Source organism: Mirounga leonina, unplaced genomic scaffold (genome assembly GCF_011800145.1).
Source record: "Mirounga leonina isolate KUSES-001 unplaced genomic scaffold, KU_Mleo_1.0 Mir_150, whole genome shotgun sequence".
Taxonomy (NCBI): Eukaryota; Metazoa; Chordata; class Mammalia; order Carnivora; family Phocidae; genus Mirounga; species Mirounga leonina.
Window position 1 is genome coordinate 20,543,916 of NW_023270374.1, and position 126,091 is coordinate 20,670,006.

The 126,091-nt window shown below is 41.6% G+C and overlaps 2 protein-coding genes and 1 long non-coding RNA gene across 10 annotated transcripts; 2 read left to right on the plus strand and 1 right to left on the minus strand.

Annotated features, from left to right (window-relative positions):
* The first annotated feature begins 5,394 nt into the window (after nucleotides 1-5,394).
* Nucleotides 5,395-90,589, plus strand: RNF24 (ring finger protein 24). 8 transcript variants are annotated; one of them, XM_035005921.1, is made up of 7 exons: nucleotides 5,395-5,587; nucleotides 9,293-9,388; nucleotides 59,261-59,410; nucleotides 66,357-66,399; nucleotides 68,442-68,483; nucleotides 83,782-83,839; nucleotides 84,768-90,589. In XM_035005921.1, the coding sequence occupies exons 3-7, from the start codon at nucleotides 59,268-59,270 to the stop codon at nucleotides 85,025-85,027; spliced, it is 546 nt and encodes a 181-aa protein (XP_034861812.1). In that variant the 5' UTR covers nucleotides 5,395-5,587; nucleotides 9,293-9,388; nucleotides 59,261-59,267; the 3' UTR covers nucleotides 85,028-90,589. The 8 variants fall into 8 exon arrangements, with proteins under 8 accessions (XP_034861812.1, XP_034861811.1, XP_034861810.1 ...); XM_035005920.1 differs by lacking the exon at nucleotides 9,293-9,388 and adding an exon at nucleotides 39,308-39,443; XM_035005919.1 differs by lacking the exon at nucleotides 9,293-9,388 and having other exon boundaries at nucleotides 5,397-5,587.
* Nucleotides 90,590-93,205: 2,616 nt separating this feature from the next.
* On the minus strand, nucleotides 93,206-120,304 carry PANK2 (pantothenate kinase 2). The gene is made up of 8 exons (XM_035006523.1): nucleotides 120,296-120,304; nucleotides 119,390-120,170; nucleotides 105,806-106,158; nucleotides 101,742-101,995; nucleotides 100,304-100,480; nucleotides 98,558-98,681; nucleotides 96,806-96,931; nucleotides 93,206-93,740 (listed from the first exon to the last, which is right to left on the minus strand). The coding sequence occupies exons 1-8, from the start codon at nucleotides 120,302-120,304 to the stop codon at nucleotides 93,690-93,692; spliced, it is 1,875 nt and encodes a 624-aa protein (XP_034862414.1). The 3' UTR covers nucleotides 93,206-93,689.
* Nucleotides 120,305-120,316: 12 nt separating this feature from the next.
* LOC118011283 lies at nucleotides 120,317-121,157 on the plus strand. Its single transcript, XR_004679443.1, has 2 exons — nucleotides 120,317-120,387; nucleotides 120,933-121,157. It is a non-coding gene; the product is annotated as an uncharacterized LOC118011283 (long non-coding RNA).
* The last annotated feature ends 4,934 nt before the right edge of the window (nucleotides 121,158-126,091 follow it).

A 126,091-nucleotide genomic window follows, 5' to 3' on the forward strand; every position in this document is an offset into this window, starting at 1 on the left:
GGACTGCCAATTCCTTTTGTTTGTTTGTTTTTTGGAGTTTTTGTTTTGTTTTGTTTTTAGGATTTTGCCATGAAAATAGGCTGTTCTTAGCTTTTCCTGGGTTTTTCGCTTTCTTGTCTGCTAAGTCAATCGCCACTCATCAGTTTTCCAGCTTACAAAATTCTTTTTGCCGTTGTCTCCCTTTCTATCCTCTCTGTCCTTGTGAGTTTGTGTCTTTTTAAAAAAAACAATCCCTTGGGGCACCTGGGTGGCTCACTCATTAAGCTTCTGCCTTCAGCTCGGGTCATGATCCCAGCGTCCTGGGATTTAGCCCTGCATCGGGCTCCCTGCTCCGTGGGGGGCCTGCTTCTTCCTCTCCCACTCCCCCTGCTTGTGCTCCCTCTCTTGCTGTGTCTCTCTCTGTCAAAAAGATAAATAAAATCTTTAAAAATAAATAAAGAATAAAAAAACAACCCCTTTAGAATAGTTTTAGTGGCTTTCAGGAAGGAGCAAAAGTAGATGTGTGGGTTCGTTTCACCATTTTAACTGGGGAGGGGGAGGGAAGAAAGAAGCCTCTGGTGGTATTAGAAACACATTGCCTCCCAGCATTGTTCTCCTGGTATGCTCCTTTGGATGACAAACAGGCGAGTGAGAACGCTAGGTAAGGGAGCCAGAGGCCTGTGATGGAAGCTGTGTCTCACGGTGGAGGACACTCCACTACAGAGTTCAAGGCTCTTCCCCCAGTCATGGTCTTTGCCTGCCTCAGAGCCTTCAGAGGGCATGAAGGACTGAGTCCCAGTTACAATCATGTGGGTTAGAAGGGCGGAAAGCCAAGACAAACCAGGGAAGCCTGCTTAGAGGAGGTGCTGCAATAACAGGAGAAGCAAAAGGAGAAACAAAACAGGGGGCTCATCTTTCTAAGGAGAGGGTTCATTCTTCTAGCTCTGCTTCTATGACTCTGGGATGCCAGAAGTCATTCCAGAAAGCCTGCCTGCTTTCTTGCTCTCTCTCTCTCTCTCTTTCCTGTGCCTTGCTTTGGGACGAGGTGATGATGGCGGAGAGCTATTTGGGTAGATTGGATAGGTTCAAATGGGGGAAGAACCACTATAGTTCCTTTTTCTTAGAACGGTTTGTGGGCAAAGATATCACCCCACTTCACTTCCTCTTACAAGCTCAGACCTAAGAACAAAGAGAAAAGGTAACGACACAATTGGGTGAGAGAACTCAAGAGGGGCAGGAATTGTGGTGGGGGGGGTGGGGGGTTTCTAATGGTGGTTGTAGTGGTAGAGGGAGGAGGAGCTGAGCTAGGTAGCTTGCCTTGCTGCACAGCCATAACTTGAAGGTTCCCTGATGGTCATTTAGAAGCAACAGGGAGATGGAAATCATAAGGTAAATACCCCAGCCTCCTCATCATTTGGGAGGACAGTGTTGAGACTGTTCCACCAGGTTTCTCTGAGGTGCCCATGGCAGTAACTGGCTCATCAACACCCCTTCAGATTGGCTTTTCTCCCTTCTCTATCTTGCTTTCCCATTTCTTCACTCCTGTTTCCACTATCACCTGCATTCCAGCCCTTGTCTTGGGCCTCTTTTTGGGAGAATCCACACTAAGACAGGTGTACTCCAATGCGATGGTTAGTCTGAGCAGGCTGCACCACCCCTGGGAAGTTGTGCTCCCATTCTCTCCATCTGCAGCTGGTCTCAGCTAACTCTGAAATGGGATCCTGAGCGCATTTATATTTTCAGGGCTCTGAGTTCTGTTTGGGTGATTGGGCCTGTGGGTGCCAGAAAGGCAGTATGGATTGCTGGTGGCTGAGGACAGAATCCCTGCCTTCTGTTTCTGAGGGTGGACACAGTCTTACCCAAAGCCACCATGCACATAGAAACCTACACTTCCTCCCACATTTGCACTGTTTCACAATTATATACACACATCCTGCATCAAGGAGCAATTCAGGCCTCTATGGGCAGGGTCACACCCCATCTAGAGGTCCACATGGGCTATTGGGAGGGTTCTTGTAGGAGGAGGCCCAGGAGAAGACTGGAATTCTCAAATGAAGGGGTTCAGAGAACAGAGGAACACACCTCAGGTTCTCACAGAAATAATGAGATTCCTCTGCTGACCCAGTCCAAAGGGTCAAAGCGTTGACTGGTTGACCCTTGAAAGGGTCATCCAGAGGTCTAGATAACTAAGCAGCCAAATCATTGGCCAATATGAGGAATGTTTTTCTGGGATAGTGCCCACCACTTAAAAGATGGATAGTTCTCACCAGGAGGAGAGGATGGGCAGAGGGATTGGGCTGAGGACAACCTTTGATTTCTAGCTTCTCTTAGAAACACTGATTTTGCCTTCATTGGCCATACAGTCATTCAACAAACTCTTATTGAGCACCAGATCCAAGATGACTAAAAGCAGCCCTTGCTCCCACTACAGTTACCATCCAGAAAGTTGCTATTCCAAAATTGGTCACTACCATTTGATTTAAAATTAGAAGTCATTTATTTTCCAGAGGGTAGAAGGGTCTTGAAAGACTTCTGCCATGCAGGTAAGGGTGGTTTTCTGAGTAATGGGTTAGAGTGAGGCAAATGCTTTAAAAGAAGTATAATGTAGGAAGAGGATGAGAGAGGTTTGAGGGGAAGAAAATAGAGAGAGAGATCCTCTGAGGCCCTAAACAGTGAAGGCTTTCCCACTCCTCCATCACAAGGAACAAGAGCCCATGTTAGCTGAGAAAGCCACTACTTCAAGTCCTGGATGTCTGCTGTTTGGGGGTGCTCACCTAAACTGCCCAGATCTCTCTAAATGTACCCACACTCCACCCACACATGCATTTTGCCTAGGTGGGGGCAGTTGGGTATACTAAGAGGGAAGTAGAACCTTCTGTATCACTAGACAGATAGGATCATGGATCAGCTTGTGAACTCCAGCTGGAGACACCAGGAGACCAAAAAATCTGACTTCTCTCCCAAGAGGAACAAGGAACAATCTACTCTCTCTCTCTCTCTCTCTCTCTCCTGAGTTTCATAAGGACAAAGGACATGAAGCTAAAGCCACTCCACTCTCTACCCTACAACCAGCTTGGACTAGAGAATTTCTAGCCAAGCTTTTTAAACAAACAAAACAGGTTTCCTAACACGTTGAGGGTAAAGGAAGCCTCAAGAAGGGAGGAGAAAGAAAAGAGAGTTCAGCTCTTCTCACCCCTGTGGAACCTCCCTGGCCTCCCAGGGAATATCACCTCTCCCAACAACCATTGCTTCCTAATTGTTTTGCCAATCACCTGCTAGGTCTTGAGGAGACATTGTTCCCATTGTTGAAGGGCTCACATTCTGGCGGGGGAGTAAAATGCCAACAAATGGGTATGAATCCTAAGTATGCCTGGGGCTCACAGGGACTTGGGTACAGGACCCAGGAGGATTCCAAAAGAAAGTCTGTCAACAAGGTGGAGAAAGGAAGGAAGACTTCATTAAAAAGTGACTCTTGAGTGTTCCTAGATAAGTTTTGCTTTCCTAGTAAAGAAAACATCAAGAACACAGGCACTGAGGGTGAAACATTGTGGTGTTGCTCTGGAAATGACTGGAAAGTAAAGGTCAAGTGGGTCACTTTAGAAAAAGACAGTGACTGATATGAGGAATTCTTAATCGCAGGAAACAAACTGAGTGTTGTTGGAGTGGGGGGTGGGGTGGGAGGGATGGGGGGACTGGGTGATAGACACTGGGGAGTGTATGTGCTCTGGTAAGCGCTGTGAATTGTGCAAGACTGTTGAATCTCAGATCTGTACCTCTGAAACAAATAATGCAATATATGTTAAGAAAAAAAAGAAGAAGAAGAAGAAGAAGAAGGTAGCGGGAGGGGAAGAATGAAGCGGGGGAAATCGGAGGGGTAGACGAACCATGAGAGACGATGGACTCTGAAAAACAAACAGGGTTCTAGAGGGGAGGGGGTTGGGAGGATGGGTTAGCCTGGTGGTGGGTATTTAGGAGGGCACATTCTGCATGGAGCACTGGGTGTTGTGCACAAACAATGAATCATGGAACACTTCATCTAAAACTAATGTTGTAATGTAAGGGGATTAACATAAGAATAAAAAAATTAAAAAAAAAAAAAAGAAAGAAAAAGACAGTGACATGGGCAGATCTGCATATCCTGAGAATTGATTTGCACGGGAATCAATAGGCCAGGAGAGAGACGAGGGGGCCTGGTTTAGACAGAGTGACAGGTATCAGCAAACCAGAGTTGGGAAGGTCTTTCTGGTGACAACTCCCTTTGAGAGCTAGAAGGGAAGTGAGAGAAGGAGAGGGCCCCTGAGGTTCTTGGCTTGAAGGTCAAGGGGTAGGTGTTGATAGGCAGCTTTAAAGGAAGAATGGGCCTCCCCCATCCTTCCTTTTGTCACACTCTACAGAGCACATGCCTCCAACCATCTCTCACCTTGGGGGACTGTAACTGCTGGGTAACTTCTTGAGATGTTCACTGATGTTTTTGTCTTTACTTCCCCCTTGCCTTGGAAGCTTATGGCTTGCAAAGCAGAGGGAATTTATCTATAGGGACTTGCCATGATGAATTTGCTTCCCAAAGTTAAGCCACTGAGTTGCTTATGGTTTATGTGAGGGAAGGCTGGAAGATAGGAAAAGGAAGGAGAACCTCAGAAGGGAACATGGGGACTGAGCTGTACCCTCACACTCAGCTGAGGAACCTCAGAGGGGACGTCTGTGAGGCCTCCTACAGGCTCCCAGCATCCCCAAAGATTTCTGTGGCCCAGGAGTGGCAGCAGCAAGGGGCTAAGAAGGGAGGGTGTCTCCACAGAGTACACCGTCTACCAAAGACGAGAGGCCTTCACAGATCCTTGGAGCTGCAACACCCCAGGCCTTGATTTGACAGAAAGGTCTGGGCCCTCTTCAAAACCATGGTCAGTTTCTTGCCTGCCCTGTGGAATGAGAGCTGGGGGCTGAGGGGACCAGGTCAATGCAAATAAACAATGTAATGCACTCTTTCTTGCACACGCTTCTCTCCACTCCCTGGGCAGATTCTGGGTCTCATCTACCACTAGGGTCCCAGCATTCAGCGGAGAGGACCTGCTGCAGGAGAGACAAATGGAGGAAGGGGGCGGCGTGTACTGTCTTTCCATCTAACTAATGGGCATTCCCGTGCCCTCGGAGATTGGGAGGCTGGATGCTAGGAAGGAGGTGGCGTCCCAAACTTTCACCTTAAAAAATGTTTATAGAACACGCAAAAATACTAAACAGATGAAGTAATCGGTCTATCGGCGGCAGCCCCGCCCGTGGAAATGCCCCCCTCAGGGGGCGGGGCGGAACCAGGACAGGCCACCGAGCGCCGCGCCTGCGCACTGCATACTCTGAAGCCAAGGCGCCCGCAGCGAGGTGGGCGGGAGCTGCCCGGGCATCCGGGTCCCTCACCCCGCCCCCGCTGCATGAATGAGAGGCGCGGCGCCCGCCCCTCCCCCGTCGGGCCCGCCCCTCGTCGGGGGCCGCCGCGCGCAGTCTGCCGCCGCCACCTCAGCTGCGTTCGGTGCCGACGGACGCTCGCCGCCTGCAGCCTTCCTCCTGCCGCCTCGCGCTGACGGTCCCGCATACCCGCCGCCGCAGCCGGCGCGCCCGAGTAAGTGAGGGAGCGAGGGCAGGGCACCGGGGGCCGTCGCCCCGGGGCCGGGGCTTAGGGGACCGGGCGGCTCGGGGTTCGGGATGCTGAGGAGACCGCGGGCCCGCGCCAGCCTCCCCCATTCACACTCCCGGGCGTTTCGGCGGGGACGGGGAAGGGTGGGACAGCGGCCCAGGCCGGGAGGGACGCGGAGGGGGGGGTCCACCGGAGCCGGAGGCTGAGTCCCGCACAAAGGGCGGCGCGAGGCTGTCTGTCACCGGGAGGTCACAGAGGGGAGGTTCGCGGCGCCCCGCACGCCCCGCTAGCCCGTGCCCGGCGTCGGCCCCCGGGCTGGGGAGGCGGCTTGGATGAGCCGGGAGGCGAGGACGAGGATGGCGAGGACGGCTGCCTCCGCGCTGGCCATGGGAACGCGCCTTGGGGGGTGCGGCGTGGCAGTGTTTTTCCTGGTCCCCACCTGCCCCTCCCCTTTCTTTGTGGCGTTTGTCTCGTGCCCGTTTGTCACTGTGTGCATGGCTGTGGGCTGGGGTGAGACCTCTCGCCTCATCTTACTCATTAATTAAAGTCAGGTGGTGGCCCCTATCTGTGGGTGGGGGGCGTGTGTGCTTCCACAGGCCGGATAATTAAGGACCCTCCTTTGTTTCCGGAGACCTAATTTTGTGTGTGTGTGTGTGTGTCCGCCCGCCGGTCCGTCCGTCCGTCCTCCGTGTCCCCTAGGAAATGAGAGAATCAGAGATTAAAAAGGGTATGAAGAAAAAGAGATATTAATTCATTAGAACTTCACCCAATTCTGTCTCTGATATTCTTTCAAGCAATATTTTATGTTTCTCACTGTAAAACCAGTGCGTTTTGTTAATTGAAAAAATATTTTTATATGTTCATTGAAAATTAATATTCTCATATATCTGTATACCTAGAACACTTTGCTTTTTGGGTTTAGGTAATGGTAATATACTCCTATATTATGTGTATGGGAATACTCCAGAACATATAGGACACTGCGTTCTGGGTTTAGTTCATTGGTAATATGTCTCTTTACTCATATATACGTCTACAGAAATACTCCAACATATCTAGGACACGGTCTTCTCAGCTCCTCAGTAGAAGCAGATTTTGTTTCTCCCTGTCTCCCTGTGTTAGGAAGGTGGTCCAGCAGGTTCTCTCCACCTCCTTGCTTTTTTCTTCTGAGTGCTTTGGCAAAGGGTTTTATTGCATATTACCCTGGCATGCGTCCTTGCTTTGATCTGAATTTTCCTGTGCTCTGTTGTCTGGTTGTGTGGCCCAGCTCAATGGCTCCTCTTACAGGACTACTGGAAAACAGAACACCTTTTATCCTTGTCCTCGTACCCAAAGAGAGAAGGAAGCTCTGCAGGTTCCCACAGACTTTGGTTCCATGGGTTGGACTGCCTGACTTTGTTGTCTTGGTAGTTATGAAGAGTTACAGTTGATGCAGACCAATTAAAAGGCATTTGTAATAGTTTGGACCTTTTTCTCTTTTTATACCAGATCTTATAAGTTTTAGAATATTGTTGGTTGCATTTTCAGTTTCTTTTTTACCCTTATAATTTTGCAGAGAGAGAGGAAATTAGCTAAACTTGTATATAAGAAACACATTTCCAAAAGAGATTTTTCCTGTGCTCTTTTGATTGAAAATAGTGGTAAAAAAAATTAAGATCTTATTGGGTGATATGAATAATTGAATTGGTTCAGTTTTAAGATTCTCTTTAAGATTATTTTTTAATCATCTGTATTTTAATTCCTGGTAGTTTTTAGTGCAAAATGAAATCCAAACTAAGCAGTCTTCCACAGCATCTGTTTATGAATATTCCCTCTATTGAAAACATTTGCTTTTAATTTGAAGGGGAAATTTTCCATTGGTTGGATAGGAATATATTATTCTTGGTAAAAGTCTTAACTTATGTTAGCATGGTCAAATTCTTTTTTTGTAAAAGTAAAATTAGTAAAGGTTGACTTTGGAGAACTTTTGTTTTTATGATGAAGAATTTAAATAAAATTTTAGTATCAATGAACTTAAAATAAGTTAACTTAAGAACAAGGGCTTCATTAACTTCGTAAACTAGTGTCACTAATATTGAAGCAACCCCAATAATTTATAACTGCCTGCATGAGATTTTTTTTTTTAGGAATTCCCTTAAAACAAACCATAAGGGGAAGTCTTAGATAAACAGAGTAGTATAACCGGAATTATCACTGAAACAGGCTTGCATAGTACCACACAGTATTGTGGAACTTTATTTTGCAAGAGTGACTTAGCTATTGTTTGTATCAAGAAAGGAACTTAAAAACATCCTGGCCTTTTTATTCGGCATTCTGTTAATCAAATTCTTTACCAACCCATCGTTCAGCATTTCTGTAGTATGATGTTTGAAGAAAAATTCTGAAGTAATTTCTGTATCATGAAAATAGATTAAATTATGTTAAATGCCGTTTTAGTAGTAAAGATATTCTTTATATTAGCAATAGTAATACTGTTATGTCAGTGATGGTGATAGCATGTAAAGTAACACTTTGTTACCCCAAACTGCGGTATATTATTCCCCCAAAAATGTCTGATAACAAAAAGTAGAGCTTTTTTTCTATTGAGCACTTTCTATCAATAATTGTTTTGTTTCAAATGGCAGCTTATTCTAAAATCAGTAATAGGGCGCCTGGGTGGCTCAGTCATTTGAGCATTTGCCTTTGGCTCAGGTCATGATCCCAGGGTCCTGGGATGGAGTCCAGCATTGGGCTCCCTGCTCAGCGGGGAGTCTGCTTCTCCCTCTGCGCGTCGTGCCTGCACTTGCGTGCTCACTCTTGCCCACCCCCCCCAGCCCTGCATGCTCGCAAAAATAAAAAATGTTTACAAAATAAAATCAGTAATAAAGTAATGTTATAATGTATTAACTTATATGAAATTGCCATTTTTTAGATTGAGTAGTAAAAAATCAGTTTCAGAATGTTGAAATGCTTTCAACTCTTAGCAGTTCTTTCTGGTATTTACCTTTATATTTACTTCATTCTTAATGTTTAAACTTATTTCTTGATTTTCCATCTTTGGACATCATCTGTGGACTTCTATTTTGGATGTTGAGGCCTTGGTTGTCCTACATAAGTACAGTTCCCAGTCAAGACAGTATTCAGTATTTATATGACTGTGACAATGTACCTGTTATTCACAGATGAGCCATGTAGCCTACTAGTATTACATTTTCTATCTTGTGCTTTTGTTTCTCTAAATTAAATAATTGCCTCTTTTGTTTTTCATTTGCTTTGTTTTCTGTGTATCAGTCACTGACTCATCAATATCTGACAGAACTGATAATCTTTCAATATTTTCAGGTAATCTGTTTCATTTCTTTTTCCTTCCTGTCGTCTAGGACTTCCCTTTGTCATATCTTGGGAATTCTTTTTGCCTTCCTCCTGTGTTGGATCCTTTATTTCTTGGATCCTATGTCTTCCTTATTCTATTGTACCTTCCAGAGACAGGGCACATACAAACTGACATTCTTCCTGAATTCAGAAGTTGCATACCTGGAAATGTCTTCATTTAACCCCCACACGTGAATCGAATAGTGGTTTAGCTGAATATTCTAGATTGAAAATTAGTGTCCCTCTTTTGAAGGCATTGTTCTATTAGCTTCTGGTGTTGCTATTAAGAAGTCCAATCCAAGTCTAATCCCCATTCCTGTTTTTCTCCCACTCTGGAAGATTTTAGGATCTATTGTTTTAGGATCTCAGTTACCACAGAGAAAGTTTCTTCAAGCAATGAAATGCAATCACCTCTGAAACTTACAAGACTATCAGGTGCATTTTAAAAAATCTACCTTAGGGGGCGCCTGGGTGGCTCAGGTGGTTAAGCATCTGCCTTCCTCTCAGGTCATGATCCCAGCATCCTGGGGATCAAGCCCGCATCGCTTCTCCCTCTCCCTCTGCTACACCCTCTGCTTGTGCTCTCTCGCTCTCTCTGTCAAATAAATAAATAAAATCTTAAAAAGAAAAAAACTACCTTAGGAAGTAGCAGAAGCATTCATGACCAAAAAGAAATAATCTTTAAGCTTTATGATTAAATATGTCATGACTAAATATGACAAATATATTATTTACAAGAATTTCTGTTGTGAGAAGGTGGAGACAAATGGAGCTATGTAGACCACAGCTTGATTGGACATTGTTAGTAACTGTGACATGGATACATATGCTCTTGGATACATATTTTTTTATTTTATTTTTTAGCCAGGAATTTTTTTTTCTATTTATAGCTGTTTTATCTCTCATCTGGTTTTTCCGTGAGTGCACATAAGTGGTTGAATATTAGAGAACTTCAGATTCATGACCAGAAATCTGAAGTGGACTCTCAGCACTGCCCAGGAAAGCGATCAGATTCCTAATATTTTTGCCTATAACTATTTGATAATTTCTTCCCACTCTTTAAACTCATGAGCAGCCCACCCTTCCCCATGCAGATAAGCAGGCTACATATTTCATTGAGGTTTAGAAGTTATAAGACAGATACCACTCAACTTCCACTCACCACATCTAGAAATCCACCTTTCTTAGGGCCCATGTTTTATGTTTTCTTCCTATGAGAGGCCAGCTTCCCTCCCTTCCATATTCTTTCTAATACCTACTCAAGGACTTACTCCTGAATTTGTCTCTCTTTTGCATCATCAGCAACCCTTCAAGGCACCATCCATGTCAACATACAAACATGCTCTGATGTTGCCCATCTTTAAAAATAATTTTAAAATTACAACAAAACTAAAAACTTCCCCCTGACCTCTCATCCATCCCTTTCATTTACCTTCATAGTTAAATGTCTCAAAAGAGAAATACACATTTCCTTCCTACCTCCTCTGTAAAATGTATAACTCTGAAATTTTGTTAACTGATTTTTGTCTCTTACCCCGACTAGAACCTTAGCTCCAGGAAGGCAAACACTTCCATCTGCCCTGTTTACCACTCTGTCCCTTAGAGTAGCAACTGGCAAAAAAAAGGCAAAACTGACATTTTTAACCTGGTAGAATAGCTCTTGCTTTTTAAAAATTTTTGACAAGAAAATCAGTGTTTGTTAATTTTTTTAATTACCACTTTTTAAAAAAGATTTATTTCTTTATTTTAGAGAGAGAGCATGAGCAAGCATGAATGGAGGGAGGGGCAACAGGAAAGAATCTCAAGCAGACTCCCTGCTGAGCATGGAACCCGAGGTGCTCAATCCCAGGCCCCTGAGCTCGTGACTTGAGCCAAAAATCAAGAGTCGGGCCCTTAACTGACTGAGCCACCCAGGTGCCCCTAATTACCACCTTTTGCTACACTTAGAGTTGAAAGAATTACAAAGACTATTTTAATGATTGAATTTTTCCCTACATTTCATTCTTTCATAAGTATAACTTAACACTGGCAGCTGTGCACCCAGATTCTTGGAGTAAGACTGCTTGGAGTTGAATTCCAGCTCTTGCAATTTAGCCATGTGACTTTGGACAGGTTTCCTGATGACTCTGTTTCTTCATCTGCAAGATGGAAATAATAGTACCCACCTCATATGTTTGTTGTATATATCAAATGAAATAATATGTAAAATGCTAAAGTCAGTACTTGGCATGGGGATAAACACAATGAAAACTGTAATTACAGTTATTATTTGTATAGCCTTCTCCAGTTTCTAATGTTTGATCTAATATTTTTGCTCAGAGCACTTCTATCTCATAAGGTATACTGGCTATAAATGCAACTCAGCTGTTTTGTTTTTTTTTTCCTGATTGCTTGCCTCTCTATTCCCATATTAGTAATAGATTAGTCATAGATTAGTAAAATGATCTACAATTGTCAGATGAACTCCCCCTTTTTTTTTTTTTTAGGAGAGGGAGGGAGAGGAAGAAAGAATCCCAAGCAGGCTCCATGCCCAGCATGGGGCTCTATCTCACAACCCTGAGATGACCTGAGCCAAAATCAAGAGTCTGACGCTTAACCAACTAAGCTACCCAGGAGTCCTGACAGATGAGCACCCTATAGCACTTCGCAACAGTTTGGTCATTTGATAAGTCATTTTGACCACTTAATAAAATATTTTTATGTCAAGCCAAGTCCTGTTCTTTATTTGGCTTGCCTGGAGGAGAGGTCCTTTCTTCATGTTATTCCAGATTAAGTTTTCTTATTTCTAGAAATGGAACTTTTAAAACACTCAATACATCATTAACAGATCTTTTTGTAAAATTAGCTGTAAGGTGGGGCACCTGGGTGGCTCAGTCGTTAAGCATCTGCCTTCAGCTCAGGTCATGATCCCAGGGTCCTGGGATGGAGCCCTGCATCGGGCTACCTGCTCGGCAGGACGCCTGCTTCTCCCTCTCCCACTCCCCCTGCTTGTGTTCCCTCTCTGACTGTGTCTCTCTCTGTCAAATAAATAAATAAAATCTTAAAAAAAAAAAAAATTAGCTGTAAGGAAAAAAAGCAGCTGGAAGACACTCTTCAGGGCGCCTGGGTGGCTCAGTTGGTTAAGCGACTGCCTTCGGCTCAGGTCATGATCCTGGAGTCCCTGGATAGAGTCCCGCATCGGGCTCCCTGCTCGGCGGGGAGCCTGCTTCTCCCTCTGACCCTCCCCCCTCTCGTGTGCTCTCTCTCTCTCATTCTCTCTGTCTCAAATAAATAAATAAAATCTTTAAAAAAAAAAAAAAGACACTCTTCACTTACTAGTTAGCTGGGAGAATAAGTATATATAGCAATACTAAGTCTACTTTTAGGGCCACATGAAGGATACAGACAGGCTCTGTAGAAGTTCAGAGTAGTGAGGGTCATGTCCTACAAGCCTTACAACTTTTCTACATGTTAAATTGTCTGTTTAGCCTATTTCCTTCTTATTTGACCTGATATTTATTTTTAAAGTTTTCTTAATAATCATGGGAACAGTTTAGATTTTAAGGTAGATAATACACAAGGTAAAATGAGAGCAACTCTTAACTTTATAAATTATTTCTTGAAGTAATTGACTTAGCAGTTATTCTGCCTCTTTCTTATCTAGGTAGGCAGTGGGGATTCCTCCAATTATCTGAGCATTTCAGACATCAGAGTATAGTGCTGGATAAATTGAGGGTTCAAAAAGAATGCCAGATGGTTTGAAAGGAATTGTGAGCACTCCAACTAGTGCAGCCCATCGAAAGCCAGCTGGCTGAGTTTCCTCTGCTCTGGAGGTAGGAACCAGACACTTTGTTCCATGCCAGCTGGCCCGGGAGTTGTTGGCCGGTGGCCTTACTTTGGGTTGGCCATTCCTGGGAAAACCAGCCTCAGCCCTCCATCTGCCCTGAGAACAGTCTGACACCAGAGAGTTGCTCTGTGCCTCCATGGTACTCCAGAGAGTTGGAGCAAGCCTGAGTGGCAAGGAAGGAAAGCCACTTTTTAGATACCATTACAAGTGAACCTCACCTTAAGTTGTAAATTTGCTCTGAAAAAGTGAAATGCAAGTTGAATTTTTATGCATTCAGTGCTGTTAGGTATACTAGAGTTGCTTACTACCAAAGTAACTGTAGTGAATGTTTTTATATTGTAAATAACTTCCATTTTACCTGCTTTCCAACTTCCTTTTTTTGTTGACTTTTCTTAAAGTGAAGTTTGCCTGTTTTCATTGTCATCTTCTAAAGTTTTGGTCATTCAGATTAGTAAATTTTCATCTTGTCATAAAGCTTGCTTCTATATAAACCATAGGCTTCTGTGGAAGGTTAATTGTGTGTGTTGCCTTAAAATCTGTGTCTCATTTTGCTTGTTATTTGTTTCCCCACTAGACAGGTATTTATATCAGATACAGTTCTTCCATTAGCGAACTTGATGTCAGAATAATTTAACTGAGAACAAAAGAAATGCAAATATGGCACTACAAGTGTGAGCATTCAATTCATTTGATGACAGTGCTTATTTAAGAATTCTAAAAATTAATAATTTTGCCACAGTCTGTCAGTATGTTTTATGTTACCTTCAAGAAATTTTTTTTGAATTTGGAGATTGAAAGGTGCTACATTATCTATGTTTGTTAGGTTCATCTAGGCAAACCAAAAAATTATGAACTTCTTGTATCTCTTTATTGTTCTCTCCCAACTATGAGCATGAAAAATTATGTTCAGTGGTATAAATTTCAAATAGAATTTAGGTGTCCTATCTGAATAGGCTCTTCATCCTAAACTGAAAGAAAAAGTTTGGCAGATAATGAAACACCAAAGTATGAGCTAATGTAGTTTATAGGAAATGGGTGGGAAGGGAAATCAAAGGTGTAGGCTTTCATTCTTTTCCTTTAGCGCAAAAGAAATTGCAAAACTTCTTCAGAAATATGCTAGAAATCTCCTGCTTGGCTATACTTAAAGTTTTTACTTAAACTTATTTTTCCTGAAAACAGGCCAGAATGAATTTTTGTGGGAGTGAGAATGATTTTTTTAAATCCTAGAACAGTATATCAAAAGCCAGGGACAGTATTATACCCAGAAAATCATCCTTCACATTAACTAACCTTTACTAAATACCTTTTATGCCAGTAGCTTTACATTCATTGCCTATTTACTTCTTACAGCAACCCTCAAAGAATTGTTTATGGATGATAAAAGGTCAAAGAAGTAACCTGTTCAGATTCACAAGGTCAGGAGCCGGTTTTATAACCCAGGCTTTCATCCTCCAACTCACCACATGTCATGGTTGGTGATGTCAGCTTTCACAGGAATATAGTTCTTTCCTATTCAAATGCTTTCCTGCACTGGCACTTTCAGAAGACTATTGATAAAGGAAATTAAGAGACTGTTGCAGAAAATAGCAGAAGAATAAGGAGGGATTTGGGGAGACTCTACATTTTTTAATCTCCTCTGATGCTCTTGAAATAATTAACCATTGCAGGGGTGCATGGGTGGCTCAGTTGTTAAGTGTCTGCTTTCGGCTCAGGTCATGATCCCAGAGTCCTGGGATCAAGCCCCACATCAGGCTCCCTGCTCAGCAGGAAGCCTGCTTCTCCCTCTCCCACTCCCCCTGCTTGTGTTCCCTCTCTTGCAGTCTCTCTGTCAAATAAATAAATAAAATCTTAAAAAAAAAAAGAAAGAATTAACCATTGCAGAACTGCAATAAACAAAAAATGAAGTAAGTAAAAATGACTAGAAAGGGCTATATAGTTTGCTAGTTTTGTCATAACAAATTACAACAAAACTGATGGCCTACGACAATAGAAATTTATTCTCACAATTCTGGAGGCCAGAAGTCTGAAATCAAAGTGTCAGCAAGGCTACTGCATTCCCTCCAAAGACTCTAGGAGAGAATCCTTCCTTGTTTCTTCTAGCTTTTGGTGGTTCCACATATTCTTTGGTTTGTGGTTACATAATTCTAATCTCTGCTTCTCTTCACATGGCCTTCTCTTCTTTCTCTCGTAAGGACACTGTCATTGGAGTTTGGGTCCACCCGGATAATCCAAAATGATCTCATCTCCAGATTATTGATTACATCTGCAAAGACCCCTTTTCCAAATACGATCATATTTACAGGTTCCTCAGGTAAAAATGTGGACATATCTTTGGGGGGGCCGCCATTTAGCCCACTATAGGGAGTAAGAACTTCTTTGGTAATAATTTTCATTTCCACTGCTGTATCACTCAGAATTCCAGATTAGACAAGCATTTGGTATAGACCATGATACAAAATGGGGAAAGGTATTGGAAGTATAGGATAGAAGACAGAGGAAGGTTTAGGGAATCAAGGAAGATTTCATGGGGGTTGTATTGCTTATGACAGATCACGAAGACTAGTTAGATGGTTGGGATGGCCTGGAATGTGCAGAAAATGGAAATACTCAGAACAAAGCAAGTCATATTCAGAGAACCATAACTAATGCATTTGAGGAAAGTGTGGTGCTTAGAGAAATAGTGGCAAATGGGGAGCCAATTCATGGGAGGCGTTTAGTGTTGAGTTGATGAATTTGTACTTTGTTTAGAGTTGCTTATCCATGAGAACACTGTATTACAAAGGTTTCTAACAGGGGCCTTCTGAGCTATGATAAAACCTTTGAAAAAAAATACATTTTTCTTTCTATAAAAAGATTTTCAGAGGAATTCATAATCCTAAGAAAAGGTTAAGAACCACTGCTCTATTAGAAATGAAATGTTTTATGCTTTGAAGATGTTTCTGGAAGATTATTGATTTTCCATTTGGTTTACTTTGAACTACTTGGAAGATAAGAAAATGGAACTCCAAAGAGCCTTAGTAAGCACTCTTCTGTGGAATACGTTATGAATTTTGCATACTTAAAGTTAAAATACTATTTCAGGAGGGATGTAAAGTAGGTCCAGGGTTTTTAGGAAATTGATCAAATGATTACACAAAAAGAAAAATTCATAATATTCAGTTCAAAAATGCAGCTGTGACTTGTTTTCTGTGTCTCAATGTTCTCTATTTCAATTCACTACCATTTAGAACTCCAGAATTATATAAAAGCATGACACAGTTCTGAGGAGAGGAAACCAACAGCTGCGTTCTTAAAAGTTTGTTGTTGTTGTTTTTTTTTAATGTATTCTGTAAAACTGCTTGTTTTCTGCTGTAGGTTTTCAGTGGAATAACCTACTTCAGGAATAAAACAGTATATTACATAGCTGTTTGAATGTCTTTGTCCATTCAGTCTGCTATAACAAAATACCCTAGCCTCAGTGTCTTATAATAACAACAGAAATTTCTCACAGTCTTGAATACTGGAAAGTTCAAGATCAAGGCACCAGCAAATTCGGTGTCTAGTGAGAACCCACTTCCTAGCGCATAAATTGTACTTTTCATTGTGTCTTTTTGCTGTGTCATCATGTGGTGGATAAGGACAAGGGAGCTATCTGGGCTTCTTTTATAAGGGCACTAATCCCATTCATGAGGGCTTCATCCTCATAATGTAATCACCTCCAGATACCATTACACTGGGGATTAGGTTTCAATATATGAATTGGGGGTTGGGAGATACAAACATTCAGTCTTATAGCACTGACCATATGATAAAAGGAGAAAATCAGTGCTTTTCCATATAACTCAATTTCTAAATAATCAACTGCCATTGATTTTTTTTTATTGATCCATTTATTTTCTCCCTGAGATTAGTATTACTTAATAGGTTTACCTGTGCTGTTGTTCAGGCTTCTCTGCTAGTGAGGTTATTCTTTTTCATTTTTTTTATTATACAAAATTGTATATACACTTAAAAGTAGACAAATAGTACAATATACCTCCATATGCCCATCACTCAGATGTTCAACTATTATCAGGGTTTTGCCACATCTGTTTCATTTTATCCTTTTTTCTTTCACTTTCATTTGCTGAAGTTTTTTAAAGCAAACCTCCAGCATTTCAGTATCTGTATCCTGACATATTTCTAAACGCATCTCTCAAAAAAGTAAAGATGTTGTATTATAGAACCAAAATGCCATTCTCACACTTAAAATTAACATTTACTCCCTGGTGTCATCTAATACATAGACCCAATTCAGGTTTGCCTGATTGTCTCAAGAATATCTTTTTTAGCGATATCTTGTTCACACCAGGATTCAAAGTCCCTGGACCATATTTGATCATTTTGTCTCTCATGTCTAATTTGATCTAGGGCAGTTCCTCTTCCCACCCTCTCTCCTCACCTTTTTTGGTGTGTCATGGACTAGTTGTATGAACTGGGTCATTTGTCCTGTGGAATTTCTCACATTTGGGATTTGTCTGTTTTATCATGGTGTCAGTTTTTTGATCTCTTCCCTGTATTTCCTACAAATGGAAGTGACCTCTAGAGGCTCGACTAAAATCAGACCTCAGTGTTTTGGCAAGAATGTTTAGGAGGTCACTAATCTTACATCACCAGAGGCCTGCTGTATTTGGCAACCCCACTTGTAGTAATGCTGAAAAGACCCCACTGATGGTCATGTCAGTATTAGATATTTCATCCATTGTGGTAGAATGGTGATTTTCTTATTCTGTTCTCTCTTCCACATTTGTTAACAGGAATTCTATAAAGAAGACTACCTCATCAAGTAGGGCTATCTGGGTTTACCCTGAAATACGCTTTGTATGAGAGACTGTCAAGTACTTTATAATATGGTGTTCTTGATAAAAGATAATGAGTTTGAATCAGAATAAAAAGAATTGTTAGGGGCGCCTGGGTGGCTCAGTCAGTCAAGCGTCTGCCTTCGGCTCGGGTCATGATCCCAGGGTCCTGGGATCAAGCGCTGCATCGGGCTCTCTGCTCAGTGGGAAGCCTGCTTCTCCTTCTCCCACTCCCCCTGCTTGTGTTCCCTCTCTCACTGTGTCGCTCTCTGTGTTAAATAAATAAATAAAATCTTAAAAAAAAAATTGAGTTAATCTTTTGTTTTAATTTTACAATGAAATTCAGAGTACTATAGCAAAATGTGAATGAGTGCTTTTCTTTTATAATTGATAATGTGGACTCCAGTTGCTCTGAAAGTTAAAAGTGTATATGTGAAAGCCTGTTACAGACTAGAATCAAGCAGTGGAGAGGAAAGAGTATTAGATTAGGATTAAAAAATCAGAGTCAATTTGGCCAGCCCCTGAATGTCTGATCCATTCATTCTTCTTAGGCTGAGCATTTTGTGTATGTGTCCCTAAAATATTGTCAGTGTTTTCATGAAACTGGGTGTAGACTAAAGAAATCAAAGTTGTATATCATAGAATTAATGCTTAAATATCTTTAAAGACAGGGGGAATTCTTCATTGAATATCATTCTTTTTATTTAAATTGTACTTTATGGGAGTCATTTGATCACCATTTCTCATAATACTCTTGTTTAACTTCATGTCTTCATGTTCTTTATAGTAAAACTACTGAATAAAGTCATGCTGAAAAAAGCCTTACTTGTTTGTCCTGCTGCATTTTACCTTAAACCAGATTGTTTTCATTCAGCTTCTGAATTTGTGGGGAAAGTAACCTTGATATCAAATAAAAATTAAAGGGATGCCTGGGTGGCTCAATTGGTTAAGTGTCTGACTTCGGCTCAGGTGATGATCTCAGGGTCCTGGGATCCAGCCTGGCCATCGAGCCCCACGTGAAACCCTGCTTAGGGCTCCGGGGTCAGCAGGGAGTCTGCTTTTCCCTCTTCCTCTGCAGCTCCCCCCGCACACTTTCAGAATTCTGAATCCCTTTTATGCGCTCTCGATCTCTCAAATAAATAAATAAATAAAATCTTTTTAAAAAATGAAAATAGGCCAGTGTTCTTAGTTTAGTGATCATCTCTAGAGAGCCTCTAATGTTATTTGAGAAGGCCATTAAAAGTATGTGCTAGTATGATTTCTCATAGGCAAATTCTTGCTATGATTATGTGGTTTTTTTTTTTAAGATTTTATTTATTTATTTGAGAGAGAGAATGAGATAGAGCATGAGAGGGTAAGGGTCAGAGGGAGAAGCAGACTCCCTGCTGAGCAGGGAGCCCGATGCGGGACTCGATCCCGGGACGCCAGGATCATGACCTGAGCCGAAGGCAGTCGCTTAACCAACTGAGCCACCCAGGCACCCCTATGTGGTTTATTTTTAAATGATAATACTGTGAGTCTTTTCTGAAAGATAGAGAATGCTATTATAAAGGAATACATCAAAAGACCATAGATAAGATCAGTATACTTATTTTTAGTTGAGCTAATCATCAAAGCTAATTACTCTTCATCACGTCTCTAAAATGGTTTTAGTATTGAAAATTACATTTTCCCCAGGTTTCAGCACCAAAAAAACCCCAAAAAAACAAAAACAAGAAAAATCCATTACATTTTCCTACCTGTAGAACAGATAGATGCTTGTGGAACACCTACTCTCTTTAAGTTGTTGTACTTGCTAAGTAGTACAGTTGATTTCACTATTTGGATTAAGATGTACTTTTTTTTTAAGAGCCCTCTAGGAAATTGTGTTACAATGATTGCCTCCTCACCCTCATTTAATGCAACCAGAAGCCCCTGGGCCTGGACCCCACCATGCAGCCTTTGTCCTGTTCCCTTGTTTGTTAAGTGCTATGTAGGCTGGAAAGTGGTGGAGCACTGGGATTAGTGGGGTTGAAACTCTGTTCTTTGGAGGCCACAAAGCTTATACATTCACCTTTCTATCTTCTGCCAGACACAAGGATGGCTTTTGTCTTTTTAGGAATATTTCAATTATTTCATCCAGTATGCTGCTTGGATTTACCATCTTACCTTTATTCAGGTCAATAAATGCTTATTGGGTATCTTTTAAATACTAGGTATTGTTCAGTCCGAATTTATAGAAATCTCACATCTTGTGGTAAGAAACTCTTGTTGAATAACTCCAGTACATTTAGTGAAGTTAAGGTATAGTTCAGTTCTGAATTTATTAGATCTGAGTTTGTAATTCTAATATTCTTTTTCTGACATTTTAAATTTGATCTGACTTAGGGGCGCCTGGGTGGCTCAGTCGTTAAGCGTCTGCCTTTGGCTCAGGTCACGATCGATCAAGCCCAGCATTGGGCTCCCTGCTCAGCGGGAAGCCTGCTTCTCCCTCTCCCACTCCCCCTGCTTGTGTTCCCTCTCTCTCTCTGTCTCTCTCTGTCAAATAAATAAAATCTTTAAAAAAAAAATTTTTTTTTGATCTGATTTAAAAGTTCCTATAAAGCGAATGAAAACTGGCTCCTCATAAGGAATTTCAGTACTTTCTGTAGGCTAAGATAACTAACCACAAATGCAGTGAAATCAGTGGAACCTGCATTTAGATTTTATTCAGACTAACTTTCCAACTCTTAAGAACCTAAGCGTATATTTTTTGCACAGTTACAAGTTTATTTTCATAAAGGCAAAAAAGGCATGTGGTATTTAAGTTCTGGCCCTACTATTTAACTCTGTGGCTTTGGTGAATCACTACCTCTCTTAGCCTCAGATGGAGGTAATTATAATGGAATGCTTCAGAGTTATTGAATTTATAATTGAATTACTTCAGAGATATTGTGAGTATAGTCTATCTTCTTTAATAAAGTGCTCTCCTAATGATTTTTGTTGTTAGTCAAGGGATGGGACATGGAAAGAGTGAACACAAGAACAATCTTTGCTACATCTCAGTTCTCTCCTTTTCATATGGATTGAACCAGTTATGCTGCATTGTAGCCTGGCTACTGAGCTGTGGCTAGTTAGAGGTTCCATTCCAGTGGTGGCCAGACGATATATTAAAAAAATTGTTACTAGTTAACTGCTCTACATACTTTCTTAACTTCTTAGGAGATTCTGGATACATCATTTCTGATGGTTGTCTTAAGTCCGCTTTCCACCCCCAACCTCTTTTTTAAACAGCTTTTTTGAGACATTTATAGCCCATATATTCAATGTGTAATGCAGTGGTTTTTGGTATATTCAGAGTTAGGCATCCATTACCACATTATCACTTTTAGAATATTTTCATTATCATTATCCCAAAAAGAAACCCTGGATCCTAGCCATCACTCCTCAATCCTGCCACTCCCCCCCTCCGCCCCCATTCTCCACCCTAAGCAATCACTAATCTACTCTGTCTCTCTAGATTTGCCTATTCTGGGCTTTCATATAAAAAGAATCAGACAATATGTGGTCCTTTGTGATTGGCTTCCTTTTACCTAGGATGACATTTTCAAGGTCAATGTTCTCTTTTATAACAAAAGGAGATACTAAGGTTCCTAGAGGCACACTGACCTATATCCTGTGGGAAGAAGAGATGAAATGATTTTTTTTTTTAAATAAAGTTAACTGGTATCCCAGGACTGGTTGTCAGTCACAAATGATGAGAAAAGCCCTATAAATAGTTACTGTAGCTTCAAACCAAAGAATAGTATTCTAACACTGAATGTGGAGAAGATGCATGTCTCAGCATTCTTTTTAGCTCCATTTGTGTATATGGACAATGTCATAATTATTGGTACATCATTCAGTATGGATAATAAAATGTAACTGTATGGGACTAATGTAACTAAAACTATTTCACCACTGTCCTTTTTATTTGTTATTTTCCTCTTGTAACTAATTTTCCTGCTGAATATTCTGCATAACTCAGACGTTATGATATAATGTCTGTGGTGACATGCTATATGTTACATGCTAATGTTTGTGGTTACATACTCCTTTTTTTATTTTTATGTGAGCTTGATGAGCTAAAGCTTAGGTATTTTATTTGGGGATAACCAATGATTATATATATTAGTATAAATGTTGGAAACAGGATGCACAGAAATAAAATCTTCAAAGCATATTCCCCCCAAATTTGTGATGTAGTTAAAAAGGCAGGGTTGGGGGGCAGCCTTTTGACTTTGAAAAACCCAACTTCTCTGTGTCTCAGTTTCTTCCTCTATAAAGTGGAGCAACTGGACTATGATAATTAATGCTGATGGTCTTTAACTCTGTGGTTCTGTGAAGGTAATTGGTAAATATATTACTGATGGTCCTAGACTACTTCCTACATTACATCAAGAAGTTAGCATTGTAATGTCAGATTTCCGGTGTTCTAATTAGTTACCTAATGTGTTGTCATGACAGAAGGCTAATGATATGTCTTAGCAAAAATTATATTTTTCTCTACTAGAATTAGAAGCCGTGGTCTGTTATTCCAAATGGTCTGTTAATGCAAAATAATTGAAAATAATAATTACCTAGAACACCTTTATATTAGATAAATGGGTTCAGCTATGAGTGGCAGAAAACCCAAAACAACAAGTGGCTTAAAACAACATTAAATTTTATTTCTCCCTCATGTCCAAGTTGGCATAAGTCTGGTATGGAACTTCATGGCATCGGGGACCTCTTACCAATTGTCCCTTTTTCCTTTTTGGCACTCTACCCTCCCTCTTGGGTGTAAACCATATTCTTATTGAGCAAGATTATCCACATTATAGGAAGCAGGATGGAGAAAGGGATGAAGCAGAAAGTAGAAGGTATCTTCAGTGCCCTGTTAAGCATGATTTCCAGATATTCCCATGTGAATCCATGAGACATGTGGCCATGTGTAGCTACAAGGAAAGCTGGGAGATACAGCCAAGCGCCCCACTAAAAATTCTACCTACAATGGAAGAAAGGGAGGAAAGATATTAGGAAGTGGGGAGTCTACTACAATCTGGTTAATGATAAAAGGGAAAACTAAGGAGCATTTGTCACTATATCTTTTCCACCAAAGAAGGAGCATTTTATATTTCTCTAGGTGATACTGGTTCTTAAAATGGAAATATCATTTTACAGGTGAAGAGCTGACAATGCAGTGGGAACATCTCAAGAATATGTGATTATCTTTTCTGTAACTGAGTTAATGCACTGGATCTTCCAACAGAGAATTGCTAGATATATTTCCTGGTTTGAATTCATGAGTTGATATTATGATTTATGAGCTAGCCTCTTAGGAGTTTAGTTAGTAGAATTTTTCTCACTGAGCCCAGTAGCCCCCGAGAAAACTGATCAAACAGAGAATAGGCCCAACCCTAGATGTACAGTGACTTTACTGGGAACATATGCCCTGTAAGGCTTCATCTGACCTGAGCCACCCATCTCTTATTCCTGATCTTGAAGGGGGGAAAATTACACACTTGTAAATAGTCTTTACTATATCCATCTACAAAATCAAAATAATAGTGTTCACATGATGAAGATTAGTAATGGTCTTATAAAATGTTTTTATATAGGAAAGAACTTCTAGGGCTAATGATACTGCAAGTCTTGACTCTTAAAAACCCATTTAGAGAGAATTATTCACTGTTCTGTAATGATTGTGACCTTTTCAGAATTTTTGAAAATACAAAATCAGCAGAAACAGACTCACCCCCAGAATATTGAAATAACATCTTTCATCTGTGTCATTATCTCAGCTGTTCCATAGTCTGCCTGAAATCATCTTAAGGATGAAGTCTTCCCATATCTTTCTTAAAAGAACAAAGTGATCCCAGTAAACAAAGGAGAGACTTTGAGGCCATGCATAGGACTATACTATCTAGAAACTTAAGGTAATTATCACCAGTGTCAAAGTACCAAGCAGTCTGAATACTTTGCTGCTTTCATAACTATTTGAGGTTTGCTGAGTTAGTTGTGAGCATCTTAGATGCTGTTTTATGGCTGTAGAATTCTCCTACAAAATTAAGATCTAAAAACTGATAAGCTTTTGATTTACACAGATTAGCCATCTGTTGTTGAAGAAATATAGCTAAACTAATTCCTGTTTCCCAGAATTCCCTATTCCAAGTCACTTCAAAAAGCAGTCCACTCATGGCCCAGGCTCGAAGATTTGGATTGGAACAGAGTGGCCCAGGAAAATGAAGCCTAGGTTCAAATTATCCCTGACTCAAGAAAATTCAGACACCAACTCAATGCTAACCTCGCACCAAGGTACCACAAAAGACCTTGATAATGTTGATGAATACCCAATGTATACCAGATACACCCTCTGGAGACAGATGTAACTTACCACATGAGAAAATTGAGACTTGCCTGCAGTCCTAGTGAGGGGAGTGGCTAAGGTTGAGTCTGCACTTAAAGCCTCTGCTGTGGCATCTTCCGTAGAGCTCACTTATTGTGGTGGAGCCCTCTGATTTACCCTCATTTCCTGACTGATGAATTTCTAAACCACAAATATATTGTTTTCTCTCATTTTTAAGGCTGTACAATAACAGAATCTTCAATCAAAAGAATCTTTTTGTTTTGTTAGCTAGTTCTTGTTTTACCACTCTAGAAGTACTTGTGGCTTATTTACCTTCCTTGTTTAGGTTTTAGTACATATAATTTATGCCTCATAATCTTTCTTCTTCAGGGATTCTTAGCTCATGTAAGAATTCTGAAAAACCATTACCTTTTCTGGTAGTTGAGAATTCACCAATAAATATCTGGAATTAATGTGCTCAACCCAGAACTCTCAAGAATAGGAGGTAACCTATAAAGGTTTATAGAGGACCTTCTTGCCACTTCTCCCAAAATAACTTGGATAGGGTCTAGAGACTGTGCACTTTCCTTATGGCTCAGGTTTTGAATTAGAGTCACCCACAGGTCAGCTACTTTTATGCTACAATTTACAAAAGGGGGTCCATATATAAAGGAAATGTAGTGCCTTTTAATAACCTTTTGTATACTTGAATGTAATTATTGTTACCTATAGACTGAACAAACTCCTTTAATTTTAAAACAAATTAATCTTTCATGACTGCTCCATTAAACAGAGTTGTATTGATTTCTGTCTGGTACTCTGTGTTTTTCCAGGGAGTTATAACTGATTGTTGATATATTTTCTGTGGACAGATGTCTTAAATACAAGTGACTTCTCCAGATTGTGACAACCAACATTCCCCTTTATTTAAAGAATGGCTCTTTTTCTGTCTTTAGGGCCACTCTGGCTCTTTATTTCAGGATGTTTTCTTGGTTATTGCATACACCCAGCAATTTCCAAGGCAGGTTTTCAATATTCAGTGCTGTTTCCAGAAATGCCATGACATTTTCAGAATAAAATAAACTTTGATTAATTTTAATTTAAAAGACACAGCTCTTTGTCACAGAGTGGCGAGGACTAAAGAGACATAACCAGATGTGATGCGAGATCTTGGATTGGATCCTAGAAAAGAAAAAGAACATTAGTAGAAAAACTTGTGAAATTTGAATGAAGTCTGCAGTTTAGTTAATAGTATTCTACCAGTGTTGATTTCCTGTCCTTATACCATGGTTGTGTAAGATTTTAACATTAGGGGAAGCTAAGTGAAGGGTTTATGGTAACTTGTGCAACTTTTCTGTAAATCTAAAATAGTTTTAAAATTAGTTTAAATGTATATTTTAATAGTTTCAAATTGTTGGGTATTGGTGTTTGCCTTTCTTGAGTCTCTCTAAGGCAATGACAACAACCCAGGATTCATCAGCATACTCACTGCCCACAGAACTAGTCATAGAAATCATTTCATTTGTGTATCCATTCAGACACTAACAGTCGGATACAAGCTTAGTAAGGTCCATGGAAGACAGCAGGATCTCATGGGAAGAGTAAAAGATTGAGATTCAGATGTGGGTTTCAGTCCCTCTTCCACCACTCAGTGGTTTCAGTTGGGCAGCTTTCTCAATTCCATCATCTGAATACAGAGTATGATAGGCACCCCACAGTGATTTTAAGGATTAAATGAAATTTTGCATGTGAATGCTAGTCATAAACTCTAATTTTGGTTCATATACTAAAGAATTGTTTGAAGAAAAAAGATTCTCCTGTTTCAGCAATTTTGAGGTGATTTTTTTCCTAGATTAATTGTATTGCAGCATTGAGTGCAATCAAAATCCATAGGTGATATATTTATAATTGTGCTTAGAATATTTTGAATCTTTTATCATTAACAATCAGTTTGAACTTGAACCACTATGACCAAGAAACACAAAGCAGTAAGCTGAATGTTATATATCTAGTCTATTTAATGTAGAGATTTTACATGCACATTATTTTTACATATTTAAGCCAATGTCTAGCCCTTTTGCTTAGAAGTCATAACAGAAAAGAATTTCAAATATGAAAGCTCCAAATTTGTTTTCCTGAAATTTACAGCAAAAGCCATCAATGGAATCTTTGGAGCTGTTTTCAAGACCCTACCAATTATATGATATTTATAATCGTGTAGTTTGTGTAGTTTGTTTCCAAAAGTTATTCTGTAACAAATTGAAAAAAAGGAGCTCAGTCAAAATATTTAAGTAATGCTGCCAACTGTCTGTGGTGAAATTTTATTTTTTTAAATTTTACATCTGAGGGATGTGAGATTGATTCAAAGTCCATATTTCAGACGGTTAAATGCTGTGATTCAGTGCCTGGTGAAGAGCTGCTGTGTGGCTTCAATCATATGTTAATTCTTCTTGCTGTGTCTGTCAACTGATTTAGCTGCTTCACTAAAGCAGCCTCACATAGATCAATCAGGCTCTTTTTCAAAAAATCCCAATCTAAAGCCAAGACCAAAGGATCAAAGAAATAGAAGATCTCCTAGTGAAGTCAGAGCTGCTCATCAGTAGTCCTCAAGTGCTTACCTTTGAATAACAGAAATATTAAAAAGATTAATTGTTACTGAGTTGGTAAAATGAAGTAGTAAAATCCTCAAGGAATGCTTTTTCCATTTCAATAAAAAGTAATTTATTAGGAATAGATGGAGACCTCCTTAATATATGGTGTGTATATGTGTGTGTGTGTCTGTGTCTCATGCAATGCACATCCTATTTACTTTTTTTTGTCCTTAAGACTTTATTTATTTGACAGAGACACAGTGAGAGAAGGAACACAAGCAGGGGGAGTGGGAGAGGGAGAAGGAGGCTCCCCACTTAGCAGGGAGCCCGATGTGAGGCTCGATCCCAGGACCCTGGGATTATGACCTGAGCCAAAGGCAGGCACTTAACAATTGAGCCACCGAGGCGCCCCTGCACATCCTATTTACTGATGAAACAGCTATCGCATAAGATTACGAGTAAGACAATATCCATTGTATTTTTAACATTGTTCTAGAAATATTAGACAACTCAGAGAAGAAATAACTTCTATATAATTGTAAAGGAGGAGTTAAGATCATCATTACATAATTAAGCAAATGTTGATTTAAGGTGGATAGCTATAGGGTATTTATGAAATATCTAATAAACCTTGTGGAAAATTTCCCTCGCCACATCTATCCAGAAAAGGCCAAGGTTTTCAACCAAGTCTTTTAAATGATAATCAAATTTGAAAAATACTTACAAATCTTTACGAACAACACAGGGAACCTTTTTCTATCTCCATTTACAATTAAATTTCTGTTCTCTTTAATAAGTAATATGTGCACATACTATAAAAGACAAAAGGTATTTTAAACAAGTGTTCAGTGAAAAGTCAGTCTTCTTCCAGCCCTGTCATAGACAGTCATTGGTACCAGTTTTTTGTTTTGTTTTGTTTTTTAGGAATATCCTTCCAGAGACGTGTTTGGCATATACAAAGCTAGCTTCTCTCTCAATCTTTTTACATTTATGGTAATGTGCCATGTACACATTTTTGTACCTTGTTTTTATTTTGTTTACTTAGTAATATTCATGAAACTATGCCAGATTACAACCTACAACATTCTTAAAATTTTTTTAATCACCCGGTGTCATTATGACAAGTTCACTCTTTAATCCACATTACTTATTTCACCCATGCCCCCACCCACCTCTCCTCTGGTACTCATCAGTTTTTTCTCTGTAGTTCAGAGTCTGTTTCTTGGTTTGTCTCTTTTTTTCCCCTTTGTTCATTTGTTTCTTAAATTCCACATATGAATGAAATCATATGGTATTTGTCTTTTTCTAACTTATAGAAGTTAGCTTAGCATTATATTCTTAGCTCCATCCATGTTGTTGTAAATGGCAAGATTTCATTCTTTTTATGGCTAATATTCCATTGTATATTTATATATCTTATCCATTCATCAATCAATGGACACTTGGACTGCTTCCATACTTTGGCTATTGTAAATAATGCTGCAATATACATAGGGGTGCATGTCTCCCTTTGAATTAGTGTTTTTGTATTCTTTGGGTAAATACCCAGTATTGTAGGGTAGTTCTATTTTTAACTTTTTGAGGAACCTCCATATGGCTTTCCAGAGTGGCTGCCCCAGTTTGCATTCCCACCAGCAGTGTAATAGGGTTCCTTTTTCTCCACATCCTCCCCAACTTGTTGTTTCCTGTGTTGTTGTTGTTAGCCATTCTGATAGGTGTGAGGTATATCTCATTGTAGTTTTGATTTGTATTTCCCTAATAATAAGTGATGGTGAGCATCTTCTCATATGTCTATTGGCCATCTGTATGTCTTCTTCAGAGAAATATCTGTTCATGTCTTCTGCTATTTTTTAATTGGATTATTTGTTTTTTGGGTGTTGAGTTTTATAAGTTCTTTATATATTTTGGATACTAACTCTTTATTGGATATGTCATTTGCAAATACCTTCTCCCATTCCATAGGTTGCCTTTTAGTTTTGTTGATTGTTTCCTTCACTGTGCAGAAGCTTTTTATTTTGATGTAGTCCCAGTAGTTTATTTTTGCTTTTGTTTTCCTTGCCTCAGGAGACACATCTAGAAAAAAGTTGCTATGGCTGATGTCAGAGAAGTTACTGCTTGTGTTCACTTCTAGGATTTTTATGGTTTCAGGTCTCACATTTTAGGTCTTTAATCCATTTTGAATTTATTTTTGTGTATAGTATAAGAAATTGGCCCAGTTCTTTTTTTTTTTTTTTACATGTTGCTGTCTAGTTTTCCCAACACCATTTGTTGAAGAGACTTTTTCCCACTGCATATTCTTTCCTACTTTGCCAAAGATTAATTTTTTTTAATTCAGTTATTGGTTTTAATAGTTTTTTGTAGAATCTTTTTGGATTTTCTACATACACAATAACGTTGCCTGTAAATAATGACAAATTAATTTCTTTATTTTTAAATTTTCTTAATTTAAATTCAGTAATATATAATGTATTGGTTTCAGAGGTAGAGGTCAGTGATTCATTAGTCTTATATAATACCTAGTGCTCACTACATCATGTGCCTTCCTTAGTGTCTGTCACCCAGTTACCCCATCCCTCTTTTCCCTCCCCTCTAGCAACCCTCAGTTTGCTGCCTATGATTAAGAGTCTCTTATGGTTTGTCTCCCTCTCTGGTTTCATCTTGTTTTATTTTTTTCCTCTCTTCCTCTATGATCCTCTGTTTTGTTTCTTAAATTCCACATATCAGTGAGATCATATGATAATTATCTTTCTCTGATTGACTTATTTCACTTAGCATAATATCCTCTGGTTCCATCCATGTTGTTGTAAATGGCAAGATTTCGAATTTTTGATGGCTGCATAATATTCCATTTTATTATATATGTAATAAATATTTATATTTATTATATATATACACCACCTCTTCTTTATCCATTCATCTGTCGATGGACATCTGGGCTCTTTCCCTACTTTGGCTGTTGTGGACATTGCTGCTATAAATATTTGGGTGCACGTGCCCTTCGGATCACTACATTTGTATCTTTGGGGTAAATACCCAGTAGTGCAATTGCTGGGTCGTAGGGTAGCTCTATTTTCAACTTTTTGAGGAACCTCCATACTGTTTTCCAGAGTGGCTACACCAGCTTACATTCCCGCCAATAGTGTAAGAGGGTTCCCCTTTCTCCACATCCTCACCAACATCTGTCGTTTCCTGACTTATGAATTTTAGCCATTCTGGCTGGTGTGAGGTGGTATCTCATTGTGGTTTTGATTTGTATTTCCCTGATGCCGAGTGATGTTGAGCCCTTTTTCATGTGTCTGTTGGCCATTTGGATGTCTTCCTTGCAGAAATGTCTGTTCATGTCTTCTGCCCATTTCTTGATTGGATTATTTGTCCTTTGGGTGTTGAGTTTGATAAGTTCTTTATAGATTTTGGATACTAGCCTTTTATCTGATATGTCATTAGCAAATATCTTCTCCCATTCTGTCGGTTGTCTTTTGGTTTTGTTGACTGTTTCCTTTGCTATGCAAAAGCTTTTTATCTTGATGAAGCCCTAATAGTTCATTTTTGCCTTTGTTTCCCTTGCCTTTGGAGACGTGTCAAGCAAGAAGTTGCTGCAGTTGAGGTCGAAGAGGCTGCTGCCTGTGTTCTTCTCTGGGATTTTGATGGGTTCCTATCTCACATTAGGTCTTTCATCCATTTTGAGTCTATTTTTGTGTATGGTGTAAGGAAATGGTCCAGTTTCCTTCTTCTGCATGTGGCTGTCCAATTTTCCCAGCACCATTTGTTGAAGAGACTGTCTTTTTTTCCATTGGACATTCTTTCCTGCTTTGTCGAAGATTAGTTGACCATAGAGTTGAGGGTCCATTTCTGGGCTCTCTATTCCATTCCATTGATCTTTGTGTCTTTTGTGCTAGTACTATACTGTCTTGATGATTACAGCTTTGTAATAGGACTTGACATCCAGAATTGTGATGCCACCAGCTTTGGTTTTCTTTTTCAACTTTCCTTTGGCTGTTCGGGGTCTCTTCTTGTTCCAACAAATTTTAGGATTATTTGTTCCTGCTCTGTGAAAAAAGTTGATGGTATTTTGATAGGGATTGCACTGAATGTGTAGATTGCTCTAGGTAGCGTAGACCTTTTAACACTATTTGTTCTTCTAATCCGTGAGCATGGGACGTTTTTCTATTCTTTGTGTCTTCCTCAATTTCTTTCATGAGTGTTCGATAGTTTTCTGAGTACAGATCCTTTGCCTCTTTAGTTAGGTTTATTCTTAGGTATCTTACGGTTTTGGGGGCAATTGTAAATGGGATCGACTCCTTAATTTCTCTTTCTTCTGTCTCATTGTTAATGTATAGAAATACAACTGATTTCTTTGCATTGATTTTTATATCCCGCCACTTTACTGAATTCCTGTATGAGTTCTAGCTGTTTTGGGGTGGAGTCTTTTGGGTTTTCCACATAGAGTATCATGTCATCTGCAAAGAGTGAGAGTTTGATTTCTTTGCTGATTCAGATGCCTTTTATTTCTTTTTGTTGTCTGATTGCTGAGGCTAGGACTTCTAGTACTATGTTGAACAGCAGTGGTGATAGTGGATATCCCTGCGTGTTCCTGACCTTAGGGGAAATGCTCTCAATTTTTCCTCATTGAGAATGATATTCACTGTGGGCTTTTCTTATATGATCTCATGATATTGAGGTATGTTCCCTGTATCCCTACACTGTGAAGAGTTTTGATCAAGAAAGGATGCTGTACTTTGCCACATGCTTTTTCTGCATCTATTGAGAGGATCATATGGTTCTCGTCCTTTCTTTTATTTATGTAGTGTATCACATTGATTGATTTGCAGATGTTGAACCACCCTTGCAGCCCAGGAATAAATCCCACTTGGTCATGGTGAATAATCCTTTTAACATACTGTTGGATCCTACTGGCTAGTATTTTGGTGAGAATTTTTGCATCCAGGGCGCCTGGGTGGCTCAGTTGGTTAAGCGACTGCCTTTGGCTCAGGTCATGATCCTGGAGTCCCTGGATCGAGTCCCGCATCGGGCTCCCTGCTCGGCAGGGAGTCTGCTTCTCCCTCTGACCCTCCCCCTTCTCATGTGCTCTCTCTCATTCTCTCTCTCTCAAATAAATAAATAAAATCTTTAAAAAAAAAAAAAAAGAATTTTTGCATCCATGTTCATCAGGGATATTGGCCTGTAATTCTCCTTTTTGGTGGGGTCTTTGCCTGGTTTTGGGATCAAGGTAATGCTGGCCTCATAGAAAGAACTTGGAAGTTTTCCTTCCATTTCTATCTTTTGAAACCACTTCAGAAGAATAGATATTAATTCTTCTTTAAATGTTTGGTAGAATTTCCCTGGGAAGCCATCCAGCCCTGGGCTCTTGTTTGTTGGGAGATTTTTGATTACTGCTTCAATTTCCTTGCCGGTTATGGGTCTGTTCAGGTTTTCTATTTCTTCCTGTTTCAGTTTTAGTAGTTTATGCATCTCTAGGAATGCATCCATTTCTTCCAGATTGCCTAATTTGTTGGCATATAGTTGCTTATAATATGTTCTTATAATTCTTTGTATTTCTTCAGTGTTTGTTGTGATCTCTCCTCTTTCATTCATGATTTTATTTACTTGCGTCCTTTCTCTTTTTGATAAGTCTGGCCAGGGGTTTATCAGTCTTATTAATTCTTTCAAAGAATCACGTCTAATTTTGTTGATCTGTTCTCTTCTTTTGGTTTCTATTTCATTGATTTCTGCTCTAATCTTTATTATTTCTCATCTTCTGCTGGGTTTAGGCTTATTTGCTATTCTTTCTCCAGCTCCTTTAGGAGTTAAGGTTAGGTTGTGTATTTGAGACCTTTCTTGTTTCTTGAGAAGGGCTTCTATTGCTTTATCATTCCCTCTTAGGATGACCTTTGCTGCATCCCAAAGGTTTTGAACAATTGTGTTTTCATTTTCATTTGTTTTCATGAATTATTTAAATTCTTCTTTAATTTCCTGGTTGATGCATTCATTCTTTGATAGGATGCTCTTTAGCCTCCATGTATTTGAGTTCTTTCCTCTTGTGATTGAGTTCCAGTTTCAAAGCATTGTGGTCCGAAAATATGCAGGGAAAGATCCCAGTCTTTTGGTACTGGTTAAGACCTGATTTGTGACCCAGTATATGATCTATCCTGGAGAATGTTCCATGGGCAGTTGAGAAGAATGTGTGTTCTGTTGCTTTAGGATGGAATGTTCTGATTATATCTGTGAAGTCCATCTGGTCCAGTGTGTCATTCAAAGCCCTTGTTTCCTTCTTGATCTTCTGCTTAGATGATCTGTCCATTGCAGTGAGTGGGGTGTTAAAGTCCCCTAATATTATTGTACTACTATCAATGGATTTCTTTCTTCTTTTTTTTTTTTTTTAAGATTTTATTTATTTGACAGAGACAGCCAGAGAGAGAACACAAGCAGGGTAAGTGGGAGAGAGAGAAGCAGGCTTCCCGCCAAGCAGGGAGCCCGATGCGGGGCTCGATCCCAGGACCCTGGGATCATGAGCTGAGCCAAAGGCAGACACTTAACAACTGAGCCACCCAGGCGCCTCTATCAATGGGTTTCTTTAATTTTGTTATGAATCAGCTTATATAATTGGCTGTTCCCGTGTTAGGGGCATAAATATTTACAATTGTTAGATCTTCTTGTTGGATAGACCCTCTAATTATGATAGTGTCCTTCTTCGTCTCTTATTACAGTCTTTGGTTTAAAATCTAATTTGTCTGAAATAAAGATTGCCACCCCAGCTTTCTTTTGATGTCCATTAGCATGATAAATGGTTTTCCATCCCTTCACTTTAAATCTGGAGGTGTCTTTGGATCTAAAATGAGTGTCTTGCTGACAGCATATCAATGGGTCTTGCTTTTTTATCCACTCTGATACCCTGTGTCTTTTGATTGGGGCATTTAGCCCATTTACATTTAGGGTAATTATTGAAAGATATGAATTTAGTGTCATTGTATTACCTGTAAAGTCACTGTTTCTGTATATTGTCTGTGTTCCTTTCTGGTCTGTGTTACTTTTGGGCTCTCTCTTTGCTTAAATGATCCCTTTTAATATTTCTTGTAGGGCTGGTTTGGTGATCACAAATTCTTTTAGTTTCTGTTTGTCATGGAAGCTTTTTTCACTCCTATTTTGAATGACAGCTTTGCTGGATAAAGTATTCTTGGCTGCTTATTTTTCCCATTTAGCATGTTGAATATATCATGCCAATCGTTTCTGGCCTGCCAGGTCTCTGTGGGTAGGTCTGCTGCCAGTCTAATGTTTCTACCCTTGTAGGTTATGGACCTTTTGTCCCAAGTTACTTTCAGGATTTTCTCTTTGTCTCTGAGATTTGGAGGTTTCACTATTATATTTTGGGGTGTTGGCCTATTTTTTAATGATTTTGAGGGGAATTCCCTGTGCCTCCTGGACTTGGATGCCTGTTTCCTTCCCCAGTTAGAGAAGTTCTCTGCTATAATTTGCTCCAGTATACCTTCTGCCCTTCTCTCTCTTCCCTCTTCTTCTGGGATCTCAGTTCTAATATTGTTTCGCTTTACGGTATCACTTATCTCTTGAATTCTCCCTTCATGGTCCAGTAGTTGTTTCTCTCTCTTTTCCTCAGCTTCTTTATTCCCCATTTTGTCTTCTATATCACTAATTCTTCTGCCTCATTTATCCTAGCAGTTAGGGCCTCCATTTTTTATTGCATCTCATTAATAGCCTTTTTGGTTTCGACTTGGTTAGATTTTAGTTCCTTTATTTCTCCAGAAAGGGATTCTTTAGTGTCTTCTATGCTTTTTTCAAGCCCAGCTAGTATCTTTATAATCTTTATTCTGAACTCTAGTTCTGACATCTTACTTATGTCCATACTGATTAGGTCCCTGGCAGTCAGTACTGCCTCTTGTTCTCTTTTTTGAGGTGAGTTTTTCCATCTTGTCATTCTGTCCAGAGAAGAATAGATGAACAAGAGAACAAAATACTAAAATGGCAACAATGACCCCAGAGAAATATACACTAAACAAGTTAGAAGAGACCTGAAACCAAAAAAATAAAATAAAATTTAAATTAAAAAAGAAAAAGAAAAGAGAATATAATTAGGTGAACAAATAGAGCCATACACTGGATTATGTGTGTGTGTTGGTCTGTTTGTTTGAAAACTAGATCCCAAAATTGTAAAGAAAGAAAAACATACGTACAAAAATAAAATTAAATACAATGAAAGGATAGAATGTAACTGTAAAAATGCGAATTAAAAGACAAGAAAAAACAGGGCGCCTGGGTGGCTCAGTCGTTAAGCATCTGCCTTCGGCTCAGGTCATGAACCCAGGGTCCTGGGATCGAGCCCCGCATCGGGCTCCCTGCTTAGCGGGAAGTCTGCTTCTCCCTCTCCCACTCTCCCTGCTTGTGTTCCCTCTCTCGCTCTGTCTCTCTGTCAAATAAATAAATAAAATCTTAAAAAAAAAAAACAAGAAAAAACAAAAGGGAAAAGAAAACAACAACAAAAAAGGAAGGGATATAAACAGGTGAACAGAACAGAGCAATACACTATATCCTAAGTACATTTTGGTCGGTTTGTTAGAAGAAATTACATCTCAAAATTGTAAAGAAGGAAAAATTTATGTGTATACAAAAATAAAACTAAATGCATTGAAAGGATAGAATGTAACTGTAAAGATGAAAATTAAAAAAGACTTTAACAAAACAAAAGGAAGAAGAAAAAGAGAATGTGATTAAACAGGTGACTAGAACAGAGCCATACACTAGATTTCGGGTGTATTTTGGTCTGTTAGAAGAAATTGCATCCCAAAATTGTAAAGAAAGAAAAACTTACATATATACAAAATTAAATACAATGAAGGGATAGAATGTAACTGTAAAAGTGAAAATTAGAAAAGATTTAAAAGAAGAGTTGACAGAATAAGAAATTGGTTGAAAAAGGAAAGAGGGGCACCTGGGTGGCTCAGATGGTTAAGCGTCTGCCTTCAGCTCAGGTCATGATCCCAGGGTCCTGGGATCGAGCCCCACATTGGGCTCCCTGCTGAGCAGGGAGCCTGCTTCTCCCTCTCCCTCTGCCTGCTGCTTCCCCTGCTTGTGCTCTCTCTCTCTGTCAAAAATAAATAAAATCTGGGGCGCCTGGGTGGCTCAGTCGTTAAGCATCTGCCTTCGGCTCAGGTCATGATCCCAGGGTCCTGGGATTGAGCCCCCACATCGGGCTCCCTGCTCGGCGGGAGGCCTGCTTCTCCCTCTCCCACTCCCCCTGCTTGTGTTCCTGCTCTCGCTATCTCTCTCTCTGTCAAATAAATAAATAAAATCTTTAAAAACAAAATTAAATAAATAAATAAAATCTTAAAAAAAAAAGGAAAAGGAAAGAGAAAAAATTTTAAAAATTAAAATTGAAAGACTAAGGAATCATGGGAAAAAAGCCATGAATTCTATGTGCTGTATTCCCCTAGTGCTGGAATTTTGCAGTTCTTATTGATCAGTAAACTTGGTCTTGGCTGGATGTTCTTGCTGATCTTTTTTTTTTTTCCTTTAGATTAAATTTGTTCTTTGTGGGTTTTTTTTTATTATTAACATATATTATTTGTTTCAGGGGTATAGATCTGTGATTCATCAGTCTTACACAATGCACAGCGCTCACCACAACACATACCCTCCCCAATGTCCATCACCCAGCCTGATCTTCTGGGGGAGGGGCCTGTTGCATTGATTCTCAAGTGTCTTTGCCCCAGGCAGAATTGTACCACCCTTGCCAGGGAGCCAGGCTAAGTAATCTGCTCTGGTTTGCTCTATCTAGCTTTTGTTCCCTGAAGGCTTTCCGCACAGTTTTAGAGGATGAGAATGAAAATGGCCTCCCAGTGTTTGGCCCCAGAGCCAAAACTTGGGACCCCACTCCTCAGTGCACCCTCAGAGAAAAACAGTCAATCACTCCTATCTCCCTGGTTTCCATCTGCACTCTGTGCTCACCCAGCCTGTGACTAAGCGTTTCTATCTCAGGCCCGTTACCCCATTTGAGTCCCCAAACCCTGCAGACTCCTGCGGCTCGCTCCTGTGCTGCTCCTCCCCAGAGAGGAAAGGGGGATCTTGCTGGTTCTGCCACTTGCTGGGCCCCTGCTCGGGGAGCGGTCACCCGACTATGCCAGGTTCAGGATTTATGGCATCCCCGAGCTGAGAGCCCACTCCTGGGCTCTCTGATTGCAGCTGGCTTCCACTTAGCCACCTCAGCGCCTTTCAGTCCTAACGTCCCTCACCAGAGCAGACTTCTAAAAGTTCTGATTTTGCCCTCTGCTGCTGTATTACTTTCTGGTAGCCGGCTTTAGGAGGCTCTGTCCCCATGGAGTCTATCTTCCCATATATCACCTTGGATTCACTTCTCCGTACCTCCTACCTTGCAGAAAGTGGTCGCTTTTCTATTTGTAGAGTTGCAGCTATTCTTTTCTTAGATCTTCAGTTGAGTTCGCAGGTGTTCAGAATGATTTGGTAGCTATCTAGCTAAATTCCTGGGTCTAGACAAAACTAAGGTCTCCTACTCCTCTGCCATCTTGGACTCCTCCCCACCAAAGATTAATTGACCATATAATTGTGGCTTTATTTCTGGGTTTTGTTCTGTTACATTGATCTATATGTCTATTTTTGTGCCAGTTTTGATTACTATAGCTTTGTAATATACTATTTTTATTACTATAGTTTTGTACTATAACTTGATGTCTGGAATTGTGATGTCTCTAGCTTTGCTTTTCTTTTTCAAGATTGCTTTGGCTATTCAGGGTCTTTCATGGTTCCATACAAATTTTAGGATTGTTTGTTCTAGTTCTATGAAAAATGCTGTTGGTATATTGATAGGGATTGCAATAAATGTGTAGATTGCTTTGGAAATGTGGATAAATTTGGACGTGGTATAAGTGTGGAATTGCTGGGTCAATGTAGTATAGACATTTTAACAATATTTTTTCTCCCAATCCATGAGCGTGGAATGTCTTTTCACTTCTTTATGTCATCTTCAATTATTTTCATCAGTGTTTTATAGTTTTCAGAGTACAAGTCTTTCACCTCTTCAATTAGGTTTATTCCTAGATATCTTATTTACACCATTTTTTTTTAACAACTGCAAAATTAGCCTATGGTGATAAACTATAACCAATTACATATTTAGGTTGCTTCCTGCCTTTTGCTATTACAAGCAGGGCTGCAAAGAAGAGCCTGGTACATATATATGTGTTTGAATATATGTAAGCACATTTGAAAGTTAAATTACTAGGGTGCCTGGGTGGCTCAGTCATTAAGTGTCTGACTGGCTCAGGTCATGATCTTGGGGTCCTGGGAGGGAGCCCTGTGTTGGGCTCCCCACTAAGCAGAGAGTCTGTTTGTCCCTCTCCCTCTGCCCCTCCCCCTGCTCGTGTGTGTGGGCATGTGTGCTCGCTCTCTTTCTCAAATAAATAAAATCTTTATAAAAAAAAGAAAGTTAAATTACTAAATGTGGAATTGCTGGGTCAATGGGTAAGTCCATGTATACTTTTACTAAGTTGTTTTCATGGAGGCTGACAGTTTTACTAATTCACAATTTCACTATGTGTGAGAGTGCTTGCTAATGGGTAATATCAACTATGGGATAATATCAACTTTATGATATATTAGATTCCTATATGAATTTGGACTGCTCCTCAGCTTTCTTGTATCTACCAGGGTAGGCTAGATTATACCATAATAACAACCTCAAAATCTTAGTGGTTGTTTTTTTTGTTTGTTTTTTGTTTTTATATTTTTGTTTATTTTTTTGACAGACAGCAAGAGAGGGAACACAAGCAGGGGGAGTAGGAGAGGGAGAAGCAGGCTTCCCTGCTGAGCAAGGAGCCCAATGTGGGGCTCGATCCCAGGACCCTGGGATCATGACCTGAGCCAAAGGCAGACGCTAAATGGCTGAGCCACCCAGGTGCCCCAAAATCTTAGTGGTTTAGAACAAGAACTTTTCCTCTTGGTACATGGCCATCAAGGGTTGCTGGAGGCTCTCTGCCATGACTTTCACTCAAAAACTTAGGCTAACAGGGTTGCTGTCATCTTGAACATTGCTAGTTGTTCTGGCTAAAGGAAAGAGGGCCCTGGAGAGTCTCACACCATCAGTACAGGTCATACCTGTGCCCAAAAGATGGAAAGCTGAAGATATTTGGCAAACAGCAGCTCTGACTAACTACCATATGTCTGTTCTGTCCTGTTAATTTGTCACTTCATGTGGTAGAAACACAAGTTTTTCTTTTTTGGAATATGTCTGGCTGTTCTCTCATTTTCATTTTTCCTACTAAACTAGGATTAGCTTCTTTAACCACTCTCTGCCCTCCAGAAAAAGCCAAATTCTGTCAATATTTTTTATTTTGTCTGCATTAAATTTATAGAATTTTTAAAGAAAATTGACATCTTACTATACTGAGTTTCCACAACCAAAAAGCGGATCTGTATTTTCAATTATTTACACCTTCTTTTGTATCTCTCATATTTTCTTAATAGAGATATTTATTAGTGTTCTTTTTTATTTTACTATCACCTGCAAATAATAATCATTTTAATTCCTTCTTTATAAGTAGGCTGGTTTTCTTGAAGGAAAAGATATAACCATTTCTCAAATAACATACCCATTACAAAATCAAAATTTTTTCCAAAAAAGTTCATACAGAAGATTTTTCTTTTCAAGATCCATCTTTGTATTAACTCTAGTAAATAAGTAGATTACCATTACCCCAACAATAATATATTTACTCTGGCAACTGGAAACACTTATCAAATTTTGAAGAATTATATTTGTTTTGTGTTTTGCAGATGTCTATTATGCCCACCTATACAGGAACCCAGGAGATGATGAACCATTAATGTAGAATAAGATCTGACTCTAAAGAAAGAGGCTCACTGGCCCTTTCATCATACTTGAGAGATGTTGAAAATTAAATATCCCCAGGTAATTAGAGTGTGGTTTTGAGTGACATAGGCATTGCTTTCCTATTGCATTTTGAATTATTTTGTTGTGAGGAAAAACATATTGTTTTCTTGGGGAAGAAAAAATCCGTTTATTTCTAAAAGTAAGCAGGTATTGTATTACACTTAGGGTTTGTTTTATGTTGAGAATGAGAACTTCTCATTGCATCTTATTTCTTTTCACTGCCTTTGTAATTAGGATGTGAAGTTCAACCTGAGAGTATTTTCCTTCCTTATAACTTGTTTCTCATTTCATACTCCTTCTATCTCAGCATTACTCAGCTCTTTTTCCTACAATCCATACTCTTAAGAGTTCCATCCTTAATCACAAGACTGTGAATTAAATAGAAGTTGGTCATTAAGTGCTGGTAAGCAGATTATTTGTGAAATTATAATGTATGTATGGTTGTGCTTGGGATAGAGGTCAGAGAGGAATACATCAAATTTGAATACCTCACCATCATCAAAGCGAAGTCTCATAAAAATCTTATGGAATGGGGTGCCTGGGTGTCTCAGTTGGTTAAGTGTCTGCCTTTGGCTCAGGTCATGATCTCAGAGTCCTGGGATCGAGTCCCGTGGTGGGCTCCCTACTCAGCGGGGAGTCTGCTTCTCCCTCTCTCTCTCCCCCTCTGCCCTTGCCCCCACTTGCACACACGTGCTCTCTCTCTCTCAAATAAATAAAATAAATAAATAAAATAAATATTATTAAATAAAATAAATAAAAATCATTTTTTAAAATCTGATGGAATGATTTAAACTGAAAATAGAGACTTTATCATTACACAGAAATGGAGAAAATGTCTTCATGGAGCCAACACAGAATAAGTACTGGGAATATGGCAGAGTAAAAAGAGACCCACCAAAATAACAAACATATGAAATATAAAATGTTTAAGAAGACAGATTTCAGTTGTGGTAAGCAAAGATAGTACCACAGCCTTGATTTTAGAACTTGGGCAATACCTACAAAGAGAAAAACTGTACAAACCCAGAGGAAACAATGGTAATAGAAAAATAGGAAAAAACCCACTAAAATGCAGAAGGAATGGAATTGTCAATCATAGGGCTGAAAAGGATAAAAGACACAGATTTATTAAAAAGAACTAGTTAGAATTAAAAAAAAAAAAACAAACGCCTGGAAGCACGGTGATAAAAGTATAAAACAATTTACATCCCTTAAGGGAAAAAATGTCATTAGAATAGTGGGGTGGTCAATAAAATTGAGGCTAAATGGAAAGATCCAGATTAAAATACAGATGGAATAGGTTGTAAAAAATCCTATATACCTAGTTTTTTGTTCCTGCAACTCTCCTCTAAATAATAGCAGGAGTTGGGGGGTATTGCAAATAGGAAGAAACTGCAGTAAAGGAAAAATTGAAGTTATTATGGAGAAAAACAGACCTTTGTCTACAGATTGAGAGTTTGGTGTGTACTTATTTTCCAGATTTGACACTTAAAAGCAGTATACTCATCTACTTACCAGTTTCTTAACACTGGAAAGAACTGTCCTCTGGAGAATAAAAGATAAGAATGACCTTAGACTTTGTACTCAAATAACATAAGATGCATTTAGAGAAATATTTACAGAATACCAACCAATTATCTTGCCTAGTTGTCTGCCTTTTGAAGATAAAGGATTTTTGAGCCCTGATATCTTAGAATTTCTAATAGCCAAGTACCAGAGAAGATTATAAAAGACTGGGAATGCAGAGGAAACTTCTGAAAGTGGTGGAGACTGAGCACTTTGAAGGAAGTGAGGTGGTGGTACCATCCAGGAGGGGCAGCTTAGATACTCAGGCACAAAGCATCTCAGTGCAGGATCTCCACCTGAGGTTTTGCATTCTGGGGTCTGGGCCTCTATACATATGGAAATGTAACCTTACCTATACTCAAAGATAAGCAGAGCCTAGGAAAATCTTGCTGACCAAAGTGCAGAAGACTGCTAATTTACAGATTTATCATGAAGAATAGAATTTTCAGGTGAACTTGAATGTTAGGAATGAATAAAATTTTTGTACTTTTTAAGTAAGTCACATGGGGAAAACAATTAAAACAACTCTATAACTTTGGTGAATTAGAATAGATTTAGAATAAAAGAATGTAACTGGTTTTAAGAATGATTTTCTGCTAAACTTGAAGTATTCTTCCCTGGTATAGGGAGCTTTCTGGGGGATCTAAATGTGGGACATTCACTGATGAACTCTGGATACGGCAGGAAATGTATGCTTAATTCTATACATATAATCTGTGCTTCTATACAGATGGACTTCCACTGACACTTTCTCCCTTTAAATCCTTTACTACCATTGGCTTTACCAGCTTTTATGTATAGACAGATATTGGTCAAATACATCACTGATTTTTTTTACTTTAAATTCAAAAGATGCAAAAGGATTCTATATGTAATGAAAAGACTCTGGCTTCCCCAGATTCCTCATCCCCTCACCCAAAACAGCTCATGTTGTCAATTTCTTAGACATCCTTCCAAAGATAGGCATATTCAAGCAAATTCCTATATTCTTTAGTAGTGAAATACACCAAATCCAACTTGTAGTGGATGTGTTGTGGTTTTGTTGGCCTCTGACATGGTAGAGCTATGGACTGAGCTGCAGAGGCTCCACATCTGCCCCCGATGATTAATAAAGACATAGAACCTGCCATCTAATTCTCTCAGGCTCAGGTTATTGCAGTAGGGCCAGGTCCTGGTTGCTTAGTGTGGCTCATCAGCTGAATTCAGTCACAGGTCTGAGAGAATGATCTCTTCTGCAATTGTTTCCTATGCTCTAGCTAAATAAGACAGGGATGTTTCTTGGTTTTCTTGTATTGATAATTCGTTCCTGAGACCACCTTTCGTTATGTTAGAAAACAAAAAGATTGCATCTTCTAAAGCACAGACTGGGTGCTGTCCCATTTGGGCAGGGTCTTGAGAGCCAACTTGTGAGTTTGCTATTTTGTTGTCAGATGAGCTAGAGATCAGCTAGTCCAAAACAAAGTGATACTTATTTTTAATAATTATTTTAGGTAATATATAAGTAAAAAACCCATTTGAAAGTCACTGTATTCATTTGCCTTAGTGTATATTTTGCAACTAGTTGTTCTTGGAGTGCTCACTGCTCAGAGCAGTGAGTGCTTCATTAAGATTTATTTTTATGCAGGCAGTTGGTCACACCTACCCTAAAAAAATGTTTCCATGTTAGGCTCCAAAATAAATATACAAAAAGCAGTAGCTTTTCTTTCTGCCAGGAATAACTAGCTTAGAAAATATAATGGAAGAAAAGATCCCATTCATAATAATAGCAAAAATACATATAATAACTGGGAATAAACTAAAGTATAAAGCTTGTATGAATAAAGCTATACAAATCTGAGAGGCATAAAATAAAACTAGAATAAATGAGAAGCTCCCTAAAGTAAGCTATAAATATAATTTCAGTCAACTTCCTAACAGGATATATATTTTTTTATTTAAATTCAGTTTAGTTAACATATAGTATATTATTAGTTTCAGAGGTAGAATTTAGTGATTCATCAGTTGCATATAATACCCAGTGCTGATTTGCCCTCCTTAATGCCCATCACCCAGTTCGCCATTCCCCTACCCCTCTCCCCTCCAGCAACTCTTGTTTGTTTCATATAGTTAAGAGTCTCTTATGGTTCATCTCCCAAAAGGATATTTTTTAAATTGCTTATCTGAAAAAAGATGGCATAAAAATAGCCTTGAAAATATTTTTAAAAAGTAATAATGGAAATATTGCCCTATCATGTATGAATTGTTGGTATGCCAAAGCTATATTAAAACAAAACATCGAGAACTGATGCAGGCCATCATCATAGACAGAAAAAACACATTGAAATGTGTTTTTGAGAGAAGTTTTCTTTTGAACATGTACATATATCATTATTTATTTATTTATACCATTATTTAATCCTTTGTTTAATAAATATATCCCGGGCACATCCTAGATGCTGGGGATACCATAATGTTCAAAACACCAGATTCTGTTACCTGGGAGTTTCCAGTATAGTTGTGATGAAAAACATTAATAAGGGGTGCCTGGGTGGCTCAGTCGTTAAGCGTCTGCCTTCGGCTCAGGTCGTGATTCCAGGGTCCTGGGATCGAGCCCCACATCGGGCTCCCTGCTCCACGGGGAGCCTGCTTCTCCCTCTCCCTCTCCCACCACCCCTGCTTGTGTTCCCTCTCTCACTGTATCTCTGTCAAAATAAATAAATAAATAAGTCTTAAAAAAATAATAAAATCCTGATTAACTGTTTAATTACAACCTTTGGTAATAAAGGTTTTGATTTGATAAATCATATTGTCTTCTTAATAGAACTAATTAAGGGTAAAACTTTTTAAAACAAGTTGGACATTAGAAAGTCTCCAAATTTGTTAATGTGCCCCAGTTCCAACTGTGTTTCCCAAGTTTGCTTTTGGAAACCCAAAATGTATCCCTCTCTATACACATAATTTTAAAATGGTAGTTGAGTTCCTGGACCTAATATAGAGCAGGCCCAAGAGCCTACTTTTATTCCATAGCTAGACCTTTAAAAAGGGCCATGCAGAAGATAGAAGTGGAAATGGAAGAAAATAATTTTCTCCTCTTTTCTGGGAAAATTCCAAACCTAGGCAGAATTCTGAGGTGAACAACATTGTCATGTCAGATCTCTTTGAACACATTTTTCTTATTCCTTTCTTTACCACAGACCTGGCCACACAGTTCCTTGTTGAATTAGGCTAAAGTTTGGTGTGGTTTTTTTTTTTTCTTTTTTTAATTTAAATTCCAGTTAACATAGTGTGGTACTGGTTTCAGGAGAAGAATTTAGTGACTCATCACATACACACCCAGTGCTCATCCCAACAAGTGCCCTCCTTAATGCCCATCATGCATTTAGCCCATCCCCCCACCAACCCCCCTCCAGCAACCCTCAGTCTGTTCTCTGTACTTAAGTCTCTTGGGGTGTCTGGGTGGTTCAGTTGGTTGAGTGTCTGACACTTGATCTCAGGTCATGGTCTCAGGGTCATGAAATTGAGCCCAGTGTCAGGCTCCATGCTGAGTGGGGAGTCTGCTGAAGATTCTCTCTTTCCCTCTCCCTCTGCCCTGCTGCCCCTCTTTTCTTTAATATAAATAAATCATTTTTAAAAAAGTCTTCTGGTTTGCTTCCGTTTTTATCTTGTTTCCTTCCCTTCCTCACGTTCATCTATTTTGTTTCTTAAATTCCACATATGAGTGAAATCATATATTTGTCTTTCTCTGACTGATTTCACTTAGTATAATACACTCAGTTCCATCCACGTCATTGCAAATGACAAGATTTTATTCTTTTTGATTGCCGAGTAATATTCCACTGTGTATATATACCACTCTTCTTTATCCATTCATCAGTTGATGGACATTTGGGCTCTTTCCATAATTTGGTTGTTGATAATGCTGTTATAAACACTGGGGTGCATGTACCTCTTCAATCTGTATTTTTTGTATCCCTTGGGTAAATACCTAGTAGTGCAATTGCTGGGTCATAGGGTAGTTCTATTTTTAACTTTTTGAGGAAGCTCCATACGGTTTTCCAGAGTGGCTGCCCCAGTTTGCATTCCTACCAACAATGTAAGAGGGTTCCCCTTTCTCTGCATCCTCACCAACATCTCTTGTTTCCTGTGATGTTTATTTTAGCCATTCTGACAAGTGTGAGGTCGTATCTCATCGTGGTTTTGATTTGTATTTCCCTGATGATAGGTGATGTTGAGCATCTTTTCATGTGTCTATTAGCCATCTGGATGTCTTCTTTGGAAAAGTGTCTATTCAAAAAAAAAAAAGAAAGAAAATTGTCTATTCATGTGTTCTGCCCATTTCTTAACTGGATTACTTGTTTTTTGGGTGTTCAGTTTGATGAGTTCTTTACAGGTTTTGGATACTAACCCTTTATCAGATATGTCATTTGCAAATATCTTCTCCCATTCTGTAGCCTGCCTTTTAGTTCTGTTGATTGTTTCCTTCACTATGCAGAAGCTTTTTATCTTGAAGTCTCAATAGTTCATGTTTGCATTTGTTTCCCTTGCCTTGGGAGATGTGTCTAGTAAGAAGTTGCTGGGACCAAGGTCAAAGAGGTTGCTCCCTGTTTTCTCCTCTAGGATTTTGATGGTTTCCTGTCTTACATTCAAAATCCATTTTGAATTTATTTTTTTGTCTGGTGTAAGAAAGTGGTCCAGTTTCATTCTTCTGCATGTCACTGCCCAGTTTTCCCAACACCGTTTGTTGAAGAGACTGTCTTTTTTCCATTAGCTATGTTTTCCTGCTTTGTCAAAGATTAGTTGACCATATAATTATGGGTCCATTTCTGGGTTCTCTGTTCTGTTCCATTGATCTATGTGTCAGTTTTTGTGCCGGTACCAAACCATCTTGATGACTACTGCTTTGTAATACAGCTTGAAATCGAGAATCGTGATGCCTCCAGCTTTGATTTTCTTTTTCTGCTTTGGCTATGCAGTCTTTTGTGGTTCCAAACAAATTTTAGGATTGTTTGTTCTAGCTCTGTGAAAAATGGTGGTGGTATTTTGATAGGCATTGCATTGAATGTGTAGATTGCTTTGGGTAGTATAGACATTTTAACAATATTTGTCTTTCCAATCCATGAGCATGGCATGTATTTCCATTGCTTTTTCTCCTCTTTGATTTCTTTCATAAGTGTTCTATAGTTTTCGGAGTACAGATCTTTTATCTCTTTGGTTGGGTTTATTCCTAAGTATCTTATGGATTTTGGAGCAATTGTAAATGGGATTAATTCCTTGATTTCTTTTTCTGCTACTTCATGATTGGTGTATAGACATGCAACAGATGTCTGTATGTTGATTTTATATCCTGTGCCTTTGCTGAATTCATGTATCAGTTCTAGCAAATTTTTGGTGGAGTCTTTTGGGTTTGTTTGTTTTTTTTAAGATTTTATTTATTTGAGAGAGCATGAGCTGGGGGAGAGGCAGATGGAGAGGGAGTGGCAGACTCGCCGCTGAGCAAGGAGCCCAACATGGGGCTTGATCCCAGGACCCTGGATCGTGACCTGAGCCAAAGGCAGACGTTTAACCAACTGAGCAACCCAGGTACCCCTTTCAGGTTTTCTATCAGAGTATCATGTCATCTGCAAATAGTGCAAGTTTGACTTCTTCTTTGCCAATTTGGATGCCTTTTCTTTCTTTTTGTGGTCTGATTGCTGAGGCTAAGACTTTCGGTTACTGTGTTAAATAATAATGGTGAGAGTGGACATCCTTGTCTTGTTCCTGACCATAGAGGAAAAGCTCTCAGTTTTTCTCAATTGAGGATGATCTTAGCTGTGGATCTTTCATATATGGCCTTTATGATGTTAAGTATATTCTATCTATCCCTACTTTCCTGAGGGTTTTTATCAAGAATGGATGCTATATTTGTCAAATGCTTTTTCTGCATCTATTGAGAAAATCATATGGTTCTTATCCTTTTATTAATGTGGTGTATCACATTGATTGATTTGTGAATATTGAGCCATCCCTGCAGCCCAGGAATAAATCCTACTGGATCATGGTGAATAATTCTTTTAATGTACTGTTGGATTCAATTTGCTAGTATCTTGTTGAGAATTTTTGTATCCATGTTCATCAGGGATATTGGCCAGTAATTCTCCTTTTTGATGGTGTCTTTGTCTGGTTTTGGAATCAAGGTAATGCTGGCCTCATAGAATGAGTTTGGAAGTTTTCATTCCATTTCTATTTTTTTGAATAATTTGAGAAGGATAGGTATTAACACTTCTTTAAATGGCTGGTAGAATTCTCCTGGGAAGCCACCCGACCCTGGACTTTTGTTTGTTGGGAGATTTTTGATTACTGACTCAATTTCTTTGCTGATTACAGGTCTGTTCAAATTTTCTATTTCTTCCTGTTTCAGTTTTCATAGTTTGTATGTTTCTAGGAATTTGTCCATTTCTTCCAGATTGCCCAATTTGTTGGCATATAATTGCTCATAATATTCTTATGATTATTTGTATTTATGTGGTGTTGGTTGTGATCTCTCCTCTTTCATTCGTGATTTTATTTATTTAGGACCTTTTTCTTTCCTTTTTGATAAGTCTGGCTGGGGGGTTATCAATTTTCTTTTTTTAAATTATTTTTCCTTTTTTTATTATTGTTATGTTAGTCATCATACAGTACATCATGAGTTTTTGATGTAGTGTTCCATGATTCATTGTTTGCGTATAATTCTTTTTTTTTTTTTAAGATTTTATTTATTTATTTGAGAGAGAGAATGAGATAGAGCATGAGAGGGGGGAGGGTCAGAGGGAGAAGCAGACTTCCTGCTGAGCAGGGAGCCCGATGCCGGACTCGATCCTGGGACTCCAGGATCGTGACCTGAGCCGAAGGCAGTCGCTTAACCAACTGAGCCACCCAGGCGCCCTATTTGCGTATAATTCTTTCAAAGAACCAGCTCCTGGTTTCACTGATCTGTTCTACTGGTTTTTTGTTTGTTTCTATATCATTTATTTCTGCTCTAATCTTTATTATTTCTCTTCGTCTGCTGGCCATATGTTTTATTTGCTGTTCCTTTTCTAGCTACTTTAGGTATATGGTTAGGTTGTGTATTTGACATTTTCCTTGCTTCTTGATGAAGGCCTGTATTGCTATATACTTTCCTCTTATGACCACCTTTGCTGCATCCCAAAGGTCTTGGACTGTTGTATTTTCATTTGCTTCCATGTATTTTTTTATTTCTTTTTTAATTTTCTGGTTAACCCATTAATTCTTTAGTAGGATGTTCTTTAACATCTATATGTTTGTGGTCTTTCTAAATTTTTTCTTGTGGTTGACTTCAGGTTTGATAGTGTTGTGGTCTGAAAATATGCTTGGTATGATCTTGACCTTTCTGTTCTGTTGAGGGCTGATTTGTGACCCAGTATGTGATCTATTCTGGAGAATGTTCCATGTGCACTCGAAAAGAATGTTCATTCTGCTGCTTTAGATGAAGTGTTCTGAATATATCTGTTAAATCTATCTGGCCAAGTATGTCATTCAAAGCCATTGTTTCTTGTTGATTTTCTGCTTAGATGATCCATCCATTGCTGTAAGTGGAGTGTTAAAGTCCCCTACCATTATTGTATTATTATCAATGAGTTTATGTTTGTTACTAATTGATGTAAATATTTATGCCCCCAACATAGGAGCACCCAAATATATATATTTGTTAGATCTTCTTGTTGGATAAACCCCTTGATTATAATATAGTGCCCTTCTTCATCTCTTGTTACAGTTTTTGTTTTAAAATCTAGTTTGTCTGATATAAGTATGGTACTCTGGCTTTCTTTTGTCATCCATTAGCATGATAGGTGGTTCTCCACCCCCTCACTTTCAATGTGCAGATGTCTTTGGGTCTAAATTGAGTCTCTTGTAAACAGCATATTGATGGGTCTTGTTTTTTAATCCATTCTGATACACTGTGTCTTTTGATTGGAGCACTGACTCCATTTACATTCAGAGTGATTATTGAAAGATAGGATTTTAGTGCCATTGTGTTTTGTGTAAAGTTGATGTTCGTGGTGATGTTCTCTGTTCCTTTCTAGTCTTTGTTGCTTTTGGTCTTTTGTTTTTTTTTCCCCACTCAAAGATTCCCCCTTACTATTTCTTGCAGGGCTGGTTTAGTGGTCACGAACTCCTTTAGTTTTTGCTTGTCTTGGAAACTCTTTATTTCTCCTTGTATTCTGAATGACAGCCTTGCTGGATAAAGTATTCTTGACTGCATATTTTTCCCATTTAGCACGTTGAATATATCACGTCACCCCTTTCTGGCCTGCCAAGTTTTTGTGGACATGTCTGCTGCTAACCTTATGTGTCTGCCCTCGTAGGTTAAGGATATTTGCTCTAGCTGCTTTCAGAATTCTCTTCAACTTTGTATTTTGCAAGTTTTGCTATGACATGTCTTGGTGTTGACCTGTTTTTGTTGATTTTGAGAGGAGTTCTCTATGCCTCTTGGCCTTGAATGCCTGTGTCCTTCCCCAGATTAAGGAAGTACTCAGCTAATATTTTTTCAAATAAACCTGCCCCTTTTTCCCCGCTCTCTTCTTCTGGGACTCCTGTGATACAGATATTATTGCACTTTGCAGAATTACTGAGTTAACTAAGTCTACATTTGTGATCTAATAATTTTCTTTCCCTCTTCTTTTCAGCTTCGTTATTTTCCATAATTTTATCTTCTATATCACCTGTCAATCCTCTGCTTCTTCCATCCTCATTGTGATAATTCATTTGGTTTTGCATATCAGTTATAACATTTTTCATTTCGGCCTGACTACTTTTTAGGGTCTTTTATCTGTGCAGCCAGGGTTTCTCTGGTGTCTTCCTTCTTCTTCAAGCCCAGCTAGTATTCTTATGACTATTGTTCTTTTTTTTTTAAGATTTTTTTTTTTTTTTTTTTTTTTGACAGAGAGATAGCACAAGTAGGCAGAGCAGCAGGCAGAGAGAGAGGGAGAAGCAGACTCCCCACTGAGCAAGGAGCCCGATGCGGGACTCGATCCCAGAACTCTGGGATCATGACCTGAGCCGAAGGCAGACGCCCAATCGACTGAGCCACCCAGGCGCCCCGTGACTATTGTTCTAAATTCTTGTTCAGATATATTGTTTATATCTGTTTTGAGCAAATCCCTGGCTGTGATTTCTTCCTGATCTTTCTTTTGGGGAGAATTCCCTAGTCTTGTCATATGTCTAGGTTTCTGTCTTTTGTGTATTATGAAAGCTTGATATGTTTCCTGCTCCTCAGAGTAATACCATATTAAGAAGAGGTCATGTACTGTTCAGGGGCTGGCACTTCAGGAAGTGTTTCCAGTGCGCTCTGCTGTTCTGTTTTGGCTGCTCTTTCCCACAGATCAGTCCTCTGCAGAGTTCCTCCTTGTTTGGCGGGGGGTGGGGTGATGAGGTGGGGGGTGTTTGGACCTTTAACTAGATGTACTTTGATTTGTTTATTAATATAAACCTGAAAAAGGAAAAAAGCCCTAACTGGAGAAAAGGAACAAGAAAGCAAACAAACAGACAAACAAAAAACTATAAGCCTGATTCCAAAGAATAATAAGGAAAAAAGAAAAGAAATAGAAAAAAAAAAAAAGCCTGATCCAAGAAAAGGAAACAAACAATCCAACAAACAAACAAAAACCTATAAGCCTGATGCTAAACAAAAAAGGAAGAAAAAGAAGAAAAAAACAAAATAAAAATATAAAAAATAAAATTGAAAAAAAAAAAAAGCCTGGTCCTATTTCCACCAGAACTGAGGCTGACGCTTTTTGAACACTCTGTGATGGGTAGAATTGCTACGTGCAAGGGGCCTGTGTTGGTCTGAGGGAGAGGTCTGCTGTGCTGGCTCACAATCAGACCTGCCCTTGTAAAGATGCCCTTGTGGGGTGCAGGGGGACAAGGTTTGGTGAAATCAACTCCAGCCTCCATTGGAGGTGCTATGTTTCTCTCTAAAGTCTAACTGTGCTGGGATGTGGGGAGTGGTGGAAGATGACATCATCACCCCAGCCCTCTCCTCCCGGGGAGTGAAAGGGAATTTGCTGCCCCCCCTCCACCCCCATTCAGGAGGCCCTCACAGAAAAGCAGTCTCCTCTCCTGTGTCCCAGGCTTTTGTCAGATCCCTGCCCTTAATCTGTCTGTGCCCGGCCATTGGCATGCCCAGCACCACAGTTCTGTTTTACCTCTGGTGACTGGCTGGGATTCAAAATTCCAAATCTGGGGCACCTGGGTGGCTCAATCGTTTAAGCATCTGACTCTTAATCTTGGCTCAGATCTTGATTTCAGGGTCATGAGTTCAAGCCCCACCTTGGGCTCCGTGCTGGGTGTGGAGCCTACATTAAAAAGAAGGAAGAAGAAAGAAAAACTCCAAATCCTAAAGGGCACAGCAAAGCATGGACCTGATCCCTTCCTCCTGAGGAGGGCTTCACTGTGCACCGGGCACTGTTCTGTCCCAGAAAAGCAGTCACAGGGCTGCACTTGGTGGCTGGAGTCTATTGTGACATGCAGCGGAAAAACTGCAACCAGGTTATCTGCTCTCTGCCTGCACCTCTGTCTTGTGCTGTTGAACGGTCACTCAATGGCTCCCGGCAGTCCTTTTGTCCTTGGAGAGGCAAAGTACCCTCTTCCAAATGTACTCCAGGAAGGGGAGTAATCTCTCCCAGTGTGACCCAGGGGATCCCCTCACCACAGTGTATTGTGCGAACCCTGTGCACTGCTCTCTCTCCTGCTCTCTCTTTTCTCCCCAACTTTGCTCTGTGAAAAGGGGTCCCTCCCCTTCACGGCACTGCGGCTTTTCTCTCCCCCAGTTCACAGCTCTGAACCTCACATCTGCCATGCTCTCTCCCTCCAGTCATGCAGATTGTTTTCTTAATCCTCAGATTGATTTCATAGTTGTTCAAAATGATTTGATTTTGATCTACCTATGTTTGAGGGACCAGGCAAGCTCAGGGTCCCCCTACTGTAACTCCACCATCTTAACTCCTGTGTTTGACATAATGTGACCAACAACCTCTACTAGTAAATGCTACTAACCAGGGAAGGAGATGAAGCTTGTCTGGTCAGGCCTCTTGCTTGTTGTGTTCTATGTGGACTCCCTCCTAGAGTAAATACATCAACTTAAAAGATGTAGAGGATTACAATGAAAAAAGAAATTGTAGTATACAGGCTGCAAACATATGCAAGCAGCATTGTGAAAATAATGTATCAAGAGCAGAAGTCATGTATTTAGAGATCCAAAGACTAGAGAAATTGTACCAAGTATTAACAAAGTAAAGCATAAAGTTCTAAGAAAGAGGGAAATAACTCCAGAGATACAAAAACAGAGGATGAGTTGATGAGAATTCTCAGAATGTACTTGAGGGGAAAAGATACTTTTGAAATAGGAAATGAAATAAAAGCAGCAAAATAAATGAACAAAAATGTTTAAGCAGTCCCAGGTGTTGATTGTGTTATGTGTGCATTAGTCATACTGTTTCCCACCAACAGATAGATGTATAGGACCATAGATGCACAGGGTTTTGTTTTTTTTTTTCATGATTCTATGGAAATAAAAGTTGAAAATAATCAAAGAACAGCAGTGAAAGAAAAAATTCTGTGCATATCCACTTCCTTTGTATTCCCCCTGGCTTGATGAAGGAGCCCACCTGGGCTAGGTTCTGAGCTAGGACTTCTGTTCTCCTAGCCCCTGGAGACTTGCCCATGTCAGCAGATGCCTCACCATAAAAGGAGCTTCACTGTTTCACTCCTGAGTACCTCCGAGTTCTTATTTTCTCTTAGAATTTGATCAGGACAAAACATGGTGAGTGAATCAAGGTTTATGTTTCTTTTGCTGAAGACTTAAAAAATAATAGGTAGAAAGAAAGTGCTCAACTGAAGACTTAAAAAATGGAAAGGAACACCTATATAAAGGACATGATAAAAATTTCTTCCATGAAATCAATTAAACAACTTAAAAGGATAACCAGGAATTCTGTATAGAAAGAAGTATCAAGGGATTAACCATAAAATTGATATATTCAAAGATGGAGTTAATCTTTAAGAGACTATAATTGTAGATAATATAATTAGAGCAAACTGGGAATATAATGTGAAGTATTTTCTATAACTATTTGTTATGAGTCTTTTAGGGGCACCTGGGTGGCTCAGTCAGTTGAGCATCTGACTTTTGGTTTCAGCTCAAGTCGTGATCTCAGGGTCGTGAGATCGGGCCCCATGTCAGGCTCCATGCTCAACATAGAGTCTGCTAGAGCTTCTCTCTCTCCCTCTCTCTCTGCCCCTCCCCCCACTCATGCTCATTCTCTAAAATAAATAAATACTTTTAAAAAAAAGAGTCTTTCAAGGACCTACTGAGTGACTAGAAGCTGAACATAAAGGAGTACATACAGTGTGATTCCATTTAACTATGAAATTCTAGATTAAGGAAAATTAATCTGTACTGATAGAAATCAGATCAGTGGTTGGGAGTGGCGATTAACTGCACAGGGGCGCAAGGGAACTTTCTGGGTAAATGGAAATGTTCTGTGTCTTGATTAGGGTTGTGGTAACATGGGTGTATTCATTTGTCCAAACTCTTTGACCTGTACACACAATGTGGGTGCATTTTTTTAAGTAAATTATGTCTCATTTTTCAAAAAAAAAAAAAAAAGATTTTAAAAGCCTAAAATAATTTTTCTTAAGTTTTTCTTGGACATCTATATTATAAGACACAAGTATGTGGGTTTTTTTTTAATGGTTTGTGAACCATAAATTGTAAAATACAGCAATCTAATTATTGGTGTCTCTTTTTCTGAGCATTTTTTAATTTAAATATAATTAGCCAACATATAGTACATCATTAGTTTCAGATGTAGCGTTCAGTAACTCATCAGTTGCATATAACACCCAGTGCTCATCGCATCACATGCCCTCCTTAATGCCCATCACCCAATTACCCTATCCCCCCACCCACCTCCCCTCCAGCAACCCTCAGTTTGTTTCCTGTAGTTAAGAATCTCTCATGGTTCTTCTTCCTCTCTGATGACTTCCCATTCAGTTTTCCCTCCCTTCCCCCTATGATCCTCTGCGCTGTTTCTCATATTCCACATATGAGTGAAACCATGTGATAATTGTCTTTCTCTGATTGACTTATTTCACTCAGCATAATACCCTTCAGTTCCATCCACATCAGTATAAATGGTAAGTATTCATCCTTTCTGATAGCTGAGTTATATTCCGTTATATATACATACCATATCTTTTTTATCCATTCATCTGTCAATGGACATCTCAGCTCTTTCCACAGTTTGGCTATTGTGAACATTGGGGTGCAGGTGCCCCTTCAGATCACTACCTTTGAATCTTTGGAGTAAATACCTAGTAGTGCAATTGCTGGGTCATAGGGTAGCTCTATTTTTAACTTCTTGAACCTCCATACCGTTTTTTCTGAGCATTTTTAAAGCAAAAGTAGAATGCTAATTACTGGGAAGATGGTGTGGTATTGTCCAGGGAACAGGAACTGGCCTAGGAAGAATGTGGCTACCAAACACACTTCAAGAAACACGGCTGTAGCCTTTCTGGCTGTGGTGCATTGTGTTAAACTCATGACCTCTCTGCAGCCAAATCTCATACTCTGTCCCTTTTCTATATTGGTGGAAAATCCCACTGCCCATAAAATACTCAGATCTTCCCACCTCTTTCTTTTCTTTTTTAATTTTTAATTTTATTTTTTTTTTTAAGATTTTATTTATTCAACAGAGAGCATACGCACTGGCAGGGGACCGGGACAGGAAGAAGCAGGCTCCCTCCTGAGCAGGGAGCCCAATGCAGGGCTCAATCCCAGGAACCTGGGGTCATGAACCGAGCCGAAGGCAGATGCTTAACCAACTGAACCACCCAGGCACCCCTCTTTTCTTTTTTAAATAACCTGATTAGATGATTTGAAATTTAGACTGAGACTAGAGATATCAGGAGCTATGAATTTCATAAAGAGGGAAAAGATTTTCATGCAAATGAAATCAGAAATGCCAAGATCCAGCAGTACACTGTGTGTTCTATTTCTCCTCTTCACTCCCACAAGGAGCCGTTCCTAAATAATTTTTACATTTGTAATACCTAAATAACAAAGTATGCTTATTACTAGGATGATAATAGTGGATCTCTTTTTATTTTTTTTTAAGATTTATTCATTTACTTTAGAGAACATATGGGGGGGAGGCAGAGGGAGAGACTCTTAAGCAGACCCCTGCTGCACACAGAGCCTGACATGGGGCCTGATATACCCAACCCTGAGATCATGACCTGAGCCAAAATCAAGAGTCAGCTGCTTAACCGACTGAGTCACCCAGGCACCCCAATCATGGCTCTCTTTTTATCTTTTTTTAAAGATTTTATTTATTCATTTGAGACAGAGAGCATGAGCAGGGGGAAGAGGCAGAAGCAGGCTCCCTGCTGAGCCAGGAGCCCGATGTGGGGCTCGATCCCAGGACCCCGGGACCATGACCTGAGCCAAAGGCAGATGTTTAACCATCTGAGCCATCCAGGTGCCCCAGTGGCTCTCTTTTTAAAAATGACCTTATTTTAAAAGATTAATACTCATGCTGAAAAGATACTATGATGAAAATATTATAAAACTAAAGTGTCACTAGACTAGTATTAACATCTTGGAATAATACACCATCTGTTTAGACTATTGGGTCAACATTTCAATTGTAGCTAAGCAATTAAATTATCAAAAGAATAGGAGAAAATTCCTAAAATGTATTCTGCATCAGCTATCCTCTGCCAACCCCACCCCTCTGGTAATAGGTTGTAAGGCCCTGCCTAGAAGGGAGAACTCATAGAAAAATCTCAGCAGCCAGGTCTCAGGAGCACCGAGGTAGATGTCTCTTCCCTCTAATGACAGTGCTACCTTTGATACTCTACATGTCTGTGTACCTGTTCAGAATTCCTCAGGTTTGTTGGTGATGCCACCCAGTGCAAGGACTCCTGCAGGGCAACATTCTCACACCACTGACACACTTCCTGCTGGCCTATATTGATGGCTGCTTTTAGCCAAAATAAGTTTCCCGTTTCTGCCTCTGGGACCAGGTTGGCAGGCCACTTGACACAAAGCTTAGCAGCGTGTGCAAGGAGCTCCCTGAGAAAGGAGCACTTGGTTGGTGAAATCCTTTCCAGAGACTTGATCTTTGTCAGGGCTTCTTTTATGTTCTTTTACTTAATGTCACCCCTCCTCCTTGTCCCTGCCAAAATGTGCTCACACACACACAAATACACTAAAACCTTAGTATTTTGTCCTCTTAGAGTTTTCAGACACTTCAGTATCTGTGGTCTTATTTTATCTTTCCAGGAATCCATCGAAGTCCATAGAATAGGCATTGTTCCACTTGAAAGATGAGAAAATTAAGGTATAGATGGACCAATTACTGATGTATAGCTAGTTGATACCCTGGGAACAATATCCAGAGTTGCTGACTGCAAACCTGTCCCTTTTTCTATGACACCACTTTCTGTTTGCGTATTTCCTCTCTATTAGCCCTTACAGGATGGATGTTTAATCTCTTATTTCCTAAGGTGAGAGTTCTTTTACCAAGCCTAGTTTGTCTGGTGAAGGATATTTCTAAGGGATTGAAGGACAGCCATCTAATTCTTGACTGTAGCAAGGGTCATCAAGTGAGGCCCTCTCAGCAATGTGGAGATTGAGTTAAGTTTAGTGCAGCTATAATTTTTTTACAGTTCTCTAATGTACGTGCTAGATATATTCAATGAAGTATTCCTTAACTCCTTCCTTCCCCTCCAAGATGATCTGAGTGTAGGAAAAAGGAAATTATGTATCTGAGTAAAAAAACACTTGCAGAAAATGGCTAAAGGTTCAAAACTAAATATTACCCATTATTTATGTTTGGAAGTTCTCAGAGAAGAGTTCCATGGGATGAAGTTGTCCTTTGCAGCTGTTGACTTCCTGGTATAAGTTATTAGAAGCTGGAAATTAATAAGTAAAAGTAATAAGTCTTGGGGCAAAGATACAAATGTAGTGATCCGAAGGGGCACGTGCACCCCAATGTTTATAGCAGCAATGTCCACAATAGCCAAACTACGGAAAGAGCCTAGATGTCCATCAACAGATGAATGGATAAAGAAGATGTATATATATACAATGGAATATTATGCAGCCATCAAAAAATGAAATCTTGCCGTTTGCAACGATGTGTATGGAGCTAGAGGGTATTATGCTAAGTGAAATAAGTCAATCAGAGAAAGACCATTATCATATGATCTCACTGATATGTAGAATTTGAGAAACAAGACAGAGGATCATAGGGGAAGAGAGGAAAAAATGAAACAAGACAAAACCAGAGAGGGAGACAAACCATAAGAGACTCTTAATCTCAGGAAACAAACTGAGCGTTGCTGGAGTGGAGGAGGGGAGTGGGAGGGATGGGGTGGCTGGGTGATGGACATTGGGGAGGGTATGTGCTATGGTAAGTGCTGTGAATTGTGTAAGACTGATGAATCACAGACCTGTACCCCTGAAACAAATAATACATTATATGTTAATAAAAATAATTTAAAAAAGAGCACCTGGGAGGCTCAGATGGTTAAGCATCTGCTTTCAGCTCAGGTCATGATCGCAGGGTCCTGGGATCGAGCCCCACATCCGGCTCCTTGCTCGGCGGGGAGTCTGCTTCTCCCTCTCCCTCCACTGTTCCCCCTGCTTGTGCTCTCTTGCTCTCTCTGTCAAATAAATTAATAAAATCTTTTTAAAAAAATTAATTAAAAAAATAAGTCATAGGGCACCTGGGTAACTCGGTTAAGTGCTAACTCTTGATTTCAGCTCAGCTCAGGTCATGATCCCAGGGTCCTGGGATCAAGTCCCACATCGGGCTCCTTGCTCAGCGGGGAGCCTGCTTCCCCCTCTGCCTACTGCTCCCCCTGCTTGTGCGCTCTCTCTCTCTGACAAATAAATAAATAAAATCTTTTTTAAAAAAGATTTATTTATTTGAGAGAGAGGGAGAGGGAGAGAATCTCCAGCAGACATCCCCCCAAGTGTGGAGCCCAATGCAGGGCTGAATCCCATGACCCAGAGATTACGATCTGAGCCGAAATCAAAAGCCAGGCACTGGGGCGCCTGGGTGGCTCAGTCGTTAAGCGTCTGCCTTCGGCTCAGGTCATGATCTCAGGGTCCTGAGATCAAGCCCCGCTGAGCGGAGAGCCTGCTTCTCCCTCTCCCACTCCCCCTACTTGTGTTCCCTCGCTCGCTGTGTCTGTCTCTGTCAAATAAATAAAATCTTAAAAAAAAAAAAACCAGGCACTTAACCCACTGAACCACCCGGGTGCCCCTCCCACATACCTTTATCTTGCCCTTGATATTAAAATTTACTGAAACAGATTTTCATGACCTCATAATACTGTAACATGATTCCACATAATTATTTAATCATTACCTCCTTGTGAGAATATTTTACCATTATTAATGCAGCTACTTTTTTTTTTTTTAAGATTTTATTTATTTATTTGAGAGAGAACGCACAGAGGAAGAGTGAGAGGGGAAAAGCAGACTCCCAGCTGAGCGGAGAGCCTGAGCAGTTTGAGGTTGAACTTTTTCATATGTTTATTGATTCCTGGCATTATTTCAGCAAAATACCTCTTTTTTTTTTTAAAGATTTTATTTATTTATTTATTTGAGAGAGAGAGAGAGAGAGAGAGAGAAACAGCATGAGAGGGGATAGGGTCAGAGAGAGAAGCAGGCTCCCCGCCGAGCCAGGAGCCCGATGCGGGACTCACTCCCAGGACTCTGGGATCATGACCTGAGCCGAAGGCAGTCGCTTAACCAACTGAGCCACCCAGGTGCCCTTTTTTTTTTTTTTTTAAGATTTTATTTGTCAGAGAGAGAGAGAGCACAAGAAGGGGGGAGTGGCAGGCAGAGGGAGAAGCAGGCTCCCCGCTGAGCAAATAGCCCAGTGCGGGACTCAATCCCAGGACCCTGAGATCATGACCTGAGCCAAAAGCAGACACTTAACCAACTGAGCCACCCAGGTGTCCCAGTGAAATGCCTTTTTATGAATGAATGTAATTTGTAAAAGTTTTTTAGGTAGGATCTCAAGCTTCTAGAATAGTGCCAGGTACATAGCAAGTACTCAGTAAATATTTGTGGCATGATAAATGAATGAATGGCAAGAATATTAACTCTTTATCGTATTTGTTTCAAATGGGGTCAAGTCTTAATAAAATTGTTGCCTTGTATACATACAAAGATAATGCTATCTTGGTTCTTAGTCTTTATAACCTAATTTTTTTCCATTCTTCCCCCACAGTTCATCCATGAGCTCGGATTTCCCACATTACAACTTCAGGATGCCTAATATTGGATTCCAGAATCTGCCTCTCAACATATATATTGTGGTTTTTGGCACTGCTATATTTGTCTTCATCCTTAGTTTACTCTTCTGTTGCTACTTGATTAGGTAATCAATTTTCATTCTATGTTACTTCAGAATATGTTAAACAATCAATTATAAATCAGCTTTCTGCCCTTATGTTAAAAAATTGTGTAAGTACGATAATTAGCAAATTTTCTTTTTTTTTAAAGTTTGTTTATTTATTATTCAAATAATCTCTACACCCAGTGTGGGGCTCAAACTCATGAGCTCTTGATCAAGAGCTGCAACAAGATCTGAGCCTTTAAACAGGTTCTTGTGGTCTCTTAAGATTTTAAGCTGCTTTGGTCAGGTGTTCAGGTTATTGATTATCTACATAAAACTCTAAATATTCAGGGCACCTGGGTGGCTCAGTCGGTTGTGTGTCTGCCTTTGGCTTGGGTTATGATCCCAGGGTCCTGGGATCGAGTCCTGCATTGGGCTCCCTGCTCAGCGGGGAGTCTGCTTCTCCCTCTCCTCCTGCCCCTCCCTACCACTCATGCCTCTCCCTCTCTCTCTCAAATAAATAAAAACTTAAAAAAAAAACTATTCCACAAGGTCTACAGCACATGTACAGACAAGTGACACCTTACTTGAAGGAGTAATGGATTTGGCCAGTAAAGATTCACAGTTGACTTACTTACAATTGTTTAAGCAAGCATCTTCCTCTTTTAAGTTTTTAAGTAGGATCTAATATTCAAAGCCAAAACTCAGACTACAAAAATTCGTATACTATATTGTTCAAAGAGTTTTATGAGTAAAAGGGTAGAAAGCTGGGTTTTATTAAACAACTATACTTCTAACAATTTTTAGTATTTGCATAGTATGTGATTATGGTTGAGATAAATACCATCATCAGATATCTTTCAGCAATAATTAATTGTTTCCTCCAGTGACCACTCACTGATGGTCAAATTCAAACTAATTTAGTGTGTATTTCCAATATTCTGACAAGTGAATTTACGTTCTTCATAGAAAGTGAATCTTTTCTGAAGCTCTCACAAAATGTAATCACTTCTTATCTCTCATAGATATGCTGGCTGGGTATGATTTTTTAGGTCTTTCTCAGAGTAATAAACACTTTAGCTAATTACAGCTTTTAGGAAAAGCTTTTTTTTTTTTTTTTAAGATTTTATTTATTTATTTGACAGAGAGAGACACAGCAAGAGAGGGAACACAAATAGGGGGAGTGGGATCATGACCTGAGCCGAAGTCAGACACTTAACCGACTAAGCCACCCAGGCGCCCCTCTAATTCATATATCTGATAAGGATTTAATAAGCAGAATATATTTTTTTAAAATTCTTACAATTCAATGACAAAAAGACAACTGAATTTTAAAATAGACAAAGGACTTGAATAAATAGCCGTTTCCCCAAAAAGGATATATGAATGGCCAGCAAGTACATGAAAAGAAGTTCAACATCATTGATCATAAAGGAAATGCAAATTAAAACCACTATGAGATACCACTTCACAACTACTAGGATGTTGTAATCAAAAATACAGAAAATTACATGTCCTACATAGAAATGTGTAGAAAGAAAGAAGATCTAATAAATAGAGGAATATACTACGTTCATAGGTTGGAAACTTTGTCTTGCAAAGATGTCAGTTCTTTCACAATTGATCTATAAATTCTATATACAACCTCAGTTAAAATCCCAACAGATTTTTTGTGGAAAGTGACTACCTCATAAAATTTATATGGAAGTGCAGAGGATCAAGAATAGCCAAGACTTGGGGCGCCTGGGTGGCTCAGTCGTTAAGTGTCTGCCTTCGGCTCAGGTCATGATCCCAGGGTCCTGGGATCGAGCCCCGCATCGGGCTTCCTGCTTGGCGGGAAGCCTGCTTCTCCCTCTCCCACTCCCCCTGCTGGTGTTCCCTCTCTCGCTGTGTCTCTCTCTGTCAAATAAATAAATAAAATCTTTAAAAAAAAAAAAAGAATAGCCAAGATAGCTTTTATGCCCGTGGACGCTGCCGAGTAAGCATTGTTAAAGTCTCCCCTCCCACCGCCATCATGTCTAAGTCAGAGTCTCCCAAAGAGCCTGAACAGCTGCGGAAAGATTTTTGTTGGTGGCATTAAAGAAGATACTGACGAACATCATCTAAGAGATTATTTTGAACAGTATGGGAAAATTGAAGTGATCGAAATCATGACTGACCGAGGCAGTGGCAAAAAGAGAGGTTTTGCTTTTGTAACATTTGATGACCATGACTCTGTAGACAAGACTGTCATTCAAAAATACCATACTGTGAATGGCCACAACTGTGAAGTAAGGAAAGCCCTATCTAAGCAAGAGATGGCTTGTGCTTCATCCAGCCAAAGAGGTCAAAGTGGTTCTGGAAACTTTGGTGGTGGTCGTGGAGGTGGTTTTGGTGGGAATGACAACTTTGGTCATGGAGGGAACTTCAGTGGTCGAGGTGGCTTTGGTGGCATTCGAGGTGGTGATGGATATCGTGGCAGTGGGGATGGCTGTAACTGATTTGGTAATGATGGAAGCAACTTTGGGGGTGGCAGAAGCTATAATGATTTTGGCAATTACAACAGTCAATCCTCAAATTTTGGACCCATGAAAGGAGGAAATTTTGGAGGCAGAAGCTCTGGCCCCTGTGGTGGTGGAGGCCAGTACTTTGCCAAACCACGAAACCAAGGTGGCTGTGGTGGTTCCAGCAGCAGCAGTAGCTACGGCAGTGGCAGAAGGTTTTAATCACTGCCAGGAAACAAAGCTTAGCAGGAGAGGAGAGCCAGAGAAGTGACAGGGAAGCTATAGGTTACAACAGATTTGTGAACTCAGCCAAGCACAGTGGTGGCAGGGCCGAGCTGCTACAAAGAAGACCTGTTTTAGACAATACTCATGTGTATGGGCAAAAAACTCGAGGACTATATTTGTGACTAATTGTATAACAGGTTATTTTTGTTTCTGTTCTGTGGAAAGTGTAAAGCATTCCAACAAAGGGTTTTAATGTAGATTTTTTTTTTGCAGCCATGCTCTTGATTGCTAAATGTAATAGTCTGATCATGATGCTGAATAAATGTGTCTTTAAAAAAAAAAGAATAGCCAAGACAGTAGTTAAGAGCAGAGCTTGAGGACTTAATACTGCCAGACCCATACTTGTTACAAAGCCCCAGTATTTAAAACAAAGTGCTATTCACCTAGCACCCAGAATTTGGTTTCTAAATACTCTTCTCCAATAAAAGGAACCAAGATTCTTTTGAAAAAGTGGTTAATTCCACAACTGGGGCATAGGAAATACAAGATGAGCCTGGAACACCTTTTGGTGCCAGTAAGCAAGGATGTGCATGGAAAAGGATGAGGGCATATTGAAAGGACACAGGCGTCAACGTGATGGAGCTTCTGAAGGCCAACCCTAAATCAGTTTGAGCAACAAAACAAATGATCATACTGAATTATAACCCATAGACTAAAATATCCACAAATTAATACTGATATAAATAAATAAGAACGGACAACTCTTCCATACAGAAGAATTCCAATTAATGTACAAGGAATTAGAAAACTACAAAACCACCACCATGTAGCCACTACAGTAATTGTTGCAAGCAAGATGGGTGCTAAAATCAGTGGGCAAAAGTTTGAGAAAAAAACAGGTGTTTGCATAGTTTCAACATCTCTTCCCCAAGATATTGATCAGTCACAAAGAGGGAAATAGTACCTTTTACAGTGGAGAGACCTGGTAGACACCTCCATAACCTAATGATCATTGGTTAATGTGTCAAATTGAAAGTCAAGGGAAAACTAAAGAATTGTCAGAGATTGGAAGAGGCTAAGGAGACATAAATAGATGCAAGGTAGGATCTTGGATTGGATAATAGAACAGGAAAAGGACAATAATGAAAAAAAAGTGAAATTCAAACAATGTTTAATATTATGACAATATTAATAATATCAGTGTTAATTTCCTGGGTTTGATCACTGTACAATGGTTTTGTAAGATGTGAACATTGGTAAATCTGAGAGGAAATTTATGTGAACTCTACTTTTTGCAGCTTTTCTTTTTGCAGCTATTCTGAGAAATTATTTCAGATAAAAGTTAAGAGAAAAAACTAATGTGGGGCTGCTTGGGTGGCTCAGTCATAACGCGTCTGCCTTCAGCTCAGGTCGTGATCCCAGGGTCCTGGGATCAAGTCCTGCATTGGACTCCTTGCTCAGTGGGGAGCCTGCTTCTCCCTCTCTGCCTGCCATTCCCCCTCTGCCTGCCACTCCCCCTCCTTGTGCTCGCTCTCTCTCATAAATAAATAAAATCTTAAAAAAAAATAATGTGGTAATGACATCAGGTGCATTCATTTCCCAGGGCTGCTATAACAAAGTACCACAAACCAAGTGGCTTAAAAATAACAGAACCCTAATCTCACAGTTCTGGAGGTTAGAAGTTTGAAATCAAGGTGTCAGCAGGTCCATGCTCCTTCTGAAGGCTCTAGGGGAGAATCCTTGCCTCTTCCCTAGTTCCTGGTAGTTACCAGAAATCTTTGATGTTCTTTGGCTTGTACCTGCATGATTTCAGTCTGTTTCTGTCTTCACCTGGCCTTCTTCTACACCAGTCATATTGGATTTAATATGACCTCATTTTAACTAAATAATCTACAAAGTCTCTATTTCCAAATAGGGTTGCATTCTGAGGTTCCAGCAGACATAAAGTTTTTAGACTATTCAACCAAGTATACAGGAATAGGCAAATAGACCAATGGAATAGAACAGAACTCTAGAAACAGACCCACATATTGGATCTGACTTATGACAGATGTGCCACTGCCATGCAATAGGGAAAATAGGGTCTTTTGAATAAATGAATCAAATGAAAATCTGCATGTGGATAGAAAGAATCTTGACCCCTTCCTCACATCATATATAAAGACTAATTTCAGATGGATCATAAGTAATTTTGGCTGGATACCTAAATGTAACAGGTAAAATAACAAATTGTTTTCACAATACACACAAGAGAATATCTTCCTGATCGGGGTGTAGGCAAAGATTTCTTTAACTGGATGCAAAAAGAACTTGACATTATTGGGAAGAGTTTATAAATTGGACTTAATTTAAATTAAAAGCTTCTGTTCATCAAAAGATACCATCAAGGGGCTCCTGGGTGGCTCAGTCGTTAAGCATCTGCCTTCGGCTCAGGTCATGATCCCAGGGTCCTGGGATCAAGCCCCGCGTCGGGCTCCCTGCTCCGCGGGAAGCCTGCTTCTCCCTCTCCCATTCCCCCTGCTTGTATTCCCTCTCTCGCTGTGTCTCTCTCTGTCAAATAAATAAATAAAATCTTTAAAAAAAAAAAAAAAAGATACCATCAAGAGAATGAAAACACAAGCCATAGAGTGGGAGATAATTGCAGTACATAGACCCAAGAGAGGACTTGCGTCTGAAATATATAAAGAACTCCTACAAATCAATAAGAAAAAGGTAACTCATTTTTTAAAGACTCAAACAGGCATTTTTTCTTATTTTTTTTTTAAAGATTTTATTTATTTGACAGACACATCGAGAGAGGGAACACAAGCAGGGGGAGTGGGAGAGGGAGAAGCAGGCCTCCCACAGAGCAGGGAGCCCAATGTGGGGCTTGATCCCAGGACCCTGCGATCATGACCCAAGGCAAAGGCAGACGCTTAACTGACTGAGCCACCCAGGTGCCCCATCAAACAGGCATTTTATAAAGGAAGTTATCCAAATGGACAATAAGCTTACAAAAGGGTGCTGAGGGTGCTGAACATCAAATGTGAAATGCAAATTAAAGCTGAAATGAGATACGACTGAATACTTAACAGATTGGCTAAATTTTTTTTAACTGATCCTACCAAGTAGTGGCAAAGATGTGAAACAGCAAGAGCTCTAGTGCATTACATCTAGGAATAGAAATCAGTACAAGCATTTTGACTAGCAGTTCTACTCCTAGGTATATACTCAACAGAATTAAATCTATATGTCCACTAAAAGACGTAGAATTTATGTAGCAGCTTTCTTTATAATAGCCCCAAACTGGAAGTAACCTAAATATTCATCAACAGTGTAATGGATAGTCTTATATTCATACAGTGGAACACTATATATCAGTCAAAAAGAATTACTGCAACCATGTGGATGAATTTCACAAGTAATTGTTAGCTGAAAGAAGCCAACACAAAAAGCATATATCACATGATACATTTAAGTGAAGTTCAAAACAAGCACAGTTAATCTATAATGATAGGAATCAGGATAGTGAGTACCTCTTAGGGGTAGATATTGATAGTCATTTCAGGGGTCCTGGAAATGTTCTATATCTTGATCTGTGTGATGTTACACTTGTGTGTGTGTGTGTGTATGTACATATATATATATATTTTTTTAACATTTAGCTGTATTTTTTTAATTTTTTTTAGATTTTTAAAATTTATTTCTTAGAGAAAGTGAGAGCGAGAGAGAGCGAGCCAGTGAGAGCAAGCATGAACAGGGAGCAGGGGGGAGGGGCAGAGGGAGAAGCAGACTCCCCGCTGAGCAGGGAGACAGATGCAGGGCTCCATCCCAGCATTCTGGGATCATGACCTGAGCCGAAAGCAGATGCTTACCCAACAGAGCCACCCAGGTGCCCCACATTTAACTGTATTCTTAAGGTTTCTTTACATTATTAGATGGATGTTACACTTAAATTTTTTAAATTAAGAAAAAATGTGATCTATTAAATACTAAAACAAGTGGACTGTCACCAATATAAATAGAATTGAAGCTTCTTCATTTAAATATTTGTTGTATTAAGATTTTGTTTTAATGAGATTTCACTTGAACTTAACATTTGGATAACATAACATTTTATGGTTCTTTGGCTACTTTCTCATAACATGGTAACAGATATGTCATTTGGGTGTTTTTCAGGATAAAGATTTTGGATTTTAAACCATAAATGATGTAAATTAATATCAAAAATCTGTTTAAGATCTTTTTATCAAATCGTTATATTCGAAACCTCAATATCACATTGCTCATTTGTCTTTTAGGCTAAGACATCAAGCACACAAAGAATTTTATGCCTACAAACAGGTAAGAAATCTACTTCAGATTGGCCTTGATTTTTTTTAACCAAAAAATGAGAACTTAGATTTCCATTAATATTTTAAACTGGGACTGGATTTACTTGTGTTCATTTTAGCATTTCACTTCCAGTTTGCAGTACAAAATAAATCAACTTCACTTTAAGCATTCCTCATTATTTGAAGTTCAGATGATATAATAATACAACAGGGAACTTTAGCCAACACTGCTAAAGGAAAATGCTATGGTTAATAATCCTTAAAATTACTGTTAATCTAGTAGAGTTAAGAGATCCCATTAAATGAATTTGTTACTTCTTCCGTTAGAAGACATATCCGTTCCTCAGAGGTGAACAGTTGCATTATAGTGATCTTATCTCCTCCTCCTCTCTCACGTCACATTATCGGAAGTCTAAATACTTGGGTCATTGCTGTTAATCCCTACCCTTTGTACTGTCATTCCTTTACCGATTTGTTCTTTAAGGGAATAAATTTAGCTTTTCTTGATGGCCAAGTAAAATTTGTTTTTTCTTCCATGTGTCATCTGATGACATTTTACCACGGACACCAAACAGTGGGCCTAGGTGTTCCTTAATTTTCTTTTGGCCCAAAGTATGAAATTATTTTTATTGTCCTTAGTTTTTTTTGCTTTCTGGTTTTGGGATTTGGGTTTTGGTTTTGTTTTGTTTTTCTTTGTTTTTTGTTTGTTTTTAGGGAGTCGTGGGGTAAGCTTTAGTTTATTTGGGTCTTTAACCTTGCTGACACTGATGCTGCAGGACCATGTCACCATTTTAGGATTACGTATCTCTTTGTCCATCTTTTGTTTATATCTCTTTGAAATCTGAGCTCATTGTCAAGTCCTTTAGATGTCCACACTGATGTTCATAGGTAACCCCATGGTCTTCCCGATAGGTCTCATGTGAGATTCATAGAGTTGAATGTTTTAGTTTTCTAAATTAATGAATCCTTTTGTCTCAATATTATCATAAATTTGACAACCTATAAGATATTTGTATGTAAGATGTAAGCTAACTAGAAAGTAAAATTGGCCTTGATGGTCATTTAACAAGTAAAATTGACTGATAGAGTTAATAGAGTAACAAGATAGACAGTAAAGTGGTTTTTAAAATATACTGAATTGGAAATTTAGTACATCCCTGCATAGCTGGATGATAGCTTTTGGTTGTGATTTCTGAAAATATGATTTGCCCTGAAAACCATTTTTGGTTCAAGAATGTAAGATACTCAAAACTGGGAGATTTCCCCCCAAATTTCACTTACTTATTTTTTGACTTTAAGATGGCATATAATTCTAATAAGCTGTTTATTCTCCAAAATTTTCTATTTTTTTTTTTTTTAAGGATATTATTTGTTTAAGTAATCACTACACCCAACATGGGGCTTGAATTCACAACCCCGAGATCAAGAGTCACATGCTCTACCAACAGCCAGTCAGGCGCCCCTGGAAATTTTCTTTTTAAATAAGAATCTGCTGCCCTCTTATCACTTGTCATTTTTTTAACTGGTATCCAGTTACCACAGGTTGGGGATGGCACCTGGGTGAATTTTAAGTTCATTTACATGACTTTGGGTAGAGCTAAAATTTTCTGAGGATAATGATGAATAAAAATAAGCAAAACTTGCAAAATTAAGTTTGACCTTATTTTTTTAATCTTTTATACATTAATAGTTCTCATCAGCTAATACTGTTTTAGTGAATCATGAGAGTCAACCTCATTTATTTTCCTCCTAAGTTAGCACTTGGTCCAGATGAGCATGTATTTATGTCTTTTCCTGAAATTTAATCTATACTCAAAGGGATTTTAAAATTGTTTTTCAGGAGAACATTGCATCACTGCTCAAGTTAAAAAAAAATGTTGCTAAAAAAAATATGGCTAAAATGTTCTGTCTCAATATAAAAGAGATTTTTTTTCCACTATTGAACAGGAGGAGAAGTGAGCTACATATACAAAAGAAAAATATGTTTTAGTATAATGAGAAATTTTTTAACTATAAATTTAAATGGGCATAACATACTTTTTTGTCTTACAGGTTATATTAAAAGAGAAAGTTAAAGAACTGAATTTACATGAAGTAAGTTGCCTATAAGTATTTTAATCTTTTCTTGAGCTATTATCTAATAGAAGTAGTATGCTGTGGTATGCTTAACCATCTTTATTCTAAGAAGTTAAAAAAAGTTAGGCTTATTTTGATCTGCTTAATAGAATATTTGAGATGATGATTGAGAAAATCAATTATGAGATGACTTAATTATGAGAAGATTTTTAATAGAGATGGTGGTGGTGTAAGATTTCATAGCAGTAGGGATACTGTGTGCTGTCCCTGATATTAGTAGATGAATATAAATTAGTTTTTCTACTCAAGTGAATTTGTACTAATTTCATTCTTGAAAATGTTCCTAGAATCCCATCATATAAATGGCACAAAAGAGGCAGTGATTACTTCATGGGGTGGGGCTTGGGGAGGTGAGGCAAGAGAATACAATAGAGAAGAATGCAGTTTGACTTTGACTCCTTGGGATTGTCTAGTGATGAAGTTGCATGGTTGGTTCCCAGGTATTCATTATGTTACCATGCTTTGTAACGTGAATACAAAAGTGTGTGTGTATCCTGCTGTATATCTTCAGACACATTGCCTATAAGAATTCTTTTTCATTTTACTCCTTTTGTCGTCTCTGACTACAGTTGTTCAGAATTTTTAATTTTAGGGTCCTTTTCTCTTCCTTGCTTTCCAAGTTTTTGAATCGGTTTGTAAAACAAGGACTTGGAAAGCTGCACATTATAATATCTGTCTTACATAATTGTGGGGCAGCTTCATTGCTAGTCTCTTCAAAGAGACTTAATTTGTGAAATTATTTGAATAATAATAAAATAATGATTTAGGGGTGCCTGGGTGGCTCAGTCAGTTAAGTATCTGCCTTTGGCTCAGGTCATGATATCAGGGTCCTGGGATCAAGCCCCATGTTGGGCTCCCTGCTTATCGGGGAGCCTGCTTCTCCCTCTCCCTCCTGCTTGTGCTCTCTCTCTCTCTCTAATAAATAAATAAAATCTTTTTTAAAAAAAGAAAGAAAAGGTGGAAAATGTATAATCTTTTATTTAAGAAAAAAACAAAGCTTTTAGTTAGGAGATAAGGCTTGGTATCCCATGTGACTCTACTGGGAGAGGACTTTAAAAGCTTGGGCGGGGTTTCCTCTGGACTTTGCCCCACACAGCTTTCCCTTTGCGGATTTTGGTTTTCATCCTTTCCCTGTAATAAATCTTAGCTATGAGTACTACTAAAACAAAAAGAATTCAGACTGGAATCTCTTGTCTATTTTCATGAAAGGGTAAACCAAAAACTAATCGCAAAAATGGTTACCTATAAAGAAAGGGCAGGAACAGAAAGGAGGGTTCAAGGACAGAAGCTAGATTTTTCTGGATGTACCTTCTTTTGTAGATTTGACTTTGGAACCATGTTACTGTTTTACATAATTATATAACAAAGTTAAATTTAAGATTTTTTTATATCTCGGGGCACCTGGCTGGCTCAGTTGGAAGAGCATGCGACTCTTGCTCTTGGGGTTGTGAGTTTGAGCCCCATGTTGGGTGGAAAGATTACTTAAATAAATAAAACTTAAAAAAGAGTTTTTATATCTCTAAAAATTGAAACAAAATGGGGCAAAAAGAACTCAATTGTGTATTGAATTGATGCCTGAATCACACAGAGAGGAATTATTTCAACTTTTAAGCACAATAATTTGATTTTCCATCTCTAGTGCAATATATCCTTAGGACAAAAAGAACTGCAAAGAAATCTTTTTTTTTTTTTTTTTTTTTAAGATTGATCAATGGAGTTTACGTTCTGCAAACTCCTGAAGACTTTTATTTTTTTTTTAAGATTTTATTTATGTATTTGACAGAGAGACATAGCGAGAGAGGGAACACAAGCAGGGGGAGTGGGAGAGGGAGAAGCAGGCTTTCCCCGCTGAGCAGGGAGCCCGATGCGGGGCTCGATCCCAGGACCCTGAGAGGATGCTGCTTCCTCCTCCTCTGCCTGCCACTCTCCCTGCTTGTGCTCTCTCTCTATCAAATAAGTAAATTTTGGAAAAAAAAAAGATAATGATTTATATTATTGTCAAACACTTTGAAAATGTCTACTGCTCCTTTGCTTTTTTTGCATATTTTTTTAATCAAAGAGTTGCTATATTACAGCATTTTAGAACTAAACTTTTAAATCCAAAGCATCAATTACTGTTTGATTTTTTTTTTTTACTGTTTGATTTTTAAATTTTCCCAAAATTAATATGAAATAATAGAGGATGATCTCTTTTCTATTTGGGGTCTCTTTAAGGACCATAAATGTAAAGATTATATTCTGACACATGTTAACCAATATTAAACAACCAGATTCCTCAGGAGCAGAAATCTTCCTCATTGGTCTGACCCACTAGTTTAGAATGGGTCTTTATCTTGAATGAGTACATTGTGTTGCATCATTATGTATCAGAGTTATATCCCATTTGCACTTACCCATTCCAGTTTTGCTGAATCTGACCAGCTACTGACCCCCTCTCCCCCTTATTTGAAACTAGTAGCTAGAAAAAAAAAGAAAGAAACTAATAGCTAGGATAACCTAACCTTGCTCTATTGCTTGTTTCTAGAGGCAATCAGGTATTTTTTGCAATTCATTTGGTCTTTTCCAGTTGCATTTCTTGGTGATGAAACTATTTTGTCAGACTTTTGTGTGTATGTGTGCATTTCTGTAGCCTAATTATACAGTAGTAACATAGCTTGGTCCTGTGTAAGCATGTGGAATTTCAATGTGGATACTGTTATTAGTGAATAATTACAATAGTGAAAAATCAAAGATAAGCTAAATGTCCCATCAGTGGTGAGTGAATAAATTAAACATGATATACATTGATTTATACACTCATCCTTTCACCAACAACAGAACAATCATGCAAGTGGGAGATTATCCACCAAGAGGGAGGGAAGGAAGGAAACCTGATATAGTACAATGAGGTACTATAAAGTTGGCAAAATTAAGGATTGAGCTCTATCTGTAAATGTCTCAATTGGGATAGATCTCTAGTGGGATCCAAAAAAAGCAAGTCACAAAGTGATATGTTTATATGACATATGTAAACTAAACTAAACACCATATTGTTCATGGATTTATATGCATACTACAAGGTGTTTTACTGTGTTTGAGAAGGACACATAGTTACATGGAGAAAGAGTAGAGAAAGATTAGGGGAAGTTGGTCAAAAGAGATGTTAGTTTTATATGTAATGGGTTCTTAAAGAAGGAAAACAAGTTAATATATTACTTTTAAAATAATTTTAGAGTTGGGGCACCTGGATGACTCAGTTGGTTAGGTGTCCAACTCTTGATTTCGTCTCAGGTCACGATATTAAGATTGTGAGATTGAGCCCCGCTTCAGGCTCCACCCTGGGTGTGGAGCATCCTTGGGATTCTCTCTCTCCCTCTGTCCCTCCCCCTCCCTCTCTAAAATAATAACAATAATAATTTTAGAGTTATTGGATACATAAAACATGTCAGACACTGTACTAAACTAAACTGCGAGATACAAAGAAGCATAAAATACTAATTTCTACTCTTAAGCAGTTAGCAGTCTGGTAGAGGGGACTATAAATGAGAAAGTCAAACTGCAGTGTGGAGAAGGGTGCTGTGTGTTATCTGGGATATATGCTGAGAAGTTCTTGAGGATTCTGGTATTGCACACACAGCTTCTTGGCTTTTGCTCTCCTAAGGGAGATTTCCTGGGACCTTGCAGGCTCAGATGCCCAGACACCACCCCCCACCCCAGCTTCTTAGACAGTTGGCTCTATAGCTGACTGTATCATTTTTGCTTAATTTTTTCTACCAGTATAGGACTCAAACAACACTTACACTAAGTGAAGCTAAGGAGATACTATATACATAATCAAAACGCAAGAATATATTGTCCTTCTATGAAGAAAAATGTTCTTTCAGTACCCATAGTCTTCCCTGTTTTTGTTTATTTCTCCATCTTTTCATAGAGACACAGATATAGAGGAGGAGATCTCTAAGAGAAACAACAGAACAATCATGCAAGTGGGTTAATAAATGGCATCTAATGAAGTCTTGGTGTCAAAAACAGAAGGGTCCTATGGAAGCTGCGTCACACTGGGGCATGCAGGTCCTGTTAAAGGAGTTGCCAGGACTCAGCTCTAGCTGATTGTTGCCATGGGGGAATATAGGCCAGTTGCTGCCAGATTTGGGTTTCTTCAAGAGAAGCTCGAGAGTCTTGGCATTAGTTTATGATATGCTCCCTGTTTGCATTTAGTCTTTGATTTGTTCACCACAGTGTCCCCAACTCTAGTTTTGGTGAGTGGTTGCTTTCTCCATTAAATTTTCTTTGTCAGAAATCAAATGGCCATATTTTGTGACTCTATTTCTGGATTCTCTAATCTGTTCCATTGATTTATACACTCATCCTTTCACCAACACCACAGTCTTAATGTAGCTTTACTAATAAAGCTTACTGTAGCTCTGTAAGTCTTAAAATCAGGCAGTGTGATCCTCCAACTTTATTCTTCTCCAAAACTGTTTTAGCTAGTCTAATTCCTTGCTCTTCCATATAAATTGTAGCATCAGCTGGTCTATATCTACAAAAAAGAAGAAATCCTGCTGTGGGATTTTGATTAGCATTTCATTAAATCTATAAATCAGGGGAAAATTGACATCTTTACCATGTTGAGTCTTCTAATCTATAAACACATTATGTCTTTTCATTTATTTACTTATTTGTATAAGGCTCTGTTAGCTGAATACACATTTAGGATTTTTAGGATTATGTCTTCTTGGTGAATTGACCCTTTTATTGAAATTATAATATCCCTCTTCATCTCTGGCAATTTTCTTTGCTTTGAAATCTTTGCCCGATATTAATATAGCACCTCGAGCTGGGGCACTTGGGTAGCTCAGCCAGTTAAACATCTGACTCTTGGTTTTAGCTCAGGTCATGATCTTATAGGTGGTGAGATCAAGCCCTGCATCAGGCTCCCCACTCAACTGGGAGTCTGCTTAAAGATGCTCTCCCTCTGCCCCTCCCCCTACTCATGCTCACGAGCTCTCTCTCTCTCTCTGTCTCTAAAATAAATAAAAAGAATTAACTCCTTTTTAAAAAAATACATAGCACCTCTAGCTTTCTTTTGATTGATGTTTGCATGGCATACCTTTTTCCATCTTTTTAATTTCAGTCTACCTATATAATTATATTTGAAGTGAGTTTTCTTATAATAGCATAAAGTTTGGTTATGATGTTTTTTTTTTCTTTAACCCACTCTGCCAATCTTTGTTTTAATTGGTGTGTTTAGACCATTTACATTCGAGGCAATTATTGATGTTTGGAATTAGGTAGACCATTGTATTATTTGTCTTCTGCTTTTCCTACTCTGTCATTGTTTTTCCCTATTCCTGCCTTCTTTGGGTTATTTGAACATTTTTAGTAATCCGTTTTAGTAATTCATTTTTATTTTTTTTAAAGATTTTTTCATTTATTTAAGAGAGCACAAGAGAGAGCATGAGTGGGGGGGAGGGGCAGAGGGAGAGGGAGAAGCAGACTCCCCACCAAGCAGGGAGCCCGATGCGGGGCTCAATCCCAGGACCCCAGAACTATGACCTGAGCCGAAGGCAGATGCTCAACCAACTGAGCCACCCAAGCACCCCTAGTAATCCATTTTTAGTATCTATTTTGATTTTGACTTTATCTTTTTGTATAATATTTTAGTGGATTATAAAATACTTAGAAGCAATTTTTTAGCACTTCAGTTGAAATGTAGAAACCTCTCACCATATAGATCCCTTTACCATTTTCCCTTTATGCAAGAGCTATCATATTACATCTATATACATTGAAAATTCCATCAGATAATATTATATTTTTTACTTATAACTGTCAAGTATATTCTAAAGAATTCAGAGAGAAAGAATAGTCATAAATATTTATCCAGATATTTGTCATTTCTGTTGCTCTTCATTCCTAATATTCCAATTTCCTTCTTAATTCCATTTTCCTTCTATCTGATGATCTTCCTTTAGCATTTCTTTTAGAGCAGATCTGCTGGCTGTGAATTCTACTAGTTTGCCTTCATCTGAGAATGTCTATTTCACCTTCATTCCTAAGGAGGATATTTTTATTTGGTATAGAACTCTGGGTTGACATTTTCTTTCAGCCCTTTTTTTTTTTTTAAAGATTTTATTTATTCATTAGAGAGCAAGAAAGCACAAGCAGGGAGGGGGGAGAGAGGGAGAAGCAGACTCCCCACTGAGCAGGGAACCCAGTGCAGGGCTCGATCCCAGGACCCCAGGATCACGACCTAAGCCAAAGGCAGATGCTTAACTGACTGAGCCACCCAGGTGCCCTCTTTCAGCACATTTAAAATGTGCTGCTTCCTTCTGGCCTCCACGGTTTCCAATGAGAAATTCATAGTCATTCGAATCCTTGATCCTCTATCAGTAATGAGTCCTTTTTCTCCAGCTGCTTTCAAGATTTTTTTCTTTGTCTAGTTTTCAGCAATTAATTATGATATATCTGAGCATGGATTTCTTTGGATTTATCCTGTTTGTGGTTTACTCAACCTTCATAAATATGTAGGTTTGTCTTTCACCAAGCTTGGGAAATTTTCAGCCATCATCCAGATTTTGTTTCCGCATTGCACTTTTCTGTCCTGCCACCACACCAGAGAAGGCCTCCTCTACCTACTGTGGCCGTATGGGCCAATCAGAATATGGATAGCCTTGTAGAACCCTGGGTCCACATCCACAATACAGTGGTAGAGCCATCCGCGTAGCTTCCAAATTTGAATTCGGTCCATCCCCTCTTCCATCATGTATTGCCTGTATCATCAGAAGGGTAGGAGACCCTGCTCCCCTCTGCATCTCAGCAGCAGCTGGGATCCTCACTGCACAAGGACTAGGAAGGGCCATCTTTAGGTCAGTTTTCCCAAGTCAGGTAGGGAGTGGGTGAGGAGTAGTATAGCAGACATGCTGTGGCCTGCTCTGCCCTGCTTTCCACAAGAAGAGACTACAAAAAAGTTGGACCCATTGGAGTTGCCCCTTGTGTAAAGAACATCTTTTCCTTCTTCTCCTCACCTCCCCATAGACTCATCCCCTTCCCTCTGCTCCAGTGAGGTGGCGGCTCTGGCAGTGCAAACTCTGCCACATCCTTGTCTTATGTAGGAGGAGATTTAAACCTTTTCAGTCTTTCTAGAACTACTGATCAGTTTTCTTATAAATCACATTCCTGAGTTTTACTTTTAAATTAGTATAAAAATATTTGGAGCCCAATTGAGGTTTGTACCAGGTTTGTTTGAATTGTAAAAATAGTAAAACAACAACAACAAAAGTCCAAAGCATGTATAAGGGACAGTATACAGGACCCTAAAGATTGAGTGGGTAGAATATAGTCCCTCCCTTCGATCAAGGAATACTGATCCCATGGGAGAGAAGAGAGAAGGTCATAAGTCAATGAGGCATGTACAGTAATGGACCAAGGACACAAACACATGAAGGCCATGGAAAGGACTTCAGTTTGGAACAGGAAAGTTGGTTCATCCCTGAGTAGCACAACTATCTTTAGGTTGCTTTCATAGCTCTCAAAGATTCCAACTTTAAATGGCACCTCTGAACTAGAAATGCTGCCTCTGAAGAAGATGTGATAGCTTCATGACCATTCAAGGAAAGGTATAATGATAATGAGTGCCCATCGTAGAATCTATTTAAAAGAAAACCATTTTGGCTGCATCACCTGAGCTGTGGGTCATTTTCATTGTGTGACATTGTGTTCCCCACATAATTCTCCTTCCCCAGTTTGCATTTGAGGTAAATTTATGGACTGTATCAGCCACCTGGAAATTATCAAAGCCTGCCTTCTTGGGCATTTTAGAGATCGTGCACTAGTTGAATGCTAGTCCAGTATACATCTGTAGTTCCCATAAAGCCACTGTTCCCTCAAACATGTCTTATTTCTGGATATAATCTCAGTGTAATGTAAATGGAACCAGTATGCAAGGTGGCAAGATTACTAAGATGTCGTTACTTCATATAATTATCTTAAGACCGAGGGAACTCACATTTTAAAAAATTTAGATAAGGTATTCCTTATTTTGCATTTGTAGAAATTCAGATTTAAGAAAGTTGAGTAAGAGGAGCACCTGGGTGACTCAGTCAGTTAAGCATCTGCCTTCAGCTCAGTGATCCCAGGGTCCTGGGATCGAGCCCCTCGTTGGGCTCCCTGTTGGGCAAGGAGTCTGTTTCTCCCGCTTCCTCTGCCCCTCCCCCCTCCTCATGTGTGCTCTCTTTCGCTCTCTCCCTCTCTCTCTCAAATAAAATTAAATTAAAAAGTTGAGTAGAATGGGCATGGGCATGTTATCCAGCTTCTGAGCATGGAGAAAGAATGTGACCCTAGCCCTTCCCATGGTGACAACCTCCCCACAAGAACATACCCCTCACAAAGAATCTCCCCCATCCCTTTCCAGAAGAGAAGAGGAAACACAAGAAGCACCTAGTGCAGAGCCCCACTTCCTACTCCATGGATGTGAAATGCCCAGGTTGCTATAAAATCACCACCAACTTTAACCGTGAACAAATGGTAGTTTTGTGTGTTGGCTGCTCCACTGTCCTCTGCCAGCCCACAGGAGGAAAAGCAAGGTGTACAGAAGAATGTTCTTCAGACAGAAACAGCATTAAAAGCACCCTGAATCAAAATGACTGGGAAACCATCCCAGTAAACACATTTTGGATACAAAACAAAAAGAGTGTGACCCTATCTCTTTGAGTCTGGAGCCATCACATCTTGATGCTCTTACTGCCCCCACAGACTTGAAATTTCTGCTGTTCCCCAAGCTGCAAAAAATTACTTTGGAGGTACCTCACCCAGCTTCCTTCTGCTTTCTGCAGATACCATCAGTTAAGAACTTTTCTGACTTTTAACATGTAAAACAGGCAAACTCAAGTATCTATAGACTGAGCAGTCAGTAAATATATATTCCTATCCCAGCTTCTGGCAGGGTTGACATTATCATAGGATGCATTCTTTGATTTCAAAAAATGAAAAGTGATGAGGAACTCTTCCTGTCTCATTCTGTCAGGTCCTAATGTCAAGAGCAGACAAAGACATTACAAAGAAAGAGAACTCCAAACCAATATCCCTTACAAATATAGGTGAAAAAGTCCTCAACAAAATACTAGCAAACCAAGTCTACCAGCATATAAAAAGGATTATATGCCATAACCAAATGGAATTTATTCCAGGAATACAAGGTTGGTTCAACAAAGGAAAGTCAGTCAATGTAATACACCCTATTAACAGATAAAGGGAGGGAAAAACAAACAAACAAACAGGATCACTTCAATAGATGCAGAAAAAGCACTTGACAAAATTCAACATTCTTTCATGATAAAAAACTTGACATACTAGGAATAGAAGGGAATTTCCTCAACTTGATAAAGGGCATCTATGAAAAACACAGAGCGGGGCGCCTGGGTGGCTCAGTTGGTTAAGCGACTGCCTTCGGCTCAGGTCATGATCCTGGAGTCCTGGGATCGAGTCCCGCATCGGGCTCCCTGCTCAGCGGGGAGTCTGCTTCTCCCTCTGACCCTCCCCCCTCTCATGCTCTCTCTCTCTATCTCATTCTCTCTCTCACATAAATAAATAAAATCTTAAAAAAAAAACACAGAGCTAACATCATAATGGTGAAAGACTGAAAGCTTTTTCCCCTAAGATCAGAGTAAGACAAGGATGCCTGCTCTTACCACTTTTATTCAACATTGTACTGCAGGGTCTAGCCAGAGCTGTTAGGCAAGAAAAAGTAATAAAAGGCATCCAGATTAGAAAGGAAGAAGTAAAACTATATTTGCAGATGAGATGAATTTTTAAAAACTGAAAACTCTAAAGAATCCACCAAAAATCATGAGTGCTAATAAATGAGTTCAACAGATGTCCAGGATACAAAATCAACATACAGAAGTCAGCTGTATTTCTATGCATTGGCAATGAATAATTCAAAAATGAATTTAAGAAAACTATTCCATTTACAACAGCATCAAAAAGAATAAGGTAACTAGGAATAAATTTAACAAAGAAGCTCAGACTTCTACACTGAAAACTACAAAATATCCTTGAAGGATATCTGGGGCGCCTGGGTGGCACAGTAACACGTCTGCCTTCGACTTAGGTCATGATCCTGGGGTGCTGGGATTGAGTCCCACATCTCCCTCTGCCTGCTATTCCCCCTGCTTGTGCTCTCTCTCTCTCTCTCTCTCTGTCAAATAAATAAAATCTTCCCCCCAAAAATCCTTGAAGGATATTAAGGAAGACCTATGTAAGTGGAAAGACCTACCGTGTTCATGGTTTCAGAGACCTACTATTGATAGGATGGCAGTATCCCCCATAATATTTACAGAATCAGTGCTATCCCTATCAAAATCACAGCTGTCTTTTTTTTTTTTTGGTAGAAATTGACAAGCAGATTCTAAAATTCACATGGAAATGCAAGGGATCCAGAATATCCAAAAACAATCTTGAAAAAGAACAGAGTTGGAGGATTCACACCTTCCAGTTTTAGAACGTAAAGCTTCAATATTTAAGACAGTGTGTACTAGCAGTTGGAAAGACATGCAGATCAATGGAATAGAATTGAGAGTTCAGAAACAAACCTATACATTTATGGTCAATTGATTTTCAATAAGTGTGCCAAGACAATTCAATAGGAAAAGAATAGTTGAATCAGTAAATGGTGCTGTGATAACTAGATAACCAAAATATGCAAAAGAATGAAGTTAGAACCCTGCTTCACACCATATACAAAAATTAACTAAAAAATGGACCAAAGACCTAAATGTAACAGCTAAAATTACACAACTCTTAGAAATAAGCATAGATATAAATTTTTTTGGCAGGGGGAAGGGCGCCTGGGTGGCTCAGTTGGTTAAGTGACTGCCTTCAGCTCAGGTCCTGAACCTGGAGCCCCAGGATCAAGTCCCACATCAGGCTCCCTGCTCAGGAGTGCTTCTCCCTCTGACCCTTCCCCCTTTCGTGCTCTCTCTCGTTCATTCTCTGTCTCTCAAATAAATAAAATCTTAAAAAATAATAATAAATAAATTTTTGTGACTTTGGGTTAAACAACCCAAACACTTCCTTAGATATGACACCTAAAGCACAAGCAACCAAAGGGAAAAAACAGATAATTTTAACTTCTTCAAAATTTAAAAACCGTTCCTTTCGGCCGAACCACCATCTTCCAGTAATTTGCCAAAATGACCAACACAAAGGGAAAGAGGAGAGGTACTCGCTATATGTTCTCTAGACCTTTTCGAAAACATGGAGTTGTTCCTTTGGCCACATACATGCGAATCTATAAAAAAGGTGATATTGTGGACATCAAGGGAATGGGCACTGTTCAAAAGGAATGCCCCACAAATGTTACCATGGCAAAACTGGAAGAGTCTACAATGTTACTCAGCATGCTGTTGGCATTGTTGTAAACAAACAAGAGCAAGATTCTTGCCAAGAGAATTAATGTACGCATTGAGTATATTAAACACTCAAAGAGCCGAGACAGCTTCCTGAAGCGTGTGAAGGAAAATGATCAGAAAAAGAAGGAAGCCAAAGAGAAAGGTACTTGGGTTCAATTGAAGCGCCAGCCTGCCCCACCCAGACAAGCACACTTTGTGAGAACTAATGGAAAGGAGCCCAAACTGCTGGAACCCATTCCCTATGAATTCATGGCATGATAAATGTAAAGAAAATAAAAGACCTCAAGACTGTAAAAATGTTTCTCTCAATTGAGTAGAAGTGTGGTGTCCTTTCCCCCCCAAAAAAATATTTAAAGCAAAAAAAAAAAAAATTTTAAAACCCTTGTACTTCAAATAACATTATCAAGAAAGTAAAAAGACACCCACAGGGAGAAAATATTGCAGATCTTATATCTGATAAGAGTCTAGTATCCACAATATATAATGAACTGTTACAACTCAGTAATAAAAAGCCTACAAATTAAAAAGATCTGTAAATATTTTCTATCAGTCCTTTCATCATAACAAGGTTTTTTCTAGAACTAAAGTTTTTTAGTTTGATGAAGTCCAATTTATCGATTTTTTTTTTCCTTTGGTTGTTTATGCCTTAGGGGTGATATAATGCTTTTGATGCCTATGGATGTCAAAGTACTCCAACACCATTTGTTGAAAAAGTTGTCCTTCTGCCACTGAAATGCTTTTGCACCTTTGTCAAAATCAGTTGGCTATCTGATAAGGGATTTCTGTCTAGAATATTTATAAAGAAATCTTACATCTCAATAATAAAAATAACCCAACTAAAAAAATGGAGGCAAAGAGAACAGACATTTCTCCAAAGAAGATATACAACAGGGCGCCTGGGTGGCTCAGTTGGTTAAGCGACTGCCTTCAGCTCAGGTCATGATCCTGGAGTCCCTGGATCGAGTCCCGCATCGGGCTCCCTGCTAGGCAGGGAGTCTGCTTTGCCCTCTGACCTTGTCCCCTCTCATGTGTTCTCTCTCATTCTCTCTCTCTCAAATAAATAAATAAAATCTTTAAAAAAAAAAAAAAAGAAGATATACAGACCAATAAGCATAACATCATTAGTCGAAAAATGCAAATCAAAACCACAATGAGATACCACTTCACACCATCTAGGATGGCTATAATCAAAGACAATAATAATAACTTGATGATATGGAGAAATTGGACCCTCATACACAGCTGGTGGGAATATGAAATTATGTAGCCACTCTGGAAAACAAAAGTTTAAATACTGGGGCACCTGGGTGGCTCAGTCGGTTAAGCGTCTGCCTTTGTCTCTGGTTATGATCCCAGGGTGCTGGGATTGAGCCCCATGTCAGGCTCCTTGTTCAGCGGGGCGCCTGCTTCTCCCTCTTCCCCCTGCTCGTGCTCTCTCTTGCTATCTCTCTCTCTCTCTCCCCCCACCCCGTCTCTCAAATAAATAAAATCTTAAAAAAAAAAAAGTTATAGAGTTACCATATGACCTAACAATTACTCCTAGATATATATCCAGAGAATTGAAAACTCAATTACTCGTTTGGTTTGTTGTTGTTGCTGCTGCTGTTGTGGGTTTTTTTTTTTTTTTTTAAGATTTTATTTGTCAGAGAGCATGAGTGAGCACAACAAGCAGGGGGAGCGGCAGGCAGAGGGAGAAACAGACTCCCCGCTGAGCAAGGAGCCTGATGTGGCACTCCATCCCAGGACCCTGGGATCATGACCTGAGCCAAAGGCAGACACTTAACAGACTGAGCCACCCAGGTGCCCCTCAATTACTTGTTTAGAGCAACATTATTCACAATAGCCAAAAGGTAAAAACAATCTAAGTAGCCATCAACATATGAATGAATAAACAAATATAGCCATAAAATGAATAAACATGGATGAACTTTGAAGGCATCGTGCTAAGTAAAAGAAGGCAGACAAAAAGACCACACATTGTAAAATACCATTTCATGATTCCATTTCATTCTGGAAATGACCAGAACAGACAAATCCATCAAGACAGAAAGTTGATTAGTGGTTCCCAGGGCCTGGGAAGAAGGGGGAATGAGGAGTGACTGCTTATGGATGTGGGCTTTGGGGGCAGGGAATGAAATGTTCTGGAATTAGATTGTGGTGATGGTTGCACAATTCTGTGAATATACTAAAAACTGCTGAATTATATACTTTAAAGTGGTGAATATTACGTGAATTACATGTCCATTTTTAAAAAGGTAAAAAAGGTATGGGAAAGTTACACTGGAGAAGCAATCTTGTTGAAATACTGGGAAGTAAAGCTGATTTGCAAAATATGATCTGTAAAGTTGTAAAATTAGTTTGGCCCTTCGTGGAACTTCTAAGAAGTCAGATCTGAGACTTTTCTCTTTGTGACTGCCCTTGGCTTCTGGTCACCTTTGGCACTTAACATGTCAGAATTTATCTTTCTTTTTTTTTCAGGTGACCATGGGTTTTAGAATTTGTTTAAGAACATAATAGCACATTATAACCATTAATCATAACTCCCTTTTGAAAAGTCTACAAATCTAACCTTGGATCCTAGAAAAATAAGCAAATTAAAGTGAGTGGCTTGACCGTCTTGCCCTTTGGTAGGATCAACACTGAATCTCCAGAAGCAGAGCCAGCAGTCCTGACCCTCATTACCTCCCTGTGCTGGGAGGGAAGCTTGGTGTTTAAGGCCAGAAGGGCCTGTTCATATAGTCTACGAGGTAGGAACATCATCCCCCTTTACAGATGGGAAGCTAAGGCCCAAAAAGACCACCCACATGGCTGGAACTGCTAGTTTCCCATCTTTCCCCACAGCTTGTTCTCAGCCTTCCTCCAGAAGGGGCACCAAGAGCCACGTGTCCTGTCACATAACCTAAGAAGACTGGGTTACATATTACAGGCAACAGGGAGGTCATGTCAATGGGATGGACAAGAAGTGGTGATGGTTGAACCAGGATCCCTGGAGATGGACAGGGAAGCAAGCACGGAGAAGTTCAACCTTTGGGCAGGAGACAAGTAGTACAGCAGCACATCAGTGCAATGGACCTGGGTCCCCAGCCAGGCCTGGCTACTCACCAAGGTGGTTATGGCTCTGAGCCTCTGTTTTCCCATCTGTAAAGTGGGTATATGCAATGATACTTGATGTCCCTGGGCACTAGTATGTGCCCAAGAAGTAGTGGTTGGAACCCAGCATCTGGCTGTGAAGAAGGCCTCTTTCCAGGCCGTGGAGCGTAGCCACCGGTCAAAGAGTGATCCTAGCCCCATCTGTATATTTTCATAAGTTTAACTTCAGTGACTCTTGAATAACTCTATATATGACAAAGACACTGACAGGACAGTGCCAAAGCGAGGGGCCCCAGGAACTAAAAAAAAAAGCATGTTACTGCAGGCTGAGCCATGGTTTATAGTTTCTACATTATGAAAAACCAAAGACCACCAGGGCCTGCCCCAGAGCATGAGGCATCCCCCTTAGGGGCTGTGCTGCTGAACAGGCATTCCCTGGGAAAGTCAGCCCCTCACCAACCACAGGAAAATTGCATTATATTCAGCCTGTCTACTGAGATAAACCTAAGTGAGACTCTCTGATGCACTGAAGTAAAGGAAGCTGCCTTTTGCGGTCTATTCCTGTCTGCCCTCCATCTTGAAGACATGTGACAGGAAGAGCAGGAGACTCCTCTTCAGAAGACTTGGTCCATTCCAGCCTGTTTCTTTCACTTAAGGAGTCATGGGACCTTGTAAGTCCCTTCAAATGACTGGCCTCAGGGGTCTGCACTTGACTTTGGGGCCTACGAGAGAGTACTTAGCAGACACTTTGCCTCATCTGTGAATTTGTCTTTCAGCTCTGTGCAGTGTGTCTAGAAGACTTCAAGCCTCGAGATGAGTTGGGCATTTGTCCATGTAAGCATGCCTTCCACAGAAAGTGAGTATTGGTGTGGAATTATTTAAAGGGACCTGAGTTTGAGGCATATCAAGCAACTCGTGGGCTTGGGGCAGTGCCAGACAAGCTTGACAGCTTTATGATTGGTATATAACGCAGAAAGCAGAACGTACCCTAAGGGTGAGGGGTGTGTGTGTGTGTACACGTGACATTTAGGAGGGATCAGGGTGGTGGAATATGACCACCAGGCAGGACTTCAGGCAGACGGCCAGATAAGCCCACACCTCCTTAGAGCCCAGGCTATAAACAGCTACTTAACTGAAACTTTCCAATGAGCGCTTCTATTTTTTTTTTTAATTTATTTGACAGAGGGAGACACAGCGAGAGAGGGAACACAGCAGGGGGAGGGGGAGAGGGAGAAGCAGGCTTCCCGCTGAGCAGGGAGCCCGATGTGGGACTCGATCCCAGGACCCTGGGATCATGACCTGAGCCGAAGGCAGACGCTTAATGACTGAGCCACGCAGGCACCCCTCAATGAGAGCTTCTATTCCTAAAAACTTACTTTAATCAAAACCATCATTATTTTAAATCAAAATAAAGTATGAATGTAAATGGTAGAGTGAGGCCATCTGCCATGCAGACATATTAGTATTCCCTCTTCTCTGACAATTTTGTGTTTTTATTTCTATTAAAAACTTTTGTTTCTTCTTCTTCCCACCACCATCCTCAGTGTACTTCATTAACACGTCATGGATAATTTGAGGATATAGCATGCTGACTGTGGTTTCTTAGTATCCCCTTTTGGAGGAGCTGCTGGTGGAGCTGTTTGGGACCAGAGTGTTCACACAGGCCCCTGGCTACGAGGGACAGCAGTGTTCAATGAGGCCTGTGGGCAGGAGGCGCCACAAGCATGGGACTGACTTCCTCCTGTGTTGTCTTGCTTTGCAGGTGCCTTATTAAGTGGCTGGAGGTTCGGAAGGTGTGTCCACTGTGCAACATGCCAGTTCTGCAGCTCGCGCAGCTGCACAGTAAGCAGGACCGTGGACCCCCACAGGGGCCCCTGCCCGGGGCAGAGAACATTGTATAGCTCCCCCAAGGATCAAACTGCTGCGGGATCCGACGTCCACGTGGAGCCAGGAGGAACACAAGCGGTCTCTGTGTTGGCTGCTCTACCGGGGGCACCAGCTGCCACTTCCTTTGCCTCATGAAGAACTCGGGCCAGCTAAGCTGGAAACCCAGACTTCTGGGTCTTGTGACAACCAAAGCACGCTGCCACTACCCCATGCCAAGAGAAGAGGAGTGGATGACAGATGAGCCTTCCGGTTATGTTCAAGAAATTTCATGAGGGTCTCTTGCTGATGCCATCACTCTGTCTCCCAGATACTTATCTCCGTATCAAGGTGAATCTTTATCAAGCAGAAGGGAAGATAAACAGAACTGTTAGAGAAGGGAACTGAGGGCAGGTCTTTAAAGCCCCCCCCGCCCCCCACCCTGTGGACAGATGAGCTTCTATGCAGACGGTGCATGCCTTTGCAGCAGCAGACCCTCCCGGCAGCCCGAGCCAAGTAAAACCAGCCGTTACCTCAGCTGAAGCACGACTGCTTGCCAGTGATTGGTGAGGCAGTGCCAGCAAGGCTTTTCACAGTATGTTCCTTTGGTAAGGTCATCTTGGAACCCAAGGGCTTTGGTTACCACAGAGCAGCAGTGCCCCTTGCCACCCCTTCTCCCTCAAGTTCACGACACTTGCTTATCATATCATCTAAAAACATTAGATGCGCTTGGAAAGGCCTGGTCAGAAGCCATTTCCTCTTATTTACCCCCTGACTCCCCAGTGAGGCCCGGCCAAGCTGCCCATCAGGAGCCTGAGCCAGGGGCGGGCCTCTGAGCCCATGCTGTTCCTGTGTGACCCACGGGACCTCAGGGTGCTGCCCGCACCCCCACGTGCACTGTGCTTCCAGCACAGCTGCTAGTCTCAGCCCACTGCCTTGGTAAGGAGCTGCTGTGAGCCCCTCAGATGGCTCCCAAGGGGGGCTCCTTCCTGGGAACGGCCAGTCCTCCAGGCCCCGCTGAGATGAGAGGATGCTGACCCCTTCCTCTCCCCCCTCCTTCCCTGTTCTCTTCCCTCTGACCCTGTTTCTACTTAAGAGAAAATGCCTGTCGTTGACGTTTTAACAATTTAAAGCATCTCAAATAAGATCCTTATGTAATTATGTAATTCTGAAGCTGGGGATCCACTTGAAATTGTAAGTAGTGTCAGGAAGCCACTGCAGGGCTCTTCACCCGCTGGTGTGTGCCTCACTCTTCAGACTTAAGTAACTGAAAATGTCTTTATAGGAGAGAAATGCATGCTGCTCTTTAGCTCTTCTGTCCAACTTTTCTAGAAATGACGCCATCCATTTGGGTTCATGAATACTGTACAAATTAGCTATCTGAAGTGGCTTTGGGTCAGATAGAAAGTTCTTTTCCACAGCCCTCCTTCTGTCATAGGGTGGACTCCTTGTCAACAGCTCTGCCTCATTCCACAGGTGTGAGGGGGACAGTTTCTCATTGGAAATGTGGTCCGCATGGAGAGCGGATGGAGGAAGCTTTGCCACTCTGTTCACAGCATGTCTCCAGGGATTTTTTTCTGGAATCTAGCCTCTACCATCTTAGAATGGGAGAGGGAACCTGTCCTTGGCTCAGGTGGCTGAGGCCAGAGGAGGAGGAAAATTCCCACTAGCCGAGGAAGGTGCTGGGCAGAATCCAGCTTGGAAAATTACACATCCAGTTGGTCAGAATTGGCTGTTTCCTCCGTGTGACCTATTCATGGCACGCCAACTGGCTGCTGCTTAAACAGGGCAAGGAAGTGTGGGATATTTTTATATGAAAGCCTTAGCCTGTTGGGCATCCTTGAAAAGGACTTTTCGTGCATTCCTCCTCTCGTCGTTTCTGCGTTCTGTATCGGTAGCACAGTGGAGCGGAATGCTGCAAAGCACCCCGTTTACAGTGAAAGGTTTCCAGTGACCAGTGTCAGAAGCAAGCCTGGACTAGCCTCATTAGTGGCCAACACCCACCATTTCCCATGGAGTGGCCTTGGGACAAATCTCACCTTGTCATTGCGGGGTTCAAACAGGAAAGAGAATTTTTCCCCTCAGAGGAATTCTCGTGCTCTAAACCGCAAATGATTTCAGCTCACAGCTTCAAGCAGGATTCTAACTGATCAGCTGCGGCGTTTTTCTGTCCCTGTGCGTCAGTATGAGGAGACCAACCCCACAAGTCCCTGTATGGGCAGGGAGGTAGAGGAGTTCGTTTCCTGTATTACAGGAAGCGCAGGTTGACAGGGTGGGTGCGTAGCTCCGGCCGTTAGAGGAAAGCTCAAGAATGCTGTGCGCTCTCCACCGGGCTCCAACCCGCACGAGGTACCGCCGACGTGACCTCGACACCCGTGAGTGCAGAGGGCTTGGTAAACACAGCTCTTCTGCCAGGGTGGGGCTGGGCAGGGGGCGGGAAACGTGTTCCCTCTGCTCGAGCTCCTCTCATTTCTTGGCTCCTGTCTCACTGCAGCTTGGCCAGGGCCACGCACAGTAGTTCCTGCGACTCTCAGCAACACACCCTGAATGGACTTGCTCCCCGCGTCCAGGTCCTCCTCCAGCACTCTCTGCTGCGCTGCCGTGCCTGCCCGCGGCCTGCGCTTCACTCACATCTTCCTTGAATTCTGGTTAAAACAGCTTTCTGTGGACAAGGTTACATCTCCATCTGGAGCCTTTTTAAAGAATGAGTTAAGGATCCCCTAATAATCTTGGCACAGGCTTATACCTTAGAGTGAGGCCACTTTGGCCACATCTGTCTTTTGTTGGTGAGTTGGTGGTGACCTTTTGTTAATCTGTAGACACACAGGGTCTTTGGTCTGTCTGCTTTGGGGCCACTGGCTGGTGACATGGCGGTTTTTTACTTTCTCTTAATGTGTCTTAAGCAGCTCAAAGATTGGATGTTATTTGTATGCTGTGGGTTCAAAGAACGTAACTCAGCCCCAACTGAACTCCATGGGTGGCTGCATCATTATCTAGTTACTGCTAGGGTTACAGCTGACTACAGCTGGCTTTAGAAGCAGGAAACAGGGAACAAAACCAGCCTGACTTGATTCCTGAATGAGTAGGCATAAGATACTGTCCTCTGCTGCTTTCCTTTGCCAAAGTGTGATTTGGTTGGGCCTGTCCCTAGCAGGTAAGGTCCTTCTAGTCTGTGCCCACCGAGGCAGGGAAAGGACAAGAACAAAATGGCCAGATGGGAGCAGATGGCCCATGGGAAGTCTGGCGGGGGAAGAATACAGGGAACATCCCATCATTGCCAGTTAGCTTGTTCTTGACGTCTTGACAAATGCAGATCCTTTTCCCCAGTGCCAAGTCCCTTGGGCCCATCAGAAGAATGATTTGCCCCTTTCCACAGCCCCACTTCAAAGCCTGTCACCTCCATGGCCTGGTCCTGCTCTGCTAAGCTATTCTGAACAACTGTAGTAATTTTCTGAAAGGCTGAGAATTACAAAATGAATACAGGGAGGCATCCCTAGAGCTCTGGACAGAAAAAGTGCTCAGAGTGATTTGAAATCACCCCTTGCCATTCACCAGCCATGTGTCTTTATGCAACTTAGCCTCTCAAAGCTCGTTCCCTTATCTACCACCTAAGAACCGTAGTAACATCTTTGCTGGTTCTTGTGCGGACCAGCCACGTCCAAAGCCTGGTGGGCAGTAGACCTGGGGTCATGGAAGCTCCTGATTATAGGCAGCATCATTATGCAGGTAACGTGGGGCTCCTGTGTAGTCCAGGTAAGCAACAAAACCTCAGCAGGAGCCTCCTGAGGGACAGGGGCTCCCCCTGGGGTCTGGGTTTGCCTGGGTCCCTTCCTTTGCCTCATGATCTTCCCTAGTCACTTCCATGTAGCTTTGCCCATTGTGCTCCCTGAGTGCTATTCCTTAAGTTTTTGAGTAGGTAATCCCTTCGTGTAGTTCAAGTCTTCCTTGCATTCCTGACCTGGCAAGGCCAACTTTATCAGCCCTTGAACTCCCACTCTTAGTTTGTTCCAGGTAGATCCTTCCAGAGACCATTTATGCATACACAGATAAATACGCACGTGTATGTATACACGTGTGCTTGTGTGTCTACATAATTTTTTTTTTTTTTAACTTATACCAGACAAGTATATCCAAGGAGCATTCCTATTCATGGGGGAAGAGCCATCCCAGAAGGCAGAGTATCTGTAAAAGGGGAGCCCATAATTGAGGGATGTCTTTGCAGTCACATTCCTTTTTGAATAAGGCATTATTTTTTTATTGATTGCAGCATACTGGAATTCTAGTTTTCCATACAAAGCAGAAACAGCAATCCCTCCGTGGCCCTTACCACACAGATGCTCAGATAATATGCAAGCACAACCAGTTTCCAGACTGTCTTTCTGGCCTGTGATGGACACTGAAGAGCAGGTTCTGCTCTGTTGCTGACAGCAGCAATGCAGGCCTCTGGTCCAGGTCCAGCAGCCTTTGCAGGGCCTGGACAAGCTGCCCCCGCCCCCACCAAACCCCATCTGACGGGGTGATGTCTGGCTACAACTGCCGTGATTTCTTAGGCGAGCTCCTGTGTTTCTTGAGGCAGGGATTTGAGAAGCAGCAGCAAATGAAGCCTGAGGCAGCCTTGGCGGGTGGGGGGCGAGGTCTCAGATGATGCTAAGCAGGTAGATGGGCCGTCTCCTCCAAATTAACCATAGATACACACACTTCAGTGTCTGCGCTCTGCTCCCTTTCCCACCCCACTTTATGCACACATTAAAAAGAAAATGCTTCCCACAGAATCTTCTCCATTTGACAATAGAAATTACTCCACCAGTCATCTTTTCTTTAAAGAAAAAAAAAAGTCTTAAGTCCATTTTTGCCCCTGCAGGAGATATAGTTGCTTCCTCCAGGCAGCTCTGCGGGGAGGGGCGTGGACTCCTGCCTCGGTCCTTGCCAACTTCCCTGGCGTCCTGCCTTCCCTTGGATTAAAAGTGCAGCTTGGGCCCCTAACCTGAAACTTGAAAGGAATTGTATGTGAAAAGCCACTTTCTGTTACTTGAGTATCTCGTTCTGGGTTAGAATGTCTTCCGCATTGGCCATTACGAATTTTAAGTAAAAGAGATGAACGTGTCTCAATTCACAATGTCTAAATTCTGGTGAAATCTGCAGTTCAAATCTATCTTTAGTAGATAAGATGAACGGAAGATCCCATATGCCATGGAATGTGCTTCCGTTTGAGTGAGAACAACAGGAGAAAAACGGGGCTCATACAGTTTGTTCCCCTTTAGAGCCCAACTTGTTGCAAGATGCAAATAGTTTTGTTCCACTTCTAGACCAAGCATCGCACCCTTGGCTTACCAATCTAGTGCTCACTTCTGTGGCTCTCGGGTCAGGGAGAACACCCACCCTGCTTCAGGGACATGGACCTCGAATGTGGTCCCCACCAGTGTCAAGGGACCTGTCTGTAGTTTGATGAAGCTCCTCTCCACTCGCTGTGCCAGTACAAGCCTGGGGGACCTGTGTCTAGGGCCAGCTGCACTGTCCTTCCATGTGCCCCTTCCCTCGCAGGCCCTGCCAGAGCAGGCAGGGCCAAGATTAGGGAAGTCTCTCCTGGTGAGGGCCTGGTCTTCCAAGAGTGTTCCTGATACTGTCGTCTCTGCGTTTCTTGACATCATTGCCAGGAATGGGGTAGTTTAAATCCTGTAGTTTATTTAGCCCCCTGGGTTTTCTTCACTAGATCTTGTATAACTCCCTCAAAAAAAAGGTTTATGAAATGCTGAGCCTCAGGTTTCATAGACGTGTTTGTACACTAAGAATTCTGCAGCAGAATATTTTTAAACATTCGCAGTTTTTTGTAAGCTATATTTTTGTATATTTAATTGCTATTTTAAAATTTTAATGCATTTTGGGCTAATTACTCCTGTTTTAAAAACAAAACATGCATGTAATTGAAGTAAACAAATGTAAATAAAAAAGGTTTTGAAAATACTGTCTGTTGAGTATGCACCCTGTCATTCAGAGGGGCCTGAGGTCACCTACACCCCACTTCAGCCTGTGTAGCAAGAGTTGCAAAGCCAAGGTGAGTGGCTCTGATCAAAGTGAGCTGGTCACCAGCAACATGGGACTGTGATGAAGGCGAGCTTTCAGCCTGCACCCTCCCGTGGGGTGGGGTGCGGGGTCAAGGGTGAAGACTGGAGCACCAGGGCACAGCGAGGCTGGACACACCAGCGGTCTCACCGATGCGCAGCCCTGGTGTGCCTGGCGGGGGCGGGACCGAGGTGGGGGAACTAGCCCCACCCCACCCCTCTAGCTACACCTCAGGCTTGGAAATACCACCTATTCCCTTAGAAGGAAAAAACCTCTCTTGGTCCAAAGTCACCCTGTGGCGACTGCCATTTCTCCTCACCACCCCTCACTGGGACCCCTGCAGCTCAGCTCTGGCCCCACAGCTTGGAGGAAAAGCGCTCCCCTCAAGGCTATCCGGACCCGCCACACATGGGCACCGCGGCCCAAACCTCCTCTGAAGGCAGGTGCCGGGGAACCCCTCCCCCTCTGCGGCCTGGGCCCAGCCCCGCCGGCCCTCGCTGGGCCACCTCTCTGCAGCCTTCTCCTTCTCTGCCCACCTTGTAACGGTTGTTCTGCCTCTACCTTCACACTCACGAACTCCCACCCAGACACAGCCCTCCCGGGCCTGGAATCTCCCATTAAGATAGCTGCCCTTTTGGTCTCAATCACACAGTCCCAAACCAAGCCTCCCCAACAAGCCTGGATCCCCTCACCGGGACTCCCGCCCCCCTCGCCAGCCTCCACGCGCCAGCCCTCGGCCCTCGGCGCCTTCCTCGCCCATCTTGGTTTGGGCCACCCCTCCCCCCCGACACACACTGCCGGGGGGGGGGGAGCCCCTCGGGCCCCCTCGCGACGGGCCGGCCAGGACAGGACAGGGGCACCTGGAGAGGGGAGTTTACTTACACGCACCTCACAAGCCGGAGGGAGTGAAGTGGCCGGAAACTGGGATCAGGCTCGGGACGAGACTGTGCAGGGATGGCCTTAGGGACACTCCGCGGCGACAGGGGAAGGCGGCAGGGGCTGGGAGGGGCCGGGCTGCCGCTGCGTCCTCTGAGGAGCGGCAGCGGGCCGGGCAGGAGCCGCCAGAACTGACGACGAGGCCAGGCGATGCCCGTTCGACTCAGGAACTCGCGGCTGACGCACCAGGCTACCGTCCCGGAGGGGAGCAAGCGGAGAGGCCCGGGCCCCAAGGGGCCCCGGAAGCACGACTGTGCAGCCGCAAGTGGGTAGTGACGCTGTCTCTGGAGGCCGTGGGGAACGCGTCTGAGGGCCCCGAGCGCCACGAGGGCTGGCAGCAGCAGAGAAGCCGATCGCCACCCAGGGGCCACCAGTCCCATCCCCGCAGCGTCCCTCCAGCCCTTCCGCCTGCGCCAGGCTGGCAGCACCCACAAGCCACAGGCGCCCAACTGCGTGAAGGGGCGGGACGTGCCCTGGGAAACGGCGCTCGGGCCCCGCAGGCCGCCGCCGAGCTCGGCTGCTACGCGCCTCTGCTGCCCCCACGCGGCCAACACAAGGGGTGCCGAGGGATCCGACCCTCCTCCCTCGGCGACCCTGGGAACCTTCCCTCCAGGTTCCCCCCCTGCCCAGGCGCCAAGGAGGCTGGGGTTTCCTTCTGGTTCAAAGGCTGATTTTATACAGACCCTTCATCGCCTTCAACAGAGATGCAGATACAAAAATACACAAAATAAAACGCTGCTCTATCTCCAAGGGGAAGAGTTTTTTAAATTATTCTGCACAGCAGAAAAAAACGTTCTAAGTCAATCTACCAAGACTCCATCTTAAAACCTGACTCTAATCATGCTACCTTTTGAGCCTGCACGTGCAGCTCTCACGCAGTCCTACCGAGCCAGGCTGCCTGGCAATTTCTGGCAATTTCAGACCCCAAGTGGGAGGGGAAGGCAGAAGTACCCCACCCTGCTCCCCATGAGTTAAATCAGTGGACTTCAATTCCTCACTTTCTACCAGCCCGAAACAACCAAATTCTCGATTCCCTGAAAAGATGTCAATTCAAGAGGCCCCTTCTGTCTGGTTTTAGTCTTCCAGGTGGTGTTTTTTCTACTAGCTTAACTCACTTAAGACCAAATTACCTCCCAGCCCCCAGCCCCACCCCCCAGGAAATTCTGCCCAGGGTAAACTAAGCCCCATCTTTCCAAACAGACCTTCCCAGGACTTGCAGTGTAGAGTAACCTGGAACTGCCCTTCCGAAAGTTGCTTAATTGCCAAAGTTACAAATACAGAATTACTCTGCCCAATCAAGTTTGCAGATCCTTGAAATAAAACATGTTTTTCAGTATGTTCACACAAAAGGCTAAATGCACACCACAGTTAATGCACAGATGATGATCTCCAAGGCCATATTGACAACATTGTGATTAGGTTACAACATACAGTGCTTGCCTTACATCTAGCAAGTTCAACAGGACACAAAACCACAGTCAGCTGAACACAGAACAGCTCCCCTGAAGTGGCTCCAGTAAGTGACACTGAATTTTAAAAATACATGGCAGGTTAACAAAGCTATACTGAAGAGCAACTTCAACACAGCAGAAGATCCTCACTGCCATGGACATGGTCCACTTTTTTACATATGTATCTTTCCTTACTGGTTACTAGTTTAGACTGAATTTTTAAGGATTTATCTTGATGACTTAGAAAAATACACTTGTCCTTTCTTGCTTTGATTCGGGTAGTACACAATCATAAAATTGAGTAAGTCTCTTAAAAAACAAAAGTTCACAGAGCCCATTGTGGAATGTTCCAGGAACCCCTCCCCAGGTAACGATCAGGGGATCTTCAACAGCTCAAGGAGTGCTCCAACGGCTCCAAAATAACCCTGAAAAAAAAGTACACCAAAAATGAGAGCAATTTTCCTTAGACTTATTTAAATTACCATAAATGATCACTAGTATTAAAGCCAACAGTGAGGGCCCTTAATTCCTGACACCCATTCCTTGAGCACCCATTTTGCTGAGCCCAAGGCCAGCCTGGGAGCAGAGAAGCTCTGAGGGCTCCCAGGCTGGGGAGGAGGGCTGGATGTCCAAGACACCCCAGCAGGTCAGCATGTGAGACCAAAGCCCGCGGTGAGGGCTGCAGGAGCTAGGGGCCCACGGCGGCCCGGTGACCTCCGTAGGAGCCCATGGCGGGGCTGTCTCCTGCAGAAGGACAAGGGGAGAAGCAGCAGAGGCCCGGAGCCTCGCCAGACAACTAAGGAATGAAGGGAGGATGGGACGCGAAGTGCAACAGAGCAGGGAGGGCTCGGGGCCGGTCACAGAGGGGGAGGGCCTAACCGAGCTGGGGATGGAAGGGAGAATGGGAAGAGGGTGGAATGGATTCAAGACCTGCCTGAAGAAGGGGAAGAGGGCAGCAGGGAGGTTTAGGTCTTTCCCTTGCATCTGGCGACCGCGCCCCTGAGAACGGGGACACACGAGCAAGAGACTGTGCGAGGCCGCCCACGGCAGCCAAGTGGCCGTAGCCAGGCAGTAACTGGATGCCCTGGATCCGGAACAAAGCAGCAGTCAGGGCAGCACGGGCAGAGGCGGGGAGCAGAGTGGACAAGAGTGCCCCGATGCGACATGAAGAGGGCGGCACAGATGGAAAAGCACCATGGCAAGGAAGGACAGGACAGAAGAGCCCGCAGGGAGGGCAGAGGCATGGAAAAGACAAGCAGCAGCTGAAGGAAGACCATGTTGGACCATCTCCAGAAGTAAGTAAAGTCAAAGTTAAATACAACCAAGAACCAAGACCTTAAAACCCAAAAACAGAAAAGAAAAGCAAAAGAAGGGGACTGAATGTAACAAAATGAGACAAAACCCGCGCGGGTAGAAAGAGCGGGCCAGCAGGACTCAGAGCAGAGGGCAACCCTCCAGCGCTCTAGAACCCATCAAGATCTCCAAGGGACGATGAATCAAGCACTCTCGGAAAGAGAGACATGACCGGAAAAAGGGAAGTGGGAAGATCCTGAAAGACCTGCCCCCGGACTGAGAAGAAGGTGCTAATAAGAGTCTCCACGGTAAGTCGGGAAGGTCCAGCCCGGTGCCCCAGGCAAACCGCTCCAAGAAAAGTGCCACACACGGCAGGAGCTGAAGCGTCTCCTCTCGCTGCTCCCCGGCCTTAAAAACAGGCAGCCGCACGATGTGTGCGACGCGAGGTGGCCGGCAACCGCACGGGCCGCCGGCTGAACGGGAGGGGGGACGGCCGGGCGACGGGCTCGCGGGTCCACCGTCACGGCTGGCACGCCGCCCTTTTCCGCGGCGTCCCGAGCAGCAAAAGGAGAGAGGAAGTTAACCGTCACACGAGCTGCCCTGAGGACCCGGCACCCAGGAGGGGGCGGTTGTTACAAGCTACCGGACGCGAAGACGAGAGCGGGGACGCAGGCCGAGAAAGGCCGACGGCCACCCGTCCCGTCCGCGTCCGCCGCCGAGTGGTCACACGGCCCGCGGCAGCGAGCGGGAGCCCAGGGCGGCCAAGCGCGCGAGCGCAGCGGCCGCCGCTCGGGGGGGGGGGGGCCGGGAGGCCGGGGCGCCCCGGCAAGCGGGGAAGCAGGGCCCGCCGAGAGTCGGGCGGAAGCTGAAGGCCGCCGGCAGGGAGGCCGACAAGATGTCCACCGCGACTCCACAGAAAGTGCTCAAATCCTAACTGTTACGGTGTGAAGATGAAACCAAAGTTACCCGAGGAAGTGAGTCTCGGCGTTCCACCGGGAAAAGGTTTCCCAGAGGCAGAAATGGAGCGGGAGGAAAGTTCTACTGCGATGTGACGGGAGAGAGGGTTTCTTTTCATTCTAACGTAAAGCAAAATAAAACCGGTCAAAGATGACAAGAGGTAAGATAAAGAAGAAACGTAATGATAACTGGGTACCGGCTGATTAATAAGATTAAAAGTAAAAAAAGCTTCGAGGCTCCCACCTACAAGGAGCAGCACGCGGGCGGAGAGCCAGAGCCGGCGCTCACACGGCGCAAGCCTGAGGCGGACGCGGCCTTCCACGTCAGGTGTATTCAGTCAAGAACTGTTTAATAAAGTCAAAGCTAAAATATTAGATGACTACACTTTAAGCTTTTTGACAAGGGGAATTTGTGTACTTTGAATTTTAACTAGGAACTTAAGCCACTTAAAAAGGAAAAAGAGCAACTTTTGAAGGGAAGCCGCCGCCTGGGCAGCACTTCAGATCATGTTCTGTCAAGTCCGGTAAATACTACTGTCAAAGTAAATGCGCACAAACAATTCTGAAAAATGTTCATGATAACACTATTTAAAATCCAACAACACTGGAAATAGTTCAACTACCCCACAACCAAGGGGACAGAAGAGAGGTCCCCCTCCTCAGCTATGGTTCTATTTCTTCCCCAAGTTGGAAAAACAGTAAGGCACTTTCCCATATAGGGTATCAGGTACAGCGATTCAGTGATTCTCTTCCATTTGGTCATTTCTAGCCTGTCTAGGTGTTAGTTCTTATAACAGTGTGGTTCTAACCTTGGAATATATTTTTGTTTGTTTTTAGAACATACATCTTAAATAAGTGGCACATGAACTGTATCAACACATAAAAACTGACATCAAAATGAAAAAAGCAGAACCCAGAGTAAATGCATTTACAAAATAAGTGTAATGGGAAAAATATAAAGGATGGTTCAGAAAAGAACATAACCTTAGAAATACAGGTGTTCATCAAGATTTCTTTCAAATTGCTGAAGCTCACAATTAAATTAACCAAAAATTTCTCTTGCATTAAATCAGGTAAGAAATAGCTCTTGAACATTACAATCAAAGTTAAACCCCGTATCATATTTTCACAAAAAAATAAGAACTGCAGTCCACTTCAACATTTACGTCAAGTTCCAACGCAGTGGGAATTGCATGCCCTTTACGTTTGTTAACATTATCACAAGAAATAAGTCCGCTTACCTCGTGTTCCGAAAAAAGTGCTTTCAACTGCCCCTTGGACCAATAATCCAAAGCATATGCCAAAAGCCGCATGGCGATCGTATTAATTCTCAAGAAATTTCCAACAAATACCACCTGGTTAATGTTCTGAGCACATCAAAAAAAGGCAATTAGTTTTCATCTTAACTTCTGTTCTCTCGTAAAAGCTACCCCAAACAGAGCACCATGTGCATGGTTTTTAGCAGCAACTTGACTGCTGAGCAAAAAATAAAAAAAGTATTTACATCTCATCCAGTTGGTCCAAGGCTACTTAAATTTGAACCCAGATAACTCTGGACCTACCCACTTCAAACCATGCCAGAAAATGTCACAAGAGAAAACAAATTAGGAAAACCATTTGTATTAAATATGACAAACAGTAACTGCTATTAAAGTAAAAGTTTTATACAGAAAAGTAAAAAAAAAAAGACCCCAATTCAAAGAAGGAAAGTGACACAAACAAGCAAATTATACAAGAAATATAATAGGAAAAAATTGAACCCCCAACAGCAGTCAAAGAAAGGAGCATTTTAAACCTATTAAAAGCAGAACTGAAATTCCACCCCCAACAATGAGCCAAGTTATGGTAACACTGATCCACTCATTCAGTGCTACAGAGATCTGAATCAGTACAACCCTTGTGAAAAGCGCCTTGGCAATACCTACCAAGACTCCCAAGCACGGTCATATTCTTTAGAGGAGAAACCTCACTCCAGAGTAAGTCCCTTATCAGGAATAAAATGCAACCAAAGAAAAGCTTCACACTTAAAAAATGCCTTCCTGCAGAGCGATCAGTGCCAAGCAACCAAATGCCCAGCTCCATGTGATTTATGATATAAAAACAAATCAAATATACAGCAGTGAAATTTTAAGTATTTAGGTAAAAAATATAACATGGTATGTACACCCACACCAACTAACCAATCTTAAAATACGTACGTACAGGAAGAGGAACATGCAATAAAGGAAACAGTAACTTTAACATATCCGAATGAAGAATGTTTTTAATTACTTGATGCTGATACAGTATCTTTTTAATTAAAAACGAGACAGGCTTTCTGTACCTTTCAAAGTCTCCTTCTGAAGCCACATGCCTACATCCTCTCTTGCACAGAGTAACTGTAAACACAACTGTGTGAGCGGGGACACGCGGCAGAGCCGCACCCTCCGGGCCCCCCGGGAAGGCCGCTCTCGGTGCTTTCATAGCCCTGTACAATGCTGCTTGACCCGAATGCTACAAGGCAGCACTGTAAAGAAGCTGAAAGCACAAAGACAGCTCAGCGTTGGCGGGGAGGGCGGGCACTCCTGGGCCGCCGGGCCTCCTCCAGCTTCAGCGGCTTCCTCCAGAGGCCTTCCCAGCACTGCAGGGCTCCGCGGGGAGCACGGGACCTCTGGCCAGCTGCTATCCGTCACCGCCACCCCCAGTCCCTGTCACCCGGAGTTCTGCCTGCTTTCCTGCCTTCCTACTTTCTCCCCGAAGGATGTACTTTTACTTCTAGATAGTGGCAATATTTATCTTCACTGAGGGGGAGGGGGGAGGAAAAAAAAAAAAAAAACATCAGTGAAGAGGAGTCTACATCTGAAGAGCTTTAACTTCCCCAATGAAAAGAACTCCACCCCGCACAACTACACTGAGGCACCGTCCGGACAAGACAGACGTCGTACACCAGGCGAGGCCCCTTAGTACGTTCTGTATTTTCCTCAGAGCATCTAAAGAAATCCACGTCCCCTTACTTCATTCAGGGCACACATTCTTGCTATTGAGCCAATGTTGTTGGTGATGGTGATCAGTGTTGCTCTGGCGAGGTCCTCTTTACTGACTGCCTCTCGCTTCTCCTTGCTCATCATGTTTCCAAAGCTGTGAAGGGAAAGAAAATACCCAGCAGCTGAACCAAAGGCAACACAGCCCAACAGAACTTAAATGTTACTCTACTAAGATAAATGTGACATTGTTCAAATCTTCAAACTTTTTATTACAAAATAACAGAGCATCTGCTCAAAGAGAAACAACTCGGAAGAAAGCCCTCAAGCGTTCTGAATAAGCAAATGCCTTTCCCGGCAGCTTCTACTGAAATCTAGCTTTGATAATAGATCTCCACACATCCAGTTAGGATCTCATCAGATCCACTCTAAGGCACCACTGCTCCTTCTGCAGCCAGGGACAATTCCAGAAAGACACCTCTACTGGCAATTCAATCCCAAGTGCACAGCCACTCGGCTCGGCTGAACGGCCACAGTCTGTCTGGGAAACCGCTCCGTCAGAGCAGAGCAAAAGCGCAGACAGTGGAGTCCCAGAGTAAACTCCTTAAGAGTTTCAGATTTCCCTAGAAGATAAAGTACTTCCAAGTACCTGACCAGCAGAACTGCTACATTAATAACTGTGAGCAGAACACAAACCCGATCAGAAATGGAAAGGATTAATAATGCACAAATGCCGCAAACTCAGAATGTGGCATCGACAGCATTTACAAAGTCCCTGAAATTAGTCTGCAAGCATGTATATGTGTGGTCCTTTTTCTATGATTAAAAAATCACAGAAAACAACTCTTTTTCTAAACAATCCGGAAATGAAATTTAAAAAACAATCCCCGAGGTGCCTGGGTGGCTCAGTCGGTTGAGCATCTGCCTTCGGCTCATCAGCTCGTGATCTTGGGGTCCTGGGATCGCCCTGAGTTAGGCTCTCTGCTCAGCGGGGAGTCTGCTTCTCCCTCTTCCTCCCCCCCCCACCCCGCTCATTCACGCTCTCTTTCTCAAATGAATAAAATCTTAAAAATAAAAAAAATTCCCTTTACAATAGCATCAAAGAGAAAATACTGAGAAATATATTTAACGAAAGAAGTATAACAACTGTACACTGAAAACCACTACCATAAAACATAGGTAAAAGAAAAGCAAAACTCTAAATAAATGGAAAGACATTATATCTTAGATCAGAACACTTGATGATGTGAAGATGGCAACACTCCCCAACGTGAGCTACAAATCCAACGCAACTCCTGTCAGAATCCCAGCGGCCTTTTTGCAGCCACTGACAAGGTTATCCTAAAATTCACCTGGAGATTCAAAGTACTGATCCATGCTACCACATGGATGAACCTTGAAAACATGCTAAGTGGAAAGAAGCCAGTCACCAAAATCTCATATTATAGGACACCATTTATATGAAGTGTCCAGAATAGGCAAATTTATAAAGACAGAAAATATATTAGTATTTACCAAGGACCAAGGTGGGGAAATGAGGAATGACAGCTAATGGACAGAAGGTTTCTTTCTGGGATAATGAAAATGTACTGAAATCACATTATGGTGAGGACTCCACAATTTGGTAAATATACTAAAAACCACTAAATTTTACACTTTAAACAGGTGACTTTATAGTATGTAAATTATAGCTCAATAAAAGCTGTTTAAAAGGAAAAAGATACACCCAGTACTTAATATCTTATTCCCATTTTTCTTAGAACACACACCCCCCCTTACCTTGATGCCACAGCCCAGCCCGGCAGTCCAAACCTCTCATAGTCCCCTCCATAAATGTCTCGAACTAGTTTATCCACTTTGGTGCTATCTCCACGAGACGCCATTTCAAGAGCTTCTTCAAAAGTGGTACAGCCCGTAAGAAGACAGCAGAGACCAAAAAAAGTTCCTCCTCCAAGACTGATTAAAAACAAACAACACAGTATTACAACATTTTAAAAAATAAGAACAGGAAGGTAATATTTATGAACCCAAAACCACATTCATATATCAACCCACTCTTGCCCCAACCTAATCACGCAGACGCCTCTGGCAGGCAAGCCTGTGGAAAGATAAAAAACAAGGTACCTGATATATACCTTGATAGATGCATATTCACATGAGCCAACAAGCGAAATGGCAAAACACGGGGCCCACGCCCCCGGCCCCACCCCCCGGCCCCCACGGCCCCAGTACAGTCTGAGCATCTGCTGAGTGTGAGGAGCCTGAGGTGCGGATCCGCCGGCCACACCCAGGCCATGCTAGCACCTCCCTCCCTCTGTCTCTCCAAACTCTGGTCACCCTGGCTCATCAGCAACCCCACCCCACAAAGAACTCCTCCATTAATGTGTTTCTCCCCCCAAATTACTCATCTCATTTTTTAATTCACACCTGTTAAAAAAAACCTGGTCTATCCCAATCCCCAGCTCCTTGTTCTGCCGCAAGTGATCCCTAATCCTTAAACCACAACACATTCATTCTTGCCTGCCACCCCTCCTTCCTTTTCAGCCTGCCCTCCCCCACTCAGTTTTCTGTTGCTCAGTACCTCACCTTCCAGATCTCAGACCATCCCGTGGGTGGGTGGGTACATGTGCGCACACACGCCTGCCTGTATAAAATCTAGGCCAGGGGCGCCTGGGTGGCTCAGTTGGTGAAGCATCTGCCTTTGGCTAAGGTCATGATCCTGAGATTGAGCCCCACACTGGGCTCCCTGCTCAGCCGGGAGTCTGCTTGTCTCTCTCTCTCCTCTGACCCTCCCCACCGCTCATTCTTTCCCTCAAATAAATAAAATCTTTAAAAATAAAAAAAATCTAGGCCGGTTTCAAAGCTGGGATCTTGCCTTGCCTTCTCCTTAGAGATGCTACCTAGTAGCTTTAACTTTGTGGTGTATGCACATCATACACTACCTAAGGGTAGGGACTAGGGTTTCAATGAGTCTGACAATGAGATATTTTACAGAACTATGAAAATGAAATCCTGAGCAATACAGATTAAAGGAAAGTAGGTCATGATACCAGAATTTTCAAAGAGAAACTATTTGTTTGCCTAATCCCAGAAAAAAATGTTTTTCACATAATTTAAACAGATCCTTAAAAGTATACTTATATGTAATACCTGAAAACTCACTTTTAACCCATTAGGATATCAAGAATAAATAATAATCTTTATATAAAAGACCTACCTGGTACCCGTGACCCGCTTGTAATTATCTTTGGAATATACTGCTAAAATGCTAACCCCAGAGCCAATGTTCACCAGAAGCAGAGGGTATGGATTTTTCAAATCAAACGGTAACTTCTGACATTTTTCAGCATCAGCAGGGTTTTCAAAGTAATAGCACTGTGACCGTCCATTGAATCCAACTGAGTCAATGTATAAAATTCCTTTTACTAAACAATCTAGTTCATCAAGTTTGCAAAGCTGAAGGTCACCTATCTGTAATGAAATAAAAATGTATTCAGACTTAACAGGCTAAACAAATAAAAATTCCACTTAATAAGGCACTCCTCTCCATTCAACAAAGCACAGAAATGCTCACAGATGTGGATTATTTATGCATGATTCACAGAACAGACCTGGACACAACACATCGGGACAGACTGACGAGACAGACCCAACTCCACCCCACCTACAAACCGCCTTCATAGCCAGAAACTTATGCTGAGACCCAAGCAGAGAACGAGAGATCTACGCTCAGGGACTGGGAGTCAGGAGCCAGGTGAGATCACAGCCCGATCAGAAAGCTGACTCCAAGAAATTCAAGTGTCTCAAACACCTGGTGACACGTGGCAGGAGCCACAGGGACTCTAACGTCTCCCTTCCGAAAGACCATCTTCAAGACTATGAAGCAGTACCAAGGCAGGACACACTTTATTATTAATAAGCAGACATCAGAGGGCTGAAAAGTGTCCAAGTAGAAGGCAAGATTTTTTCACTATCTAAACCGATTACAGCCCCTGAAGGATGGGAAGATTTTAGCAGTTTCAAAACTTACAACTTCATTCCATTTAAATAATAAAGGAATGATTATTATTCATATTAGGGAGCATTATACAGCAATTAAGAGTGAAGAGGATCTTCAATTTATTTTATTTTTTTTTCCGAAGATTGTATTTATTTGACAGAGCTAGAGAGAGCACAAGTAGGCAGAGCGGCACGCAGAGGGAGAGGGAGAAGCAGACTCCCCGCCGAGCGGGGAACCCGACGCAGGACTCGATCCCAGCACCCTGGGATCATGACCCGAGCCGAAGGCAGACGCTTAACGACTGAGCCACCCAGGCCCCCGAGGATCTTCAATTTAGAACTGAAGTGGGAAGAACTCCAGGACATGTTGTCAAAAACGCAACTTGAGTAACATTTCATAAAGACCCTACCTGCCTGTTTCTAAAGCCAAGTTTATATGCACATGTATGGGTCATACAGAGTCATCATGTACAGAGAACTAGAAAGATACGTCAACTTCTAAAAAAAAAAAAAGAAAGAAAAGAAAGATACGTCAACTTCTAACAGTGGTGATTCTGGAGAGATGGCAGAAAGAAACTCCCACTTCACTCCCTGGGCTCCTAACCTACATGAATGTTTACGAGCACGGACCCTCCGTATATGTGCAAAGGGAAAACTGCCTTGACCCGCTTAAAGCACTGATTTCTACTTACAACCAGGTCTAGCCCTGCAAGTTCGCCCCCTTTAATTCTACTCTCACTTGATTACATTTACCGTCAATTTATTCAGATCCACAGCAGAGAGGGAAGTTAACAGGTACCTTCACCTTACTCCTTAATAAATCCCTAAGTAAGACTATGAAATTATTCCTCTGACCAAACCCAAGCTCCTAGAGGATTCATCGCTGCTGCCACTGTACCTGCTCGTGCCCCAGCTGTCATGAATTCAAAACTGACTTCCTGACATGAGATCTCAAGTGCTGGCATTTCCACTTGGAACTTTTCATCACTTTCCACTCGTGGTCTACGGGGGCCCAAGCCGTTGCTCACCTTTTCCTTCCTATAATTCCTGTCATCCTGAAGTGCCCTGCTAATTCCTAATGAATCCCCACCTCTAAATGGAGAATGACCGAATGCACAGCTAATTTCACTAAACGCAAGGTATTCATAATGTACGTGCTGCACCAACAAGCAAACCCAGTATGTTCAGAAATCTGATTTGCATTAAAAAAGAAACAGGGTAAACTCAGTATTTTTTAAAATATTTCACTGTGGTTTATTAAATACTAGTCACTCCTAATGCACAAACAGCATTTGATGGGCATCTCATTTTCCTACAATTTTCAAGTACAGCACAGGTTGCATGCATATAGATGAGAAACCCCGACAGCCTAAGAACCAACTCCCGAGGTCTAAAATGCACTTTGCACCTTCCCCTTAAATTACCACACAATGCTGAACCTCTGGTAACAACCTGAATGATTTTCAAATATGTTCCAAAGGGCACCTCTACAGGGTCCCAGCAAAAAGATTTCTCTGTTACCTATCAGTTATGATCCAGAGTCCACCATGCAGCTTCCGCAAAAGAGGGGACCGTCTCTCCTCCAGCTACACTTCCCCTTTTACTCATGCGTGGAAGAGAAACCACTGAAAACCAACAACCAAAAGAAATTCAAGCAAAGAATATAGAAACTTGCTTAAAAAAAATCATGTCAATTATGGTCAGTGATAAGAGAAAGTCAGCAGACAGAAAACAGAGAAAGAGGATAAGGTCACAAACCATACAATGACACATGGAGGAAACACAGGTAAACTGACGAAGGCAAAGGCAGAATCTCTAGAATAACATTCTCATTAGTGACATTAAAAACAGGGTCACTGAAGGTATTTTCAATCTATACTGCCCCCTGAAGGTCCAGGTCCTGGCCAACTCATTGTCCACTCTCCCACCTACCCCCTCACCCCCACATCCACCGCAAAGGACCTAGCCTCGACTCTGCACAGTGTTGACCAAATGAAAACAAAAGCGGGTACCCACTGGCACTCCCCCAGTGTCCACACATGATTCAGAGACTCCTATTACAAGAGCACAGCACGGTACGCACCAGAAGGCATTTGGGGAGAGAAGGCTCCGCTGTTAACCATTTCCAACCAGCCCTGAGACCAAAAAGCCACTGCTTTGGACCAGAGTTCCTTGTTTTTTTTAAATGGTAAACTTGCCAAGAAACAACAGAGGGGAACAGGAGAAATTATGTGGTAAACGAGATGAGAAACAATTTTATGACATGAAATGACATTTTCAAAATTTTTCTTAAATTATTTTTTAAAAGGTTTATTTATTTATTTATTTATTTATTTGAGAGAAGGAGAGAGAGAGAACAAGAGCAGGGGGCAGGAAGAGGGAGAAGCAGACTCCCCACTGAGCAGGGAGCCTGACTCGGGGCTCGATCCCAGGACCCCAGATCATGACCTGAGCCAAAGGCAGAAGCTTAACCAACTGAGCCACCCAGGCGCCCTATTATTTTTTTTAAGTAGGCTCCATGCCTAGCATGGGGCTTGAACTCACAACCCTGAGATCAAGAGTCATATGTTCCACCAACTGAGCCAGCCAAACTCCCCAAAATTATTTTTCAATCTCATTGTTCAAGAGGTTTTTTTTATAGTAATCTCTACACCCAACATGGGGCTCAAACTCACAACCCCAAGATCAGGAGTTGCATGCTCTTCCAACTGAGCCAGCCAGATGCCCCTCACTGTTCAAGATTTAATGACCTGTTCCTCATAGGTAATTCTTCAGTCTGCTTATCACAGCTTTGCTATTTTTTCAACACTAGAAGAACAACAAAATGCTATGGTGGTTGATCCTCATCAACTTATCTGAACTGGGCAAAAAGTAAACTCCACAACAATCTCTAGATGGCTAACTCCTGACTACCACTCACTTACATCTATCTAATCTTAATCGGACTCAAGAAAATTCAAGTTCTATTAGAAACAGAAATGATTCCACCACTTGCTATTGGTATTATTTTTAACAATCAGATTACCAGGACACCTGGGTGGCTCAGTGGTTGAGTGCCCGACTCTTGGTTCCTGCTCAGGTCATGATGTCATGGGTCATGGGTCGTGGGATCCAGTCCCATGTCAGGCTTTGTGCTCAGCTGGGAGTCTGCCTGAAGATTCTCCCTCTCCCTCTGCCCCCCTCCACACACGCTCACACACCCCACCTGCTCTCTCTCAAATAAATAAATCTTTAAAAAAAATCAGATTACCATAAATTGTATATAAGCTAAAAAATACATACTGTGAGGAAATCCTGCTCAAATTTGTACGCTCCACCTCCAGTGGCACAAAAGACAGTGTGGAGGCTCGAGAAGTTTTTATCTCTGCCCATCTGAATGAAAGCAGGCATGTCATGAGTGGGAAAGCGTATAAAGTGCAGATTGCCCTTGCGTCCACACAGAGTCAGGTCCTTCAACTCCAGGTGCACATCCCGAATACCTGTGGACCCGTAAGCCACATTGGAGGTCAGGTACTTCCGAATGCTTTTAAGACTTTCCACCTCTTCCTCTTCTTCTTCGGCAGTGATGTCTTTGGGTTCAAAATAAACCAGCTTGACCAGGGTTCCACCAATATCCAAGCCAAACCACGGAAAAACTAAATGGAGAAAGAAAAAAAAAGTCAGAACAACTTTTTTCTGAAAACTAAACATATATATACTAGATTACCAACTTTTTCATATCTTGAGGTTTCCAAGGACTATAAATACAAAAAGGGGTTTGGAAAAAGAAACAGGATTCTGATTTGGAAAAACATATTAAAAAAAAAAAAATCAGAATACTGGGCCAACCCAACCCAACCCTACTGAACAGATAAGCCCAAACTATACTATGAAATATTAAAAAACAACAAAGTGACTACCCCTGAACCTCAACTCTGGGGGGAAAAAAAAGAAAGATTGAGAATGAAAATCTATATCCTTCCCCTTGGCTTAAATAAGAAATGTTGAGGGGCACCTGGGTGGCTCAGTCAGTTAAGCATCTGCCTTTGGCCCAAGTCATGATCTCAGGGTCCTGGGATCGAATCCCACATTGGGCTCCCTGCTCAACGGGGAGCCTGCTTCTCCCTCTCCCTCTCCCTCTGCCACTCTCTCTCTGTCAAATAAATAAATAAAATTTTTAAAAAAGAAAAGAAAAGAAAGAAATATTGAGGGCTGCCTGGGTGGCTCAGTCGGTTAAGCATCTGCCTTCAGCTCAGGTCCTGATCCTAGGGTGCTGGGATCAAGCCCCAGGTCAGCAGGGAGTCTGCTTCTCCCACTTCCTCTGCCCCTCCCCCCGGCTTCTGTGTGCACGCTCTCTCTCTCTCTCTCTCCCTCACTCTCTCAAATAAGTAAAATTTTTAAAAGAAAAAAGAAAAGGGTGCCTAGGTGGCTCAGTCGCTAAGCGTCTGCCTTCAGCTCAGGTCATGATCCCAGGCTCCTGGGATCGAGCCCCACATCAGGCTCCCTGCTCCGTGGGAAGCCTGCTTCTCCCTCTCCCACTCCCCCTGCTTGTGTTCCCTCTCTCGTTGTGTCTCTCTCTGTCAAATAAATAAATAAAATCTTTCAAAAAAAAAAAAAGAAATAAAATCTTAAAAAAAAGAAAAAGAAAAAAATGTTGCAACTTTTCAGAGCTCCAGTTTAGTACGCAAACTAGGGGTACAGGAAATTCCCAATCCATGTAAGATGTAAGCTCCAGTAGTCAATTTGTCCCTCAAAACCTGATGTCCCCAAAATAAAAGGTTTCAAAGGACTTTAATGGAACAGACATTTCAGAGTTATAGCTGTTCCCAAAAAATACTTCCAAAAAAATGGCTTCGGGAGATCAGATGAAGATGGACTGCACAGACATGCATGACTTGCCCTCCCAGCTTAGATCACAGAAATGACTAAAGATAGAGGTTTACCTATATGTTATTTTCCATGATAGTTCTGGGAAACAAGAAATGATATGATCAGCAGAACTAGGTTGACAGAGGCAGTAACTGTCCAGAACCCTCAAAAGAAGAATTGTATAAAAACTGGGAGTAGCTATGAACACTGGGAGTATAGAGGTGCTCCATCAAGCTGTACATAGGGGTAGCTGCATGGGGAAACAGGAGCAGGCTCTGGTGGTCATGGGTGATCTGGTGGGGAATGCGTCTGGCACAACTGGACAGACCAACCACTTAGCCCCCTCTGCCTATCCCGCCCCACCCCCCACTATCAGAAGCAAAGTCTTCACTAAACCAAGCACTTAAGCCAAAGAGTCAGGATGGCACCCAAGTAGCTACTATCCCTCAGAAGAAATGAGGAGCCCCCACACCTGGCCATATATCCCTACAATCCATTCTGAGAGACTGGTAAAGAGACACTGCATCCACTGACAGAAGAGCAATCCTCAAAACAGAGATGAACACTTTACAAATTAGAATCACCAAAAGGGAGATCTATACCACAAAAATGAGAAACTAAACATCTGAAGAAAGAACTGCAGGAACAAACAGGAGACTTAAAAATAATCACAGGGGCGCCTGTGTGGCTCAGTTGGTTAAGCGACTGCCTTCAGCTCGGGTCATGATCCTGGAGCCCCAGCATCAAGTCCCACATCTGGCCCCCTGCTCAGCAGGGAGTCTGCTTCTCCCTCTGACCCTCCCCCCTCTCATGTGCTCTCTCTCTCAAATAAATAAATAAATAAAATCTTTAAAAAAATAATAATCATAAATATCCTCAGAGGTAAAGTGAGATCTCATCCATGAAAAATAAATAAGCTACCGCAAGCAAAACTCAGAAATGAAGAAATGATTGCCACCTGTGGTTGTGACTGCAAGAATCTACATGTGATAAAATCATACAGAACTAAGTATGCATACACAAAGAGTTTATGTAAAACTGGTGAAATCTAAGTCAAGTCTGTGAATTGTATCAATGTTAATTTCTTAGTGGGGGGGGGGTGAAGCTTTCAAAAAAGGGGGGAAAGGGACAAACTATACTTAACACAGATGAATCCAAAAATAGGCTGAGTAAAAGAAGCCTGCACAACAGGCTACATACTATAGGATTCCATTTATATGAAACCCTAGGAGATACAAAGCAATCATTTCTGCATCTGATAGGAATTATATTGTTGGCTCGGGGAGGAAGGGAGGGAAGGACTGGACAGGGGCAGGAGAAAACTTTCTGTAGTAACCCAAATCTTGATTGCTGGAGGTGAGGGGAAAGCTTCATGGGCATATGTATCTGTCAAAATGCATGGAATTGTACACTTTAAATAGGTGCAGTTGCTTGTGTGTAAATTATACCTCAATAAAGTTTTATAAAAGAAAAAAAGGAACAAATTCATTTCCAAAATAAAGCTCAACCAATATATTTAACAGCAAAATGGGCACAGAAAAAATAAATGGAAAACAAAAGTAAGAAATTCTCCCAAAATGCCTCTCAAGTATGAAGGAAAAGTAGATATATATATAGATAGATAGATATATCTATATATATATAGAAATACACAACTAGGAAGTCCAATATCTACCTTCTCTGAGTCCCAGAAATTTCCTGGGGGAGAAAGGGGAGGAAGACATAAATCATCAGGTTCACTAAGTGTTAAGCAGAACCAATTAGTGGAGAAAGGGCAGACTTAGACACACGCTATTGAAATGTCAAGAAATCCAAGGCACCTGGGTGGCTGAGTAGGCTAAGTGGCTGCCTTCTGCTCAGGTCATGATCAAGCCCCATGTCAGGCTCCCCACTCAGCAGGGAGTCTACTCATCCCTTTCCCTCTGCCCCTCCCCTTCTTGTTCTCTTGCTCTCTCTCTCAATTCAGTAAAGGGGCGCCTGGGTGGCTCAGTCGTTAAGCATCTGCCTTCAGCTCGGGTCATGATCCCAGGGTCCTGGGATCGAGCCCCGCATTGGGCTCCCCGCTCTGTGCGGGAAGCCTGCTTCTCCCTCTCACACTCCCCCTACTTGTATTTCTCGCTCACTCGCTCTCTGTCAAATAAATAAATAAAATCTTTAAAAAAAAAAATCCAGTAAAATCTTTTAAGAAAATTTTTTTAATAAATGTCAAGAAATCCTAAAGACTTCCAAAGATTGCATGGACATGGATGGAACTGGAGGGGATTACGCTAAGTGAAATAAGTCAAGCAGACAAAGACAATTATCAGATGGTTTCACTCATATGTGGAACACAAGGAATAGTGCAGAGGACCACAGCGGAAGGGAGGGAAAACTGAATGGGAAGAAATCAGAGAAGGAGACAAACCATGAGAGACTCTGGACCCCAGGAACCAAAGTGAGGGTTACAGAAGGGAGGGGGTGGGGGGATGGGGTAAATGGGTGATAGGTATTAAGGAGGGCACGTGTGGTGATGAGCACTGGGTGTTATACACAACTAATGAATCGTTGAACACTACATCAAAAACTAATGATGTACTATATGCTAACTGAACATAAAAAAAAAAACACCTTTCAAAGAAAACAACTGAATTCCTACAAAGATACATAAATCACACAAAGGTGGAATTAGATTTTTCATCAGCGACATAGATGCTAGAAGACAATGGAGCACTGGCTTCCAAGTTATAAGGAAAATGATTTTGAAACATATCCAGCCAAATCAGCTTTCAAGGAGGAATGCAAAAGAAATTTTCACACATGAAAGAACTCAATGTTTACTACTCAAAAACCTTCTCTGAAATAATCAGTAAATGCATTCCAAAATAATTTAAAAAGCGTCCAAGAAGGTATGAGCGTTAAGAAACAATGATAAGCAAAGGAAGCAGCAATACATGTGACTTTCAAAAATTCAGCAATCTGGAACTAAAATACGTGATTTCAACACAGGAAGTTGAGGGAAGAGAAAGGAGAGGGAAGTGAAGCAAACTGCAGTCTGTCTTGCTGGGGGAAGAAGATACAGATTCTGTTTAATTCTAAATAAGAGGAATAAAGTGACAGTTTATTTTTTTTTTAAGATTTTATTTATTTGCGAGAGAGAATGAGAGACAAAGAGCATGAGAGGGAGGAGGGTCAGAGGGAGAAGCAGACTCCCTGCTGAGCAGGGAGCCCGATGTGGGACTCGATCCCAGGACTCCAGGATCACAACCTGAGCCAAAGGCAGTCGCCCAACCAACTGAGCCACCCAGGCGCCTAAAGTGACAGTTTAAACTCATCAAAATTCACAGGTAACTCCAGAAGAAAAAAAATGAACATATGACCTTCAAACAACTATGGAAAAAAAAAAAAATCAGTTCAAAAACAAAACAACAACAACAAAAAATATATATATATATGGCAAGTACAAAACAAAAAAAATGATAGGAATGGGGCCGGTTAAGCGTCTGCCTTTGGCTCAGGTCATGATCTCTGGGTCCTGGGATTGGGCCCCGCATTGGGCTCCCAGCTCAGCATCCTCCCAGCTCAGCAGGGAGTCTGCTTCTCCCTCTGCCGCACCCCCTATGCTCTCTCTCAAATAAATAAAATCTTAAAAACAATGAACACAAACATATCAGTAATCACAAATTGGTCACATTTCCCTTCTAAAGAGAAAATTCAATTATATGCTTATATAAAAAGATACATTTTAGATAACAAGTAGACTGATGGTAAATAAATGGCAAAACACCCACAACAGAGTCCCATCATGCTTTAAGATGAAAACAGCATTCAGTCAAAAGTGCTCATATCAAAATCTTAAGCACCTCACTGGAGACTGATATACCAGGTGACTTACATTTAGGAACCATGGTATAGTTAAAGTCAAACCTTATGTTTCAAGACAAGCACTGCATTTAACGCTAACATGAGATGTGCCCCTCCAAACAGCAATCTACCAAGGAAATAGGATTCACAACTCCCATCCTATACTCACTTGCAATTATATATTCACTGACCAATTTGTTGGTAGAATCACTGGCACCATTTATTGACTTATCTGAATTTGGGTAAGCAAAATGAATGCCTGAACAATGCTACTCCACTGTATTAAGCAAATGTTAAAAGAAAGTAAATACAAGCACACTAAACAGAATTCAAGCAAACAAAAAGCATTAAAAGAGAACAAAAAGAAATATCATGCGCATAAAAGAAATAGAATTGACAGGATCCTAACAAATGCTTCAAAAATATTAACAAAGAGAAATTGATAAATCTACACAATAACTTGAGAATGACACAGAAATTTGTACACACACACACACATACATAAAATAAAGGTATACAGAAGTTTTGACTATCAAAATAATAAAGTGGATCTATGAAACATAACTTTGTATCAAAAAAACAAATATACTTTCCTTTCAAATACCCATAAACCATACAAAAAATTAACTGCACAAGCTTAAAGGACCTCAGCTTCCAAAGAACATTCACTTTACACGATACTTCAACATTATAAATTAATCCAACAAACACAAAGTAAATCTCTCCACCTGGGAACTTCTAAACCCACTTCTTTTAACTCTGAAATTAAAGAGGAAATCAAAACAAAATTTTTAAATGAATGACAATAAGAACAGTATGTATCAAAATCAATAGAATATACCCAAGGTGGTATCCAAAGGTAAACTTCTAGGCTTAAATGTTTATCAAATGGATTAAAAAAGGAAGAAACCTAAATAAAAGGGAATCTCACATAGAGTGAAATACTAGAAAAAGAATAAAACAGACCCAAAATAAGCAGAAGGGAATTATTTTTTAAGGCGTTATTCATTTATTTGAGAGAGCGAGAGCACATGCACATGAGTGGGGGGGCAAAGGGAAAGGGAAAGAGAATCTCAAGCAGACTCCATGCTGAGCACAGAGCCAGGCACGGGGCTTGATCTCATGACCCTGAGATCACGACCCGAGCTGAAAGCAGGAGTCAGACACTCAACCAACTGCACCACTCAAGCGCCCCAAGCAGAAGGGCATTATTAAAAATAAAAGCAAGATGTAAATGAACTTAGAAAATCATCATCATCATCATCATGAGCAAAGCCACAGTAGAGCTGATGAATAAAATTAAGCTTTGAAAAAGTCATTAAAACAGACAAATCTCTGTTAAGTATATCCAAGAAAAAGAAGATGCAACTTTTCCTTATGAGGGGAGGGGAGGGGAGAGGAAGGGAGGGAGGGAAGAGAAGAAAAAAGAAAAGAACAAAGATAAAGGAGTATATAGGGCACCTGGGTGGCTCAGTCAGTTAAGAGACTCTTGATTTCAGCTCAGGTCATGATTTCAGGGTCATGAGGACTGAGTCCCCTGTCAGGCTCCCCACTCAGCAGGGAGTCTGTTTCTCTCCCTGTCTCTTCCCCTCTCCCTCTGCCCCTGCCCCCTCTAGCCCCCTATGTCACAGCGCTCACTAGAGCCTCTTTCTCTCAAATAAGTAAATCTTTAAGCATATAACCAGAGACTGTGCAAGTAATAGAATTTTGTACAAATGGACAATATACAATTTTAATGTTTAAAATGTTCACTACACAGAGGCGCCCAAGTTAATCTAACAGTGTCAATGCAATTCTAAAGAGAAGAGCAGCCATTCCACCTGGGTCCCAGGGATAGTCCTGAACTTTTTTTTACACCTACAAAAGTTCCATTGTCAGTGGCAGGCCTAACCCAACCTGGCACAAGTCATGAAAAGTCTGTCCCTGGCATCTACAGGAAAAGTTTCTTCACTCAAGCACACAACAACGCAACAGCACTGGATATGATGGAAGCAAGGAGATTTGATTCCTATTTTCCTACCTGCAACACCATTCTTTTAACCATCGCCACCAACCTCGAGTTAGCAGACACACAGCGCTCTACCAACAAACATATCACATCAATAGTACTGGAATCTGAAGATGTGGACAGATCTAAGACCAACAGAAGATTGGTCCCTAAATTAAGCTTTAAATTAAGCTTTACTCCCATTTCCTTAGATTAAAAAACGGAAACATTAATATATGGCTATTATATTTTAAATGATCATCTATTAACAGCCAAGCACTATATTAGGCACTTGACTGTATAAGCTTATTTAATGCTTGCAATAACCATATAAGGCAACTACTATAATCATCCCACTTCTGATTAAGAAATGGAAGTGTAGGGGTGCCTGGATGGCTCAGTCAGTTAAGCGACCAACTCTTGATTTCGGCTCAGGTCATGATCTCAGAGTCCTGGGACTGAGCCCCACGTCCAGCTCTGCACAGGGTTCCCACACATCCCAGGTTCCCACACCTCCTACACATCTTGCTTAAGATTCTCTCTCTCCCTCTGCCTCCCCTCACCCACCCCCTCAAAAAAACAAAACAACAATAAGGAGAAGAAAACATAAATGCAAAAGGGCCCAAGGGCCCAGTCAAGAAAAGGCAGAGGTGGGACTCAAATCCAGACTTCCTAAAACCTTCAACAAGCCTCTTTCCACAAGTATCTATACAACCCTAAGGGCACAGAACACATATTCTTGAGTTAACATGAAAATTAAAAAGCAGTTTAAAAAAAATCATACTTTAAATAATCAGGAAGGGGGCACCTGGGTGGCTCAGATGGTTGGACGTCCTTCGGCTCGGGTCATGATCTCGGGTCCTGGGATCGAGCCCTGCTTCGGGCTCCCTGCTCAGCAGGGAGTCTGCTTCTCCCTCTCCCTCTCTCCCCTGCTCATGCTCTCTCTGTCTCACATGAATAAAAATAAAAAATAATCAGGAAGATCAACAATATATAAAGAAAAATAAGGAGTCTTAAGCAAAGCTCAGTTCATATGCTTATTACAGCCTTTACCGGCTTCAGGATTTTTCTGTGTACTACTCATCAAATCATTTACATATCCAAAAACTGAGAAACACTGAGAAGCATGGGAGGTCCATTAGACACATATTCTCTGATAATGGCTGAGAGAATTGTGTCGAGCCATAGAATTCTGTTATTTCTAAACATTCAGCCTGTTCAAAGGGGTTTAGATTCCTATCACTGACTGCAAGACTGCCCCAGATACCATAATATAATGAATACTGGAATAGGCTTTCAATCCTTGTTCAAAACACTGTGCTGCTTGGAAAAGTCATGGAAAAACGAACTTTTGCTATACCATCCATCAGTCTTCGTAGCTCACCAACAGGACAGCTATTTATCACTTCTAATTTGTGATTCATTCCACTAATCTTCACAAATATTTTAGTCGATTTACAACCCTTAGCCTATTTCCTGATATTAAGGCCTCAAGGTACTCAGTCTAGACAATTCATACTTGACTTAGGACACATTTCTAGAAAGAACTTAAACTCTCCCTCACAGGTTATTTATGTAAAACCATCTGCAGCACCATGTCTGTCTCATAATGAGTCTCAACAATTGAAATGCTTTCCAACAGGAAATAAATGGTTTATAAAAGTGTGCTCAATTTTCCAACATTACGAACTATGTCTTTACCAGACCACATCTGGTTAAGAATTGCAAACCCAAACCTCTAGGCTGGTCTACGCAGCAATCCTTGGCCTCACCTTAAAAGAGGTACTTTAATAGTTTTAACTTGGGGACTAAGTTAAAGGCTGCCTAACAGGCAGCCTTCCCTAACTGCTATAAAATATCATATATTATCAAACCAGCAGACTCAATAATAAATTCTATATTCAGGAAATATAAACACATGAAACCTAGTAAACTATTAAAAACTAAAGATGGCTCCCACTTTTAGAAAGCAAACTTTAAGCCATTATTTAGAAAAGGGGTTTTCACATGCTAGTCAATCTTGCTGACATAAACTGAGAAACAACACAATAAACTGAGAAAGAACAGTGCCTGAAGTTAAAGATACCCCAAAGATATGAACTTGAAAAATGCTCACTAGGTTATAAATTTAAGCCCAATGCACATCACTGGTCTTTTAAATGACAAAATAACTATTCTTTTCTGCCTGATAAAGGTCCTCTCTTAACAGCCTACAAGTCTATTGTATTCCTTTTCTCTCCTTTTAACGTGTGTTTAAGCAAAAGATTTTTAATAGCATACATCAATTCTTGCTTAGGGTACCCCCTAGATAAAAAGAGGGCAGGGATGCCAACAGTGAACAATCATATTACCTAAATGCATGATTCACATATATAGCCCCTAAAATAACATACTGTACCATTTTACACAGCTACATAGTTGGACTATTTTTAGGCCCTGCTTAATGCTTCACATTTGTTATACAACCAAAACGAAGGGCCATATTTACTTTGATGTCATTTAGATTTAAAGTTGATAAAGAGGTTAAAAAGCATCCTCTCCCATTCTCTCAAAAGTAGGCTACAAAGCAACAGAAATCTTTTTTCCTGAGCTCCTAACAGGCAGCCTTCCCTAATTCCCCAGCTGAAGATGAAACACTGCACATAATAAAGGACAGTCTCCCAGGGCCCCAGCACCAATTCCATCCTGCCAATACTGATGCTCCCCAAAAGCCAAGGAAAAGCAATCCATTTGCCAGGCTAGTATTGTCAAGCTATAAACAAAAGCTTTATTTTCTAGATCAATGGCGGTTTAAGGATACTCCATGACTGGTATGAGTCCAAAAGAAGCATGTCCCAAGGACTTCCCTGGTATGTTACACCATGCTTGAGAGTCACCTTCAAAGATCCAGCTCCTATCCCCACCCATAGGGCACTGTCATCCCAGGTTCCCACACCTCCTACATATCTGCTGTACATCTGGGACCCTTGATTAAAATACATGTTCTCTTATTACATGCCTGTATACATTTGTCAAAACTGTATATTTTGCTGTATGTAACTATGCCTCAATGAAATTTTAAAAATTAAACATATGCATTTCTTAGACCCTTCTGCTGACCTGAAGGGTTTTTTTAAGCTTCTGAGTGATTCCATGTGAGAACCACTGCTCTGGTTACACTGCACATACCTTCCCCCACTCAAAAATGGGGAAAGTCAAGAACACGGAGTCTGAAGTCAGACATTTAGAATCGAAAGACAGCTTCGTTATTAACTCACAATACACCCCTGGACAAAGGACAAATTTCACTGACATTGTTTCCCCATCTGGAAACTGGGGATTTAAAAAAAAAAAAAAAAAACCCTACCACACAGGATAGTTGTGAGACTTAAGTGATACGTTTATAAAATATGTGGCACAATGTCCAACATAAAGAAGCAAGCACTATATAACCATCATTAGCATCTTTGTTTCCATCAATTTAAATCAATCTTTAGGGGTGCCTGGGTGGCTCAGTCGTTAAGCGCCTGCCTTCGGCTCAGGTCATGATCCCAGGCTCCTGGGATCAAGCCCTGCGTCGGGCTCCCTGCTCTGGAGGAAGCCTGCTTCTCCCTCTCCCACTCCCCCTGCTTGTGTTCCCTCTCTCGCTTTGTCTGTCAAAAAAATAAATAAAATATTTTTAAAAAAATAAATCAATCTTTACTTGGTATTTCTCTCAATCCTATGAGACATACTCCACCTAATTTAAAACTTCTGAAGAACTTCCTTAAACACAGACATGCCTAGCCTCATCCCTAATGCCTGTGTAGAGAACAGGCTTGAGAATCACACTGCTCTAGGGAACATGTGTAGCAGAACAGGACTATAATCAGGGCCACAAGAATTCCTAAAATAAACTGAGTAGCTCCTTCTTGTTTCAAATGATGACTAGTCTCCTCCCTTTAGACAAGTAGTATAAGGACATCAGAACGAGGCTTGCTAACCTCAAAAGAAAGGTGGCACCACCCTATACCCAACTTCCCCAATATAGATAAATACAGAGATTTAGTCTTCATTGAATTCTCTCAAAGTTAAAGCCATCCTTGAAGGGTTCAGCAATCAACAGGCTGCCTCTCCATCGAAACGTTGCACCCCTGGATAGTAAAAGAAAAAACAAATGGAAGAACAATACCTTGTTTCTTTGGCAGGTCTCATTACCTGAGATGGCTTTTCATGATTTATCAGAGAAAGCAGGAAAGGGGACCATGACAAGCATCAAACATAAAAACAAAAAATAAGCCCTACAACATGAATGTCTTTGGTCCTTAAAAGACATCTCCATACCACCTTACATACCACCCCTACCCCCCATTACAGTTTAAACCAGAGTTTTCCAGAGCTGTCTCTGAGCCACCTGTACCTAAATGATATAAGCAGTTTTAAAATGCAACCCTCTCCAGATTCTGATTCAAAAAAATAAAGAGCTGACCCCAGGAATCTGCATTTTTAACTCCCAAGGTCATTTTTATGCTCACAATTTGTAAGTACTTCCACATTAGCTAGAAATTTTCACCTCAATTAAGCCTTAAACACAAAGATGGAAATTATGCTTGGACTCAGAGCAATGAAGACAAGCTAACCGAATATAAACAATTCAATAAAGCACAATGGTTAAGAGAATGTATGAAGCTGGACTTCCTGAATTTACATTTCTATTCCACCACTCCCAAGCCATTTTACACAAGGCAAATGTGCCCCAGTTTTCTCACCTGTAAAACGGAATACTACCACCCACCTCAGAGTTAAGAGTACTAATAAGTTATTAAAGCTCTCAGAAGATTGTCTAAAAATTTTAAGAAGAGTGCCTGACCCCTGCAAACACCCAAAATACAATACTTATTTAGAATCCTTATGGCCAATGGCCAAAAACGGTTGGCTACATGGCTGGGGTTCTTATTTGCTGAATCCCTGGAATTTACATCCATCTCTAACAATGTAGTACAAAACCATTAAGGAACGAATATTGTCCACTGCTTAAGAACTAGATGCTTCTCAGATAAAACATAAACCAGGTAACTGGCTCTAGAAATGGTATAGGCTGAGAGCAGTTAATCTGTTTTTCAAATTTCTTTCAAGAAGATAGAAAAAGACAAAATAACTGAGACTCCCAAACTTTTCATAGTGGAAAGAGAGCTACATTTAACATTTAATCATCCAAATCACAGAAAATAGAGGTAAAGCAACCAGGTGGGTGGGCTAAGGTACAAGACTGTCCAATAAAGAAAGACCTCACACTCATCCTGCCACTTTCCCTTATTCTCATAATCTGCATTTAGAACAAGCGGACTTCCTGCAAGAGAAATCTGGCAACGACAAGGAAAAAAATATCTAACCGTATGTAAAATGTCACTATATGATAAAGCTCATATTAGAGTATTAAGACAGTGGATACTTTCAACAGTAGCAATGGCTGCCAGACAGAGGACCTGAACTGAAGACCTGTAAAGGGGGGGAAATAATCTGTACTAGGTCACAACGCAGAAAAAGAAGGCTGATAATAAAATGGAGAAACCGATTCTCCGAAAAGAGCATGTGCAACCGCTAAGGCGAGATTCCATCAAAAGAAAAAGCCTCCATGCCCACAATGCTAGTCCTCAATCGTATCAGCAAACAGATGCAAAGAAAACAGAGGAAATATCTCGGTGAGAGATGACCCGAATTCTCACGGGAAGAAAGGCAGAATCCAGTTTTAGGCCTGCAGCAACTCAAGGGCCAGTCAACCATTTTCCAGGAAGCCCGAAATCTCCAGATTAAAGGGATTTAACGTCTTGGACAGCTCTCTGGAAACCCACGGAAGACACACATTGGTGATTCAAAGGATTTAGGGGGAGGGGAGGCGGTGGGAAAGAGTCAAAAGAAGCCTCCTCGAGGATGAAATCACCTGACTCGTGGGCAAAGAATACCCAAGGAGCTGAAAAGAGGGAGAAAGGGTTCTGGGTAAAGACCCTCCACTCCCACAACCGGAAAGCGCAGACCACTGCGCGCGAGGGCCACGCGGGGCCGAACCCCGATCCCCCGAGCTTGGACCCGAGGCCTCCAGTCGGCTGTCAGCCCATGCACCAACCTGGGACCACCGTGCGGGGGCACTGTCCCCGCGCGAGCGCGCGGGAAAAACGGCGGCCGGGCCGGATGGGGGCAGGGCGAGCCGCGAGGACAACCCGCCGGGCACTTACGCTGCCGCTTCTTCCTAAGGCTTTCGACGCGCTGGCGGGAGGCCGAGGGGGCGCCGCTGTAGGAGCCGGGCCGGCTTCGTCTGACGCCCTCCGCCGAAGCCGAGGCCCCGACGGGGGGCTCCGACGCGCTGCTCGCCCGGCACCGCAGCAGCTCCCGCCGCCGCCCATCAGGCCCTACGGGCGCCGGCTCCCCCGCCGACGAGGCGGAGGTGTCGGACGCTCTGCCGTGGCGTTCCATGGGCACGCCGAGCCGGCCCGCTCCCATCCGCAGCAGCCACCGCTGCCGCCCGAGCCAGCCCCCCAGCGCCGGACCCCTCGTCGCCTCCTCCGCGGCAGTCCAGCTCAAGCAGAGGCGCACCCTCCGCCGGCCGCCTCTTCCGTTGCGCCAACGCGCGGCAAGCCAATCCAAATAGGCTGGGGGCGGCCCGAAGGCCTCGCGTCCAATCGTCTCTCTCACTCGAGGCGGATCGACCGCGCCTCCGTCCAATGAAAGGCTCCCAGGACGGAGCGGGGCGGAGAGTGGCGGGGGAGGGGATCCGGGCTTAGCCGCGGAGAAGGCGGTGTTGCTGGGGGACAGTGATGGCGGCACCGCCCAATGGACGTGTGGGTGGAGGGGCCGCAGCACCCGGCCGCACAGGTGGACAGGTCCGCTCCCCAGCCCAGCGTCCCGCCACGCTGCTGCGTCCGGCCTTTCCCGGCCCGCACCCTCCTCCAGCCCAGCACTGTGCCCCCCCAGCGTCTGGCCGCCAGTCTTTGGCAAAGAGAAGGGCTTGAACCGCGGCTGACCTTAGCCTTTGTCCCTTGGCCTCGTTCCGCCGCTGCCGTCGAGGCCGCCAGCCCCTCCGCGCTGTATTTTTTACCACCACGCAGTCCCCCAGCACTGCCACGAGCGTATTTGGGCTAAGCCCCCTCCATTCCGCCTGCGTTGGAGAAATGTTCCCGGTACCAGAAGGAATGAAAGGACTGGGGCTGGTCTCCATGGCAACTGGAAGAAAGAGGTGGGTTATAAATCCTTCGCCACCCTCCTGTGCTGAAGGAGGGGGTGTGGGAGCCGGGGAGTAGGGTTGGCTTTTTGAAGGACAGTCTGGACTCCTTTTCTGTGCGGCGCACTGGGGGGACATAGAAGGATTTGGCGGCTGCCTTGGAGCCTGTGTTGTTAGGGGTGTGCGCGTGCGCGCGCGTTAATCATCTTCTTCCCTTTGGGCGTGGGGGGGTGGGGTGCAGACAACATAGTCACCTCCAGCCCTGAGATACTGACCACTCACACCTACCAAAGGCCCTTCCAACCACCCTTCTCCAAAGGTTACCCCAGCCTGAAATGATCCTGCCTTTTTCGGTACCCTCAACGCACTCCCTCACTCCATCAAGTTTAACCCCAGGTTGCTTGCTAATTACTCATAAGTGCCTCCCCCAGGACACTGTAATGCCCCTTGGGTGATAGCCCTCATTTTCTTCACCTTTCTCGTAATGAGTGCTAGTCCTGAACAAGATAGATGAGCTTCTCTCTTGCTTGTTGAACAAAATTATGCTCACTCCAAACTAGCTCCCCTCACTGTAGGAATAACTCTGGAAACCCTATACCCAAATTCTGGAAATTCCAGCTCCTGCAAGAAGCCACCCAGATGGATCCTACAAGAACCAAGAACACCTGAAGCTAGTCTTCTAAATCTCAGCACCCAGTGTGGCCCATCTTTCTTTCTACCCCCCATCAGTCTGGTCCTCCTTGACCTGAGGGAGCTTTCATTCAAGTCTGTGAGTTCTGCTAGATCATCCGGAAAAATCAAAAATCATCATCCTCATTATCCAAGACTGCCAAGGTGAACCCCAATAGCAAAACAACACCTGAAATACGTGTGTAGTTTGTTTGTTTGTTTGTTTGTTTACAGTGTACAGAGTGCCTTTACATGTCATTTAATCTTCCCAGCAACACTGGGATGTTGAGGCAACTTAACCAGACGCTCACAGCTTAAAAAAATGATAGAGCCTGAATTCCTGAGAAGTTCAGCCACTCTCTGCCTTACAGTAACCAAAAGGCACAGATTCAGTAAAATTCCAGTAAGTTACTAGAAGGCTTTTTGTCCTCTTAAATAAGTATATGTGTCTTCACTCCCTTGTGTGAACTTACTGACAGTTTGTGGCTATCTTTAAAGTTTATCCAAAAATAACAGATGAAGCATACACTAATGGCAATTAGGCAAGATGTTTATAATCCTAAATGAAAAATGCAAATAAACTGAGCAAAAGAAACCAGACATGAAAAAATACATACCGTATGATTTATATGAAGGTCAACATTTTTTTTTAAGATTTTATTTATTTGACAAAGAAAGACACAGGAGAGAGGGAACACAAGCAGGGGGAGTGGGAGAGGGAGAAGTAGGCTTCCCGCTGAGCAGGGAGCCTGATGCAGGGCTCAATCCCAAGACGCTGGGATCATGACCTGAGCCGAAGGCAGACGCTTAACGACTGAGCCACCCAGGCGCCCCTGAAGGTCAACATTAATAAATGTTTTTAGAAGTCAGGATGATACTGTTTTGTGGGGGAAGGGGAAGAGAGTCAGGATGACAGGGCAACAGATAGACTTCTGTAGGGCTGGGAGTGTTCGGTTTCTCTGGTCTGGGTGGTGGCTACATGGGTATGTTCACTTTACAATATGTCATCAAGATGTTCACTTGTTTTGGGGTGCCTGGGTGGCTTAGTCGTTGAGCATCTGCCTTCGGCTCAGGTCATGATCCCAGGGTCCTGGGATCAAGCCCCACATCGGGCTCCCTGCTCCGCGGGAAGCCTGCTTCTCCCTCTCCCACTCCCCCTGCTTGTGTTCCCTCTCTCGCTGTGTCTCTCTCTGTCAAATAAATAAATTAAATCTTTAAAAAAAAAAAAAATGTTCACTTGTTTTGTGCTCTTTCTGTATGTGTGTTTTACTTAAATAAAACATTTATTTAAAAAAAAAAATTGGGGGCGCCTGGGTGGCTCAGTCGTTGGGCGTCTGCCTTGGGCTCAGGTCATGATCCCGGAGTCCTGGGATCGAGCCCCGCGTCGGGGCTCCCTGCTCAGCGGGAAGCCTGCTTCTCCCTCTCCCACTCCTCCTGCTTGTGTTTCCTCTCTCACTGTGTCTCTCTCTGTCAAATAAATAAATAAAAATCTTTAAAAATAAAAAATAAATTAAAAAAAAGAAATTGAAGATTTGTCCTGGAGTAAGGTTTTTTTGTTTTTTGTTTCAAAAAGTCAAATGAAAGTAGCAATTAAGAGGTTTCCTTTCTCTCTGGTTATTATAACAGTTTACAGGGAGAGTATCATTAAGTATTGTTTTTTTTTATCACTTCTCTCAGTTATTAACCCTTCGGGAAAAACCAGTTTTCTGGTATACACACCAGAATAAGAAGCACAGAGGTCATGGTAAGCCTAATGTTTTGGAGGAACTAATCAAATTCTAAAGTAATAATTTGCAAATCTAGAGCCATTTCAGTGACCAAACATCACACAGAATACACATCTACCATATTAGTTGCCTTTTGCTAGGTCAGAAATAACCCCAAAACTTAGTGGCTGAGTAATAAATATTTATTATTTCAGTTTCTATGGGTCAAGAATTTGGGAGTGATTTAGCTGGGTGGTTCTGGCTCAGGGTCTTTCATGAAGTTGCAGTCATTTGAGGGCATATGGGCTAGAGGATCCATTTCCAAGATGGCTTATTCACATGACTGGCAAGCTGGTACTAGGTTTTGGCAGAAGGCCTCGGCTCCCACAACATGGGTGGGCCTCTTCATTGGGTTGCTTTAGTGTCCTTCACAACATGACAGCTGGCTTCTCCCAAAGCTAGTGATGCAAAGAAAAACATGCAGAAGTCGCAATATCTTTTAAGATCTAGCCTGGGAAGTCATACTCCCATCATCTCTGCAACATCCTATTGCAGTATCCAATTTCCTATTTTTACACAGATCAGCCTTCTTCAAAGTGGGTTGATATTACCCAAGGACGTGAATACCAGGAAGGAGAGAGTCATTGGAGGCCATGTTAGGGCCTACAGTCTGCCCTCTGGCCCCCAGAGGATGTGAGAAGATTCACTTCCTCATCACTTAACTACTTTCTAACAGCCAGGGGACAGACCTTCTCTGAGTTTCTACTGAGTTTTCTAGCAGCTAAAGTAGAGCATCACTAGGGAGCAAAAACTTAAAAGTATGTCACAAGAGTACCAAGCCACAGAGGTTTATACACCAACTTCTTTCTCCTTTCACTGGGCTGTATTGATGCCAGGGACATGAGAAGCATAGAATCAGTCCCCTTTCAAGCACAAGGTCTTTTTTCCAGAATAAAATGGTGTGGAGAATTAGGAGAAACCTTGCCTATTATCTCTCCCAAAGGACAAAGATATGAAAACCGTGACATTATTAAGCCCCTAGACATTCTTCCAAGGCCTGGCCCCTGGCCCAGAATCCACTACTAAAGAGGTACAAAGATGTGTGTTACATGTGCATGTGGCATTCTGGTGGTCTCACCAGAGCTCACAGGCCATATGAAAGTGTTGCCTGCTTTCAGACATAAGGCTCAACTTGTCTCAGGAGAACAGAGACAGAAAATCCAAGATGAAATATAATGAGTTTAGAGCAACTCGGAGTTTCCCAGACATGGAAGATCCTATCCCTTTCCAAGTATTGAAAGGGTTGAAAATTTTTCTGTCTTCAAGTTCCTGGCCCATCTTATCTTTAACTAAATATCCCTGATTTGGATACTATTACCAGATAACAACTAATGGCTTAGCGCTGTGCTCAAATAAGTTTGGGAAATATAAGGTAAACTTAAGTGCATCTTCTTACAGCTTTTAATATGCCAAAGGGCAATATGAATATCCAAGAGGAGGCTGAGGTATGTATATCTATCTTCCAAATGTAATTGACCATGGAATCCTTTTTTCATGGAATCTTTTCCTTAGACACACTTTGGGAAATTCATCTCTGGATATAAAAATCACTTGCACATCTGTTATATTAAAGGCAATGAAGAGTTCTAGTTCTTTGCATTTTGAAAGCCTGATGGCTTTTTTATTTTTAGAGAGGGGGAGGGGCAGAGGGAGAGAGAGAATCTTAAGCAGGCTCTACACCCAGCACAGAGCCCAACGCGGGGCTCCATCTCACAACCCTGAGATCATGACCTGAGCCAAAATCAAAAGTTGGACGCTTAACCAACTGAGCCACCCAGGTGCTCCAACTTGATGGCTATTATTATCTTCGTCCCCAAATAAACCTACAGTAGTCGTCCCCCTCCCTTATCTGAAGCTTCACTTTCCCAGGCTTCAGTTACCCGTGGTCAACCACCGTCTTGTAGTAGATGATCCTTCTTCTAAAATACTGTCAGAGGGTCACTAGTAGCCAATGGCTCATTACAACACCTATGTCGTTCCCCTCACTTCATCTCATCATGGTATTTTATTATCTCACATCATCACAAGAAGGGTGAGCATGGTCCAATAAGAGACCACATTGATATAACTTTTATTGCAATAGACTATTACAATTGTTCTATTTTGTCATTGTGGCTAATCTCTTACTGTGCCTAAATTATAAATTAAACTTTATCATAGGTGTGTCTTGACAGGAAAAACATGTATATATACGGTTTGGTACTATCTGTGGTTGCGGCACCTACTGGGGGGTCTTGGAACATATCCCTTGCAGATAAGGGGGAACTATCTTTGTAAAAGCATCTGCTTTCTGAAAACAAGTTTGTCCTCTTTCCTCTTAAACAGCTTCCCTTTCCTCAGTTCTCTTAATGGCACTGCCATTTCTGTTCCTCTGGGCAACATGATTCTTCCCTCTCATGTGCACTTTCCTTGAGTCCAGCACTGTTCAATAGAAATATAATGCAGGGCGCCTGGGTGGCTCAGTTGGTTAAGTGACTGCCTTCGGCTCAGGTCATGATCCTGGAGTCCCGGGATCGAGTCCCGCATCGGGCTCCCTGCTCAGCAGGGAGTCTGCTTCTCCCTCTGACCCTCCTCCCTCTCACGCTCTCTGTCTCTCATTCTCTCTGTCTCAAATAAATAAATAAAATCTTTAAAAAAAAATAAAAAAAATAAATATAATGCAAACCACATGGGTAATTTAAATTTTCTAGTAGCCACATCTTTAAAAGTAAAAAGTGAAATTAATTTTATTAGTATATTTAACCCAATATATCCAAAACATTATTATTTCACATGTGACACTAGTAACATTAAGAGTGGTCAATAAGGGTGCCTCACTGGCTCAGTCTGAAAAGCACGCAACTCTTGATCTCTGGGTTGTGAGCTTGAGCCCCAAATTGGGTATAGAGATTACTAAAAATAAATTAATAAACTTAAAAAAAAAGTGATCAATAGTCACAAGTGTCTAATGGCTATCAAACTAGACCCAAAAAGCCCTCTCAGCACCTTATTTCACTTGCCTCCTAAATGTTTGTTCTGCCTCTGGTTTTACTTTCCAAGCTCACTGCTCCCAGATTAATCTTACTAAACCACCGTTCTGGTATAATCTCTCCTCTGTTTAAAACGTCTTGGTGAGGGGTGCCTGGTCTGACTCTTGATCTCAGGGTCACGAGTTTGTTCCCCACCTTGGGCTCCATGCTGGGCATGGAGCCTACTTAAAAAGGGAAGGGAGGAAGGAAGGAAGGGAAGGAAGGAAGAAAGGAAGGAAGGAAGGAAGGAAGGAAGGAAGGAAGGAAGGAAGGAAG

Bases quoted from the DNA above. Each gene is read 5' to 3' on its own strand.
- RNF24 (XM_035005921.1), top strand. From the start codon at position 59,268: ATGAGCTCGGATTTCCCACATTACAACTTCAGGATGCCTAATATTGGA. The intron at 59,411-66,356 runs GTAATCAATTTT...TTTGTCTTTTAG, and splicing joins TTCTGTTGCTACTTGATTAG to GCTAAGACATCAAGCACACA. The intron at 66,400-68,441 runs GTAAGAAATCTA...TTTGTCTTACAG, and splicing joins AATTTTATGCCTACAAACAG to GTTATATTAAAAGAGAAAGT.
- PANK2 (XM_035006523.1), bottom strand. The intron at 100,481-101,741 runs GTAGGTCTTTTA...GTTTTTAATCAG, and splicing joins AAGCGGGTCACGGGTACCAG to TCTTGGAGGAGGAACTTTTT. The intron at 98,682-100,303 runs GTAAGGGGGGGT...TTCCCTTCACAG, and splicing joins GGCTGGGCTGTGGCATCAAG to CTTTGGAAACATGATGAGCA.